At 48.2% G+C, this 141514-nt stretch overlaps 3 protein-coding genes across 4 annotated transcripts; 2 read left to right on the plus strand and 1 right to left on the minus strand.

The window, feature by feature from the left end:
* The first annotated feature begins 5095 nt into the window (after positions 1–5095).
* Positions 5096–75192, plus strand: EFCAB8 (EF-hand calcium binding domain 8). Its single transcript, XM_053573750.1, has 26 exons — positions 5096–5137; positions 8138–8297; positions 15726–15844; positions 17228–17331; positions 21961–22114; positions 24784–24883; positions 28234–28318; positions 28824–28951; positions 31908–31981; positions 33725–33855; positions 41292–41359; positions 41659–41810; positions 43371–43505; positions 44863–44973; positions 46105–46332; positions 47167–47237; positions 52847–53051; positions 53883–54095; positions 55377–55633; positions 58840–59080; positions 59884–60039; positions 65473–65641; positions 72146–72272; positions 73411–73615; positions 73692–73790; positions 74740–75192. Exons 1-26 carry the CDS (start codon positions 5096–5098, stop codon positions 75190–75192), a joined length of 3987 nt encoding a protein of 1328 aa, XP_053429725.1.
* A 16636-nt stretch (positions 75193–91828) lies between these two features.
* On the minus strand, positions 91829–113114 carry SUN5 (Sad1 and UNC84 domain containing 5). Its single transcript, XM_053574595.1, has 13 exons — positions 113038–113114; positions 111634–111692; positions 111407–111481; positions 110537–110603; positions 109813–109874; positions 105679–105728; positions 104196–104230; positions 103518–103626; positions 96181–96259; positions 95389–95504; positions 93402–93569; positions 92940–93026; positions 91829–91960 (listed from the first exon to the last, which is right to left on the minus strand). Exons 1-13 carry the CDS (start codon positions 113112–113114, stop codon positions 91829–91831), a joined length of 1116 nt encoding a protein of 371 aa, XP_053430570.1.
* Positions 113115–117331: 4217 nt separating this feature from the next.
* Positions 117332–139216, plus strand: BPIFB2 (BPI fold containing family B member 2). 2 transcript variants are annotated; one of them, XM_053574126.1, is made up of 16 exons: positions 117332–117373; positions 118105–118247; positions 120451–120544; positions 124404–124508; positions 125376–125522; positions 126929–126989; positions 128422–128482; positions 134159–134250; positions 134495–134680; positions 134926–134979; positions 135405–135575; positions 136129–136196; positions 136339–136384; positions 137027–137090; positions 137427–137503; positions 138899–139216. In XM_053574126.1, the coding sequence occupies exons 2-16, from the start codon at positions 118139–118141 to the stop codon at positions 138938–138940; spliced, it is 1377 nt and encodes a 458-aa protein (XP_053430101.1). In that variant the 5' UTR covers positions 117332–117373; positions 118105–118138; the 3' UTR covers positions 138941–139216. The 2 variants fall into 2 exon arrangements, with proteins under 2 accessions (XP_053430101.1, XP_053430102.1); XM_053574127.1 differs by lacking the exon at positions 135405–135575.
* The last annotated feature ends 2298 nt before the right edge of the window (positions 139217–141514 follow it).

The following is a 141514-nucleotide window of genomic DNA, read 5'->3' on the forward strand; positions in this document are numbered from 1 at the left end:
TCAAACTCTTGGGGTCAAGTGATCCTCTTGTCTTGGAGCAGCCTCTCAAGTAGCTGGGACTACAGGCACCCACCACAACCGCAGCTATTTTTAGAGATGAGGTCTTGCACTCCTGAGCTCAAGCAATCCACCTGCTTTGGCCTCCCAGAATGTTGTTAGGATTACAGGCATGAGCTGCCCTGCCTGGGTGTTTTTTTTTTTTAATAGAGATGAGTGCTCCCTATGTTGCCCAGGCTGGTCTTGAGCTTCTGGCCTCAAGGAGTCCTCTCACTTCCCTAAGTGTCGGGATCACAGATATGAGCCCACTGGGCTTGAATTGATTTTGAAATAATTGAAAATATGTAAAATGGTTTTAAGAGTAGTAAAGAGAACTCTCCTTTGTCCAGGTTGAATAATTGCGAATATTTTGGTATATTTGCCTGTTGTGTATGTATGTATTGAACCATTTGAGAATAAATTTATAGGCATCGTGTCCCTTTACCCCTACACTAAGAACAAGGGTATTCTCTTTTGTAACCATAATACAATTGTCAGCAGCAGAAAACAGCATTAATATAGTATCTAGTAATGTAGAGTCCATATTCACATTTCACCTAATTTCCCCCAACAATGGCCCCTTACAGCATTTTATTTCCACTCTGACATTCAGCTCAAAATCACACGTTGCTTTTAGTTGTTGGGTCTTTTGAGTCACTAATCTGTAACAGTTCCTTAGTCTGTCTTATATGGGATTGACATTTTAATATATATATTTTTATTTTATTTATTTATTTAGAGACAGAGTCTCACTGTGCTGCCCTTGGTAGTGTGCTGTGGCATCACAGCTCACAGCAACCTCCAACTCCTGGGCTTAGGCGATTCTCTTTCCTCAGCCTTCCGAGCAGCTGGGACTATAGGCATCTGCCACAACGCCTGGCTACTTTTTGTTACAGTTTGGCCAGGGCTGGTTTGAGCCCGCCACGCTTGGTATATGGGGCCAGTGCCCTACTCATTGTGTCACAGGCACTGCCCAATACATATATTTTTAAAAGAGAGGGTCTCATTATTAACCAGGTGGGAGTGCAGGATCATAGCTCACCATAACCTTGAACTCCTTGGGCCCAAGCAATTCTCCTGCCTCAGCCAATTAAAAAAAACATTTTGCTGGGCGGCGCCTGTGGCTCAGTCAGTAAGGTGCCGGCCCCATATACCGAGGGTGGCGGGTTCAAACCCGGCCCCGGCCAAACTGCAACCAAAAAATAGCCGGGCGTTGTGGTGGGCGCCTGTAGTCCCAGCTACTCGGGAGGCTGAGGCAAGAGGATTGCTTAAGCCCCAGGAGTTGGAGGTTGCTGTGAGCTGTGTGAGGCCACGGCACTCTACTGAGGGCCATAAAGTGAGACTCTGTCTCTACAAAAACAACAACAACAAAAAAAACATTTTGCTATATCACAACTGCTGGCCTCAAGTGATCCTTCCCCCTCAGGCTCTCAAGTGTGGGATTACAGGTGTGAGACACTGCACCCAGCCAACATTGACGTTATAAAAACCCAGTTATTTTGTAGAATGTCCTGTAATTTGGGTTTGTCTGTTTCCTCATAATTAGGTACTGGTTATGCATTTTTTTGGCAGTGATACCCACAAAGTGATATGTCCTGAGGGTATCACACAAGGAGGTACCTGACGTCATTTTGTTCCATGGTGGTGGTAGCTTTTATTGATTGTTAGCTAAATCAATAGCTATTTTCTAAGCTTATATAGGCATAGTGGAAAGCTTTAAAACTGAATAAATACAATAGGGACTACTGAAAGCATCCAAGGATGGCTTTGGAAAACCATTTTGCAGTGTATGGATGGGGAAAAGCTAGCAGGTAGCTCCTCCAAACCATTTATTCATCAGTCACGGGCTCAGAACAACTTATCTTATTTGACATGCATCTAATCACATCTAAAACAAAACAAAACTTACTTATTTTCTTTATACTCACCGTGCTTACCTGCTTTATATAAATGTGATGATATACATGCCTTTTGTTAATGCAGACGTTTTGTATTCCCTTTTCTCTTGGCCCACTTTTTAATTTTTATTTTTCGCCACATTAGCCTTCAACCCAAGTCAGCACCCTTTTTAATGGTGCGTATTTTCCTCTGTACTCAGGATTTTATGTGGATGATATAGTATCAGTATTCCCTTAGATCCAGGTAAGAAGGATCCCTGCCTTGAGCTTTAGGGGGCCATACTTTGTCCCTCTGGCTATGTCCCATCTCCAGGTGAGTTGAGAAGCTAAGGGGATGTGGTCACGCAGAGCTATCACCTTTACCTCCTGTGCTCTGAGTATTGGAATTCTCTCCCTAGTTGCTTGAACCTGATTCCAGGGTCTTTGTGGGCATGATCCCCAGTCCTATCATTTTTGAGGGCAGCCCTCCCTAGGTTGGAGGTGGCCTTGCAGCAGTGCAGGTGCAGTGTGGATGTACGGGCAGGGGTGTCCACACACCTGCTGCCATGCTGCAAGCCCCTCAAGCAGATGAAGAAGGGGTACGGGGTAGGCTGAGTGAGAGCTTGGAGGCTGGTCACCTCACATTTCTAAATTCTGGTACCAAACTGAGTTCAAGAATTTGAAATTTGAACCTGGCCTTCTAGGTTATTTGAAGGTATTTATGTCAAGGTGGGAGAATAAAATATATTTAACAGTATGATTTATAAACATTGGTATTTATGGACCTGTGTTTATACTCTTACCATTGGTCCCGTAATTATTAGAGGTAGTCCTATTTATGTGTCTGTGTGTATATATGTGTGTATGTGTATGTATGTGTGTGTGTGTGTATATGTACGTATTTGAACACATACCTATTTGTCACTCTTTTATAAAAATTGTCATGTTACTGTGCATCCTCCTCTGCATCTTTTCTTATTTATTAGTACCTCACGGAAATCCCTCCTGATCAGCTGCTGAAAGTCAGAGTGAGTCATGTTCTGAGTACAGGTGTAAGACCTACGCAGCTATTTCTCTGATAGCTACTCACTTTTTTTTGTCTTTGCTGCTACCAACAATGCTGTAACAACCACTCTTGTACCATGTTCTTTCACAGATGAGTAAGTTAAATCACTACCCACCACCCTACCCACTCTATAGAAAAAAATCTGAAAGATTGCTGTGAATCCTTTTGAATTAAAATAAAAATTAGAGAAATGCATGAATGAGACTATAAAAATCCTCCATAACCTCACCTGCCAGAGATAACTGCCATTAACTTTTCTTTTTGAGACAGAGTTTCACTTTAGTTTTCACTCAGTAGAGTGCCGATGTCATAGCTCACAGCAATCTCAAACTCTTGGGCTCAAGTGATCCTCTTGCCTCAGCCTCTGGAGTAGCATGGCAGCAGGTGTGTGGACACCCCTGCCCGAACAGGCGCCCACTACAGTGCCTGGCTTTTTTTAAAAGATGGGGTCTTACTCTTTCTCAGGGTGGTCTTGAACACCTGAGCTCAAGCAATCCACCTGCCTTGGCCTCCCATAAGGGTAGGATTACAGGCATAAGCCACTGTGCCCAGTCTAACTACCATTAACTTTGGACTATATTTTTCCAGACTTTTTTTATGCATGTGCCCGTATGAATCTGTACATGTTTACATTCCTAACAGAAATGGACTTAACATTTTAGACATACTTGCGCAGCTCTTTTTCATTGGCAACCTTTTAACTGCCATTTTTAATGGTTGGTTCTTTTCCTTACCATCTTGGCTCACTGAAACATCCCTTCCTCCTTAGCTGTTCAGTATGTTGCCTCTCTTTTTATCCCTCAAATGTAGCCACTCCTTAAGTTTCAGTCCCCAGATTTCTAGAAAATTGTTTTTTATTTCTAATTGGATAGCCAGTATCACATGCATTAACTACTTTCCCTCTTTACTCCTTTTTCTGGAAACGGGATCCTGCCATTTCACTTAGTTACCCTGGTTTTTGGCTCCCAGCTCCTTCCTTTGGCCCTTCTTTTTTCCTTTGGTGCTTCCCTCCGAGTTGTTGCCATGGTGCTGTTAGGTTAGGGCACTCTTGGCCAGTCTGCAGTCTTCCTCTGCCTCCTCTCTCCCTCCATTTTGTGTTGATGACTTTTCACGCTTGCCCTCATCCTGTGCAGACTCCCAGGTCAGATAGTTAAGATTTTACATTCTGGCCAGTGCCGTGGCTCATGCCTATAATCCTAGCATTCTGGGAGGCCAAGGTGGGTGGATTGACTTAGCTAAGCCTGAGCCAGGGCGAGACCCCGTCTCTAAAAACAACTGGGCATTGTGGAGGGCGTCTGTAGTCCCAGCTACTGGAGAAGCTGAGGCAGGAAGATCACTTGAGCCCAGGAGTTTGAGGTTGCTGTGAGCTTTGATGGTACAGCACTCCACCAAGGGCAGCAAAGCAAGACTGTCTCCAAAAAAAAAAAAAATTTTACACTCTTCTTCCAAGTTTTCTTTTTACTCTGGTCCCTCCCCTCTGCCTCCCAGAAATCCTTGTTCAAGCTGAGCTGGCCCATTTGGTCTGTCTCCTGTGTATGTCTTGGGCTTGATTCTTTCTTGGCTTTTCCCCTGCCTTCTGGAGTGCCTCCTGACTCCTGCCCGGTGGAACTTGCTGATGAGTTGGGCTCTGGTAATCCATCTCCTATGAAGGTTCTGCTGACCCAGTAGAAAAGTGTCCTTTGTAGTCACAGGGCAGAGCTCTGTGGAATGGCTCTCTCCCCTACACTCCTGCCTGGCCCTCATACTATTGTGAAATCCCTACTCCAAGGGCATGGGAAGGTCAGGGGGTGAGTGGGTGGAGGAGAAGGGTCTGCAGGGGAAGGTCAGGGGCCTATCCTGCCTCCCTCTGTGCTTCAGTAGGACAACTCCTTTCTACCAGGGGAAGGAAGGCTGAGGTACAGAGCTTGCAGGAAGCTCCCTGCTGGGGAAGTCTCTTCTAGGAAACCACTGCTCATCAAATACTTGGGGCAGAGGCTGTGGTTAGGGCAGCCACCCTTTCCTTTAACCCCGACGTCTTTTCTACCATTCTGTGACCTGGCTATGTCGGTCTCCCACACGGTCCTTACAAAGATTAGCATTAAAGCAACTATGATTTCCTATTAATAGGTCAAGTCTAATGTCTTCTGAGGACTTCATGGAAAACCCTCAACTTGAAAAGGTAAGAAAACCATCAGAATTAATAAAGGGTGGGGGCATCCCAGAGCCACTCAAACAACTCATCGGCACAGAAGTGCAGTGGTTTTGGCCGGGTGTGGTGGCTCACATCTGTAATCTCAGCACTTTGGGAGACTGAGGCAGAAGGATAACTCGAGGCCAGGAGTTTGAGACCAGCCTGAGCAGCAGAATGAGAGCCTGTCTTACAGAGAATACAAAATTAGCCAGGCACCATGGTGTGGGCCTGTAGTCCCATTCTTAGGGGTCTGAGGCGGGAGGATTGCTCGACCTCAGGAGTTTGAGGTTACTGTGAGCTATGATGATGCTGCCCCTGCACTCCCACATGGGCAACAGAGAGACCCTGTCTCAAAAAAATAACCAGTGGTCTCTGCAATATGGGTTGCAAACTTAGAGGGCCAGGTGGGCGTCTTAAGTGTGTGCCACAGAAGGCTGCATGGGCCAGAAGCAGCACGTCCAAGGCTACCAAATTGCATTTATGCGACTGTACTTAGTTTTGTCCAGCAAAATTGTGTTAAAGGTGGGGAGGGCTGTATATATCATCAAGGCAGATATGTATTGAGTGTTTCTTTCTTTTTTTTTTTTTGTAGAGACAGAGTTTCACTTTATGGCCCTCGGTAGAGTGCCATGGCCTCACACAGCTCACAGCAACCTCCAACTCCTGGGCTTAAGCGATTCTCTTGCCTCAGCCTTCCGAGTAGCTGGGACTACAGGCGCCCGCCACAATGCCTGGCTACTTTCTTTCTTTTTTTTAAGACAGAGTCTCACTTTGTCACCTTCAGTAGAGTGCTATGGTGTCATAGCTCACAGCAACCTCAAACTCTTGAGCTCAAGCAATTTTCTTGCCTCAGTCTCCCAAGTAGCTGGGACTACAGGCGCCTGCCACATCGCCTGGCTATTTTTAGAGATGGGGTCTCTCTCTTGCTTAGGCTGGTCTTGTATTCCTGAGTTCTGCCGTCTTGGCTTCTCAAGGTACTAGGATTACAGGTGTGAGCTACTGCTCCTGACCTTGAGTGTTTCTTGTGTGCTTGGGGCTGGAGAATATAGAGATACTTAATACAAATAAAATTAAGATAAATATGCCATTACCTTGAAGAGCTCACTGAGAGATGTCAAGAGCTGTCATTTATTGTGTGACTGTGGTTTGCTGGGGCTTCATTGTATTCAGGCGTCATTTAGGTCTCAACTGCATCCCTGCACGGTGGGTACCGGGGATCTCCATGAGGGGGTACTGTGGAGAAGCCTATGGCTCAGAGAAGTAATGCAACATGTCAATAGCCTACAAGTGAAGAAGGCAGGCGGGAGTCCTGGGACCTCTGCCTTCCTCTGGGACTCTGGGACTCTGCAGCTGTGGGCTTGCCCTCATGCCTTGCTCTTTACATTTATGGGCAGGTGTCCACAAGTATCTTGTTGTGGGAAGAAGGTAAGTAGAAAGCCTGGGAATGTGGTGGTGGCAGTGAAGCCTTTCATGGGAAAGTCACGAAAAACTCCCCAGTGGAGGTGTCCTTTGAGCTAGACTCTAAAGAGTTAGGTAGAAGCCCCCTTTGGGATAGACAAGCTATGTTGTGTATAGGGGACTAGGTAAATAAATGTGTGATGTTTTCTGGGTTTGGGGGTAGTGGGGAGCAGTTGGTGTTCCTGGAAGATGGTGTAGGCATTGAGACTAGAAAAATGGGTGAGAGCTGGTTATGTGGGCTTTGCATGGTTTGTACTCAGAAGTTGGGGGTGGAGGGCATAGTTATGGAGAGTATCAGAGACCATAAAGTTGTTGGTTGGGTTTGCCAGTGTTGGGAGGTGATTGGAAGGGAAGGCCAAACTCCATTCTCAATTAGGAAAGGCCATTGTGCTTGTCTCAGCAAAAGACCAGAGTTGAGGATGGACAGTGGTGTGGGAGATGGAGCCCATTCAGCATCACCTGGGAGGACAGTCAGCATGCATAGGAGGAAGGGGAAGACCAAGGTGGTGCAGAGCTTTCTAATTTAGGCCCTCACTCATCCGTTGGTTTCCATGGAGGCAAAGACCCTTACTGTGTTCACTGTTACATCCATAGTGCCTGGCACTCAATGAATGCGTGTAGACCATGAGTGAATGAATGAAAGAACACAGGAGGATGAGCACCTTTGCTCTTTCGGTGGGGCCGGGTTGGGGAGAGTGGGCAGTTCACTCTCTTGTCTTTTGCCTTTTTGAACTAAATAGTCTTCCTGATTGCCCAAGGCCCAAAGCAATGTCTCAGGAGCAGCACTGCCTGGTTGCTGCTCAGTGGTTGTCAACCGTGCACACTTGGGAGTCTTTAGGGGGATGCAGCCTTTTATGACCTGAGTCTTTAGTGACCCGAAGCATCGTGTCAAGTGTCCAAATGAGTCACATACACGGACTAAGGAAGAGAAGCATTGTTGAGGGCTGGAGGGTTGAGGAAGCCTTTTAGGGAGGTCTGGGAAGGGTGGGTAGGAGGAGGAGGTGAGGGAGGCCCTGGTGGGGGGTCAACATGAGCACTGATGTGTGTCAGGTTGAGGGCCAGGAATGGGGCACACAGGCTGATCTGACTCAGGCGGGACATCTGGGCTGGTTGGGGGCCAGATGCAATTGACTAGGGAATATGGAGCTGGGTTTCTTGGGGGCTTGAATTCTGACCACTGAACATTTGAAATAACATAGTTGCAGAACTGAAGCACCTTATGGATTAAAGTTGCATTATGTGTAAGACAGGACCTTGGCAGTGTCCTCTCACCATGCTACGCAGTCAAGGCATCTGTAAAAGGGGAATAGTAGTTAACTCTCCAGAGTCAGGAGAAGCAGCCTAGATCTTTCTTAATTTTCCTAGGTTTCAAAGTGGTTAGGACTTAATTGCTTTCATCAGTTAATAACATCATAATGCTACTTACTCTGTTCTTCTCCAAAGAGTTTCTCTTTAAATAAGATGTGCTAAAAAGGTTTGGCTCAGGAAATTAACCCTCTCAGTCCCTGGTTCTTGTCATATTCGTTCCAGCCACCCACCCCAGGTGGATTCCAGAACACGGAGGCTCTTGGCTCCCCAGTACCATCTGTTAAGCTCAGCCAGTTGTCTGACATCCATCATGGATCTCAGCCATTCACCAAGCTGAATATGCACGAGATAGAGAAAATGTTTGAGGAGGACAAGACTGGAGGTAAAGCTGCCCCGTAGGCCCCATCTCTGCAACTTCTACACAGGGTGGGACCTGGGGTGTGTGGATCCAAGCATTTTTGTATCTAGAATCTTCTTTAAAATTTTTAATCATTATGTAAGTATTGTAAAAACAATGGAAGCTATTTGACAATCTGGGAAGAAAAAAAAACCTGGTCCCAAACACCCAAACATGACCACTGTTAGCATTTTGGTATATTTCTTCCAAACAGTTTCATATGTATGCTTTATTATCTATTGTTGTCTAACAATATTCCCAGAATCTTAAATCAACACACTTTTATTCTCTCACAGTTCTGCTGGGTTAGGAGTCTTTGCATGGCTTAGCTGGCTCCTCTGCTCAGGGTCTTTATTGGGCTGCCATCAAGTTGTTAGCTGGGGCTACACTGTCCCCTGGGCTGCTGTGTCAGCTGGGGCTTGATTGGGGAAGGATCCATTTCTAAGCTTACTCAGGTTGTTAGCAGAATTCAATTCCTTGCAGCTGTTGGACCGAGGGCTTCTGTGTCTTCCTGGTCATTGGTAGGAGGCCACCCTCACCTCCTAGAGCAGTATTTTTTAAACTTTTTTTTTTTATATCATGGCACACTTGAACTTATAGTTAAATATCCACAGCACACTTAAATTATGTTGATCCAAAAAGAGTGAAAAAAAAGAATATATTTACTGTGCTTTGAATTTCTTTTAATTTAATTATTATTATTTTTTCTTTCTGAGAGAGCTTCTGTCACCCTGGATGCAGGGCTGTGGTGTCATAGCTCATAGCAATTTCAAACACTTGGGCTTGAGCAATCCTCTTGCCTCAGCCTCCTGAGTAGGTGGACTACAGGTATGTGCTACTATGCCCAGCTACTTTTTCTATTTTTAGTAGAGATGGTGTCTTGCTCTTGCTCAGGTTGGTCTTGAACTCCTGAGCTCAAGCAATCTACCCACCTTGGCCTCTCAGAGTGCTAGAGTTACAGGCGTGAATCACCACACCTGGCCTAATTAATGATCTTTAAAAATTTTTGTGGCACACCTAAGATCCTCTCCCAGCACACGGGTGTGCCATGGCACACTGGTTGAAAATCACCATCCTAGAGGCTTCTTACCGTTCCTGGTCATGTGGGATGCACCAACACCATTCCTTGCAAGGCTCATGCTAACAAAGGAGAGAGAAACTCCAAGAAGATGAGTGTCAAAATCTTACATAACATGTCATGTAATCTTGTGCACATAGTCTCAAACATCCTGTCATCTGGGCCATATTCTGTTGATTATAGGTCCCCTGCTCAAAGGAAGGGATCACAGAAGGGTATGAATACTAGGAGGTGGACATCACGTGGCCTTCTTAAGTTCTTCCACCACAGATGGCTCCATGTATTTTCATATGTCTGTGATTGTACTATATATGTAATTTCAGACTCTTCTTTTTCACTTAATGTTAATATCTTAAGGACTTTTCCATATTGCTATATAGTCATCCAAACCATCCTTCCTAATGAATGCAAGTGTTCCACTGGTTGGTTAAACTATTCCTCTATTTTTGGGAATTTTGGTTTTATTGAGTTTAAATAATGTAAGTATGTCATTTTTGCATCAGATGTTTTTTCTGTTGAGAGCTTGATTTTTTTTTTCCTTCTTGGGATGATACTCCTTAAAGTCAAATAACAAGAATGCTTAAAGGCATCTTTCTTTATATCTACTATACTGTAAGTGCCAATGATGGGGCCCCATTTACCTGCCTTATTAATTTCCTTTGAGTTTTCTGACACACTGTGATGTGGGCAGGAAAGGATAACAAATTCTCAGTTTATGACTGTGCAACGGGAGGCCGAGGAGGGACAATTCATGTCTGACTGGAAGGTCAGGTGGGTTCTGATTGGAGTTCTCTAGTGTTTGCAGCCACCACTGTGTCTGCGAGGACTCTAGCAGGACTGTCTTTGGCTGAGGTTTTTATTGTGTTTGTGTTTGTTTTGAATAGCAATATTTCATGCAGTTCAGAATTTAAAAGGTACTTTTACCAATGATGCCTTTTTGCCATAGAGCAGTGGTTCTCAACCTGTGGGTCATGACCCCTTTTTAGCAATGAAAATACATTGCGGCATTAGGAAGGTTGAGAACCACTGCCATAGAGAGAAAATGTCTCCCTCCCTGCCCAGGTATGTCCCTCAGGAGGATACTGCTTTCTAATTCTTGTGACCTTTCGAAGCGCAGACATACATTTAGCCACTTCCCCCATTTTTTATATGCAGTGGCATTCTACTGCCTATACTGTTTCACTCCTTGCTTTAAAAAAATTAATTTTAACAAGTTTTACTTAATGTCTTCATATCTATGCAAAAAGAACTTTCTCATTTAAAAAATGGCTGTGGTTTTAAATGGGAGAAAGGAAAATTTACCTTTTTTTGATGTAGGGTGACAAACCTAAACAAGTGACCGGGGCAAACATTTCAATCAATGGAGGTTTTATTAAGCCAGAGGTTGAGGACACAACTGGGAGAAACACACATCACAGACAAATCTGTGATTGTTTTTTCTTTCTTTCTTTTTTCTTTTTTTTTTTGGTTGTTGCTGTTGTAGTTGTTGTTTGGCAGGCCCAGGCTGGGTTAGAACCATCAGCCCCAGTGTATGTGGCCGCCACCTGAGCTGCTAAGATACAGGCGCCGAGCCAGTGACTGTTTTTTCTGAATTTGGGAGCTTCAGTATTTAAGAGGGACTGGGGCCTATGCAAAAAGAAAAAATAAAAAAAAAAAGAGCAGAGGGCTGGGCAGTGAAGCAAATGGTTATATTTTTGTCAGGCCCAGGAAATCTACATTTTATATAAGTTAAGGTGAATGTTAGAAGAGAAAAAGGGAATGAAGGATACTTCCTTCCCTGCTTAGGTGGAAGATTGATCTTGTCTCTGTTCTGCACCTGGGAAGACGAACTTGTAATTTTTCTTTTTTTTTTTGAGACAGAATGTTACTCTGTCGCCTTGGGTAGAGTACCCCGTGGTATTATCATAGCTCACAGCATCCTCAAACTCTTAGGCTTAAGAGATCTTCTTGCCTCGGCCTCCTGAGTAGCTGGGACTATAGGTGCCAAGCCAAAGCCTGGTTAGTTTTTCTATTTTTAATAGATGTTGTCTCGTTCTTGCTCAGGCTGATCTTGAACTCCTGAGCTTAAACGATCTGCCTTGGCCTTCCAGAGTGCCAGGATTACAGGTGTAAGCCATTGTGCCTGGCTAATAAACTTGTAATTTATTTATTTATTCATTTATTTATTTTTGAGATAAGAGTCTCACTGTGTCGCCCTTGGCAGAGTGCCTTGGTGTCACAGCTCACAGCAACCTCAAACTCTTGGGCTTAAGCGATTCTCTTGCCTCAGCCTCCCAAGTAGCTGGGACTACAGGTGCCCACCACAACGCCCGGCTATTTTTTTGTTGCAGTTTCACTGTTGGTTAGCAGGCCTAGGCTGCATTCGAACTCGCCAGCCTCCATGTATGTGGCTGATGCCCTACCTACTGAGCTATCGGTGCTGCCTAAACTTGTAATTTATTAACAAAAATTAAGTTTTTGAAGCTAGACTTTAGACCTAGAGTTGCAATTTGCATATTGGGAAAGCAGGCAAGGAATGATCTGTGGGGCCAGTTCTTCACAGGTGCCTGAGGCCGTTGCCTTCCCTTTTGCGTAAGGAGCTGGGGGAGAGGTGGTCCTGAGATTTTTTATTTTCCTTTATAAGGGTAAGTAAAAACAGGATCATTTTTCTTTTTCAAACATTTTTGAAGGAGGTGGATGATGAGCATGGGCTCCATGCCATCTCTTGGGCACCATGACTATTGGCACTTGGTTTGGAAAGAAAAGGGGGTGCACCAGGCTTCTCTTTCCTGTGCTGCAAGTTAGCTTTGCTGGACCTCAGTGTAGGTTGAACCCAGGTCTTTGAGGGCAGTGGTTCTTAAAGAGGAGCCTGTCACTCTCCCAGGGAGGTTTCAAAGGCATATAAAGGCAGTTTGACTCCCAGCTCCCTCCCAAGGGAAGGCTCCAGTATTCCTGGACTGCTGCCTGATGTCCGTCTTATACATGGTAGGACTGTGAAATGCCATTTGAAGCTTCTTTCTTGGCTATACCTCCACATAAGCACATGGCTAAGGACACAACAACAAAGCAAATAGCCACCCTTCAGAATGGGAAAAGGTATTTGTTTGTTATGAATCTGACAAAGGCTTGATAACTAGGATCTACAGAGAACTCAAATTAATCAACAAAAAAAGAGTGAACAATCCCATCTACCACTGGGAAAGAGACAACGAACAGAACCTTCTCTGAGAAAGACAGATGAATGGTTAACAAACACATTAAAAAATGCTCATCATCACTAATTATCAGAGAAATGCAAATCAAAATCATCATGAGCTATCACCTAACCCCAGTAAGACTAGCCCACATCACAAAGTCTCAAAGCTGCAGATGCTGGCACGGGTATGGAGAGAAGGGAGCACTTCTGTGCTGTTGGTGAGACCGCAATCTAAGATAGCTTCTTTGGAAAGAAGTATGGAGAATCCTCAAAGAACTCAAATTAGATCTCCTATTTGACCCCCCAATCCTACTGCTAGGCCTCTACCCAGAAGAAAAAAAATCATTTTATCATAAGGACATTTGCATTAGATAGTTTGTTGATTTACAATCACTAAGATGTGGAAAAAAACCTAAATGCCCATCGATTCAGGAATGGATTAACAAATTGTGGCATATGCATACTGAGAAGTCAAAGGCCGAAAATAAAAGATTATTCCAAGATGTGAACAGAAGGAAACAGAATCCAGGTTGTGTGTGGGCAACATTGGTCTTTATTTCCATCCAGGTCTGCGCTCGAGAAGGAAGTCAGCACGGGTTAAGGTGGATGGGGGTTTTTAGGGGTCAGAAGGGTAGGGGTGGGCACCTTCTATTTGGGTGGGTCCCTCCATTTGACTCTATCACATACCATGGAATACCATTCAGCCGTAAACAAGGATGGTGACTTTATATCTTTTGTACTAACCTGGATGGATGCAGTTGAAACACATTCTTCTTAGTAAAGTAACGCAAGAATGAAAAAGCAATTATCCAATGTACTCAATACTAATATGAAGCCAGTAGATGATCCAATGCATGCCCACATAGGAGAAAAACTTTCAATTCAATTTGGGGGAAGGGAAGCAATGGAGAGGGATGGGGTTTGGGTGCTCGCACTGAATGGGCACTGTGTGGGGGTGTTTGGCACACCTTTTGAGTGTGAGACATAACTACAAGAGGGACTCTAACAAATGCAAATATTTTGACCTGGTTGTTTGTACCCTCAAGTTAACCTGAAATAAATAAATAAAAACCTCCACATAAGAAAGTCAGATCTTTCTTTAAGCAAGGTGTGTTTTATTGAGGCTTTCCTTTGTTAGTTAGTCTACCAACAGATTACAGCAGTCTATAGTGACACTGCTGTAGCCCTGTGCTGGGTGTTTTGTGAGCACCGCAGAGTAGGGTTAAGAGCTCTTGAGCCAGATTGCTGGGGGTAGCATCCGGTGCCACCAATTCCTGGCTGTGTGTCATATTTCTCTCAGTAGGCTGAGTATTTGTAAGCACAGAGAACAACGCCTGGTATGTGGTCTCATTGCCAGAACATCCTAGTGTCCACAGAAACCCTCAGGGACCAGTGTCTGCTGAGTGCTGGGGACCCAGTCACAGAGGGAGCAGACTCATTCCTGGAATCCCAGAGCTCACAGACTGGATGGAGAGAGAAGACAGGCGGAAAGACAAACAAACCAAGTGTTAGACCAATGGTCCCCAATTTTTTTGGTACCAGGGACCAGTTTCATGGAAGATAAATTTTCCCAGGATGAGGGAGAGGGGATTGGGGGGAGGTGGAACTCAGGTGGTGATGTGAGCTATGGGGAGGGGCTGTAAATACAGATAAAGGTGGTCACTTGCCCGGCTTTCACCTCCAGCTGTGGGACCTGATTCCTAAAGGCTACAGACCAGAACCTATTTGGCACCAGGGACCAATTTCATGGAAGATAATTTTTTCCACGAATGGAAGTGGAGGGGACGGGAGGCAGAGCTCTGGGAGTGATGCTGTGTGGCCCAGTTTCTAATAGGCCATGGACCCAGGACCAGTTCAGGGGCTGGGGACAAGGTCAGGAAGGACAGTGGAGCCAGGCAGTGGAGGTGGATGGCGTCCTTAGGTAGTCCCAAAAAAGTATTCCCTGTGGAAGGAACCACCTGAATGTAGCCAAGGCCAAGACCTGGCAGAGGCCTCAAGGTGGGCGTGGGCTCGGCAGGAGGTGAAACACCAAGGGGTACAGAGAGTGAAGGGGCAGCATCAGGTTGAGATAGGCCAGGCAGTGCACCGTGAGGAGTCCACATGTTTGGGCAGGCTTTTAGAAACACTTTTTAAAAAACTGTGATGATTAAAAAACAATTTTAGCCAGAGGTCATTGACCCATTTGCAAACATCCCCTTGTAGCCACAAAACCTAGCATGGAGAGAGTATTCTATCCTTGCCTGCTCTTCCCCTCCTCATCTGTTCCTACAGCCAAAGTTTACATTTTGATGATTGCCTTTTTATTTTATTTTTTTTCAGACAGAGTCTCACTCTGTCACCTGGGTTGGGCTGGAATGCAGTGGCATTATCATAGCTCACAGCAGTCTCGAACTGGGCTCACGTGATCCTCCTGTCTCAGCCTTCCAAGTAGCTGAGACTACAGGCACACGCCACTAGACTGGGCTAATTGCTCTATTTTTGTAGAGGTGGGATCTTGTTACATTGCCCAGGCTGGTTTTGAACTACTGGTCTCAAGCGATCCTCCCTGCCTCAGACTCCGAAAGTAGCTAATATTACAGGTGTGAGCCACTGTGTCAGCCTCTCCCTCTCTCTGTTGGAATTTATGAATGCGTGTTTGTTGCCATTATATGCCATTTTGCTTCTCCTTTTCTTTGGAGAGTTTTTTTTTTTTTTCCCCTCAATGCCTAGTCTGTCTTAAATGTTCTGTTTGTACCTGTCCCCTCTGCTGCTGTGAGTCCAGCACAGCACTCCATGGGTGGGTAGGTGTTCGGCTAGTATTTGTGGGGTGATTGTTGAACAGATAAGATGCAAAGATAACCAAATGAGAATGGAAGCTTCAGGAATCTGGCCCAGGCTAGAGTAGAAGAGACAAATGCAGAGATGTGAAGAAGGCTGACAGGGCCCAGAGGGGCAGAGTATCTGAGGGGCTGGGGAGAAAGCAGCTTCCTCGGACCTCCTGTCTCTTTTCTGTCTCTCCTGTGGTGGGCAGTTCACAATTGTGGGGTAGGCAGCAAAACACTTGGTGAACATGGTCCTCCTATGTCCCCTTCAGCTCTCAGATACCCAAGACCACTGAGGCCAAAGAGAGGCCCAGTGTCTCATGATTAAGGGGAGGGTGTTCTTTCTTCTCTCCTTGAAGCCTTGGACCTGGAAGCTTTCATCAAGGCCACGAAGAAGGTTCTGGGCAGAGTGTCAGATGAGATGCTAGAGGCACTGTTTTTGAAGGTAGACTCGGACTGTAATGGCATCGTCACCTGGGTGAGAAGGGTGCCCCTGCTGCCTCAGGTAGCTTGAGGGAGGCTGGAAGGTACAGTCTTCGACCCATCAGTGGAGCAAGTGGAGGACTGGCGGGAGGTGGTCACAGCCTCAGAAGGCCCCAGCTGGGTGTCTTTGAGAGGTCCCTCCTGAGACTTCTGTGAGCTGGGCTCATCACAGCTCATTCCTCACCTCCAGTACAGGAGAGTGTGTGACACAGTCCCTGGTCCCTACATGAGACCTGTGGAGTATGCAAGGGAGGGCAGCAAGGGTGTCCCCACCTGCCACGTGGCTCTCTGCACACCAGCCTCCTGCCTGGCTCTAGGGCCACCACAGGGCCACACACGACCAACTCATGGTCCTTAATGATCATTAAGAAAAGGCAAACCTGTGGCTGTTAAATCCAAAATGTCGTAATAATGCTTTTGTGTTTTGTAGATTGTAAATGTTCTGCAGTGAACATAGATAGCATTTAAGTCTGCAAAAAAGTACAAAACATAGTCTGACATATTGACGTAGTAAAGCTGGTAATGATAACTGGCATTTACACCAGGCACTGTGCTAATACTTTATGTAATATTTTATTTAAACCTCACAGGAGTTCACTTCCATTTGATTGGGTGGGGAACTGAGGCATAGTGAAGCTATGAAACTCTGCAGAGGGCTGCAGAGCTAGTTAGTGGCTGAGCCCAGTATTCAAGCGCCAGGAACCTACCCTATCATACTAACCCCTTGGTATAGGTATATATTCTGGGTTTTATTTTTTGCTCTTATTACTCTTAACATTCTATAATAAATACATTTCCAGTATTCCCTGCCCTTTACACAGAGAAGCCTCGCTCACTTAATCCTTCTTAATACATGTAACTGCCTATTTCTTGTTGGAGCTTCATATAGTGGCTCATTTTGGCCTTGGCCATCATTCAGGGATCTGTCAGTGGAGTCTAGAGTTGGCCTAGAGGCCCTGGTTTCGGGTGCTCCCTTGCTGTTAATTTGATAACATGAGCTGGGCAACTGATGCATACCCATCTGGGCCTCATTCCTATTATCCATAAAGTAGCGGTGAGTAAAGAGCTTCACCCGAGATGCCAGGCACGAAGTGATCTGAAGAGGTATTTAGCGTTACCCATGTGCTCAGGGGGAAGAGGTTCCTGTGCAGTTTTCACAGGTGCTTGCGAATAGGCCCTTTACACATTCAGGATACTAGAACGGGTTGGTTGCTTGCTCAGTCCCCTGGCCAATGCTCGGGAAGCAGCCCCCAGATCTCCATGGAAGGGGCTGAGAGAGATGGGGAAGGAACCTGGAAGCCAGGCTTGGGTTCCTAAAGCACAATCCTGGAGCTGTTTGCCAACGCCCTTCCCCCCTTGCATTTTCTTCCCGAGGCAGGAAGAGTGTATGGATTACATGATGCGCGAGTTCCAGGGGAAGGAGGAGATGAGGAAGAACAAGTACCGCCTGCACTTCTCCCTTCCCATGAAGGTCGTGCCCCTGTAAGGAGCCTCTTCCCTGGACAGCGGGGCTGAGGGTGGCTGGATGAGTGCTGGTGCCGCCTTGCAGTGAGACCCCTTCCTAAGCCCACCAGCCACTCCTTGTTGGTGCTGACCCAGGTGCTGGCTGCAGGCCTGGTGCTACATGTCCTCTGGCTCGTTTCAGCCTCAGAACTCTGTAGGTCAGCGGTTCTCAACCTGTGGGTCGCGACCCCCAGGAACTGTATTAAAGGGTTGAGAACCACTGCTGTAGGTGTTCATCAGCAGGTGATTTGTCTCCATTTTGTAGCTGAGGAAACTGAGATTCAGAGGCTCAACTGGATTGCCCCAGGCCAATAGGTAGGACGTGGTGGGGCTGTTCTGTCCCACCCTTTTTGTTCCCACGTTGCTTCTCCAGCCTGCTCTGACAGCCAGGCCGAATGGGTCCGGTAGTTCTATCTACAGGGCCACAGATGGCTGTCATAAGTAGGCTGGGGGCTTTTCCCAGAGGTGACAGGGAGGGGATTGCTCCTTGAGCCCTCAGCTATGTCCTGGAGGCTTTGGCAGGCCTGGTCTTCAGGAACCGGAGCCTCTGTGACTCCCAGAGCTTGGCGGCTCTGGCTCTGCCTGGATGTCTGCCTGCCCAGGTGTGCCCCTGCTCCCTCTGCCGCTTCCACCCACTGTGCCTGCTACACCTTGGCTGTCAGGGTGAGGAGAAACATCTTTCCCTTTTAGCCATCTTAGGTTCATTGGCTGGGGCCCAGGTGGCAGATTCACAAGGGAAGAACATACAGATTTATTTAACGTAAGTTTTACATGACCCGGAGCCTTCATAAGGAAATGAAGACCCCAAGAAGCAGGGGTTTAATGCTGAGTTTGTTTGTTTTTATGCTGGGTTTGATGAAGAGTGGAAAGTTGTGGAGAAATAGGATAGGACAAAGAGGGAATGAGCTAGGTGTTACAAACTGGGAGAAACTTAGCAAGGCCTGTTGGTTCAGACCCCTTTCTGTGTTCTAGTGTCTTTGGAGATAGGTTACTCCTTCCCTCCTGGCCTATAGAGAGCACCTCTCATGTGAGAGTCTTCCGACCTGCCTCAGGGAAAGGTCAGAAAGTCCTTCTGGAGCATATTGTTTTTTGAATCCCTTCAGCTTAAATATTCAACCTGCCAAGTTACCATATTTGGGGGAGTGTGTGGCCAACCTATCAGCCATGGCCCTGTCTGCCCCCACTGCTTCTACTTCCTCTAGACCAGCGGTTCTCAACCTGTGGGTCGCGACCCCTTTTTAACAGTGAAAATACATTACGGCATTAGAAAGGTTGAGAATCACTGCTCTAGACTGTCTAAAGTAAGAATGAGGAGCGCCGCAGCTGCTCTGACCCCCAGCTTGCAGAGGACTGCTGTGGGCCCCAGGCCTCCCTGGGGTTGGGGCACCCATAGCCTGGCTGGGGCAAGAGGACGGGCCAGGGAGCTGAGTCTTGTGGTAAAGGGTATGGTGACCTACACGGGTGATGTGGTCAGGAGAGGGCAGTCAGCGGGTCTGTCCTTAGAGGACCATACCCAGAACAGGCCAGGGGAAGACCAAGAACTAGAAGGAGATTCCTGCCCCCAGGTAGCCTGGTATTCAAGAGAAAAGATTGTTTATTTCTTTATTTTAGAGATAGAGTCTCACTCTGTTGTCCTAGGTGGAGTGCCGTGACATCATAGCCCATGGTAACCTCAAACTCTTAGGCTCCAGCGATCCTCTTGCCTCAGCCTCCCAAGTAGCTGGGACTACAGGTGCCCATCACAACACCTGGCTAGTTTTTTTTTTCCCTTGCTCAGGCTAGTCTTGAACTCCCGAGCTCAAGCATTCCACCTGCCTTGGCTTTGCAGAGTGGAAAAGATGGTTTAAATGAAAATAACAAAAGGATAACTTAAAACAATATTTTGGTTGTGAATTTAATTGTGGAATAATTAATAAATATGAAGAATAAAAGATTTCATAGCCATAAAGTTTGGCATGAGCACTTTGAGCCATTTAGATCCCAAGAGTGTTTAAAGGCCTGAAACAAAAGAAGTCAAGAAGCTTGTCCCAGCTGGACATAGTGGTGCATGTCTATTGTCCCAGCTACTTGGGAGGCTGAGGAGGGAGGACCGCTTGAGACCAGGAGTTTGAGGTTGTAGTAATACAACCCACCACTGCAGTTCAGCCTAGGTGGAGTGACAGAGCAAGACCCTATCTCTCTCTCTCTTTCTTTTTCTTTGAGAGGGCGTTTCACTTTGTTGCCCTTGGTAGAGGGCCATGGCATCACAGCTCACATCAACCTCAAACTTTTGGGCTCAAGAGATTCTCTTGCCTCAACCTCCTAAGTAGCTGGGATTACAGGTGCCCACCATAATGCCTGGCTATTTTTTAAAGAGGAGGTCTCACTCTGGCTCACGCTGGTCTCAAACCTGTGAGCTCAGGCAGTCTACCTGCCTTGGCCTCTCAGAGTGCTAGGATTATAGGCATGAGCCACTGTGCCAGCCAGACCCTATCTCTTAAAAAAAGCTCATCCCAGCTGGTTGTGGTGGCTTACTCCTGTAGTCCTAGCACTCCAGGAAGCTGAGGCCGGTGGATTACTTAAACTTCGGAGCTGAGTAAGTGTGAGACCCTGTCTCTAAAAATAGCTGGGAGGCCGGGCACAGTGGCTTATGCCTGTAATTCTACCACTCTGGGAGGCTGAGGTGGGTGGATTACTTGAGCTCAGGAGTTCAAGACCAGCCTGAGCCAAAGTGAGACCCGCATCTCTAAAAATAGCCAGGTGTTGTGGCTGGTGCCTGTAGTCTCAGCTACTTGGGAGAATCACTTGAGCCCAATAGTTTGAGGTTGCTGTGAGCTATGAGGCCATAGCACTCTACCGAGAACAACAGAATGAGACTGTCACAAAAAAAAAAAAAAAAAAACCAAAAATTAAAAACAGCTGGGCATTGTGGCAGGTGCCTAGAGTCACAGCTACTTGGGAGGCTGAGGCAAGAGGATCACTTAAGCCCAAGAGTTTGAGGTTGCTGTGAGCTGTGACATCACAGCACTCTACCCAGGACAACAAAGTGAGACTCTGTTTCAAAAAAAAGAAAGCTTATCCCTACTTTTTCTTATTCACTCAATTTGTAATCTTAAAGAACATTTATGGCTTGGTAGAGAAAATAACCAAGTAATACATAATTACCTTCATGAAAGGGTTGGCTCACTTTGACTGACCTGGGCCGGGCAAGCCAAGGTCATCTCCTCCCATCCCACTGCAGTTGGGAGGCGGAGGTGCAGATGGGGAATCCCAGACCTCACTGAGACGGCCTTTCCCTAGGGCTGACTTCCCTTCCATAGCTCTCACCTGTTGTGCCCATTCCACAGTCTTTGTCTGGGATAGAGGTGGTGGGATGGGACGTGATGACTAGAGGGCCACTGAGAGTATTTGTCCTGATCCCTACAGGGCCATGGGCTGAGGGTAGGGGAGAGGGGAGAACCGTGTCCAGATACATGTTTCTCTCTGTCTTCTGCCAAGATAGCAATGGCAGTCAAATTTCACAGTGGTGTCACTTTTCCTGAAACCCTAAGTCAGACCATGACCGCAGCAACATTTGGAAAGGGCTCTGGAGGAGGAGTGAGGCACCTAGCTTTCAGCTCTAGCCCTGCTGGTAATGAGGACATAGTTTACAGGGAAATGGCTATCCCTTGGGTCCCTGTGAGGCAAGGCAATATCACTTACCCTGCCGGGGTCCTGAAATTGGGCAGCTCAAGTGGGAGAGTGTGTGCTGTGCCCCGCCTGTGGCTCAGTGAGTAGGGCGCCAGCCCCATATGCCAAGGGTTGCTGGTTCAAACCCAGCCCCGGCCAAACTGCAACAACAACAACAACAACAAAAAATAAATAAACATTAAAAAAAAAAAAAAGAAGAAGTCAAAGTGGCTGTGAGCCTTAACAGAGTTGGCGTGGTCCATTTTGGGCAGGAAGGCAGCCCCTGGAAGGCAGGGGCTTGCTGGGAGGGCTGTAGGCCTGTCCCAGGAGCTGTTTGCTGTGAAGAGCTGGGTGCTGAAGCCTGTGTTCCTCCCTGTCTTTTTCTCCATTGTTATCTCATTCTCGGGCTCTGTTGCCCCTTCTACCCTGGAGCTCTAGAGCAGTTGCTAGAAAGGGTATTTCTTTTTTTTTTTGCAGTTTTTTTGCTGGGACTGGGTTTGAGCCTGCCACCTCTGGCATATGGGGCCGGTGCCCTACTCTTTTGAGCCACAGGCACCGCCTGAAAGGGTTATTTCTAAGTCCCACTCCACTTACCTTCTGTGGGTGGTTTCCCCATAAAAGCAGCTTTGCAGAAGCTCCCAGTCCATCTGTTCTGGGTCTTCTCTGTCCCATTGGGTGAAGAGGGGCTGGCTGGCCATTTCAAAGGATGAGCCTGCTGCCCACCTCGTACCAGCATCACACATGGGCTCTTCCCCTTTTGGCCACTGTTCCTGACCCAGGGGAGATCTGCCTGGAGGAGGGACAGAGCCCTGCATCCCCTGCGTGCCAGGCTGCGTGCGCCCAGCCGTGCGCCTTGCCCTCGCCCCTGCGCGTCTTCCTCTGTGGCTGCTGGTTCTCCTGCGGGTGCCTCCTGTCCTCTGAGGTGTTTTTGCTTGGGTGCGTCTCTCTCGCCTTCCACAGGAATCATGGCTGTGAGGTTGTGAAAGTGGATTTTTTAGTCCACTGTTACAAGAAGAAGGGGTATTTTAAGAAGACGGGATGTTTCCTGACTGTCACCAAAGACGGGGTCCTGCAGTTCTGGTCTGAGACCTTCTTGCTGATTAAGTCCTTTCAGGTGAGTGGGGCCTGTCCACAAGGGGTACACGTCGGGGTGTTGGAGAGCCTCTGCCTTAGCGTCCCGACAGGGAAGGTGGCCCAGACCCAAGATGGGCTTGTTCTTGGGACCCACGGTGTGGGCATCCTGGCCTTGTGGTCACAGCACCTGGGTCCAGATTCTGGCCTCACTGCGAGAGTCTCACGTTTCTTTTCTGTGAAGCAGGATTCCGCCTGGATACCCCTTCCGTGTGGGTGTCCATAGACACCTCAAATCCAGTTTGCCCAAACAGCGTCTCACCTTAGCTCTCTTAGCCCTCTGGGCTTACTTCTCTGCGTCCCCATCTCAGTGAATGGCATCATCATCTGGTCACACGCCTTCAGTCGGTCACCCTTCTGCTATCCTCATTTAAACCTTTTGCCTAAAGCAGGTAGGAAATCCTGGTGGTTGTGAGCAGGGGTTCTGAGCCTGACTGCCAGGGTGAAAATCCTGGTGTAACGTCGACCAGCTCTGTGACCCTGAGCGAGGTACTGTGTAGCTCTCTGTACCTCAGTTTCTTCAGCTGTCAAATGGGGCTAGCCCCCTCCCAGGGCTCTTGGGAGGATTTCATGGTAGAATACTGTATGCAGAGCAAGGCACCCAGCAGGTACCTGGCTCATATCAGCTGACGTCATCATTGTCTTTGTGCCACCAGCTCCTGGCCAGGAGTAGTAAGTGGCAAGATACTTAGGAATTCCCGCTGTGTACTTGTGTTGCCAGTCCAGTCCAGAATCTTCCAGCAAATAGGGAAAGCACTGCTCTCTGGGGCTCTACAGAAAGGCTTTTTAGGAGTGCTCCTGCAGCACGCAGGGGCTTCTAAACCTATGTAACTACACAGTGTCGCATAGTTGCATCAGGGGCCCTCACCCCTGGGGGAGGAGGAGCCTGGAGGGAATTAGTCATATCTGCCTTCCTGAGGCTGTGGCTTCTGGCACCCTCCATCCTGCTTTTCTGTGTATTGATGGAGGGCACGTTGCAGCCTGAGTTCTTGGTGTGGCTGCTTCTCGGTCGCCTCAGTACCCTCAGGGGTCATATTCTGAGAGGGCTAGAGGACAGAGGAAGGGCCCCTGGGAAGGCCCAGTGGACCTGGCATTCTTCCTGGAGGGGCTGCTTTGGCAGGTAGATTTTGGCAGGAGTGGGCCTCCACGGACCGTGGTGAACACCAACCACATGTCCAGTGTTGTGCAGAGGGAAAGGCCTGGAGTTTGAGGTGGGGCTCGGCCTCACTCACGAGTGGTGCAACCTTGGGAAGTCACTGAGCCTCCCTAGGGCTCTCAGTTTCTCATCTAAACAGGGTGGGTGGTGGGACAGACTCCAGCCTGGGCATGAGAGAGCCCCATTGTCCTCACTACCCAGCGAGCTAGGGAAGCCTGAGAGCACAGCGCTCTCTGCTCTTGGTGCTCCCCGAGTTCAGATGAAACAGGCCGTGCCCTACCTCCCGCCTTCACCATTCCTTCGGAATATCCATCTAGACCTGAGGAATTGCTTTGAAGATCCCCTCCCCCACTTTAAGATTACATTTCTTTCTGTTCAGTTTGGAACCTGTAGGTATTCAGGGAGTAAATTACAGATTCCTCAGGTGACCACTCCTGACTCCTGTCCCATTTCTCTCCAACCCCAAGCCTGTCGGTCTGGCCTCTCCTCTCCTTCCCGGGACACAGCAGCTTATTTCTGCTGACATGGCTTTGCTCAGGGCTTCTCCCCGCTGGAGTACTAATTCAGAATACGTAACATGTAACATACGTGTTACACGAGGCTGGCACCAGGAGAGGGTGTTGGTGCTGAGCTACCGAGTATACCCCCAATATGTCAGCGTTCCTCACAGCCTTGCAGGACGAATCTTCATTGGCGAGCCACATTGATAGGTGACATTTGCAGACAATAAACAAGGTTCAGATGTACGGGCCATTCAGGTTAGGGCAGATGATAGAAAGTCAGCCTCCCTTTCCTCTGTCCCTAATTCTCCCTGGAAGCAACGTCAGGGACCAGTTCTGGGGTACTCTTCCATGGCTACCTCTCTTTTCTTTTTAAATATATGAGTGGTGGCACATTATAATACTGCTTTCTATCTGCTTTCTCATTTAATAATATAGGGTGGCCATAAAGTTCATGTGCAATGTAAAGTTAGTTGTCTATTTTTAATTGCACAACAACTTTATGGCCACCCTGTATATCTTGGCAACTCTTCTTTACTGGCATGTGCACAGCTCCCGTGTTCTTAATGTCTGGGCAATGTCTCATGGTGTGGGTTGATACAAGAGGTGCTCTCCAGGTGGTCTCCGGCTCAGTGCTGCAGTGTCTGGCCTTGAGTACATGCAGACATGCCCATTGATGTGTCTTAGAAGAAGATCCCTGGGTCAAAGGCTTTATACATTCAAGACTTGGGTAGAACTGTGAAATTGCTCAAAAGGGTCATGAAGGTGGGTATTCTTTAAGCCCATTTTACAGATGTGGAAACTGAGACTTAGAGAGGCTAGGGAGTATATCCAAGGTCTTCATCATTAGCAGTTTGTGGTAGCACTGGGCTCCATGCCAGTTCTGCCTGGCTCCAGGACCTCATGTGGCAGGGGAAGGCTTGCAGGGAGCCTGTGCTCCTGCCATTGTCTCCTGGATGAGCTTCCCCAGCCTATTTCTGCTCTTCCTCCGGCCAGCTTAGCCTGCAGCTCCACAACCAGCAGATATTGGTCACCGACATGGTGTGTCTGCACAACCTGAACCTCGTCGCGGTTGCATCTACTGAACAGAAGATAGGTGAGTGCCCTGGGCCTCCCCAGGCCTACTCTCAGCCATCAGGAACCATGCTTTGCACTTGGGGGAGGTCTAGTTGGCCAAGTAACTATGAACGTGGATTAGAGCCCTCTGGGAGCACAGCCTGGCAGTGAGGCCTTAATAACCCGAGTGTAGTTGGTGCAGCCTGCTGAGTGCTGGGTGCCACAGAGGAACCAGGAAGGCCACTCACTCATGCTGTGGACTCTCACTTTGTGTTCTGATGCCAAACAGGTGTGGGGTGCTCAACAAATGCTTGACTTAATATGCGGATGTTGAACAGATCAGTTCATGAGCCAGAGGCCATAACCAGTCTATCTCCAGTCCTGATTCTACCTCCTGTCTCTTGCCACTGCTAGTCCAGCTCACCTTCATCTCTCAATTAAATAGCACTGAAGTCCCCCCCCCACTTGCCCTACTTCCCCTCCAGCCCTCAAAGCCAGGGTAGACTTTCTTTAATTTATTTATGTAATTATTTTATTTTTGAGGCAGAGTCTCACTCTGTTGCCTCAGGCTAGAGTACTGTGTTGTCATAGCTCACAGCAACAGGGTGCACTTTTAAAATGTCTTCCTGTAGAAAGCCTTCAACTCACCCCCATTGTTCTTAGAGGGAGATGGGGTCCCCAGCATTGTCTGTAGGACTCTGACAGGTCTGAAGTCTGCTGCCCCTAGCTGTCTCCTGCCCCTCACAGTCTCCTCCTCACCTGCCCATTTTTCTGTGGCGTTGAGGCTCCCACACTGAGGTTCAATGTTGAGGTTCAACAGGAAGGCTTCCCCTCCTTTGATAGGCTCCGTGGCCTTTGTCATGTGCTTGGCTTTCTGCCTGCACCTCTCCCCACCCCTACAACTTCTTCTCTTTCTTTGGCTCTCATCTCAGATGTCACTTCCTCCAGGAAGCCTTCCCTGACCACCTAGTCCAAATCAGGTTCCTCTGTTAAAAGACCCTCATGAGGGCTGGGCATCTGTGGCTCAAGCGGTTAAGGCACCAGCCACATACACCTGAGCTGGCGGGCTCGAATCCAGCCCGGGCCACCAAACAACAATGATGGCTGCAACCAAAAAGTAGCCGGGCGTTGTGGTGGGCGCCTGTAGTCCTGGCTACTTGGGAGGCGGAGGCAGGAGAATTGCTTGAGCCCAGGAGTTGGAGGTTCCTGTGAGCTGTGATGCCATGGTACTCCACGCAGGGTGAAAGCTTGAGGCTCTGTCTCAAAAAAAAAAAAAAAAAAAAAAAGACCCTCATGAGATTGTTTCTCTTCCCTTCAAAGTCCTCTTTTCAGTAATCGTCATTTATTAGTGTGATTCTTTGTTTAGTGTCTGGCTCCTCCAGACTGGAAGCTCTGTGAGTCCAGGGCCTGTGTCTGTTTTGCTCGACCCTGTATCTCAGTGCCAGGCCTCTTCTGGATGCTTAGTGACTATTGCGTGGGTGGGTGGATGGATGGAAGGGTGAGTGAATGAAGTGTCTGACTGAGCAGACTTGTGAGGTAGGCAGGGAAAGGAAGTCGATAAGTGAAACTATAGCTGATGATACAAAGCTAAGTAGGAGAGGAGAGAGCAGCTGTTCTGGAACAAGAAGGAGTTTGGAATCACAAGGACCTGGGTCCAGAGGTTGGTCCCATCACTCTATAGATGTATAACTTTGGGCAGTGATTTTTACTTCCCGGTGCCTCAGTTTACCCAAAGCTAAAATCGGGCTATCAGAACATGTCTCCAGGATGAGTGGATAGATTAAGCTCGCGAGTTCAAACAGGCTGAGCAAAAGTGAGACCCTGTCTCTATTAAACATAGAAAAAAACTGAGGCAAGAGGATGGCTTGAGCCCCACAGTTGGAGGTTGCTGTGAGCTAGGACACTACAGCACTCTACCCAGGGCGACAGCTTGAGATTCTGTCTCAAAAAAAAAAACAAAAAACAAAAGTCATTGTGAGGTTAAATTATGACACACAGGGGAAAGCATCCGTTCCCTGAAGACCAGGTACTGTCTGGTGTTCTCTCTCCATCCTCAGACAGCTCTAAGAGCTTGCCATTAGAACCCCATTTCATCATTGCTGTCCTGATGGAGCGGGTGTCACTTCTCAGGGCATTCAGTCAGAGGAGTAGGGATGGAAGTGGTGCCTGTGCAACCCTTGGCCTGTGTGGCCCCCACCCGGCCAGCCTTCCTCTTGTGCCCCACCCTTCTCAGTGTTTGGCCCTGCACAGGGCAGAGGGCATGAGAGGCTGCCACTCAGACGAGGACCACAGTGTGGCGGTGAGACTGTTGCTCGTTAGCCAGACGCCAGACTTTTGAGAGGACTTTAGATCTGAGGCAGCTGGGTAATAAGGGCATCATTGAAGGCTTTTGAACAGGGTGCAAGTAATGTTTTCAGATTAGCCTGGCAGGGACTGGTGCAGGACAGAGTGGGGAAAGGGGACAAGCCTGAAGGATGTCTTCTCTGGAAACCCTTCCTCACATTGCATCTGTGCATGATCTGGGTGGTCCCTGCCTGGTCTGGGGGTTCTAGCTGTGGAGGTAATGAGCCTGGACCCTGTTGAGGAGGTGGGTGAGTGATCAGCCAGGGCCCTGGAGGGGCTTCTCTGCTTCTGTCTGCTCCCACTACCTAAAGGGAAGCCAGAGAGCAGAGCCAGAGGGTACAGAGGCCTTCAACTACTTGTAGTGCCTAGGGTCAGCATTGCTTGTCACTCCTACAGTCATTCAGTGAGTATCCACAGAGCTCTGGGTGCTCTGCTAGGCCCTGAGGATACTGTAGCTTCCTGAGTGGAGGAAGCTGGAGCCCACGTTCCAGAAGGAGAGACAGACCTAGGTGCTCAAGCAGAACAAAGAAATGGTTAGAGATGGAGAGAAATGCCATGAAGGAAATCAACAGGGACCTGAGAAGGAAAACAACAGTGGGGTCCTAGTTTGGGGCATTCTGAGGCGGTGACATTTGAGCTGGGTCCCAGGAGTGTTCCAGGTGGAGGGAGTGGCCAGTGGAGAGGCCCTTGCTGTTGGTGGAGCTGGAAGGCTGGAGCCTGGCAGGTGGGGAGGGTGGTGCTGGGGTGCCCTGGGGGAGATGGGATTGCAGAAGCCCACAGGCTGATCACACAGCCCTTGCTGGCTGCAGTCGGGCAGGTGGGATTTTATTCTAGCTGTGGTGGGAAGCCAAGGGAGGCGTTTCAGCAGGGAAATGGTATGGTGGGTTTACTCTGTGAACAGTTGCCTCTGGATGCTGCAGGGAAAGGGCTAACCGGGCCAGAGCAGCCCGGGGAGAGCCATGAGGCTGCTCACTGTCACTGGAGCCCTCCCAGGCCTGGGGCATGGGTTTGGGTTCCATGTGCACTTTCTCTTCTGTCTTTCCCCAGAGTTCTTTGATATTAGTAACGATAAATGTGTCCGTTCCTTCACCTTTATTGATTTGGACAGCTGTGTCCTGGTCATGGACTACTGGTGAGTGTCATGGGAGAGCTGTGCAGTGTCTTGGTGGTGGCCAAATCACTTGGTAGTATTGGGAACCTTAGAAAACATCACTGGATGTTTTCCACAGCCATCACTGGATGTTTTCCACAGCCCTGGAAAGATCCCCCCTGCTGGGTCTGAGGCCCCTGGGTCCTGTCTCCCCAGGCTTCTATCTTGAGGTCACCTCTCACAGGCAAAAGCTTGTCCTGCTGTGGCTGAGGACTTGGGACGTTGTAGGGTGTAGGGAGGGTGACTTGATAAAGGGCCGTTACAAGGACTAAGGATTAATTTAGTTTGGTTGAAAAAATATACAGAGTTCTGGTTCAGCAGTGGTCTGGATCATGGCTGCTGGGCCCATGTTTGTCAGCTCAGCAGATGCCCCGGCAAGGCCAACAGGTCTTGTTGAAACTGCCCTTGCTCCCAGGTGCAGGGAGGCGTTGGAGGGGCAGAGAGGGGTAGAGGCTACACATCCTTGTCTGTCTCCATCCCTCTCCAGGTCTGACGGTCACAGAGGTGTGTTCTGCTCTGGGGACACCAAAGGCAGCGTCATGATCTTCACGTCTGACAATGTGACCAATGGACTGTTATTCAACCCCAAAATCCTCCCCAAGACCTCCAGACGGGGTAGCTAAGATGCTTAGAGACAGGGAGGAGGCTGGCAATGGACTGGGAGTGGGTGCTGAGATGGCTCTGGCCCCGAGGCTCTTCCCTCTCCCTTCTCCCTGCTCTGGAGCCTCCAGGAAGGTGGCTGTGCAGAGCTCAATGACCTGTGGGAGGAAACAGAGGTGGGGAGAGAGCAGAAGACCAGACGGGGCTTGGCACTTGTAGCTCAGTGGCTAGGGCGCCAACTACATACACCAGGGCTGGCGGGTTCGAACCTGGCCCTGGCCTGCCAAACAACGATAACAACAACAACACCACCACCAAAAATAATAGCTGGGTGTTGTGGCGGGCACCTATAGTCTAGCCACTTGGGAGGCTGAAGCAAGAGAATCGCTTAAGCCCAAGAGTTTGAGGTTGCTGTGAGCTGTGATGCCACAGCACTCTACCAAGAGTGACATAGTGAGACTCTGTCTCAAAAAAATAAAAGGGAGACCAGAAGGACCAAGAAGGGACAGTCTCTCTGAAGGTGGGGGGCTGTGTGGGTAAGGACCAGGGACGGCAGGACCCTCCTCATCCCGGGGAGAAGGAAGTGTGCCAGCTGTGTGACCCTGAGGAAGTCCCTCCTCCCCTCTGAGCCTTGGGGAGAGGGCACTAACTTCCTTGGATGGTGGCGAGGAGGCTCCAGAGCTGTCTGTGGCTGGTCAGGGGTGGGGTAGAGAGGCTGCCCTGAAAGTGGGCTCTGTGGGGTCAGGAGGACGGCCTGGCTGGCGTGGGTGTGAGGCACTGCCGATGTTACTGAGCTCCTGTGTGCTGGGCTTGCAGGTGCATCGCCTGCTGTGTTCCTTCCCCCACTGTCAGGAGGGATGGGCTGCTGTTACAGCCTGTTGATGAGAGGGGCTTAGGAGCCGAGTCATCTGGTCATGAACATCTGAGGTCAGACCCAATGCCCACAGTCTGTGCTCTTAGCCACTGCTGGGGTATGTCCAAATTGACTAAATGGCAAAAGAAGTTGATTAGGGGTGCTCTCCTAAGTGGCACTAGGTTCCTAGAGGCCACAGGGCCTGGGTCTGTACAGGGGACTCAGATGAACTGGATCCTGTCCAGGATTGAACCTTGGGGGCCCAATGTTGGGTCTCCAAGCAGCTCCACATCCTTCCGGGGGAGACCCTGGCCACTAGGGGCCCCACTCACAGGTACACTGACCACTCTTCCATTCAGGACAGTAGAGCTGTCCCTTGGGCTTCTAGCCAGAATTTCCAAGCAAAATCCTCTCTAGTGCTTCCCAGGCTTTGTTGGCAAAATAGACCCTGTCCTGGATGCAGCAATGGGCTAGCATTGTGCTGTCCTTGCCTCTCAGCCTCTGGTTCTATCTTGCCCCAACCCACTCAGCTGCCTGGTTCTGGTCCCTCCATACCGCTCTGGGGATTGGCGTGGAGGTTATGAGTGTCTTTGAGCTGATGGGAAATTGAGGGAGGCAGATGAAGCTGGAGTGTTGGGCAGGTTACCTTCCATGCCACCTGCTGCTCGAAGACAGGAGGGATGGGAACAAACACAAAGACAAGGTGGGTCCAGTGTGTTGACTTGGGAGGAGACAGACCCAGGTATGCACTCAGCTCTGTGACCTGGAGCCAGTTGCTTAACCTGTCTGTGCCTCAGTTCCCTTATTCAGATGGGGGCCGCCATCTATAACTGATGGTTTTGCTGTAAGCACAGTGTCAGGCACATGACAAGTGCTCAGTGACTCTATTTTCTTCCCTGCCCCCCCTTGGGACCTTACAGCCTAGTGGGAGAGATGGGAAGGTAATCATGTCATACTGCAGCTCATCATGAGGCTAGACAGCGCCTATGCACAGCCAGCCCCACTTCAGCAGCCTTGAGCGGCATTCCACCATCCTTGGGACTTCCTTTGCAAGCTTCTTCCTGCCCTTGTAAATGGGGCTGGTGCCTTTGCAGCAGTAAACTGCTTGGCATGAGCCCCAGATCCATCCCACTGGCTGCCCCCCTCGATAACTGGGAGGGAGCCTTAGCCCAGAATGTTCTGCATTGCTGACCTACCTCCCGAAACTGTTCTGAGGGTGCACCTGTGTTTGTCCTCTGTTCCACCCATCCGTGTCCAGCTTGCTTTCCCGGGACGTTCATCAGCTGCAGGCCTTGGGTGGGTTTGGTGGCCAGGAGACTCTAAGCCCAGTGAAGGTCACCCCAGCACATTGTAATTGCTCTAGGCATGCTTGTTTTTTTTAAATTTATATTTATTTATTTATTTATTTTGAGATAGTCTCAAGCTGTCACCCTGGGTAGAGTGCCATGGTGTCAAAGCTCACAGCAACCTCCAACAATTGAGCTTAAGCGATTCTCTTGCCTCAGCCCCCCAAGTAGCTGGGATTACAGGTACCTGCCACAATGCCCAGCCTTTTTTTTTTTTTTTTTGGTTGTAGTTATCATTGTTTGATGGGCCCGGGCTGGATTCATACCTGCCAGCTCCAGTGTATGTGGCTGGCGCCCTAGCTGCTTGAACTATAGGCACTGAGCCTTATTTTTTATTTTTATTAAATCATAAACACATAGATCATGTAGGCGTGCTTGTTATGATGCATAAAACAACGTCTACTTCTTGGAACTTGTCTTTCTGGGCAAGGGGCACATCCAATTTGAGACAGGATGGCAGACTCCCAGGGGATTCCTTTTTAGAATGAGCAGAACCCAGAGTCTCAGTTCACTGTTCCCTCCTGCAAAGTTGGAGCTCCTAAAGGAGCACCCACTTGTTAAACCCTCTAGGCAGTTGAGTTAATCTTCCTGGGGTGGAGGCGCCCCCTGAACTCACCGGGGCACAGTGAGGAGTGCAGATAAGTGTTTAAAGGGAAAAGCATAGAGAAGTACAGGAGTTGGGAATCAACTCAACGTGTCCTCTGAGGTTTGGTTTGTCTGGCAAAGGAGGAAAGCTGGTGACATGGACCTCAGTTTTTCTTTCCCCTATCAGATCACTGGATGAATATTTCCATGCAACAGCTCTTAAATGAGAAGTCCACTACATATAGAAATTACCAAATGAAGGTAAGTTGTCTCTTTCCTTGGCTTGTTCCCATGGTAACTCTCTGTACACATTCATTGCTCCAAAATAAAAGCAAAGCATGGATTTTCCCCTTGTCTTAGCCCTGGGAACTTGGTCTCTGGGAACAGGCTGAGGCAGCTGCTGGGTGGTGCCAGCTCTGTCTATGGAATGCGTGGAACCCCAGGTGTGGCCACGTCTCTCTCACTACCATCCTCGCTCAGCCCTGATCCTGCTGGCCTCTCTCCAGAATCGTCGCAGTGGCTTCTATCTGGTTTCTCTGCTTCCTTTCTCCCCACAGCACTGTCCCCTTTGAGAGACCGAGGAATTATAAGTTGGAAATACAATTGTGTCACCATGGTAACTTCTTGTCACATTTGGAACAAAGTCTCAAGTCTGGACCATGACCGTCCGGACACCAGGTGGTCTGGCTGCTAACTTGTACTTGATCTTGTTCTCTCCCTTCCTCCTCCTCATTCACTCTGCTGCAGAGACACAGCCTCCCCAGCAATACCGAGCCCTCTCTCATGGCAGGGCCTATGCTGCCCATCAGGCTGCAGGGCTCATCCCCCAGGCACCTGTGCCCTATCTGCTTCTTTCTGGTTCTACCAACCAGCCCGGAACAGCCCTCAGCATTTACCACCTCCCAACTGTGTGTTGTCCACCCAGTGGTTTTTTGCTGTCACCCTCATGGGATTCATAGTCTTTTAAGGACAGGGACTTGGTGTGTTATGCTTTCTGATCGGTCTGCAGTCCCTAAAACAGTACCTGGGGCTTAGTGGGCTCCCAGTACATTTTTTGAACAAATGAATGAATGAATGAATGAATGGGACACTCAGGGTGGTTGGGAGCTGGTGGCCCAAGGCTCCTAAATGCTTCTTTCAGAGCAGGTCAGAGCTTCTTTTCAGGCCATTCAGGGGCCGTGACCCTCTCAGGAAGAAGCACACACTGCTGGCCTTCTTTTCCAGCTTCTGTGAGAATCTCATCTTGGACGAGGCTTTCCCCCCGAGGTGCTAAGTTTCCCAGGTCTCATTCAGTGCCTTGCATTTGGTGCCCTTTATTGTGACTGACACTTGAGGAGACAGTGTATGTAACACCTAGCTCAGGGCCTTGCATGGGGAGGGCACTGAACACAGGTTTGACGAGCCGATCTCTCCAACCCACTTGCCCCATTCTTGTCCTAGAGAGGAAAATCTCTGGGTTGGGAGGCCAAGCCTGGTCCAGGTCACAGAGCCCAGCCCACCCACTGCACTTGCGTATCATCCTTCTGTTGCCCAGTCACGGCAGAGTGCACTCTCTTAAGCATTCCATGTCCTGTGAGTGCACAATAATATCCTGGCATGCGTGGAGGGCAGCAGGGGGCCGGGAGCACAGGCTCATCTGTAGGGGGGCTGCCTGTGGGTGACAGAACAGTGGCCTGGCCAGGCTTGAGTTCATCTTCTCTCCCTCTGCTTGAGGAACTGATAGTAGATGGGTCCCACCTTGGCCATCCTCTAACTGATAAAACAAGAAGAGTTCAAATGAAAGCAGGCTTGTGTACCTTTAAGCTCAGTGGCAGGTGATGGCTACCCCTCCTGGTTATGGGACCTGGGCTAGGTCTGCAAAGCCATATGACTTTGTTTGTGATCCCTACGAGAAGGGCATTAGACTCTACGATCTCTGGGTCCTCCCAGTCCCAACACTTGGCCACATTCTGGGGGCAGGGGTCCTTGTGTTGGGTCCCCCACAACTGCCACTGTCTTCCCTAGGGTCTCCATCGCAACTGGTGTCAACAGGTCAAGTTCATCCCCCAGCTGAATCTGGTGGGCTCCTGTTCTGCCATTGAGAAATCCTCTCTGGTGCTGATAATATTGCCATCCAAGGTCCCCGAGAAACCCAAGTAAGGAGTACTCTTCTCCACTCTGGGGCCCTGTGGTTGGGGGAAGGTGGTTGGTGAACATACCTGGGTGGATCTGGTTTCACTTCAGCCTCATGTGGACATCCTTGGAGAGACATGACCCACCTCTGTGTTAATGGAGTCTCCGGTGGCCAGTGTATTGTCCTGTAGATGATACTGCCCCCAAGGAAGTTGTGCTTGTCCTACGGTTGACAGTGGGGTAGTTTGAGTATGGGAATAGTTTGATAGTTGATAGTTTGAGTGTGGGAATCTGATTTTTAATCATCATCGCAGAATTGCCACCAGTGGCTTCCTTTTTCTTTTTTAAATTTCTGGTTAATGTGAGAGTACAACCAACCAAATCACAATATTTGAATTTGTTAGGTAGAGTCCCTCTTGTAGCTATGTCCTGTACCCCAAAGGTGCACCATACAACCCTCCATTGTGCCCATTCAGTGGGAGCACCCCACCCCTCTCTCCCCTCTCCCTTGTTACTCCTCCCCCCAACTTGAATTGAAATGTGTTTTTCTCTTATATGGATGTGAATTAGATCATCTACTGGCTTCATATTAGTACTAAGTACCGGATATTTGCTTTTCCATTCTTGTGATTCTTCTTTTTCTTTTCATTGTTGAGAATTCATTGAGGGTACAGAGAACCCTCAATTTGTTATATAAAGTTCCTCTTATAATTTTGTCCTGCCTCCAAGACATTCTTGTGATTCTTTACTAAGAAGAATAGAATGTGTTTGAACTCCATCCAGGTTAATACAAAAGATGTGAAGTCACCATCTTTTTTTATGGCTGAATAGTATTTCATGGTGTGCATATAGCACAGTTTGTTAATCCATTCCTGAATTGATGGGCATTTAGGTTGTTTCCACATATTGGCGATTGCAAATTGAGCTGTGATAAATAATCCAGTATATATGTGCTTATGATAAAATGATTTTTTTCCTTTGGGGTAGATGCCTAGTAGTAGGATTGTGGTGTCAAATCTGAGATCTAATTTGAGTTCTTTGAGGATTCTCCATATTTCTTTCCAAAGAGGCTGAACTAGTTTCCAGTTCCACAAACAGTGCAAAAGTGTCTACTCTTTCTAATCTGCAACTTTGGGATTTTGTGATGTGGGCTAGTCTTAATGGGGTTAGGTGACACCTCAGGGTGGTTTTGATTTGCATTTCCCTGATGATTAGGGATGATGGGCATTTTTTCATGCATGTTAGCCATTCGTCTGTCTTCCTCAGAGAAGGTTCGTGTCTCTTGCCCAGTGATAGATGGGATTGTTTGCTCACTTTTTGTTGATGTGAGTTCTCTATCGATCCTAGTTATTAGACCTTTGTCAGAGTCGTAATATGCAAATATCTTTTCGCATTCTGAGGGTTATCTATTTGCTTTGATTATTGTGTCCTTAGTTGTGCAGAAACCCTTCAGTTTAATTAAGTCCCATTTGTTAATTTTTGTTGTTGCCCCAGAATTCTTATTTATAAAGTCTTCCCTGGATCAACATCTTCAAGAGTGTCTCCCACACTTTCTTCTAAGATTTTAATCATTTCCTACCTTAGACTTAAATCTTTTATCCTTTTTTTTTTGAGACAGGGTTTACTTTGTTGCTCTAGGTAGAGTGCTGTGGCATTATAGCTCACAGCAAACTCAAACTCTTGGGTTCAAGTGATTCTCTTGGCTCAGTTTCCAAGTAGCAGGGCCTAAAGTGCCTGCCACAATGCCCGGCTATTTTTAGAGATGGGGTCTCCTACTGGCTCAGGCTGGTCTTGAACCTGTGAGCTCAGGCAGTCTATCAGCCTTGTCCTCCCAGAGTGCTAGGATTACAGGAGTGTGCCTGGCCTAATAATTGATTTTTACAGAGAAAAGGAAAGGAAAAATATTCTCTGTGGGATAAGGGAATATGAAATGAAAGGAATAGATTGAAACCATCCCCAAAGAATAAATGTTACCAATTGCTGAACACCTGCCACAAAGCATTCACTCAAGTCACCCCTGAGATAAGGCATGTGGGGGAAACTGAGGATCACAGAGGACGAGTAACTCACATTCATTCCTTCACTCAGAAAATATTTCATTGACTGCCTAATTACCGTGCCCCAGCTTCTGTGCTGAGTTTTGCATATAAATTGGTGGAGAAAGGAAGCCACTGGTAATAAAAGCATACACCGGGGGATGCTTTAATAAATGGTGCTGGGAGAACTGGATAACCACATGTAAAAGACTAAAACTTGACCCGCACCTTTCACCATTTACATAAATTGATTCAAGATGGATAAAAGTACGAGAACAAGGTGGGGGGGGGGCGTGGATCGCTTGAGCTCACTAGTTCAAGACCAGCCTGAGCAAGAGTGGTGGGCATCTGTCTATAGTCCCAGGTACTTAGGAGGCTAAGGCAAGAGAATTGCTTGAACCCAAGAGTCTGAGGTTGTGGAGAGCAATGATGCCAGGGTACTCTACCACTCAAAGTAAATAAATAAATAAATAAAAATAAAAATCAATTATTAGGCTCAGCACTGTGGCTCATGCCTGTAATCCTAGTACTCTGGGAGGCTGAGGCAGGTGGATTGCCTGAGCTCAGGAGTTTGAGACCAGCCTGAGCAAGAATGAGACTCCATGTCTGCTAAAAAAATAGAAAAAATAGCCAGGCATGGTAGAGAACCTGAAGTCCCAGCTACTTGGGAGGCTAAAGCAAGAGGATCATTTGAGCATAGGAGTCTGAGGTTGCTATGACTGTGACACCATAGTACTCTACCCAGGGTGATAGAGTGAGACTCTGTCACAAAAAAAAAAAAAAAAAAAATCAATTATTAGTCACACAAGTATATGTTAAATGTATTCTCCATGTAAAAAAATAAAAACATTAAAAATACGCTTGGTGCCTGTAGCTCAGTGGTTAGGGTGCTGGCCACAAACACTGGGGCTGGCAGAACCCGGCCCGGGGCCTGCTAAACAACTATAACAGAAAAATAGCCAGGCATTTTGGTGGCGCCTAGTAGTTCCAGGCGCCACCTGGAGGCTGAGGCAAGAGAATCCCTTAAGCCCAAGAGTTAGAGGTTCCCGTGAGCTGTGATGCCACAGAACTCTACTGAGGGCTACATAGTGAGACTCTGTCTCAAAAAAAAACAAACCCCAAAAACATTAAAAATAAGGTTGGAGTCTTATAGAGTCCCTTTCCCCCTTCTCCAACCCCCATTTTTCACCCTGTTGTCAAAGTCCCCACTTGTATTGTTTTAGGGTAATTTAGTCCGTGTGCATTTTATGGTAGGTACTTTCTCTGGAGTATCCTTTCACTTGCCTTTGGTCTGTGACATTAGGTCCCGGTAGGCTGAATGATAAGCCCAGGTGGGTCTACCTGAGGGAACACAGACTTGAGGCTTGTGTTAGGGAGCAGCCCTGTGAGACTGCTGGGGAGACCCACGTCTATTCTGGCCCCGTCTCAGTCTGTCCCTGTCTGTCCTGGTTGTTTTCCAGAGGAAAATTCAATCTTGGTAATGATTGGTAAGACTAATATAGTTCAGTGCTTATTTTACAGGTGGGAAACCTGAGGCTTAGGGAGGGAAGTAACTATCTTAGAGCAGACATTTGAGCAGGGCTTTTATCTCAGGCCTTGTCATAAGTCCAGTACCTGAGTTTTTTTTTTTTTTTTTTGAGACAGAGACTCACTTTGTCACCCTTGATAGAGTGCTGTGGCATCATAGCTCACAGCAACCTCAAACTCTTGGGCTCAGGTGATCCTCTTGCCTCACCCTCCCAAGTAGCTGAGACTATAGTTGCCCCACCACATGCCTGACAGGGTCTCACTCTTGCTCAGCCTGGTCTCTGACTCTTGCGCTCCAGCAATCCACTCACCGTGGACTCTGAGAGTGCTAGGATTACAGGTGTGAGCCACCACGCCCAGCCAAGTCCAGTACCTTTTTAACCACAAAGTGCTCTGTGCACATTCCCAGCCAAGGCCTGGAACCCAGCACGGGTTGGAGGAGGGACCTCAGGGAGGGTCTGCCGGGGTGAGGAAGTTTTGGTCTTGGCTGCAACGCTTTGAATGGCGCCGGTGGCAGGATTTGCTTGGAGCTGGTTTGCTGAGGTCATCACTCTGCTTTGGTGGTAGCATTACTTCATGTGTGTGACCTGTGTTTCATTCAGCTTCTTATTTTTTGGGATCCCAAAGGCAAGGGGGTCATCTCAGCAGGGCCATGAGGCATCTGTGGGCTGGCCCTGCTGCCTTCTGCTCTCCCCAACTCCTCTCTACTCCAGCTCCGCCGGCCTCCTTGAGGCTCAGGCATGTCCCTGCCCCAGCACCTCTGCAGCATTCTCCTCTGTATGCTCTTATTTTTTTTTTTTAATTAACATTTTTATTATGAAAACATTTAAATACACATAAAAATACAGAAAAAATCACCTAGTTCCTAGTCCCAGTTAATATTTCCACAAATGTCTAAGAATATGTTCTTTTTTCTTTTTTGCAGGAGACAGAATCCAGCTCTGTTGCACAGGTTGGAGTACAGTGGTGCAGTCATAGTTCACTGTAGCCTTGAACGCCTGGGCTCAAGCGAGCCTCCTGCATCAGCACCCAAATAGCTAGGACTACAGCGCACCCCACTGCGCTCAGCTAATTTTTATATTTTTTTTTTGTAGAGATGAGGTTTCATTATCTCCTTCAGACTTGTCTCAAACTCTTGGCCCCAAAGAATCCTCCTTCCTTGACTTCCCAAAGTGCTAGGATTACAGGCATCAGCCACCTTGGCTGGCCTTAGAATATCTTCTTATAATTATTCGGAATCAAATATAAGCAAGGTTCTGGGACGTTTTGAGCAGAGGACTGGTGTGGTCTGACTATGTTGCAGGCAGAGTCTGCGGGGGGCAGGAGTGATGGTAGGGAGGCTGCTGCAAAGATTTAGGGTTACACTATAGGATATTGGCCTGGAGTCTGGTGGGGGAGGGGAGATGGAGGGACTGGAGATAGGAGGGTAGGGTGGAGATATATTACATACACCCCTTCCTTGTTGTCTGAATGTAGTACAGCACACTGGCTAGCAGGTGGCACCATTGACCGCTTGCTGATCTGTTTATAGAGCTGCCCATGATGAAGGTGGGGCTGACTCACATCATCTGCTCCCTCCCCTCTGCTTTTCTCATTTCTGCCACCACCACCTGGTGGAAGCCACTGTTACCTACCACTGGAGCCGCTTGCAGGTCTCAGTGACCTCACTGTGTCTGTCCTCTGTGGCCGGCTTCCCTGCACTGCAGCCATCTGCAGATCTGATCCATCTGGGCCATGCATGGAGTCTCCCTCCTGACCCCACCCACCCCAGCCATGCTGGCCTTGCACACGCTGCTCCCTCAGTCGGAAGCTGTGCCCCCTGCCCTGCCCCAGCTCTTCCTACAGCGGGTTCCTTCTCGTCCTTCAGGTCTCAGTTTCCCTGCACCCGCCTCAGAGAGGCTGGCGAGAGGGAATCTCCTTCAGTTTTCCTCTTATTCCCTGGCAGGCCTTGCCATACTTTGTAAAACATCCATCTCCCTCTTTGCCCATTTACCTGTCTGTGCTGTTTCCCTCTAAAGTGCCACAAGGCAGGGCTGTGCCTTTGGTAACCCTGGCAGAGGGTAGGTGTCCCTGCATCTTTGTTGAATGAGCCTGAAATAATTTCCACTAACATTTTTGTGACCATTATTACAGAATTTTTTCTGCATACATGCGTATAGAAGGAGGTGTATCTGGTTTGACAATGAGTGAAATATGTGTACTTCAATATGTTCTTAAAGCTTTGCTTTTTAGAGTAATCCCCATGCTTGCAGAATGGAGAGAAGATTCAAGGGGGAATAAAACTGGAGGTTAGGAAACTAGCTGGGCTCAGCAGAAGCCCTGGATGGAAGCTCAGGGTCTGCCTGGATAATGTGAGGGGCCAGAATGATGCCCAGGCAGCTGGCTTAGGTCCCCTGAACCTCCATAGGTGGAGAAGCTGGGGCAGGGGCCAGGCCAGAGGAAGGTATGCTGCTCTAGACGGCTGGGTGCTGCACAGCTGGGGTCTTCAAAGTGAGTTTTGGAGGGGGAGTTGAGTAGACGGTACTGGCAGGGCAGGACGCTGTGGGTGTGAGGAAAGAGCATGGACACAGAAAGGCACGGGGTGTCCAGGGTTCTTGGGCCTATGAAGGCTGCTGGACCCTGGCCTTTCTGAAACTCCTGCCTGCGTTCCCTGGCCCTTTGTCTGAATCCTGACCCCCGTAGGGAAGATGTAGTATTTTTCTTCAACCATTGCAAAGTTTATGGCTAAGGCCTTGATTACAGAAGATAGATCAACAAGAGAAAAGCACGTGTATTTATTTAATGTAAGTTTATGTGACATAGGGGCCTTTGGAACAGAGGACCGAAAGAAACAGGGAAGCCTGTGTATTTTGATGCTAAGTTTAATGAAGTCAGGATAGTCCTGAAGAAGTATAATTGGACACAGGGTCATGATCAATGTTAATAAACTGGGGAGAGGGCGGCACCTGTGGCTCAGTCGGTAGGGCGCCGGCCCCATATACTGAGGGTGGCGGGTTCAAACCCGGTCCCGGCCAAACTGCAACCAAAAAATAGCCGGGCGTTGTGGCAGGCGCCTGTAGTCCCAGCTACTTGGGAGGCTGAGGCAAGAGAATAGCTTAAGCCCAGGAGTTGGAGGTTGCTGTGAGCTGTGTGAGGCCATGGCACTCTACTGAGGGCCATAAAGTGAGACTCTGTCTCTACGAAAAAAAATAAAATAAACTGGGGAGAACAGACCTAGAAAGCCCTGTTTGTTCAGATTCTTCTCTGTGTCCCTGTGCCTTCAGTGATAAGGACATTTTGTTCTGCTAGGTATTGGGTAGGCACCTGTGGAATGAAGGTTTTGTGACCTGCTTTGGGGGAGAAGGGAGGTGAGAGTGGCATCTTACCTATATTGTCTCAAATGTAAAGGTGCCATATTTGGGGGTAGTATGTCCTCAACTCCATAACACCCCATTGTTTGCTAGCTGTGTGGCCTTGGGCAAGTGCCTTGATTTCTTCTGGAGTCTTCATTCCTGGCACAGGTCCAATGCCTCTTATACAAGGGGTCCAGGTGACCCCAGAAAGACCCTGAGACCAGCATGCAGCAAGGGTGTGGCACCCAGGAACTCTCCTCCCCTCCCCCTTCCCTTTGAGGCCCCTTTCTCTCGATTTGTGTCATGGGTGAGAAGATACCTGTCCCAGTGTAATCAATATGAAAATCAAGTCGAGGTTGCCCTTGAAATGAGGTCAAATGCTTTACAAATGTAATAAGTTGCTCCTGCTCTGGGGCTGTTTCCACCTGTGAGGTGGGTGCCTCCTCTCTGAGCTGCTGTTTTCTGGGTGGACTTGCCTCCAGCTCCTGCCACCCCCAGCTCAGTCTCAGAGGCTACCCTGGGACTGCAGCCAGGTCTGCAGCCCTTACCTCTTTGCTGTTGTAGGTTGCTACGCTTGCATCTAAAAAAAGGGGTTCTTTGCTTTAATTACTGCCCAGACACGAACTTCCTAGGTAAGTCAGTAATCTCCATGTTGCCTGGAAACTGCTGTCCAGCAGAGTGGGGGGAAGGCATGTGGGAGTGTGGGACCCCCCCAGAGCTGAGGAGAAGGCCCTCTGGCATCTGGCCTCCTCTCCTGCCACTGTCAGCCCTGCTCGTGGGCACCTGGGGTGGTGTAGGGATGAGGGGCAGGAGGGCAGAGTGGTGGAGCCTTGTGATACCCCTACCTCACAGACCTGGCTGGGGGGTCTATGAGGGTCTGGCCCTGGAGGAAGAGCCCCAGTGGAGGCTGACACCCATTTCCCAACCTCAGTGACAGGTGGCTACGACTCCTTTATCCGCCTCTGGAACCCCTTTTTCTCAAGAAAGCCTATGTTGCTGATGAAGGGACATCAGACCTCAGTGACACACATCGTCGTGAGCAGCAAGAACAATAGCGTCCTCATCAGTATCTCCAAGGACAAGGTGCTGCCTCGGGGAGCCCCGCTAAGTTCGGATGCGCTGGGTGGGACTGGCCCTGGGGATGGTGCACTGACTCAGCCAACCCGGGGGAGTGATGCTAGAAGGAACAGTGTCACCTCCCTGCCTGTGGCCCTGGCCAAAGGCCTAAAAGAAGAAAATGGCCAGGGATCCCGAGCAGAGCTGGGTTCCCACACAGCCCAGCCTGGCTTCTTAATCTGTGTCCCTGGGTAAGTCCCTTCCCTTTTCTTTTCTTTTCTTTTCTTTCTTTCTTTTTCTTTCTTTTTTTTTTTTTTTTGAGACAGTTTTATTTTTGTCACCCTCGGTAAAGTGCCATGGTGTCACAGCTCACAGCAACCTCAAACTCTTGGGCTTAAGTGATTCTCTTGCCTCAGCCTCCCTGAGTAGCTAGAACTACAGGCGTCCGCCACAACGCCTGGCTATTTTTTTGTTGCAGTTGTCATTGTTGTTTGGCAGGCCCGGGCTGGATTCAAACCCGCCAGCTCCGGTGTATGTGGCTGGTGCCCTAGCTGCTGAGCTACAGGTGCTGAGCCCCCTTCCCTTTTCTGAGTCTTAGCTCCTCATCCATAGCATGGGCTGTTGAATGGTTTAGAGGAGAACTAGCAGTAAAACAGATGGTGGTGTCAGGCGCATAGTAGCCGTGTAGTTCGAGTAAGCCATTCCCCTACCCCCACCTGCCCTCTCAGCTGCACCAGGCGCAGCCTGGCTGTCAGGAGCTGCCTTGGCCTTTCTCAAATGCATCAGCCTGTCACTTGCTCCTCTGTGGCTGTCAGTTAAGGATGCCACCCATTTGCTGGGCTGCCCAGGATACCTAGCCAGCGTGGAGCTCTGGGCCAGTAGCTCCAGGGCACAAGTTGTATTTTCTTGGGACTTAATAAATAGAGGATTGTCGGGGCCCTCAGGGTCACCCAGGCTACCCTCCCCAACATATCCTTATATACATTACTGTCTGGAATTTTCTCAGCGGCTCTAGGAGTTGCCATCATCACCTCTGACAAAGGATCTGAGGTTGGGGGCAGTGGGGATGGGGAAAAGATGCTGAAATCGTCACAGTCCACCATGCAGAGGATGCCTGTAAGAAGTGAGGACTGGAGAGTCTGCCACGGGGCCTCTCTGGGGAAAGTCCCTTAACCTAGGTAATTGGGATGGCTACTCTGGGATAGGCAGGCCATTTGGCAACTATGTTGGTGGCTACTCTCAATGTCCTAGGCTGGCTTTTCTTGAACAAGGCTGGAGGGGGCTCACAGGCAGGCCTGGGTCACATGTGCTGCCTTGGTCTCCACTCTCAGCCATGAAGTCAGCTGCCCTAGCAGGCAGAGGCCTGAGGGAAGGCTGGTGGGCAGAGCTGTCCCCCTTCCCACCTCCCACCATGTGCCTGGGTTATCCAGCATGAGAATAGCCTCTCTGTAGGAGGGTATGAGGTGGGGAGTGCTGGGGATGTGTCCTGCCCTGGCCTTGCTTGCAGGGGGCAGCCATGAGGTCTTAGGTACCATCTGCATCTCCGAGCACCCACCTTCAGCCTCTTGCCTATTTCCCACCCCGCAGAATATCCGCGTGTGGGACATGCAGGACCGCATCTGTCTCCAGTCTTTCTGCGGGAAGTTTTTTGCCCTGGGAAACTGCCCCATCACCAGCGCCTACTTCCATGGAGATGATACCCTCATCTGCAGCACCTATTCAGTGAGCACTGTCCTGGATGGGGGGAGCAGGGCATGGGCAGACAGAGGGCCGGGATCTGACGGCCCCCGGGAACCAAGCGGTGGTCCCGTCCCGTCTCTCCTGACTTTGTTGAAGCTGCTAGACTGTGCCTGGCCTGTGAGGCTCTGCATCTTGGGACTTCCTGAGACTTTCTAGGTTCCAGGCGTGTCATCCTCACTGCTGCTGCTGCTCTCTGTTCCTTTCCCCCACCAGGACCTCCTCGGACTCTCCCTCCGGAAGCCCACCCTGACACCTGGGCTAGTAGAGCCTTCCTCAGTGCTTCCTTGGCTCCATGCCTTCCTTTGGTCACAGCCCTCATGACTGTTCTGTCACGGGTAAATGACTATCTTTCCTGCTAAGTCATGAACTCCAGGAAAGCAGGGGCCACATCTGAGTGGCCTCTCTAGAGAAAACTGGCGGGAAGGCTGTCTGTGAGTTGGCACTTAGCTGGTACCTATGAGAGGTCTGCTCTGACCCTGGAGAACAGGAGAGACGGGTAATAAGCGTGAGCTGCTGCTTGTCGGGCTGGTGGTGATGGGCCTGCGACAGGATGGGGACCCTGGGGGCTGAGGCTGGTGAGCAGTCAGGGGACAGGGAGGTACTGCCTAGGAAGGAGAAGAGAGTGTCACTTGTGGTCAAACTCCATCAAGGCCTTGTCCCTCCTGTTGGCCAGGCCACCCTGGCAGGGGACACATACGTCATCCTTGTGTACTTGGTTGGTTTTAGCCCAGAGGCAGATTCCTTGAGAAGGAGGTGTGCGGGGTCCTCTTGGCTGAGTTCCAGATGGGCCGTCAGCGTTCATTGAATTAAATAGACCTTTGAAGTTCATTTCAGGTTATCAAATGTTATTAACCCCCATTCTTTGTTGGGAGCTGGGAATATATTAACAAGACACTGTTCTATCTCTCAAGGAACAGGGTAGAAGAAAAGCACCTAATTTTGGTAGAAAGTGCTATGTGCTGTGATAGAGTTTTGTGCTAAGTGCTTCACAGCCTGAGACAAGGAGTAGTCAGGGAAGGCTTCCTGGAGGGAGCACCAGATTGAGGCTTTAGCTTCTTGAAAGTTAGAAGGTGAGAGGGACCTTGGACTTGGAATTTGGGGTTTTAGGAACACTAGGGCTTGGGAGGCCAACTTCAGGGAGAGGGAGCCATGAAGTGGGGGTAGGGGACCAGCGGGCCTGCCATGGGCCCTAGAAGCCTTACTGAGTTCAGGCCTGTGCACAGTCAGCATATTTTGATTTACTGGAACTTTTTCCCAGGGGCCAGTCATTGAAGGGGCTCAGTCACTGAGAACAGAGCCTTCTGACTGCCCAGCTGTCTGTCCCTTTCTTTACCTACAGATTGGGATCCTAAAAGGGTACTTAAAGGCCCAGGGGCCTTTGAAAGGAGGAAAGATCACAACTCACAATGCACCCCTGTGCGCTGTCCTCTACAGTAAGGTCTTCAAGCAGGTGAGTGGCCCAGTGCTCGCCTCTGAGGTGGGCAGGAGTGCTGGGTAGTGCGGTGCAGACTGGGACCGTGCGCCTGCGTCGGCTCACATTGCACATTGGGAACTCGTATGGCTTTGATGGTGGTGCTAGGGGCAGTGGGAATACGGTCAAAAAATCAGCCCTGTGACAGTTGGCCTGAAGTCTAATCCAAGCTCCAACAACTGGTCATTGGATCACCTGAGCCTCCCTGAGCTCAGCTGAGTGCCTTAGGTCAGTTCTAGGCAAGCAGCCTTCCTTACGAGGAATATAAGAGGGAACGCTGGCTAGGGGGCATTCTCTGTGGCTCCCAGGGCAGGTGCTGCTCTGGAGCACCACTTTCTAGGACCCTAGTTATGGGAAGAGAGGGGGGCGAGGCAGCGGCAGCACCCTAGTCTTGAGTCAAAGTCTCTGGGTTGGGCAGGGCAGCTGGGCCCGTGGAGTTGTTTCTGAGGTGTGTGGACAGGAAGGGCCTCTGCTTACTCCCATGCGGACCTCTCCTCTGGCCTGAGCTCTGGGCAGAACTGGCCACATCTGCTGTAGAGGCTGCCTTTGACTGTACAAGGCTGGAGCTCTTATTTCCGTGGGCTTCTCTCCCATCTGGGCTCTTCAATGCCTTCAAACAGCTCTGGGCTCTTCAATGCCTTCAAACAGCTATTGTTTTCAAAATTTTCCCAGATTTTCTAGGAAAATGAGTAGGAAGATTGGTCTGAAATAGCCTGCTACTATTGCGTTATAAGTTTAATGGCAGCAAAATATTTCACTGCGTGGCATGATGGTCCTTTGATCTCAATATTTCTCTACTTAGGGGATGGTTAGTTTATTTCCTGGGTTTTTTTTTTTTTTTTGTCATAATTAGTGGTGTTTAGTAAATGTCTTTTTTAAATTAAGGATTATTTTCTTTGGATGGACTTCTGAGTTAATGGATCTTCACCAAATGCTTTTCTTCTGAAAGAACAGTGTCAATTTGCACTGCTTCTGGGCAGAGGGAGGCCTGCTTTCTAGAGTGGCTTCTGCTGAAACAGCATGGGGCCGGGGCCATGGCAGGCTGGAGGCCGCCCTTGGGAGTAGAGTCACTGGCCTCTCCAGCAGCCCCCAGCCGTGTGTTCCCCACAGGTGGTGAGTGGCTGCCTGCACGGCTCAGTGAGTGTATGGGAGGTTGTGACGGGCAGGAAGATGATGGAATTCTCTGTGTCCGGTGCCCAACACGTGGAGCTGACCACCATGGCCCTGAATGAATCTGAGCGGTGCCTACTCACAGGCTTGCGTGATGGCACAATGAAGATGTGGAATTACAACATTGGTGAATGCCTTTTGGCCTTTCCCAATCCAGACCATCTGGAGGTCAGTCTGGCTTGCCAGCCGGAGCCAGGGAGAGCCTCTCAAGACGCAGAGCCCAACCCTCCTGACCTTGGGATGCACTGTTTTTTATGCCTCCCTGAAAGGCTGTAAAACATATAGGCCTGGCTCCAAACCTCCCTGAGCCTCTGTGTCCTTATGCCTAAAATGAGGACAGATAACAGCACCCAGGCTTAGTAAGGTTTCTACAAATGTAGCTATGCTTGCTCTTTAAATGTGTCAGCACTTCTCATCCCACATATCAGAGCTTCTGGCTGCACTTCCATCAGAGCCCCACATGCTCACCTATTTGGGAAAAGACTGACAAGATTACAGGGGTAGTCCAGGGGTGTGGCATAGCACAAAGCCAGCAGTCCCTTTGACACAGTCCTTTAACCAACTCAGAAAGAATATAGTACTTGGGGGTGGCACCTGGAGTAGGCTCAAAGGAGTAGGGCGCTGGCCTCATATGCCGGAGTTGGCGGGTTCAAACCCAGCCCCAGCCAAAATCTGCAAAAAAAAAAAGGAATATAGTACTTGGCCAAGAAGCCAGGGGCTAGAGTACTGCTCCTATCACTCAGTGGTTACTTGGCCTCAGCCAGGTCACCTGTTTCCCTGTTCTCCTCTAAGTAGCCCTCAAGTCTAAAATGGACATGGAAACCTACCCTATCTGCCTCTCCCAAATCCGTCAAACAAGATAATCAGATGTGAAAGCACGCTGAAAAATATAGAGTGGTATCACTTCCTAGAATTCTCTTCATTCTTGAGACGTTTGACTTCTTGCTTGGCACCTTTAGGAAGACTTAGTTTTAGAGTTCTGTTTTCTTTCACCTTCGACAGATTACTGGGATTATCCACATGAACAAAATGTTCTACGTGACAGGATGGAGTAAGAGAATCACTTATTACATGTGAGTAGAAGACTGTGTGGTAGCTGAAGGTTCTCTTTCCAGACAGGTTCCGCAATTCCCAGCTTCCCTGCTGGTTGGAACACCACGCAGGAAGTTAGTGGTGGATAATGACTATTGCTTCAGCTGCTTGTTCCTTCATTTCCTTATCATCCATTGGGGCTAACATAGTCTTGGCTTTTTACTAGGTGCTAGGGATGGGGATAAACAAGCAGGGCCGTGTCTCCCTCCTCCTGGAGCATCTAGCTCCGTGGGGGACTGGTTTAGTCTGTCTGGGCTACTCTAACAGAACTACCATGGCCCAGGTGCTTTGTCCAGGTGGTTTATAAATAACAGAAATTTATTTTCACAGTTCTGGAGACTACGAAGTTAAACATCAAGGGTGCTGGCAGATTTGGGATCGGGGGAGGGCCCACTTCCTGGTTCATAGACAGCTGTCATCCTGCTGTAACCTTACATGGGTGGAAGTGGTGAGAGATCTCTCTGGGGTCTCTTTTATAAAGGCACTAATACCTTCATGACATCCCAAAGGCCTCACCTCCAAACACCCTCACATTGACGATTAGGTTTCAATATATGAATTTGGGGAGCAAAATTCAGCCTATAGCATTCTACACCTGGCTCCCCCAAATTTTGTCCTCTCTCATGCAAAATTCATTCATTCCATCCCAATACCCCGAATCTTGACTTGTTCCAACATCAACTTTAAAGTCTAAATCCAAAGTCTCATATTATCTAAATCAAATAGGGATAAGACTCAAGGTATGATTCATTCTGAGGCAATTTCCCCTCTAGATATGAACCTGTGATAGCAACATATTATGTGCTTCCAAAATACAGTGGTGGGACAGGCATAGGCTAGACAAAAGGAAGTAATAGGAAAGAGGAAAAGAGTGACAGGCAAGTCAAAACTCCATCAGACAAAATTGTAGTAGCCCTTATACCGGGGTGCTTTCGTGGTCGCCACCTGTTGGGGCCCGGGACTGGCCAGGTCTCCGGCCCCCGGCTTATCTAGGTTCCAGACGCAGACCACTAGGCTACCTTGCTTGGAAACAATTGCTCATAGGTGCCTGAGGGCTATTTGCTTTAGCAGAAGGGAGAGAGAAACAGTATTTGAGGGAATAAAGTAAGAATACATCTTAGCAGTCTTTTGTGGACAGACGCCGTGCAGGCGTTCTGCAGGCAGGAGAAGTGACAGAGTCAGGGTGAGCGGGTCTGTGATAGAATGTGCTCCCCCAACTGCCTCCTCCTCCAGCCTCTTTTTTTTTTTTTTGAGACAGAGCCTCAAGCTGTCGCCCTGGGTAGAGTGCCATGGTGTCACAGCTCACAGCAACCTCTGACTCCTGGGCTTAAGTGATTCTCTTGCCTCAGCCTCCCAAGTAGCTGGGACTACAGGTGCCCACCACAAGGCCCGGCTATTTTTTGTTTGTAGTTGTCATTGTTGTTTGTCAGGCCTGGGCTGGATTTGAACCAGCCGGCTCTGCTGTATGTGGCTGGTGCCTTAGCTGCTTGAGCTTCAGGCACTGAGCCTCCTCCAGCCTCTTACAGACACACTCCTGTGCCTCTTAACACCACAGATGTAGAGACTGCTAAACACTGATGCTCTTGTCTTGCGAGGTCTCATGTTTGTTAGGAGAGCTAAATCCCTCCCCATGCCCTTATCACCAAGGTGTTACATTACCGAGCTATACAGGTGTTTCTTATAACTCTCACTCCTCCTTGCCATAAGCTATATGGGCTGCTACACCCTTAAGTCTCAAAGATGATCTTCTTTGGCTTAATGCTCTGCCCTTCTGGCACACCAGACTCACTGAGGTGGCAATCCTGCCCTTGAAATTTTGTTGGGATCCCAAGGCTCTGGGAAGCCCTACCCCTATAGCTTTGGGTGGCCCTGCCCCCATGGTGGCTCTGTGCCTGGATCCTGCTCCTGTGATGGTTCCCTGCATGGCCTCTGTGGCTCTCTGGGACAGGAATCCTGAGCCCATGGCTCTACTGGGAGTCTCTATCCTTTGAAATGTAGTGGAGGCAGCAGACCCCCTCTGCTCTGCTAGTGCAGTTCATGCTGTAACAGGCCCCATAGGAGCTGCGCTGGGGTGGTTGAGGAGCAAAGCAAGTACAGCCTGTGGTGTGAGGTGATGATGGGCTGGGTGTGCTGCAGGCTCGAAGTACTGGTGGCCCCTTTTTTGAAACTGCTATGCCCCCAGAGTCATTACACTCTGGGCTTGAGATGGGAGGGACTGTCCTAATGATCTCTGAATTGCTTTCAGGCTCATTCTTCCATTGTCTTGGAGCATAGCACCTGGCTTCGGTTGAGATGGCAGATCCAGTCTCATCAAACAGTCACGTGGCTACGCCTTTAATGTTTGCTCCTGTACAGGCTTTCTCATTCCTTTCTATATGAATAGGCTAAGGATTTTCTGAATGTTTAAGATCTTCCTTTTTTAATTAAGAATTTGGTCTTTATATTTTTAGTTTCTTATGATCTTTTCTTTTTTTTTTTTAATTTTTTCCTCTCCCCCCTCCCCCATGATCTTTTTGAGACAGGGTCTTACTCTGTTCTCCTGGCTGGTGTGCAGTGACTTCATCACAGCTCACTGCAACTTCTAACTCCTGGGTCCAAGTGATCCACCTGCCTCAGCCTCCTGAGCAACTGGGACTAGAGGTGCCTACCACCACACCAGCCTACTTTTTATTTTATTTTATTTTTATTTTTTCTGGAGACAGAGTCTCACTATGTTGCCCTCAGTAGAGTGCTGTGGCATCACAGCTCACAGCAACCTCTAACTCTTGGGCTTAAGCGATTCTCTTGCCTCAGCCTCCCAAGTAGCTGGGACTATAGGCACCTTACACAATATCTGGCTATTTTTATTTTATTATTTAATTTTTTTTTGGAGACAGAGTCTTACTTTGTCTCCCTTAGAAGAGTGCAATTGTGTCATAGCTCACAGCAACCTCAAACTCTTGGTCTCCACCCCCCCAACCTTAGATCCTTTGTCAGAGGTGATGATGGCAGCTCCCAGGGCTGCTGAGAAAATTGCATTCTCTTGCCTCAGCCTCCCAAGTAATTGGGACTACAGGCAACTACTACAACGCCCGGCTAATTTTAGAGACAGGGTCTCACTCTTGCTCAGGCTGGTCTCGAACTCCTGAGCTCAGGCAATCCACTCACCTCAGCCTCCTAGAGCGCTGGGATTACAGGCATGAGCTACCATGACTGGCCTTTTAAAATTTTTTTGTAGAGATGGGGTCTCCTTCTTGCTCAAGCTGGTCTTGAACTCCTGACCTCAAATAATCCTCCCACCTCAGCCTCCAAAAGTGCTAGATTTTTCATTAAGCAGTCAGGAGAAAGCAGGCCTTCAATTTCCTTAGCCAAATCTCTAATTTCTTCTCTCACGTGGTCCACCTGCCACAAAATACTAATATAGAAACATAATTCAGCCAAGTTTTTTGCCATTTTTTAATAAGAATGGACTTTTTCTTCAGTTTCCAGTAATATGTGCCTCATACTCATCTGAGACATCATTGGAATGGTCTCTACCATCCATATTTACCAACATTCTGGGTTTTGTTTTTTTTCCCCCCTGTTAATCAGGCCTAGGCGAGTTTTGAGCTCACCACCTCTGGTGTGCAGGACCAGCATGCTAACCACTGAGCTCCAGGCCAAGCATTTTTCTACCAACACTCTGTTCAGGTTCACTGAGGATGGTGTTCTTTAAGAAGACTGAGGCTTTCTCTGTAGCTGTCCTCTTTTCTCTCAGGGGCGTCACTGGAGTCTGTGGATGGAAATGTCAGCTTTTTCTAGCATGTACCTCAAAACTGTTCTAGCTGCTACCTATTACCCAATTCTAAAGCTGCATTTTTAGGTATCTGTTATGACAGCATCCTACTCCTGGCACCAATTTCTGACTTAGTTCACGCAGGCTGCTGAAACAGAACACCGTAGAGTAGGTGGCTTATAACAAAGAATACATCTTTTCTTTCTTTCTTTTCTTTTTTTGAGTTGGAGTCTCTAGCTGTTGCCTTGGGTAGAGTACTGTGGTGTCATAGCTCACAACAACCTCCAATTAGGTTCAAGCAATCCTCTTTTCCTCAGATTTTTTTCTATTTTTAGTAGAGATGGGGTCTTGCTCTTGCTCAGGCTGGTCTCGAATCTGTGAACTCTAGTATCCACCTGCCTTTTCCTCCCAGGGTGCGAGGATTACAGGCGTGAGCCACCACTCCCAGTCTCTTTTTTTTTTTTGTAGAGACAGAGTCTCACTTTATGGCCCTTGGTAGAGTGCCGTGGCCTCACACAGCTCACAGCAACCTCCAGCTCCTGGGCTTAAGCGATTCTCTTGCCTCAGCCTCCCGAGTAGCTGGGACTACAGGTGCCCGCCACAGCACCCGGCTATTTTTTTGTTGCAGTTTGGCCGGGGCTGGGTTTGAACCCGCCACCCTCGGCATATGGGGCCGGCGCCCTACTCACTGAGCCACAGGCGCCGCCCCGGTCTCTTTTTTTTTGAGAGAGAGATCTCACTCTGTTGCCCTGGGTACAAAGAATGTGCACTGTCACCGCTCACAGCAACCTCAAACTCCTGGGTTCAAGTGATCCTCTTGCTTCAGCCTCCCAAGTAGCTGGTATTATAGGTGCCAACCATAACGCCTGGCTAGTTTTTCTATTTTTTAGTAGAGACCGGGTCTAGCTTTGGCTCAGGCTCGTTTCAAACTCCTGAGCTCAAGCAATCCACTCACCTTGGCCTCCCAGAGTGCTAGGATTACAGGTGTGAGCCACTGTGCCTGGCCAGAAATATATTTCTTATAGTTAAGGAGGGCAGCAGTCCTAGATCAAAGCACTGGTAATATCTGGAGAGGGCCGGCTTCCTCATTCCCACGTGGCCGTTCTCTCATTGTCCCCTCACATAGTGGAAAGGCCCAGGGCCCTTTCTGGGGCTTCCTTTTATAAGGGTACCAATCCGACCTATGAGAGCTCTGCCCTCCTAATCTAAACACCTCTCAAAAGCCTTACCTCCAAATACATTAGGTTTTAACATGAATTTGGTGGGAACACAAATGTTCAGTCTATATCAAGGAGGCAGATAACTAATCAAATAATTTCATTTGTTATTATAAAGTATGCTGAGTGCTGTAAAAAAGAAGCAGAGTTTCTGGGAGTGGGTGGAAACCCCATTTCTTCTTGGGGGCAGTCAGGAAAGGGTCCACTGGGAATGCTGCAGATGCGCGATCTGAAGGGTAAGCAGAAAAGATTTCAGGGAAGTCCTGGGGAGAGGATGAGTATTCCAGACAGGACACCATGTACAAGGTCGCTTCCTTTATATGAGGCCTCGTCCCCTTCTTTAAGCCTTAATCCTTGCCCAATTGTCTGACTGGGGGTGACATAAAATTCATTATCTGCAAGAAGTTTACATTCAGACCCTAGGACAAGGCCTTCAGAGTTGGCACATAGTTAAGTGCTTAGAAAATGAGGCAGAGGGGCAGGGCTTCAACTAGCTCCTACACCTGAGAGTATCCTTTCCCGTGTCACCTCCCGGAACCCTAAAGGCCTCAGTGTTCTCCCAACAGAGCATTAAAGACTGAGCTCTCAGCTCTCCTGCCTCTGGCCATGTGTACAACAGGTTCCACCAGACAGAGCCAGTGCTCCTGTGCTACCACTGGCAGACCTACCACGCAGAAGACGTCCTGAGCATGGCCAAGTACAAGAACCAGTTCTTCGGGACCTCCTCCTACAATGGGGACATCCTCTTCTGGGACACCGATGCATTCAAGCCCACCTTTAAGTTCAATGCTTCTCAGAGCCCTTCGCCTTTGCCTCCCAGGAGGGTATGCTCAGCAGGAGTGCATTCTCCACTCAGCTGCGGGCCAGAATCCTGTAGTTCATGGGGGGCAGGAAGCACCCTGGAAAGTAAAGAGAGTGGTGTGACTTGTTCTGGTAGGTAGCTGTTTCTATAATCATCCTCACTGGACAGATGAGAAGATTAAGGCACAGAGAGGTTAAGCACCTTGCCTAAGATCACACAGCCAACAGGGGTGGATGCAAACTCAGGCAGCCTGACTGCAGAGGCTGGTGGTGCTAGTCCTGTCCTCATTAGTAGATTACTCATCCTTGAAGGCAGCTCACATCTTACCTATTGCTGTTGCACATTTCTGCTCTGGGCTCACTGGGCTCATGATAGGGACTTGGGAAACATGTACAGTCTCTGAATTACCATATCTAAGCAGGTTAAAGCAGGAAGGGACCTTAGGGGTCACCTCATTCAGTGATTTTCCAAATGTGTTGGGGAGAGATGCTTGGAAGGTATTGCAGGGGTGGGGGTGGGGATCTGGTGAGTGGCGCTTCCCCCCAAATAGCGTAGCTTTTTATCTATTTTTTACTTTAGTGCTTCCCTTGAGATTAAAAACAACCTCAGAAAGATTTGGAAACCACTGTCTGTTTTACAGATGGGGAGACTGAGTTCCACAAGGGAGCAGTGTCCTGCCTATGGGTACTCAGGGCATTCACATCTGGCCCAGGGCTGGGTTTATAAGCTCTGGTCTGATGCCTTTAAGGGTGCTGGGTTTCTGAGAAGCCCTGGGGAGGCTGGAGGGCCCCATAGAGTTGAATCTCCCTCCAGGACGGTGGGGTGCCCTAGCAGCTGCTCTCTCCCGGCACAGGTGGGAGACATGAACAAACGCCTGGTTGAGAGCCACAGGCCCAGCAAACCCTGTATAGAGGAGGAGAAATGGGCATATAAGGCCCCCAAGAAGTTCCTTGGCTCCGGCGCCAGGACTGCGACCAACGCCAATCTGAGGCGGAACCTGATGTCAGCCCCCCCGGTGATGAGACCTGAGAGAGTCAAGGGGCCAGAGAGGCCTGTGTCCCAGCAGGTGGGAGAAGAGCCTAAGCAGGGACTGACCTCACTCTCCAGCTGCCTGTATTCATGGGTTGTGTGTTTGTTTTATTTTGTACAGGCACTTTTTCCAGAGTGCCTTTTGGTCCAAGTACTGCAGTCTGGGGTAGGGTATACCCCTGTTTTAGTCCCACTGCATCTAACCCACTCTGTTGCCTTTGGCCGGGGCACATCCTGTCCTAGAGCATGGCAATAGCCGGGCCCCATACAGTCTGAAAGCTTAGAGGTAGGACCTAAAGGGAATACAGCCCCGAAACCTAAAACTGGATATTAGATCCTGGGCTGCGTTCTCTGCAAGCTCAAGTCTCTTGCCCTAGGCCAGGTTCAGAGGTGAGCCATGGAGACAGGCTCTGAAGGTCTGAGGCCCAGACTCACGCAAACCACATTCCTCCTCTGGGGCCTCATCTCTGCCCCAAGATTAACCCTCCAATGAATGACTGGCAGTTGTGTTTTGGGGCAGCAGGAGCAGTTAGCTACTCTCCCTGCCCCAGGAAAAGGCCTTGGACTTCTAGTAGCGAGTAGAATATTCCAGCAACTAGGGCAGTAGGCTCTGGTGTGATCCCAGGGGAGCCAGTCAAATTGTTGCCCAGCTAAAGTCTGATTCCCATTCCGGAAGTTGAGCACACAGTAACTGCCATGGTCTAACGTGGTCTGGTAGGATGTAATTCTGCTGTAAGATGTATTCACTTTATCATAGGACACTCCTGCCGTCTTTGAAGTGTCAGGATCACATCACTGCTTTCAGATCTTTCTAGAGCAGCAGTTCTCAACCTGTGGGTCGTGACCCCTTTGGGGGTTTCCTGCATATCAGATATTTACATTATGATTCATAACAGTAGCAAAATTACTGTTATGAAGTAGCAATGAAAATAATTTTATGGTTGGGGGTCACCACAACATGAGGAACTGTATTATAGGGTTGTGGCATTAGAAGGTTGAGAACCACTGTTCTAGAGTAATAGATATATATGACGTTCTGTCCTCACTTTTAATCCTCTTCCAGGACAAAGAAGGGCATTCCCCAAAGGCAAACTCAAGCCGCTGTCTCAGACAGCAAAATTTGCCAGTAACTCAAAATGGAGATTTCCCAATCTTCGAGTGTCTTAAAGCTCAGTACCCACCAGACACCTGCTGTGCTTTCCACAGGGTGGAATATTTACTCAGGGGTCCCGGGCAGCTGTTCATTTGTCATCTGCCTCTGATATCTCATCCCCATGGGAGCCTCCTTGTGACCTGGGAGGCCCATTTTTCTTTCCAGAAACAGTCCAGCGCTGGTGCATGCAGGCAGCTAGGCAAGTCCCGTGGCCGACAGGCTGCAATCCCAGGGGTTAACGTGAGAAAAGAGGAATCCCAGAAAGTGTTGCTGCAGTCGGGAGCGTCATCCAGCACGATGTCGTCATCGTCATTGTCGCCATTGCCGTTGTTGTCATCATCATCTTTGTCGGTGGAGAAGGTTGGCTGTGCTCAGCCAGGGAGTGGGCAGTCAGAAGGGGCTGGGGGGCCTGGGCTAGGGGAGTAAGCAGTGCCCCCTCGTGCTTGGGAGTGCTGGGCTGGGAGGCAGGAGAAGTGGCATTTCTAGAATCCACTGTTAGAAAGGGAGTGCATTTGAGTGGGGTGATCGGTTCCTCTCTGTTCTTCTCTCCCCATCCTGTACCTTTCCCTGGGCTGACCCCAGACAGTCACCCCAGAGTGATAGTCACTCCCCCTCCTGAGTATACACACCATGGTGGAGTTAGGGTGTGGCAGGCCTGTCCCATCACCCAGCTCCAGAGACATGGGACTTGAGAACCCCCAGAGAGGGGTCCTGGGCCCATGTGGTGGACAGCAGGGAGGGGCCGCACGTTCTCTTCTTTCAGGTTCTGCATGTTCTTCCTTCCCTTTTAAAAAGTACCTTAAAAACTTTTTAAAAAGTAATAATGCTAATTAATTAAAAAAAGAATGCAAGAGTGTGTAAGGAAAAAATAAAGGTCGCCTGTGTGCTGCTCATCCCACTCCCCACCACTTGGAGCAGGAGCAGTCACGGCTACTTGGTTTGAGCCTTTGTGCATTTTTTTAGACCAGTGATGTAAAATGATAGCTGTATCCTGCCCTTTGCTTTTTAATTTATGTATGTATCCTGGATATACTTTCATGTTGGTACTTTAGATTCATCTTAGACTTCTAACAATTCCAGGGTGCCACATACTTTGGGTATATCATGAATTCTTAAGCCAGTCTGATACTGACGACATACAGGTTAGTTCCAGTTTTTAGCTTTTAGGGGCAGCACTGCGTTGAACATCCTTGTACACACGTTTCGGCACACTAGTGTGAGTATACTGAAAGGATGGGTTCTGGGAAGCAGAACCCCAGCAGACCCTGTCTCTTTAAATCTGTGAACCGTGGCCTGCGGTTATGAACCCTTGCCAGCTACTGTGGATTCGCAGATTTAAAGAGACAGGGTCTGCTGGGGTTCTGCTTCCCAGAACCCATCCTTTCAGTATACTCACACTAGTGTGCCGAAACGTGTGTGCAAGGATGTTCAGTGCAGTGCTGCTGTGAAAAGCTAAAAACCGGAAGGAGGGTGATCTAGGCAGAAGGAACAGCCAGCACAAGGCTGGCCTGGGAGAGCTTCCTTGGAATGTTCAAGACAGAGCACTTCTCTCCCCATTTCTCTGTCTGAGGCACTCTCTTTAATTACAAGGCAATACATGTCCGTCATTAAAAAAAAAAAAGCACCTCTCAAGCTTTATAGGAGTGATAAAGTGAAAGAATGTCTCTGTCCCCAGCCTGCCAGAGGTAACTATGACATAGTAAGACATGGGTAGCCTTCTGGACTTTTTCCATGCATATATAAGTACATACATGTATGATCACATACATGTAAATACAGATACTTATTTCCACCAAATAGTATCATATGGTGTATATTATTCTGCAACTTGCTCTTATAGACACCTCTTCATGACTGTGTGTAGGGCAGCAGGGTTCCTCTTGCCAGCCCTGTAATGTCCCGGGGGTGCTGTCCAGGGTCTGTCCAGCCATCTGCTATTGATAATTTCTAGGTTTTGCCTCTATAACTGTCATTGCAGGCCGGGCCCAGTGGCTCACGCCATAGCATCATTGTAGTTCACAGCAACCTTAAACTCTTGGGCTCAAGCGATTCTCTTGCCTCAGCCTCTGAAGTAGCTGGGACTACAGGTGCTGCCACAATACCTGGATAGTTTTTCTATTTTTAGTAGATACAGGGTCTTGGTCTTGCTCAGGCTGGTCTTGAACTCCTGAGCTCAAGAAATGCACCTGCCTTGGCCTCCCACAGTGCTAGGATTAGGCGTGAGCCACCACACCCAGTTGGTGGTTTTTTTTAAATTATTTTTTGGTAGAGACCAGATCTCACTATGTTGCCCAGGCTGCTGAACTCTTGGCCTCAAGGAATCCTCCTGCCTCTGCCTCCCAATTAAGGTCGTTTTTTTGAAGTTCAGTTAATTCTTCTATGGCACTCTACCTAGGGCAACAGGGTGAGACTTTGTCTCAATACCCCCTCCAAACAAATAAACAAGCAACAAAAAAATCAGCTCGACATGGTGGTGTGTGCTTATAAGTCCCAGCTATTCCCTCAAGAGGTTGAGACAGGTGACCCTTGAGCTCAGTTCAAGTACAGACTAGGCAACATGGCAAGACCTCATCTCTCATGACTTATCTGGTCTCAGGCCACAGCTTCAGTTTGCTCTGCCACCGGGCTCCCCTGTACTGGCCTCTGTGGCTGAGCCAAGTGTGATGAGGGACCTTGGTTTTCTTTTTTTGTAGTGTCATTATATGACTTTGGTATCAGGATAATGCTGGCCCATAGAATGAATTAGGAAGTGTTACCTCTTCAGAATTTTGGAAAATTTGGAGAAGGATTGGTATTCTTCTCTAAATGTTTGGTAGAATTTACCAGTGAAACCATCAGGTCCTGGTGTTTGACCCTGGCACCTGGGCCGATGGGGAGTCAGTTGAGTATCTTACTTTGGACTTCTGTAAAAATAAGAATAATCAAGATTTGTTTGATGTTGTTGGTAACATGTTTTGGGGACACATAAGCCATCACACCATTAAGTTCTGAGTTAGCAGCAGTGAGGAAGCCTCTGTTTTCCGCTTCCCAGCCTGATTTGCTAGAACATGGTGACTGTGCTCTCAGCCTCGCGCAGGGTGCTGGACTTTCTTCCCGTGCTTGCCACGCAGAATAACTTCCCACTGTGGCCCCCACGTGGGCCACAGCAGTGGCATGTAAGACAGAAGTGTGCAAAGGGGGGATTAGCAAAGGGTGTAATTAAAGTGAGACTCGGACAAGAATTTGAATAAAATGCTTCCTTGATGATTGGCTGGAATTGTGGGTATTTCACTAAAAATATATAAGAGGAATAAGTTCCTTCTTTAAATTGCCTTGAGTTGAGTTAAAGGTCTTAAAAAATCTTGTTTGAGCCTTATGTCAATCGAATTTGTGTGTCTTCATTCAATGAACATTTCTTGATCATTTCTTGTGTGTCAGGTAATGTTGTATTAATAGTTACTGAGGACAAAGTAGTAAATAAAAAAGACACAAATCACTGCCCCCTAGTCGCATAACCCAGCATGATGCTCCTTGTCACCAGCTGGGTAGGAAAGAAGGAATACCATTACTATTCTCATTGGGTACCCGGGAAATTAGGGGACTAGTGGGTGTGGTGAGTTTCCCCGGTCCCCCAGCCCTGCTGAGCCAGGCCCACCTCTCTCCCACAGATCATCTTCCTGCAGACCAGACCTTGCCTGCCACACACAGCTGCCCTGCTGAGCAGCTGTAGCAATGGCTACATCTATGCCTGGTCCATCCATGCAAAAGGAGGCCTGTTGGGGAGGTTCCCTGTGGACCTCAAAGGCGATGGAGATATTGTCGTGGGTGCCATGGCCACTGACAAAAATGACTGGATCCTCATCACAGGGGATTGCAAAGGACAAATCAAGGTGAGAAAAAACTGGCATTAAGATTGAGTGGCTAGGCTTGGTGCCTATGGCTCAATAGGCTAAGGCGCCAGCCACATACACCTGAGCTGGCGGGTTTGTATCCAGCTCAGACCCGCCAAACAACAATGACAGCTGCAACCAAAAAGTAGCCGGGTGTTGTGGCGGGCGCCTATAATCTCAGCTACTTGGGAGACGGAAGCAGGAGAATCATTTGAGCCCAGGAGTTGGAGGTTGCTGTGAGCTGTGATGCCACAGCACTCTACCCAGGGTGCCAGCTTGAGGCTCTGTCTCAAAAAAAAAACAAAAAAAAAGATTGAGTGGCTAATGCCAGCCAAGCTTTGGCCACCTCTTTGCTGCACATGGCATTTGCCTAGTTCCTGCTTTCTCTGGGTACTGGTTTCATTTACAAAGTGCTGGGAGGAAGAAAGCCTCTCCTCTTCTGTACACTGGGTGAAACGAGGGAGGGCTTAGTGAGGAAAGGCCCCCAGGAAGCCTTCCCCAGGAAATCCTGTGCTCTGTCATTGTCCTCTGACTCCTTCATCTCCAGCCGTGCGGCTAATCTGTGACCAGCTGTCTCAGGAAGTGCTTTGTGGTAAGAAATGAGGCAGGAGTATCTTGTCCTACTAGCCAAGGAGTCTGGCCTAGAAGATCCCTAGATCCTGGGCTTAGGTGTCTCAGAGGTGGAAGTAAGAGCTGCCCCCCAAGTAAAGAGGAAAGTCTTGGGGGAGCCCACAGAGTTAGGTGAGGTGAGGTGGGGTCTGGGTTAAGGGGTGCTGGGCCACTAACCTACATTTTGTGCCTAGATCTGGGACATCAAGGATTACTGTGTATTCTCCGACCAGCTGGCCTCCCAGTTCAGTGGAGCTAAGGGCAGCTCTGAAACAGAGAACAAGTTTCGGGTCTTAATTCCTCCACAACCTGGGATCAACTTCTCGCGCGTTCCCTTGGATGAGAAAGAGGTAGGAAGATTACTGGACAGTTGCTCAAAGTGCCTGTGAGTCCCACTCATGAGCTAAGGCCATGTTCCTGTACTGAGATTATGAGCTTTCATGTGTCCTATTTGTGGTTGTCTGGCTGATGTGGGAAAATCTTCATTAACCATATCAAATACATGCACATGTACACACACACAGAGGCTTAACCTTCCAGAAGCTTTGCAACACGGACTCTCAAGTCATGAAATATTTGTGTATTTTCTTGAATAGGCAATACATTACATGGATCAAAAATCACTTGCTATTTCCCTGATGAGTAATGAAGTTGAGCATCTTTTTATTAGCTATTAGGAAAATGCACATTAAAGCCAGAGTGCTCTACCACTACACATAGTGCAACTCACCAGAGGGGCTGAAACTGAAAAAACAGGCAATACCAAATGTTGGTAGAGTTGCAGGTCAACGGGAACTTCCGCTGCGGGTCAGAATGTGCACTGGCATACAGCTGACCTTTGAACAACACATGTCAGTGTAAGTGCAGATGTTTTTCAACCAAATGGAGGTTGAAAATGCATTAAAAGATACGAGTAAGATAGCCGGGCGTTGTGGCGGAAGCCTGTAGTCCCAGCTACTCGGGAGGCTGAGGCAAGAGAATCGCTTAAGCCCAGGAATTGAAGGTTGCTGTGAGCTGTGTGAGGCCACGGCACTCTACCGAGGGCCATAAAGTGAGACTCTGTCTCTACAAAAAAAAAAAAAAAGATATGAGTAAGAATGTAATGTAATTACTATTTGTAATACTGCCATAGTAGAAACAACCCAAATACCCATCAGTGTCGACTGGAAAAATAAATTGTGGGCTGACAATTAAGCACAGTGCTTACGGCACCAGCCACATATACTGAAGGTGGCAGGTTCAAACCCGGCCTGGGCCAATTAAACAACTGCAACAAAAACCAGCCAGGCGTTGTGGTGGGCACCTGTAGTCCCAGCTACTTGGGAGGCCGAGGCAAGAGAATCACTTAAGCCCAAGAGTTTGAGGTTGCTATGAGCTGTGATGCTACAGCACTCTACTGATGGCGACATCATGGGACTCTGTCTCAAAAACAAAAACAAAACAAAACTGTGGTATATATACACTGCAGAAGAATATCTGGCTCTGGAAATGAATGGTCTACCATCTACTCACTACAACATGGGCAACTCTTGAAACAATTTTAGCAAAAGTCAGATACAGAAGAGTATATATTCTGAGGAAAATCAAGGCCCGGAAAGGCAAATAATTCTTCCTCTCTCCTTTTTTTTTTTTTTTGGTTGCTGTTGTCATTTTTTCGCTGGCCTTGGGTTTGAACCTTCCAGCCTTCATGTGCATGGTTGGCGCCGTACCCGCTGTGCTACAGGCAAGAAGCCTTCCTCTTTCCTGTCTTAGTTCATGTCATAAACGTTCATTATTCCAAAAAAAAAAAAAAGAAAAAAACAAGAAGAGTATATATTGTTATGTTGTATAGTTCCCTTCATATAAAGTACAAAGACAGACAAAACAAACCTATTCTATTAGAAGTGATTCTTCTCTTGTGTGGGGGGTGAAGTGGCTGACGGGAGTCATGAGGCAGACGGGGGAGGGTTGGCGATGCTCTGCTTCATTATCTGGGTTTGATCATGCAGTCATGTTCAGTTTGTAAAAATGTATTCAGTGGTGCTTTTGTGATAAGTACAATTACTTATGTGTATATTACACATCAAGGAAAGCGTAAAAAAATCAGGCAGTATAAAAAGGCTTAACATGAAGAATCTAAGTCCCCTTCCTTCCCCCCCACAAAGCAGTTCTTGCTTCCTGGAGTAAACACTTCTACTGATTTTTGTTATTCTTCCGGTTATTTATGCAAACACATGTATGAAGTTATTTTTATCCAAAGGTAGCATGCATTATACATTGGTATTCACCTTGCTTTTCTTACTCTATATCTCGGAGACCTTTCCATAGCAGTACATTATTTTTATTTTTTAATTTTTTTTTGAGACAGAGTCTCACTATGTTGCCCTCAGTAGAGTGCAATGGAATCACAGCTCACAGCAACCTCAAACTCTTGGGCTTAAGCGATTCTCTTACCTCAGTCTCCTGAATAGCTGGAACTACAGGCACCTGCCACAATGCCCAGCTCTTTTTTGGTTGCAGTTGTTATTGTTGTTTAGCAGGCCTGGGCCGGGCCACCTTCAGTGTACGTGGCCGGCGCCCTACTCACAGAGCTACGGGCGCCGAGCCAGTACGTCATTTTTTATAGCTGTGTGGCAAGCCATAGGATATGTTATTGATATGATCCCTTCTTAAAGAAAATTTTTAAAATTTTACAAGTGATTAGTGAATGTTTTTTCACACATGTGAAAACCATGTCTGTAGGGTAAATTCCTAGAAGGGGGATTGTTAGGTCAAAGAATTACATGTATTCAGTGGTGCTTTTGTGATAAGTACACAAAAGTACAAAATTTGCAATTGTGAAAGCCATTTTGCAGTCTTTGGTGCCTTTTGAATCTCTGCACAAATATATTATACTCATTCTAGTTTTGATATGGAGAGAATTTCATGGTATTCAAATAGTTGGGAACTAGTCACCCAGGCAGTGAGTATAAGAGGAATTTATAATATTAATACAATCACTGTAATAACATTTGTTCACTGCTCACAGGGTTTTGGGGGGTGGGATAAGTGCTTTATGTATGTTGTCATTAATCTCCGTAATGACTCCTGTGAGAGATGTTATTTTTTAGATGAGGAAGTAAAAAAAACTGAAGAGCTGGAGGGACTCGTCTAAGCTCACGTAAGGTGCAGGTGTGGTGACTACACCCAGGTGTGTCTGACTCCAGAAACTGTGTTCCTGACCATCTACCCTTAATTATACATATGAAATGGTTGTGATTATATTATATATGTGTATAACATGAATTTCCTATATCATCAAATATTCCTTTAGTTTTATAAATGTTATTTTATATTGGCAGACCATAATTGTATATATTTACGACGTACAATGTGATGTTTTGATATTTGTACACATATAGAATGATCAGATCAAGCTAATTAACATTTATCTGCCACCTCACCTACTTCTCATTTTTTTATTTGGAGTCATTTGGAATTTACTCTATTAGTTACTTTGAAGTATACAATACTTTATCATTGAATGTAGGCACCCTACTGTGCGTTAGATCTCAAAGCTTATTCTCCTTGTCTACCTGAAACTTTGTACCTGTAATTCCAGCTACTTGGGAGGCTGAGGCAAAAGAATCACATGAACCCAAGAGTTTGAGGTTGCTGTGAGCTATGATGTCATGGCACTCTACCAAGGGTGACAAAGTGAGACTCTTTCTCAAAAAAAAAAAAAAATTCTTTTTTACAGATCTTTTTCTGTTTGTAGTTTATTTGCATATCTAGTAATTTGTCCCAAGGAAAGAGTATGTAAAGAACATAAGCCTTTTTAAGGCCTTTAATGTGTACTGTCAAACTGCACTCCTGAAGGCTTATACATTTTTGCCCTTCGTTAGCTTTCGTTTGCTTTATCCGAGACAACACAAGGTGTTTATTAGTGGTATTCATCTGTGGCTACCCTGTGTCTATTAGAGTACCTTGCTTTCTTTTTTTTTTTTTTGAGACTGAGTTTTCACTTTGTCGCCCTCAGTAGAGTGCCGTGGCATCATAGTTCACAGCAACTTCAAACTGTTGGGCTCAGGTGATCCTCTTGCCTCAGCCTCCTGAGTAGCTGGGACTAGAGGTGCCCACCATAATGCCCGGCTATTTTGTTTTTAGAGATGGGGCTCTCACTCTGACTCAGGCTGGTCTCAAACTCCTGAGCTCAGGCAATCCACCCACCTCTGCCTCCCAGAGTGCTGGGATTATAGGCATGAGCCACCAAGCCCGGCTAAGAGTACCTTGCTTATAGAAGACATTCAATAAATATTATAAACATCCAAAGTGAAGAAAAACTTTTTGGTTGATTTTTAGATGCAAACCTTTTTGATTTTAATTAAAATGTCTTTGCTTATTAGTGATGTTGACATCTTTCCTTCTTTTGCTGGCCACGTATATTTTTGTGAATTGCTTCTTATGTCCTTTGCCTTTCTCTCTTTCCTTCTTTCCTTCTTTTTTTCCTTCCTTCCTTCCTTCCTTCTTCTTTTTTTCTTTCTTGCCTGGGCTAGAGTGTGGTGGTATCATCATTGCTCACTGCAATCTTAAACTTCTGGGCCCAAGCAATATTCCTGCCTCAACCTCCTGAATAGTGGGGACTACAGACATATGCCACTATGCCTGGTTGATTTTTTCTATTATTTTATAGAGACAAGGTGTCCCTGTGTTGCTGAGGCTGGTCTCAAACTCTTGGCCTCTAGTGATCCTCCTGCCTTGGCCTCCCAAAGTGCTGAGATTGCAGGCGGCAACTACCACACTTGGCCTCCTTTGCCTACTTTTCTATTGTAGTAACCATCTTTTATAAATAATATAAAATCATTTCAAATTTATTAAAAGATTAATTCATCATCTATCATATTATTGCAAATATTCCCTCCCCCCCGGATTTGTCATTTGCCTGCTAATTTTATGTATGTTTTTAAAATTACAATATATTTTTTCGTCAGTTCTTTTTCCCAAAGAGATATTTTCTATTGCCTATTGCTTTCTTATTCAGAGATAAGATAAACATTCACTCATGTTTTTCTCTTAGATGTTTTATGATTTCATTAAAAATAAATCTTCAGTGCTTCTGGCGTTCATTTTGTTGTAAAATATAATATATTGACCTCTCTTAGTACTTCCTCAAGTGTCCAGTTCTGCTAATTGAGTCACACTTTCTATTACTTTGATCATACCCCAAAGTTTTACATACATTGGGTTTCTGAGCCCTCTCTTATCTTCTGTTGTTCTGTTTAAAGTTTGTATTATTCTGACTTTCCATTCTTGAATATGGTTGAACAAGTCCCCCTTCATTAATCATGTTTAATTTCAAGTTCAGTGGAGCTTTATTCTCATCGTATAATGTGATACATCACCCCCTTGCTAACCCTATTCTTCTCCCAGTGCCCAGCTGAGACACTTGGGAAGCAGATCTGGGCTGACGTCCTGGCCTCATCACTCTCTAGCTATGTGGCCTTGGGCTGGTTGGTAAACATCTCTGACTCTCATTCTGTCCTCTGTAAGATGGTGAGAATCATCCACATCCTGTAAGGTTGCGACGTTCAGCAGTACTTGGTAAACAATACAGCCATATGTAAATTCTTTTTATGGTTTTACCTAAGGGGCCAGTAAGGGCTGGAGAAGTGCTGGGACCTACTTAGGGTCACAAGCAAGTTAATGTGGAATGTGTTCAGAACTAGAGCCCTGGCCAGCATCACAGGGCCCTCCAAGCAGGCTGTGCCTTCTGATGAGCCTGTGTGGTGGCCGTGCTATGAGTGGTTCTTTACTGTCCTCTATAGGTTGTAGCTGGCCAGACCATCTCCCTGGTGCCCCCTCTGCTCCTGATTACCTGGAAGGCCCATTTGGATAGTGTGGCAGACGTCCTGTATGTGGACAGCTTCCAGCTGGTGATCAGTGCTGGCCAGGACCAGAACGTCAAGGCTTGGAAAGTCTCCGGTAAAGCCATCGGTATGAGTCCTGCTAAAGCTCAGCCACACCCCATGGTCCTGCTTGTCCCTGTCACTGTTAGAACATAAAACTAGCATGAACCTCACACCCTGTGGGGACAGGGTGTGGGCCACAGCAGCTGCCTTTGCACGAATAGTACAGGAGGTGAGTCTGCCCGCTTGTCCGCTCAGCAGTCTGTCCATCTACCCATTGTCCATTCACCCATCCATCCAACATTATTTGACTTTGCATATTTTTGTAAATCATATATCTGATAAGGTATATTTCTATTTTTTAAAAAATAAACTTAATTGTTACATTATACATGAAGAAAAATGCACAAATCCAAAAGTGGTCAGATCAGTGAATTTTCAGAGAGTAAAACTATGCCCATCTAGTCACCCTCCATATCAAGAAACCATTAGTACAGCCACTACGGAAAACGGTATGGAGATTCTTCAAAAAATTAAAAATAGGCAGTGCCTGTAGCTCAGTGGGTAGGGCACCAGCCACATACACTGAGGCCTGTGGGTTCAAATACAGTCTGGGCCAGACAAACAACAGTGACAAGTGCAGCATAAAAATACCCAGGCGTTGTGGCAGGCGCCTGTAGCCCCAGCTACTTGGGAGGCTGAGGCAAGAGAATCGCTTGAGCCCAAGAGTTTGAGGTTGCTGTGAGCTGTGACACCACAGCACTCTTCTGAGTGTGACATAGTGAGACTCTGTCTCAAAAAAAAGAAAAATTAAAGATAGAACTACCATACTACCCAGCAATCCCACTGCTGGAAACGAAATGACTATGTCACAAGAGACAGCTGCAGCCTCATGCTTAGTGTAGCATGATTTACAATAGGCAAGATGTGGAATCAACCCAACTGTCCAAAAATGCAAGAATGGATAAAGAAAACGTGGTACATATTCACAGTGGAATTCTACTCAGCCATAAAAAAGGATGAAATTGTGTCATTTGAGACCGGAAGACATCATGTTAAGTGAAATAAGCCAGGAACACAAAGACAAATACCACATAATCTCAGTGAACTGTGGAGCTAAAAAAAAAAAAAATGAGTTGATATGGTGGATTTCCCAGGAGCAGGGAGTGGATAGGGGTGACCAGAGACTGGGGAGAGAGTGGTCAGCGGGTACAAAGTTACAGTCAGGAGAATAAGTTCTGGCATTCCACAGCATAGAAAGTGAAGATGGGTAGTGATAAGGTACTGTATGTAACAAAATAGCCCAAAGAGGGGCTTTTGAATCCTCTCCCACGAAGAAACGATAAATGCAAGAGATAATTGAAACACTAAATTTCCTGATTTGATCATTATACAATATATATGCATCAAAACATCAAATTATGTCCTATAGATTGTACAATCACGATGTGTCAATTAACAAAAAAGAAGCTGAAGGGCGGCGCCTGCGGCTCAGTGAGTAGGGCACCAGCCCCATATACTGAGGGTGGCAGGTTCAAACCTGGCCCCAGCCAAACTGCAACAATAACAAAAAATAGCCGGGTGTTGTGGCGGGCGCCTGTTGTCCCAGCTACTCGGGAAGCTGAGACAAGAGAATCGCCTAAGCTCAAGAGCTGGAGGTTGCTGTGAGCTGTGATGCCATGCACTCTACCAAGGGTGACAAAGTGAAATTCCTACAAAACAAAACAAAACAAACCAAAACAAATAAAACCAAAACAAACAAACAAAACAACTCTGCTTTGGGGCCGTGCCTGTGGTTCAAAGGAGTAGGGCGCTGGCCCCATATGCTGGTGGTGGCCAGTTCAAACCCAGTCCCGGCCAAAACTGCCAAAAGAAAAAAAAAAAAAAAGAAGCTGAAACCAGCACTCCAGGGGTTTCCTGAGTGCTTTTGTCATACAGCAGATCTCTAGAACTCTGGCAACTTGCATGACTCAAACTATATCCACTGAACAGCAGCTCCCTGTTCCCTCTCCCTCCAACCACCATTTCTGTTTCTAAGAGTTTGATTCTTCATATAAGTGCAGATAGTGCAATATTTGTCCTTCTGTGACTAGCTTCTTTCTTTGAGCATAATGTTCTTAAGATTCATTCATGTTGTAGCCTATTTCCTTCTCTTTAAAGGCTGTACTTCTTTTTAAAGGCTGAATAATATTCCATTCAATACATTCTCTTTACCCATTCTTCTCTTGGACATTAGGAAGTTTTTACATCTTGGCTATTGTGAATAATGCTGCAATGACCAAGGATGTCTCTTTGTGATTCTGTTTGCAATTGTTTTGGATAGATACCCAGGAGGGGACTCCTGAATCATATGGTAGTTTATTTTCAATTGTTTGAGGAACTCCTGTGCCATTTTACATTCCCATGATCCATGTGTAGGGGTTTCAATTTCTTGTCATTTTTTTTTTTTTTGATAGTAGCCACTCCAATGGGTCTGAGGTGACACCTCATTGTGGTGGTGGTGGTGGTTATCATTTTTTTGACATAGAGTCTAGCTCTGTTGCCTGGGCTAGAGTAGTGCCATGGTATTAGCTTAGCTCACAGCAACCTCAAACTCCTGTGCTTAAGTGATCCTCCTGCCTCTGCCTCCCAAGTAGCTGGGACTACAGGTGCCTGCCAGAATGCTTGGCTAATTTTTCTATTTTTAATAGAGATGGGACCTCACTCTTGCTCAGACGGGTCTCAAACTCCTGAGTTCAAATGATCTTCCTGTCTCAGCCTCCCAGAGTGCTAGGATTACATGTGTGAGCCACCACACCAGGCCCTCATTGTGGTTTTGATTTGCATTTCCTTTATGATTAATGACATTGAGCAGTAGTTTTTTCTTTTCCTTGCTGAATATTATTCCACTTCCTCAGCCTCCTGAGTAGCTGGGAAAGTGTCTGCCATGATGCCTGGCTAGTTTATATATATATATTTTGTAGTAGAGATGGAGTCTCACTCTTGCTGAGGCTGGTCTCAAACTACTGAGCTCAAGCAATCCACCTACCTTGGCCTCCCAGAGTCCTAGGATTACAGGTGTGAGCCACCATGCCCAACTCCTGTATATCCATTAAAATATTTTTATAGTTGAGTTATGTTTTGTTTTTAAAAAATTTTTATTTTTATTTTTTATACTTTTTGAGACAGAATCTCTCTCAGTTGCCCTGGATTAAGTACCAAGGCATCATTGTAGCTCACAGCAACCTCAAACTCTGAGGCTCAAGCAATGCTCTTGCCTCAGCCTCCTGAGTGGGGACTACAGGCACCCACCATAATGCCCAGCTAATTTTTTGGTCTATTTTTAGTAGAGACAGGGTCATGCTCTTGCTCAGGCTGGTCCCGAATTCCTAAACTCAAGTAATCCACCCATCTTTACCTCCCAGAGTACTAGGATTATAGGTGTGAGCCAGTGCCCAGACAATTTCTCCTTCATTTAATAGAAAAACAATTTTCTTAGATGCAGTATTTTTGAGTGACAGGTTTCTTTTTCTTTCAATATAGCATTCTACTCCCTTATGGCCCAAAGTTTCTGTTGAGAAATCTTCTGATAGTCTTATGAGGGTCCTCATGTATAAGACAAATAGCTTTTCTCTTGCTACTTTTGAAATTCTCTCTTTGTCTTTGACCTTTCACAATTTGATTATAATATGTCTCACCGTGGACTTCTTTGTATTTATCCTGGTTGGAATCCCTTGAGCTTCTTGAATCCAGATGTTCTTTTGAGATTTGAGAAGTTTTTAGCCATTATTTTTTAAATAAGCTTTACCCCTTTCTCTCTCTCTCTCTTCGATATTCCCATAATGTGTATGTTAGTCTACTGGATAGTGTCCCATAAATACCTTAGGCTTTCTTCACTTTTCATTCTTTTTTCTCCTCTACTGAATAATTTCTAATGACTCTGATATTTAAACTTTGTAAGAAATTGCCAAAATGTATTTTTTGCATTTCCATCTCTGTACCCATTTTCTTAGATGCAGTATTTTTGAGTGACAGGTTTCTTTTTCTTTCAATATAGCATTCTACTCCCTTATGGCCCAAAGTTTCTGTTGAGAAATCTTCTGATAGCAATCTTCTGATAGCATCAGCATTTTGTATGTGGTCTACTATTTTAAACTTTAATGATTTACAATTAGTCAGAGATTGCAATATTCCTCTCTCAATAATTTATATCAGAAGTCCATAGAAAATAGCTTAATTTTTAATGTTTATTAAATTTTACACATATACATTTTTACATATATTTGAATATTACTTTTATCATCTAATTTTTACAACGGCCATGGTTTTTCTTTGCCCTTTTCTTTCTTTTTCTACATTTCACTGCATTAATTACTTTTCATTATTTCCCTCTGTCCCTTACCAGTTTGGATTGTACACTCTCTTTTGTTTTGAGTGGGTAATTTTGAAGTTTTCTTATCTAATTTTCTAAGAAAGACTAAAGTCATGTCTTTACTTTCTCTTGAGCAAGACAAGGACCTAAATAAGCAAGTTTTAACTTCTTTTAACTCCCCCGTACTACTTTATATTTTGAACTTCCCCTTCCTGCCTTCAATATCCTGATTGCCTAACACTTTAGGTATATCTTGTTCTTGATTTTAGGTACTGTATTTTTTAGTTTTAGAATGCCCATTTGATTCTTCCCCATAGACTGCAATTTTCTGTTGAACTCTTCTGTCTTTTCATTTTCTTCATATTTTCCTTAATTTTATTTAACATTATTTATAATAGTTAAAAATTTTTATCTGCTAACTCTAAAGCCTAAATCATTTCAAGGGTCTACTTGTAATGCCTATATTTTCTTTTGATTATCAGTTATATTTGGCTGCCTTTTTACATGTCATTATGTAAAAAGACAAAAACAAAAAAGCCCTTTTCTGGACTTTGTAGAAAAGAACTGTAGCAACTGAAGTTGATATTATTTCCTCCGAGAACATTTATTTTTTCTCCTGTTTAAGGCTGATTACCTCAATCCAATCAGGCAGAGAGCTGAGTTGGAGCTGGATTGCAGCCTTAGGTAGACTCAGTTCGCCTCCGTTGTATCAGGGTGAAATCTATTATGTTCGTTACAGGCTATCTCTTCAGTGGGACTCTGCCTCCTAATGGTCCCCTTCTGCTTTGCTAGCCCAGCCCCTGTAACCCAAGCCTCCCCAAACTCAGCAAATGTCCTCATAGGAAGAATGGCTGTGCATTTAGGACTCCATCAGGCTTAATCCATCATGCCGGCCACAATGGCTGCCAGAAGCTCTGTGTGTTTCTCTTCTAAGCCAAACCTGATTCTTTTTTTTTTTTTTTTTTGTAGAGACAGAGTCTCACTTTATGGCCCTTGGTAGAGTGCCGTGGCATCACACAGCTCACAGCAACCTCCAGCTCCTGGGCTTAAGCGATTCTCTTGCCTCAGCCTCCTGAGTAGCTGGGACTACAGGTGCCCGCCACAGCACCCGGCTATTTTTTTGTTGTAGTTTGGCCGGGGCTGGGTTTGAACCTGCCACCCTCGGCATATGGGGCCGGCGCCCTACTCACTGAGGCATAGGCGCCACCCCCAAACCTGATTCTTATTCAGCCTGTGCCCAGACTCAGGAATGCCCCCCAAACAAGAAAGCAGCTCTCAATCTCAGTTCTTCTTGGAAAGACTCTTCCCTTTCTGTAATTTTACTTCATCCAACCCTCTTTGCTTCTACAACTATTGAATAATTCTTTTTTTTTTTTTGCAGTTTTTGGCCGGGGCTGGGTTTGAACCCACCACCTTCGGCATATGGAGCCAGCGTCCCACCCCTTTGAGCCAAAGGCGCCGCCCTGAATAATTCTTTTTAAAAATTATTTTGTTACCCATTTTATTTTCTTAATTTTTCAAAGTTAATTTGATTTTTAATTTATTTAATTTTTTAAAAAATTATTTTATTAAAATAATAAATAAATTTTAATTTAAATGTATTAAAATTATTTTAATAAAATAATAAATAAATTTTAATTTAAATGTATTAAAATTATTTTAATAAAATAATAATTTTTTAAAATTAAAAAAATAATTTAATTATTTCAATTAAATAAATTTTTAATTAATTTAATTTAATTTATTTAATTATTTTCTTAATTTTTCTCCTCCTGCAGCAGGAGAATGGCCTACTACTCACTATTCCCTACTCGGAAATAGGACTCAAGTTTCTCCATGTTCATGACCTACTTTTTACTCTAGCCTCTTTCCTCTCCACCCTCACCCAAATCTCACCTTTGATGGGAGGATGGCCATTTTATGTCATTACTATTTTATGCCTGAGCTAGCTGGAGCCCCCTTGAGGATCATTTTTGTCATTACCATAGCATTCTCCCCATCTCAGCTGCATGTGGGAAGGATGCTTTAGGCTGAGCTCCAAGCATAATCCGAGGGCTAGTGTCTGCTTCATGCAGATATTGGTTGGGTACCAATATGGTGGGTATTCATATAGTTGATACTCAGTATTCGGGTAGGTGTGTGGGCTAGGAGTAGGGGGTTGTTGGCTAACTCTTGAGGGCAGAGGGTTCAGAGAGGCTGTATGCTAGTCCTTATTCTGAGCCGGGTCTGGTCAAATCACAGGAACATTTGGCCTGAGTGTGTGGAAAAGACTCCAGGATGCTCCTGATGATCTTCATGAACAAAAAGCAAGCTTTGAGAAGATCATTTCCACAGGCATCACCACCAAGGCCTTCCATCAGGAGCTGCAGTGAGTTAGCCTAGCACACTCCATCTTCTCTGGCCTGAGGAGGGGAATCCTATGAGCCTCCCTAGGACCCAGGAAATCTCTACTTGGGTTGGGAAGAGCCCCTGCAAGGCCAGAGGCTTGGGACCTGCAGGCAACTTTACTTCACAGGTGGCAGCTGTGGTAGGAGAGCCTGAGGCCCCATTCTAGCCCACCTTAGCTGAAAGACTGAGCAGTGAAAGGGGAAAAATACAAAACCCCAGCACTTAGATAGGGACCTACCCCCAAGCCAGGCTCAGATTTGCTAGGGCTGGCTTCCCCACAGAGGTCATTTTCGCAGAAGTCCCGAGTGCCATGGCCAAGGCTCTGGTCCTGAGCAGACATCTGTGTTATTTCCCTGATTGGCAGGCTGCTTGCTATTTACCCCTTTCCATATAGGTTTCTCTCCCCTACCCATTCCATCCATTCCTGACCAAGTCTCAATTCTGGTTTATTAAAAAAATTTTATTGAGATCCTGCTGACTGCTAGACCTTGTGCTAGGTTCTGGAGATCCAAGACAACTCAGACACAGGTCCTGCCTCAGAGCCTGCATAGTTCCCTCAGGGAGATGGATAGGCAAACTTGTGACTGCAATTTTTGTGCTAAGTGCTGGGAGTATTAGGAGAACAGGAGTGGCTCAGAGGACAATCCACTTGATTGTGTGGGTCAAGTAAGGAAGAATTCATAGGAGAGGAGATTTAGAGTTGGGTTTTGACATGTAAGTAGGAGTTTGCCAGGCACCCATAGAATCTTTGTGGCTCCTGTGCTTCCATCAAGGCACACACTTTGACATTCCTATGGGGGATATCGAACAAGGCAAAGATAGAGTTTCCTTGAGAGAGGTGGGGATAGGGGTAGATGTATAAATATCCCACAAAGGGTCATGGTAAGGCCAGAAGAGAGTGTCAGGTCTCCACCGGTGAAAGCCCAGTTGATAGAAGAGTGGCAGGACTTGGCTAGGCCAGCCGAATTTGTGGGCTATGCTAACATTAATTAAACACTTGCTCAGTGTGGGGGGGCCCTAGGGAGCTTGGCCTTGGGGAGGAATGAAATTACGGGGGTATCAGGCCCTTGCAGCCCATGGCAGGGGGACACCATGTGAAGGAAGGCCCCTCATGCTAGGGAGGAGAAGGATCTCGCTGCGGCCCTGGTGTACCAAAAACGAGAGCAGACGGCGCTGCTGGCCCTCCTGGATGGGGCGGCAGATACAGAGGCACACGCTTGGGCCAAGCTGCAGAAACTGTCTCTGATGTCCCCGTGGGCTGGAGTGCACTCACCAAAAGAAATTGAGGATAGCTGGAGCAAATGGGAGTCCCAGGGCAAGCAGGTGAGACTGGGGGAGTGCAGGGAGGGGCAGAGGGCACCCCTCGCCTCCCGCTTCACTCTGGGTGTGATTCCTGCAGGTGAGCAAAGTCTTGGGAACAGCATACAAGCCCAAGAGGCACGGGCAGAAAATCAAGGTCCTGCCCCCTCCAGTGCAGTATGGCTGGATGAAGCATCAGGTGAGGCAGGAGTGGCCAGGGCATCCCACCCCATCCATGGTCACCCTGTGTCCCACGTGGCCCTTCAGTGGGGGTGATGGGAATATTTGCCCTTTCACAGGACTCTGGGCAACAGACAATTCTGGAATGAAGCTGATCTAGTTGGTTTTTTTGCCAAAGCCCTGGTTGAGGCCATTGGCACAGCTTAGTCCCAGAGGACAAGCCTCAATGGGCCCCTGGGCCAAGATCCTCCTTGGGCCTGGCTCCTGTCTACACAGGGCACTCACCATGCCTGTGGCTACTCATCTGCTTGTTAGGATGATTCCCACCTGTGTCCCCACCACTGTGAATGCCCAAGAGCAGACACAGGGTATTATGGCACCACTGTAAGGGACGGAGTAAGTAGATGGCTCTCCTTGGGGATAGAAAGAGGGAGCAAGGGCCTCTGAAAAGATCAGACTCAAGCTCTCTCCTCTATCCCTGGGGCAGACCCAGCTCGCCCATCTCTCCCTCCTGTCAGCCACAGGAGCATTTTGAGTACTTCCTCCTCAATCTGGTAGGGATTAGGGACAAGTCAAATAATGGCAAGGGCCACGTTCCTGCTGGTCCTCTGTCCTGGGCAGGGAGAGCTCGGTATGAGAGGGACTCTCTGGGGCAGTTCTTGGGACCTGGACCTCACACAGGATCCAACTCAGGGCCTTGCTGTAGGAAGGGGACAGGCTAGGTGCCAACCCCACAAGGTTGCTATGAGCACCCAATGATGGGGTGCAGGGAGGGGCTGGGTGCCCGGCCTGGTGTGGAGTGGGTGTGGGTGCATGGGCCGTGGTCATTAGTAACAGACACGACTATCTGGAGACGTCTCCTTTTGCACGGGAAGACCTCAGGGCCCTTCCTTCCTATGAGCCCACCCTTGGTTCTGGATGCTCTCAGCTCCAGCGGTGCCCCTGCTCTCCTGCTCTGGCCTCTGCAGATCTTTCCACGGATCTTCCAAAGCCTGCCCTTGAGCAAGATGACGCCCGCCCAGCAGCCTGACTTCCGTGTTAGCAGAGCCCTGCTTGTCAGTCTGGCACCCCAGCATGTTCAGAAGGGCCTGGAGACTGACAGGGAGCAGGAGGTGACAGATGTCACAGCCAGCATGGGCACGACCCCCTCGTCCCCCTCTTCCTTGCTGTCCATGGCAGCCTCAGCCTTAGCCTCCACCTCGCCCACAGTCTCGAGGCCCCAGTCCTCCAGCTTCATGCTGCGTCCCTGGTCAGCCTCTGCGGCCCAGTCCACACACTTGGTGCCATCACCCATGACTAAGTCCAGCCTGCAGAGGTCAGTGACCTCTGTACCCAATGTTGCCTCTCTCGGACAGTTCCCAAGGCCTCTGAAGACAACCTCCATGTCCTCCGTGAAGAAGGGCTCCCACATCAGGTTCTAAGGTGCCCTGCTAGGCCCAGAGGGTGTGGACCACTCCCAGATACCACCACTCTGCCTCTCTGGTGAAGTTGACCCATCTTCACCCATCTTCTCTCTGGCTCTGCGCCAGAGTCCTGGAGAAGAAAATAAATTTTCTCAGCTGTGGGAGTCCCACAGGCGATGAGATTGGGCTGAGTATCTCTCACTTCCTTAGGTCCCCACTTATCTCTGAGACCTCTGAGACTGCTCACACCCCTGGCCAGGCCCTGGGCAGAGGCAGGGAGGAGAGCCTCTCCTATCAAGACACTGGGGTGCAGTTGGCTGAAACCTGGGGGTGAGGGCTTTGCAAGCCCCATGCTGATGTGGTGGGTGGGAACCTTTGGTGGAGTGGGATGACTCAAAACATGATTCAGCCTGTCAGTGGCTCCTGCCCTTATAATCTGTCTTTCCTTCCTCACCATCAGACACCCCGCCCCTGCCCCAGGCACCCTGCATTTACAAGCTGCTCTGTCCCTTTTTTGGGGGAAGCCTGGACGCAGAGTAGACAGCCCCTTGCCTGGTTCTGCCACTGTCTGACTTTAGAGCCCCCCTGCCCCCTCCTCCCCTGTGGTCTCTGGGCTTGTCATTGCCCTCTGGCCCAGAGGCACCTGTCCAGGCCTCTGCCAGGCCACCAGCTCTCTCAGCAGCTCGATACCCTGTTCTGGGGTATGTGGGGACTCCTGGACATACCCCTGCAGCTGGCAGAGAGTTAGGGCTACCCACCGCTGCTGCACTGTTGTGGCCATGGTGTCACACCAGGTGTGGGCTTATCTGAGTAATGGGGAGGTAGGCTGGGCCCTGCAATTGTCTTGCTGTTCCCACTGACCCTCCTGCCCAGCCCAAGGCTCAGCCCCGGGGCTGGCTGTGTGCTGCTCAACTCCCTGATTCCATCTCCTTTTCACACTTCACCCCTGGAAGCACAGGCCTCCCTCTACATGTCTGGCTGGGAGTCCCTGTGTCACTTGTGCTTCCCTCCTGGGGCCACTGCATCCTCACTGCCATGGAGAAACTGTGATCTAAGCCCTCCAGGCTTGGTTGGATGAAGGAGTCAGGGGCCCCCAGGAGCCAGGCGCTAAGACCAAAATACATCTGTCCACTGTACCCTATTGTCATCGCCATATCTATTTCCTAGGGTTGCTGAAACAAAGTACCACAAACTCGATGGCTTTAAAACAGAAGCACGTTATTTCTTAGTTCTGGAGGCCAAATGTCAAGTTGCGGGCAGGACCGTAAGCTCTTCCTAGCTTCTGGGGGTGGCTGACAGTCCTTGGCGCTCTGGGCCTACAGCTGTGGCTCTTCAGGCTATGCCCCAGTGGTCAGTGGCTTGTCCCCTGGTGTCTGTCTGCCTGCGGTGCTCCCCTCCCTGTGTTTCTCTTCTCGTGGGAAGATGCTAGTCTTAAGTCACGACACCTGCAGTGACTCTATTCCCAAAGCAGGTCATGTTCTGAGAGGACTTCATTTCTTTTTGGAGGACAAAATTCAACCCATAACAATCCCCAATTTTTAGACCCTCTTACATGATGAGGAAGGCTACATGAATGGGAAGGGCATGGGGAGACTGGGCTGAGTGTGGGGGCTGCAGGGGCCAAGGGTAGGCTGGCCACACCTGGGTCCTCTGCCCCCTGAGGCCTGTCTGCAGCTCGATTCTCTTAGGGCCTCTCGGTTTCCTGCTGGGTTGGGGCCTCACAGCCATCTGGAGAGGCAGATTGAAAGGACTCCCACTGCCCTGGAGGGACAGCACCATCACTGGGTTTCTGTGACTGGTGTGGGGTGACAGTGGACTGTCAGGGCCTTGTCTTGCTCTCACAGCCCTGGCCTGGCTGCCCTGGCAAAACCACCCCTCTGCTGAGGCAAGCTTCTGGCAGGGGTGCAGTCTGCAAGCTGGGGCAGCCCCTTCCCTGGCAGAACCTGGTGTGAACAACAGTCCCTGACCTGGCAGGTGGGGAGGACGTGGCAGAGCTGTGACTCACTAAGCCATTGTTCAGTCACACACATTTGGGGCAGTTCCACCATGTTGCTCCAGGCCTGCAGTGGGGGCCTCTGAGGGCTTCCCCACCTTTGGCAGTTGTAGGCTGTGAGGCTAAAAGGCCCCTCAGGGCTCAACTGCTCTAACCCTCTCATGCTGTGTTTATTTACTTTAATTAATTAATTTTGAGGCAGGGTATCATTCTGTTGCCCTGGGTAGAATGCTGTGGAGTCATCATAGCTCATAGCAACCTCAAACTCTTGGGCTTAAGACATCCTCTTGCCTCAGCCTCCCAAGTAGCTGGAACTACAGGCACCCACCACAACAACTGGCTAGTTTTTCTATTTTTAGTAGAGACAAGGGTCTTGCTTTTGCTGAGGCTGGTCTTGAACTCCTGAGCTCAAGCAATCCACCCACCTTGGCCTCACAGAGTGCTAGGTTATATGCATGAGCCACCATGGCTGGCCAGATGTGTTTATTTTTTAATGAGAAACTGAGACCCAGAGGGGGGCCTCATGTGGTCACAGAGGAAGTTATTGGCAGAGATGAGACTTGAAGCTGAGTCTTAGAAGTCCCAAGGCACTATGCCCCCACTGACTCAACAGAGTGATCAATGGGTACATACCATGTACTAAATAATGTATTAATACCTTCACAGCACCACCATTATGTTCCTATTTTATAGATGAGGAAACTGAGATGCAGACATGTGAAGTCACATAGGGAGTTGGTGGCAGCCAGGGCTCAGGGTCCTAGCTCTTTAGCACTACAGGTTGATTCCCTGAAGGCAGGCATGGGCCCAGGAGGGATAGGTAGGATTTGGAGGGAAAAGTGTTGCCAGGACATTGGCGCATTCTAGGCCTGCTGGAGGGTGTATGTCTAGAAGGCTGGTCCCCTGATCCTATTGCAGGAGTAGGGTGAGGCCAGGGAGGACAGCAAGGCCAGGAGCTGGGTGCTTAGCAGGACATGGCCAGGGAGGCCACATGTTAGTTTACCATTGCTGCTATAACACATGATCGCAAATGGAGTAGTTTAAAACAACTATTTTACAGTTTTGGATATCTGAAGTCTGAAGTCTAAAATCAGTTTCACTGGACTAAAATAAAAGTGTCAGGCTCGGCACCAATAGCTCAGCAGTTAGGACACTGGCCACATGCACCAGAGCTGGTGGGTTTGAACCCAGCCCGGGCCTGCCAAACAAACAAACAAACACACACACACACAAATAGCCAAGCGTTATGGTGGGTGCCTGTAGTCCTAGCTACTCGGGAGGCTGAGGCAAGAGAATCACCTAAGCCCAGGAGTTGGAGGTTGCTGTGAGCTGTGACACCATAGCACTCTACTGAGGGTGACACAGTGAGACTCAAAAAAAGAAAAAAATAATTAATTAGATAAAGGTGTCAGCAGAGCTGTGTTCCTTCTGGAGATTCCTGGGAAGGACCCATTTCCCTGCCTTTTCCAGTTCCCAGGGGCCGTCTGGGAGCCAGGGGTCTGGCTCGTGGCCCAGCGTCAATCCAGCGTCTGCTTCTGTAGTTACGTGTCTCACTCAGACCCTCCTGTCCGGCTGGCTGGCTGACTCTCTTTTGTTCATCCAAATTTATACATACTCAAGTCTCTTTTAAGGACCCTTGTGATTACACAGGCCCCGCCAGGTAACCCAGGGTAACCTCCCCGTCTGGAGGTCTTTAACATAATCACATCTGTGAAGTCCCTTTTGCCGTGCCGGGGGACTATCACATGTTCCAGGGATTAGGGTGTGGATGCCTTTGGAGGGGCCGTTACTCTGGCTACCACAAGGGATATACAGCACGATTCTCACCCTTCTTCTTTTGGTCACTGACGCCTGCAGAGGCTCATGCCATCCTCACTACACCCCCTGCTAAGCAGGGCAGCTGGTCTTTGCCCCCATTCTACACATGGGCAGACCGTGGCGCAGAGAGGAACGATAATCTGCTTAAACTGGGGCCTCACCGGGCTCCTCAGACAACAGCCCTCTCCAATCCGATTCATCTGGTGAACCTGAAAAGAGAACATAGGTCATGTTGTTCTTCACGTATGAAGATACTATTCCTGTGGGTCAGGTAGTGAAGCTTGAGGCCCCACCACCCTGAACCCCTGATGCCTTTTCAGATTTGGTGTCCTTGGGCAGGGGCATAGCCTGGGGCCACCCTTACTGGGGAGGCCGTACCCATATCATCCCTAGATACCCCAGATCGCCTGGCATCAGGCCAGCAGAGCTGAGGCCTGTGTCTGGAGCCAGTCAGGGCAGGGGGCTCAAGGTACTGGGCTGGAGAAGGCTGAGGAAACCTGTTGCCCTTGGATCGATTGAACCCCCGCCAACCACTGTGAAGGGGAAGCAGATAGGGAAGGAGGTCCCAGGTCCCCTCACTCCTCAGAACAGCCCCTACATATGAGCCTCTTGTATGTGGTTCGTGTTGAGGTTGTGGGCAAGATGGCCTTTAAGAGAAGGGGCCAAGATAAAAGCAGGAAACTACTTGCTCTGGTGCACAGATACCCACCCGCACTGTTGACGCACCAAGGGGTCCTTGTGCCTCCCTTTGAGCAGGCCTGGGGTCTAGGCCTGTCTTCATGGCATGGCAGCCGTTAGAGGCACATCGGGGTTTCTGGGGCTTAAAGCTTGTACAATAGGAGGCTTTTTGTTAAGAAAATCAATCTACAACAGATACAAAAACCTGACTCAAGGCTTATCAGGGGCCCTGAAGCATAAGCTTCATTCACTTCCCAGGAAATCCGCCCTGGCAGGCCTCCTTGTTTCTCACAAACACCCATTAAGTGCCTCTGATCTAGAAAATTCTTCCTCAAGGTGGAGCTGAAAAAGGTCCCCAGCTAAGGGCAACCTGCTATCTGGGCCAAGAGGTTCATGGCATGTACCATGTACCATGATTAAATGTAAGATAATTCATCTAAAAAAAAAAAAAGGTTGGCTTTTTTTTTCCCCCCCAGGGTCCTCCATCTGCCCCCAGAAAGAGGTGCTGGGAACCAGGACTATTTGTGCTCCAGGTGAGGGGCACAGGGGTGAGGGGATTCCCTGCCCGGGCCTTGAAAATGCACAGCAACCTTCCCTGACCCTCCCGCCCTAGGCCCCGTCTCATTCTGGACTCCTGCCCTTACATCCTATGGCCTCTAGATGGCCCCCCAATCTGGTAACAAAGTACCACAAACTGCGTGGCCCCACGCACAGAAATCTACTATCTCACCATTCCAGAGGCCAGAAGTCTAAAATCATAGTGTCAACAGGGCCACCTTGAGACCTGTCCTTGCCTCTCCCAGCTCCGCTGTTTGCCGCTGTCCTTGCTTGGCGTTTCTTGGCTTGTAGACGCATCCCCCCAACCTCTGCCTCCATTGTCACGTGGCCATCTCTTCCATGAGTCTTCATAATGTCTTTTGTATGGACACGAGGCCCGTCCTACTAATGACATCTGCAACAACCTTATTTCTACATCAGTTCATTTTCTGAGGTACTGAGGGTTACAACTTTAGTGTATCTTCTTGGAAGATGGGTCAACCCATAATAGCCTTTTAGGTGGGGGAGCAGTGGGGAGTATTATTACCCTGGAGGTATTTCTGGTTTCTAGAGCTTTCAGCTTTGTAGCCAACCTCTCTTCCCAAATCCAAGTTGTTCTTCCAGAAAACTTCACCTAGGATTCCAAAAACCAGTGAATAACTACAAGCCACCCTCCACCTCCCCACCAGGTTGGTGTTCCTCAGCTGGGCATGGAACAAGGATGGCTGTGCCGGATTGCTCTGCCCCACTCTCATTGGATTTACTGATTGACTTATCCCAGAAGGAGTAGACTGCAACTCTTTTTCCCTTCAGCAAAGAGAAGGAATTTCTAGCATCCCCTCTTTCCTAAAGTTGAAAGATGTGACAGCCAACCTTTATCAGGCACATTCCAGGTGTCAGGCACAGAACTGAAAGCTGCAGCGTGTTTGCTCTTTTAATCCTTGCAGCACTCCATGTGGCAGGTGCTGGTATTATCCCATTTTGCAGAGGAAGAAACAGAAGCTCAGAGAGGTGAAATTGCTTGCCTAAGATCACACAGCCACTAGATGAGGGAGTTGAGGTCCAAACGCCAGCCAGGCTCAGCAGTCTGAATACATGTGCTGCACTACCCTGGCTCCCCCGCACAAAACTGTGTCTGATGGAGGTGGCTTCAAGGCCTGTCAGATGCTCTGGCCTTATCCCTGACTGACCTGTGCTGGCACCAGGCTTGGCCCAACCTGCCAGGGGCTTAGTTGACCTTGGCCACCACTCAATGTGGATGGGAATGTCCCCGTGAGAGCCTCATCAAAGACCCTAGGCATTGGCCTCATTTAATGGTGCTCAACTGAAGCGCCCAGCCCAGGACACTTGCACCTCAGGGTCCTGCCTCTCCAGAGCTGAGCCCCAGTGTGGTCTGCGCAGATTTGGAAGTGAGTTGTGGGAACTGGGGTGAGGGCACAACTGGGATTGGAAAGGACATCCAGGAAGGCCAGGGCATGGGGCGGCTGTGGCCATTCTCAGAGAGGATAAGAACACATATTTTACCATACCAGGGTTTATTTCCAAAGGCCTCTCATGCCCATGAGCTCCTTTGAACAAGATGGTAGCCTTCCTAGGCATTCATCCCATTTTACAGTGGGGCAAATTGATGCTCGGGGGGGACAAGGATTCACAGCTAGAAACTGGCAGAGCTAGGATTTGAACCAAGGTTTTTCTGAGCTGAAGCCCTCTGATCCCTCTGTTGCATCCTGCTCTGGGCAGCATCTCAGGTGGAGAACTCAGAAAGTGGTGAAGCTTGTGAGCATGGGTAAAGAAGGCAGTGGGCCAATGCCAGGCCCAAGGCTTCCCCTTCCTCTGTCCAGAGGCTGTGTGTGTGCTGGGGAAGGTGGCCATGGCAGTTACTAGGCTGTGGGGGGATTTTCTTAAAGGCCTTTGTACAGCCCTGACCTGGAAGGTGATTAGGGTTTTCTTGAGAGACCTAAGATCCTCATGTAGTGGTCATCTGGCTGGATACTAGTGGCCAGGACAGGCCAACCTGTCCCACTCAACCCCAGGACTTTATAAGCCCTTCCCTTAGTGGAGAACTGATCTGTTGCAATAATCTTTTACTGTGTTTCCCTATACATTTTAGTTCTGGAATGTTGTAGGCACTTAAGAAATAATGTAAAGTCTGAGTCCCACCTCCTACCTGTGGCCACAGCCAACCTTGGAGATCTGCCTCACGTGTTAGAATAGGCAGGTGTCTGCACCTCCCTCCCCCATCCTCCCTACAGGCAGCAGGTGCCCAAGATGCAGCCATCACTGACCCCAGAATGAAGATAGGGCTGAGTTCCAGCACCAGTGACACGAGTAGCCTTCTGTCTGTCCTGCTGCCCATGCCATGCCCCCCTTGTCCAGGCCTGATAGTTCCAGAGCACCATGGTCAGAGAAGCTTAGATGGGGAGATGAAAGCCAATGTCACACAGGAGCTGGTGTATGAAGACTCTGGGCCCTGCCTCTCAGTCACCAGCCCCGGCCTGGAGCTTCCCTGGTGCCCACACGCCCCTCGCTGCTCCTGGTCACTGCCCCTGGGGGCTGGCTTCTCCCTTCCTATGCTCTGCCTTTTGCACCAATAGCCCTAAAATCTACTTAGATTTAGCTCTTTTCTCATTCTAAAAGTAGCACAGGCTGAGAATAGACAATTAGAAAAGCAATAGAAAAGCATGAAAGCCAATAAAAACCATCTGATTCTATCACCCAGACAGCATTTAGGTGCATTTTCCTCTAGACCCTTTTCTGTTTTTCTGTGATTTTGTGCGTGTACACACACCGACACTCCTTCACTCACTCACACCCTCACACTCACGCACACAACGCACAGCCTCAGCAATGCCTCCCTCTGGAGGCCTCGCCTTGACCGCTGTGCTCAGTCCTCCTCAGGGGCTGGACCCTCTCCAGGATCAGCCTCCGCCAAGCTGCCCTTGAAAGGAGCAGGAAGACACATGTCTCCTGTTTGCCCCTGAAAACATACTGCTCACCATCAGACAAAGGAACAAGCAGGCATTTATCTATCTCCAGTGGAGCAGAACTGTTTGCTGGGCTGGCTGGGCTGAGGGCACGGCTGTGGGCTGGTGTGTCCCTCCACCAGGAGATGGGATATGAGAGCACCCAGGAGACTGTGGGGACGCCTTTGTCCTCAGAAAGAAGCCATCAGTTGTCCACATTTTCTGGCATCACTTCCAAATTTCATGCTTGTTCAGCACTTGCTGAGCATCTGTTTGTGTACCCAGCACTGGGAATGGCAGAGAGAGGAAGACCCTGCCCCTTCCTGTTGGGGACACTCCTCCACAGGGCATCTTCCTGGAAGGTTGTCCCACGGGTGTCTGCACTGAGCACCTCCTCCTCCGCGGCAAGCCTGGGGCATCTGGAGGTGAGGCAGGCGGATCTCACAGGAGAGGGGACAGATGCTGGAGAAGCAGTCAGTCTGAGATAGCTTCCTGGAGGAGGGGGTCTTTAGGCCCAGGGCCAACCCGGACCTCTGTGTTTGCTGTGCTCTCCGGGAGAAGGTCTTTCGCCAGATAGAATGCCCTCTCCACCATGTTCTGCTCAGATAGCCCTCAGATGCCCGGCCACCTTGCGCACTCTCGTGCCTGCCGGCTTTATCCTCTTCAGATTATTTCCTGTGTGTCTACCCGCCACTTGTTCCCTCCGCCAGCACATCAGCTCCCTGGGGGCAGGACCAGGCCTATCTTATTCATGATCCCATGCCTGGCATGGTGCTGGGCACCTATCAGGTATCAGACGACTATTTGTCGAGTAAGTAGTAAAAGTTGACCTTCCCCAGGAGGTCTTCTGAGATTGGCCCCATCTGTTTCAGTTAGGCTCGGACGTCCCTCCTCCGGGACTGTGAATCCTTTATTTGCTGGCCCTGGATGAATCTTGTGTCCCTTCTCAGTGGGGAACCACGGACCTGGTGGTACCATGGATTCCCAAGCTCTGGTGTGACCTTCTGGTGCTCCGCATTGATGGTGAGCTCTGACCTGGCCCTCCTGGAGCGGTGGGGTCATGGGCAGCAGCACTGCCCTGACTGTTGGGACCCAGGGGCCACCCCACAGTGTTCAGTGGGCCACTTGAGTGTCTGACCCAGAATGAGTGGGGCCTTCATTCAGGTCTAGTCCTTCCTGCATGAACCAAGACCCTATGAGGAAAAGGGACTGGATGGCGGTCACACAGCTGGGAGGTGGCCGAGCTGGGGTGTGACTAGCCCAGCCCTGAAGGCATTGCTTCCTGCAGGCAGTGCTGGGGCTCTCATGCCCTACAACTCAGCAGCCTGCACGTGGCAGGGCCACTGTGATCATCAGATCCTTCAGAGGCTTCTCATCTTGGGAAAGGGGGATGAATTAGCTTTGCCTGGTGTGAACACCCAGTATCTGCAGAAGTCCCCTGGCTGATGAGGGAGGGAGAAGGCAAGTGATGAGGAGGTTGGTCAGCGTGGGCCTGACCTCAGCCTCTCTGAAGGCCGCCATCAGGGGACCCACTGACACCCCTGAATACGTCACCCAGAGAAGCTCAACAGAAGTCTCTGATTCTCTGACAAAAATTAGCACAACTTTAGCTTGTTCCTCCATGATATAGCTTAATAAGAAAACAGGGCTTAAATACTATTAAGTCATCTCACTTCTCTTGCCCCCAGGTATCTGCATGAGATTTTCTCCCTGTGCCCACGTTGTCATTCCCAATTTGCTGGCTTGGCCATGGCATTCCTAGAAGGTTGGCATGTGGGTGTCATGGGGTGCCACGGCTTACTTACTGGACATGGTGGTGGGGTAGGTTCTAAGTGTCCATGACTTTGCCCTTTCTAACCCTGGGCAGGATGAACAGGGTATTTCTTTCCTAATGTGTGGGGCTGGTTTTACTCTGGGGCCTGGGGGTTCTGTGCTCCACTTCCCAGCTAGAGAAGGCAGAAGTCTGGGGACAGGATACGTTAACAAAGCAAAAGTCCAAACACATGAGGAGACCTTAGACAGGTGGTCTCGGGAGGTTCATGGAGCAGGAGAGATGGTTGTTAAGTAGTTGGGAACTCTCAGGGATAAGCTGTCATGAGCTGGGTGAAACCAAGGCATGACCTTTGCAGGCTGCCTGGTGCCAGGATCTCTCAATCCGATGCCCTGGTTGTCAGCTGGTAGGCACCATCTCAAAGATTGTCCACATTAGCCCCCAGGGAGGGGACATCCTCCAACTCTCAGCCTGCCCTGTATGCGTGGGTCAGGCAGGGTCCAACCCCAGCCCACAGGGCTTCAGTTTTCCTGGATGAGAAATTCCTGGATGAGAGGCAGCATTCTGCCTCTCTAAAGGCCTTTCCTACCTCTCACCAACCAGATGAGGCTGACAGAGCAGGAGGCTATGTGCCCATTGTATAGATGGGGAAGCTGAGGCCCAGGGAGGGACTTGGCTGGACCCTAGGCCTTTCACTTCTCAATCCTTGCTAATTTGTGGATGACCATCATGTTCCTGTCCAGGGGATGCTGGTGGTGTGCTTGTGACCTTTATCCCAGCCTCAGCAAGGACCCTCAAGGATGCCCTGTTGGGACATGGAAGAGGCTGGGCCACACCAGCACCCTGCCCATCCGTAACAGGCCCTGTGCAGCCCGCTGCCTATAAACAGCCCTGCGCGCACCCTGACTCGGAGAGTCTGGACCTGCGCTGTCTCCACCACAGTGTCAGGACCCCTCCTGTGTGTTGTTCACTCCTCTGCCTTCTATTTGTCGGGCACCTATTGTGTGCCAGGCCCCATGCTAGACTCTGGGGACCCAGTGGGGCATGAGATCAACATGGCACTGGCCCTCAAGGACCCCACAGGAGGCAGACAGGGGAGGATAATACAGTCACCCACCGTCTGATACAGCACAAAGCACTGTGAAGCTGACAGCAGGTGTGGGCTATACAGCGGGTGCGGCAGGAGGTAACAGGGAGGTGGTTAAGACCAGGGCCAGGGTGGCCAGGCTGAGTGAGCTGGGGTAGGGTGCTGTAGACAAGGTCAGCCAGGGTGGAAGGGCCTTGCAGATCAGGAAAAAGAGCCTGGATTTGCTGTGAGGGAGGTGGGAGCCATTGTAGGATTTGGTGCCAAAGAGTAATAGAATCTGATTGGAGCAGGGCCAGGGAGGAAGCAGAGATGATAGAGCTGGGTACAGAGGACAAGGCCGCGGGGCTCAGGGTGTTTGGGAGTTGGAGGGGGCAGGATGTGTCAATGTGCAGGAGGGGACGTGTGGGGAACAGGCAGCCTGTTCAGCCCTCTGGCTGTCATCCTGAGGCCCTGCGCACTGCAGATCTCACGGAGTGTTCAGAGGTAGGCAGTCTTTTCCCCATTTTACAGAGGGGAGTAGAGGCTCAGAGAGGGAAATGACTTGCCCAAGGTCACCCAGCATGGAAGCTAAGAGTGGGATTGGCACCCAGGCCAGGCTGACCCCTGACACTCACTGGATGTCACCCAGGCTGGCTGGGCACTGGCTAAACCTAAGCCTCATTGAGAAATTAATGACGCTCCTCCTGGTGATCCTGAAGATTTAAATAAGAAATGCCAGTTTCTCCATGGGTAGCTCTACAGACAGTCCAGTTTAGAAAATCCACAGTCTTGGGCTTTCCAGCAACCACCCGCCACCTGGACTTGCATACCTCCTGAGATAGGGGCTCAGTCCCTCTGCATTGGACTGTTAGAAAGTCCTTCCTTGGGTGACAACTCGCTTCTACCTGTGGCTCTGGCCCAGCTCTGTCCAAGAGGGCAACTAGAGATGGGGGGTGCCAGGCCCAGCTTCTCACAGGAGGAACCTTGCTATGCCAGCTTGCAGGGGCTCCAAAGCCTCCTGCCTCATCCTTGGGGAGCCACAGCCACAGAGTCCCAGAGCCTCTAGCCCTTCCTTACCTGGACGCCCTGCCATCACCCCATCAGTGGTGACTCCAGAGCTAGACGCACAGTTCCGAATTGCACGGCTCTGCAGGCAGAGCCAGCATTGCATGGAAGGGGCTTGTTACTCGCCATTTTCATTGCTCATGTCCCTGGAAAAACCCAAGGTCCCAGAGCCTCCCGGCATGTCTCTTGGCATATCTGTGCTAACTAGAAAGGTTTCCATGAACTTCCCTCCTGTCCCCAAGGGACCTTCAGGAGGTGATGTCCTTGCTTGGCTACCCTGCTAGGTGATAGCATTGATGGCAGAAAGGTTGTCAGAATAAGAAGGAGGGGGGGTCACTGGAGTTGGGCTATTCTGAGCCCTGGGGGTGAATGAAGCCACCTTCCCTCCACTCCAGACCCAGCCTGTGGGACAGGAACTCCCTGCTCTGGGGCAGGGACCTACAAAATGACCACGGTGGGTCTTCCCACTGGCTCAGCTGTGCAGGGACTTCCAGCTGGATTAATGTGGAGAAACAGGGAACGTTTCCCTCCTCTCATGTGTGAAGCAGTCTGTGTTCACCCCACCGTCCGCAGGGCCTTTCACAGCAGGATCTTGGGCCTTCAGTCCCCCTCTGGTGGCGAGAAGGTGAGGACTCACCTCTGGTATAGATGAGGAAACTGAGGTTCAGTAGGTGCCTCCCTTGAGGCCACACAGTGAAGGAGCACAGGGCAGGCAAGGGTGGGGCCAGGGCTCTGTCTGTCCACAGGTCTCTGAGTCTCTGAGACACAGAGGCCCCACCCACTACCCCAGCCCTACTGGGCCAGTGGCCCAGGGATTAGTGGGATCAGCTAAAATCCTGGGGCTTGAGCTAGGCTTATCGGAGGCCCCAGTCTGGGGGCCTTGGGCAATGGTCTGGTACTCTGTACCTCCGGTTCTGTCCTGGTCACTTTGGACTCCTCCTCCGGCCAGCAGCCATTCCTCTACTCCAGTGTAGAGCGTGGGCTGAACGGCGGGCAGCCAGCCAGCCTTGTGCTTTAGGGACCTGGAATGGGGCTGGGTAGGAGGGAGACGGGGTGGGGGGCACCTTTGTTCTCCTGTAGGTCCCTGCCCCTGCTGGGCTGCATCAGGATTCTGTCGTGGAACTCAGATGAGACTGTGTCCCTTAGGGTGTCCTTGTGCAGAGGTGCTGTTTAAGGGCACTATTAACTGCAGTGCTCAATCCTGGCACTGCATAGCTGGGCAAGGGTATGGGGCAGTTAAAGGGGGAGCTAGTGGTGAGTAAAGGGGAGTCTGACAGTCTGGGTTATGAGACTGAGCCATGTCACTGAGCACCTGCTGGGCTCTGCCTATTCTGTCCCTTGTCTATGCCACTGTCCCAGCCATCCCTGGGCTGTTTTCTGCTCTACTTGTGGGCTCTGGAAGGACAGCAGGAAGGGCAGGAGGGGAGAGTAAGTCCATGGGGCCTGGCAGGTCTGGGTGGGTGTCCAGCTACAACCTGGCTCACTGCCTAACCTTGGGAAATTGCTGCATCTTTCAGTGCCTCAGTTTCCTCATGTCTGTGGGGATGCTTGGTCCTCGTAGTGAGGATGAGATGAGGTGATGAGTGTGAACACACCTGTAGAATATGTAGGGTTTGTGGAGTGTCCCCCTGGAACCTGGGAGAGTTAATTTGAGCCTGCAGGGACATGGGGGAGAAGGGTAGAGTGTCCACAGAAGGCCTAACCACAGAAAACATCACTGAGAGAAAAGATCCCATTGATCAGAGCCCTAAAACTGGCAAGATATCCAGGATTACATCTGGAAAGAAAAGGGCTGAATTCATATGCAGGAAGTGATGACACCTTACGGAAGGATGTTGAGGGAAAACCAGAAGACATAGAGAGAGGAAGAGTTGTGGGAAGAGAAAATTTGATGTGGCCAAGAGATTTATTCTTGTTATAAAACCAGGGTGAGTCCAGCAGTGTTTTATAAATGAAACTCAACAAGCAGATGCTAAAGTTCTCCTGGAAAAGAAAGCAGATAAGAACAGCCAAGGGACAGCAAACTCGGAACAGCACTTGAGAGGAGCACAGGCCAGAGCACATTCCAAAAACACCCCAGAGCCAGAGTTTCTTAGAGAACGTAGTGTTGATGCAGGGCAAAGATGGGGCTCAGCAAAACGGAGCAGAGACCAGACACTGTCTTGACAGCACTTCCAAGGCGTGGGGAAAGATGAACCACTCAAGAATGGTCCTGAACTGTGGCCTTCGGGTAGTAATTTATCAAAACTAAATTAGATCCCTACCTTACACCATGCACAGAAATAAATTCTTGGATGGTGTTGAAACATATTCTTTATTGCAGTTTGGCCGGGGCTGGGCTTGAACCTGCCACCCTTGGCACATGGGGCCGGCGCCCTACTCAAGTAAAGTATCACAAGAACGGAAAAGCAAGTATCCAATTGTACTCAAAACTGACATGAAGCCAGTAGATGATTAATACACGCCCACACAAGAGAAAAACTTAATTCAAGTTGGAGGGAGAGGGGAAGAGAGAAAGAGGAAGAATGAAAGGGATTTGTGAGCTCCCACCTAAGGGGCACAACGTAAGGGTGTATGGCACATCTCCTGGGTGCAGGACACAACTACAACAGGGACTTTACCTAACAAGGACAACAATTGCATACTTATCATACCCTCTCATAATCCGAAATAAAATTCCAGATGCATTAAAGAGCTTCTATACATCTATATTGTGTGTATGTGCTTATGGACTAAAGAAAGTTAGAGGGTCAGCTATGGAGGTTCTACTGTATATAATGTGTGTGTAATACAATTAATAGAAGAAAATATAGGAGTATATTTCTATGGTCTTGGAGGCTGGGAATAGCCTTCCTGACAATGCTCACAACTTAGAAGCCATAAAGAAAAAGACTGATTTGATAATGTAATATTTTCCAAAATTTCTGTTGAATGAAAGTTATTTAAGCAGGTGGTGCCCGTAGCTCAGTTGGTAGGGCGCCGGCTACATACACAGAAGCTGGTGAGTTCTAACCCAGTCCAGGCCAGCTAAAACAATGACAACTGCAACAACAACAACAAAAATAGACAGGCGTTGTGGTGGGCGCCTGTAGTCCCAGCTATCTGGGAGGCTGAGGCAGGAGAATCGCTTAAGCCCAAGAGTTTGAGGTTGCTGTGAGCTGTGGTGCCATGGTACTCTACTGAGGGTGACATAGTGAGACTCTGTCTCAAAAAAAAAAGAAAAAAGTTATTTAAGCAGAGCTAAAGGCAAACTGGGGGAAACAGAATAGCTGAAGTGAGATGGAAGGGACACTGGGGGGAAGTGGCTCATTTTTACCAATGCTGTCTGATTTGACTTTTGAATCACAAGAATGTTTCACATCAAAGCTACCAAAATGATGCCAGCCTGGACGTGTATGGTGTCCAGGTCGACTGCTTGCTGAAAAGGGGCAGGGTGTGTCAGGAGTGTGAGGTGAGCCCTTGAAGCCCATTTCACCGTGGAGACCGTGGGAGATCAGGCCCCAGGGCAGGAGCTGGAGGGCCCTGAGCTGGCATGTAGGCCTGGCAGATGGCCAGAGAGCCAAATTCTGCAGCAAGACATGGGTGACCTCCCTGACAACAGCATATTTCAGATCAACCTGCCCTTCTAAATGCCCACTCGGACCTTAACCAGTGCCTCCACCTCCCCGCCCTTCCTGCTGGGAATTCCCTCCCAGTAGGCTCTAGTCCCTGTGGACATTCTGACTTGTCCAGCCTGTCCCATTTTGGGGCCCTCTTCAGAGCAGTGCCAGCCCTCCCAGAGGACGGGGCCTCCTATCACCTGCCTGGGGGCAGAGGTTGTCACTGACCTCTGTGATCATTTATCCAACACCTACTGTGTGTCCTGCTCTCTGCTGAGAGCTTCATGGGCAGAGTCACAGTAGATACTGTTTGTAGAACTTTTTTTTTTTTTTTTTTTTGAGACAGAGTCTTACTTTGTGGCGTCACAGCTCACAGCAACCTCCAACTCTTGGGCTTAAGCAATTCTCTTGTCTCAGCCTCCCGAGTAGCTGGGACTACAGGTGCCCGCCATAATGCCTGGCATTTTTTGGTTGCAGTTTGGCTGGGCTGGGTTCGAACCCGCCACCCTCAGTATATGGAGCCGGCGCCCTACCCACTGAGCCACAGGCACCACCCTGTTTGTAGAAGTTCTATAAAGTCTCAAATAAATGCTAGAATAGGTGGGACTCAGCTACATAAAGATTATGCAGGAAAAATATGAGAGAGTGAAGATTGGGAAACAAAAACCTGGAAAAAACTGAAGTGCAGAGATCCAGGTCTCTCCTGCCCAGTGTCACAAAGTAAATTGTATGATGTTGAAACACTGCTCAGTGGGCAGGCTGGGACCTCTTATCTACCACCTCATCTGATACAACAGCCATAATCCTGTCCCTTTTGCACAGAAGGGGAGATGGAGGACCCAAAAGGATGGGATCGTCTTGCCCAAGGTCAGGAGCAGAGCGTCATTTGAAGCCAGAGAGGGATCCCATGTAGAGGAGTCAGACTGGTTGGGTTTGAACCTCGGTGCTGTCATTTGCTGGCCGTAGAGCCTGCACTGTCCCTATCTGTGAACGGGGGCATCGTGGGCTGTTACGAAGGTGGCTGGGCACCCAGCACGTGACAATAATTGCTGTCATGCTTAGATGTCCAGTGCTAGCCACTCTCCCTCTCTAGGGTCAAAAGACACCAAGACTTGGGTTGGGGGGGTTAAAGAATAAACTTTAATCTCTCTCAGGGTAGGGGTTCTAGTTAGGCTGCTCTTTGGGTGGCGTCACAGACCCGTGTACTCGCACACGGTACAGGCAGGTGAAGCGTGGGTTCCCCCAGTTACTTGAGACCTTCACCTTGACTGCACCAAAAGCCCGGGCTGGCTGGTTCTGGAAGAGAGAATCAGACACAGGGCAGCTCAGTCACAGCTCCCCCACCTGTCCAGAGGGGCATTTGGGAGTGGAAGGAAACTGTTCCATTTCATAGGTGGGGAACTAAGGCCCAGAGAGGAGAATGAACTGTCCCAAGGCCACACAGCAAATTGATACTCAAGAGATTGTATGGAAGGAGATTCCCAATCCTGGGAAGCAGATATTACCACTCACATGTTACACGGGGGAAAATAAGACCCAGACAGGAGCGGTGGCTTGCCTAGGGTCCCACAGTAGATACGGTGCTAAGGCCAGAAGGACAGACATCCTGTTATTGGGAAGCTGTCCCAGCCTTGGGGCTTTGAGTGCAGCCCCCTCCCCTATTTTCCCAGGAGAGCGGGGTGAAGCCTGCGCAGGAAGGGGACAGGATTGGCCTTCAAGATTTCATTGGATGGTTTTAGCCTCCCAGGGAATTACAGAAGGAGAAGTTGAGGCTCCAGAGAGGAAAAGAATGGCCCAAGGTCACACAGGATTTGTGGTTGGGCTGAGATTTGGGCCAAACCTGGACATTCACCCATTAAGCTCTAGAGCCATTACAGAAGGCACCACTTGCGTCCTCCTTGTGTCCCCAAATCTTCCCCTCTAGGCCTGTTTCCCCACCCTGGTCGGATCAGATACTGATTATGATTTGGAGCCAGCAATCCCTGCCAAATAGACACCTCTGGCTCAACCTCTGCCATCCTTGGGATAAGTGCAACAAGAGAGCCCCCAGGAAGATCAGGACAGCCAGGGACTGGGCTGATATCCTTGGGGTCCCACTCTTGGCCCTGAGCAGTGGCTCCATATCTCTGAGACTCAGTTTTTCTTTCCTGTCAAGTAAGCTAGTCATGATTGGGCACCTCCTAAGGACTGCAGGGAATGAAGTGGGGCCCTGGGTGAAGTTGACACACAGTGTGCACTTGGCAGGTGCTTGGCACAGGCAGCTTTTCCCGGGTACCTGAAGTGGGAATGTTTGAATGATGTTTTCCGGCTGAAACTGAAAGGCCCCCAGGAACACCTCCTCCTTGGGGGACCTCTCCATGCCCTGTGGGACAAGAGGGGCAAGAACCAAGGAGATGGTGTTAGACACAGCAGAGTCTTCAGAAAACATCTTGCCTCTCCAGTCAAGACTTGCATACCTTTCAGGATGGGGAGCTCCTTACCTATTTGCGTCATTCCATTGCAGCATGGTGTAACCCATAGGAAAGAGCATAGGACTGGGAGGCAGAGGCGGAGGGGCTACTTCTAACTCTACCACTGCCTTGTAGGATTCGGGGGGTTCCCTGACCCTTCCCTGTGCCTCATTTTACTGAGAAGTCCAGATAATTGTTTGGACTTTGTAAGCAAAATAGGGCTCAATAGCCTTGGCTCTGAAAAGCATGGGTTGAAATAGGGTAGCTGCTCGGCAGGGAGTGCTCACATAGATGACAAAATCCTTGGGGGCGGTGTCTAGGCTGCCTGAAAGTGAGATGGTCTTGGGAATGTGCTGCAGTGAGAGGTTGGACAGGTAGACTTTCTGAGCCAATCGGATGGTCACCTGGCCACGGTCACCCTCGAAGGCCCAGCAGTTGCCAGGTGTCACATTGGGCTGGAAGAGGAAGGCGCAAGGGTAGAATATGCTGGATGAGGGAGTACTCCTCACCCTACACTTTCTTGGCCTGCTGAATGAGCTAGTCCTTTCTGTGTACAAAGTATGGCTCAAGTGCAAGTGCCACCCCTTCCAGGGAGCTCCTCTGCCTACTGATGGCAAGGATGAGCCTCCGTCTCAGCCCAGCATAGTGAGGGCAGGGCCTGCGTGGGGCCTCTTGGCCTTCAGCCTCTCCCTGTGGCACTTACTTATTCATTCATCCATCCCTCCCATCATTCTTTATTTTTTATTTTATTTTTTTAGATAGTGTCTCACTCTGTCGTCCAGGCTAGAGTGCAGTGGCATCATCATAGCTCACTGCAACTTTAAACTCCTGGGGCTCAAAGGATCCTCCTGAGTAGTGGGACTAAAGGTCCCACCATACCTGGTTACTTTTTTTTTTTAATTTTTGTAGAGACAGGGTCTTGCCCTTGCTCAAGCTGGTCTCAAGCTCCTGGCCTCAAGCAATCCTCCAGCCTTGGCCTTGCTGGCTTACAGGTGTGAGCCACCTCACCTGGCCCCTCCCATCATTCTTTACACGGTCTCACAATCATTCTGACTTAGGCACCATTACTGTTCCCATTTTACAGATGAGGAAACTGAGGGACAGAGCAGACTGGCTCAGAGCCATGCAGAGCTGTAAGTATAACCCATACAATTTGACCTTGGAGCTTGCTGTTAACCACTACAATCACCTGCCCCATGAAGAAGAAACAGAGGCCCAGAGAGGGAAACAGGTTTGACCAAAATAACACAGCAAAGGCATTCATTTAGTAGGTTCTGTGAGTTTCTTGGGACAGCCTGGACAGTCCCCATTCTTCCCAGCTAGAATGGGGGCACAGAGGACTGTAGAGTCAGGGAATGCCTCCTGGGGGAGCTGGGACCAAGGGGCATTAGGAGGTAGCTGGGAAAGCAAGTCGAGGGAGCAGCATGGAAAAGGCCCAGTGTGAGCCAGGCTTGCTGACATGGGGAAATGAGGGAGCTTCTTGGTCAGACCGGAATAGGGGAAAGGCCGCAGGGGCAGTCTGTGCTGGGCTATTTCTATTGCTCTACCCTGACTACAGCCCTCCCAGCTTGTGCTCCTGGGACATGTGCCTGGTCTGGGCCTGGCAGTTCCCTCTGCCTGAGGAATAGCTCATCCTGGCCACCTCTACCAGGAAGCAAGGCCGTTGCCCGACCCCAAGTGCTGAGCTCTTGGAGCTCCTTGAGGTTGGAGCCCACAGACAAGTCGCCTGTGGCCTCGGCACAGGGTGGGAAGCTCAGCTGGTGTTTGCTGAATGAAGGCGCCTGCTCTGGGACCTGGGCAAACTCCTTCCCCTCTCCGGGCCTCAGTTTCCTCACCAATGAGGCAGCATTCCCCGGAAGAAAAGCTCAGGTCCCCAGGAGTGAAAAGCTCAGGTTTGAATTCTGGCTCTGCCACATGTGAGTGGTGGCTGTGTGGCCTCACTCAGTGATTTGGCTCTTGGAGCCTCAGTCTCCTTTGAAAAATGGGTGTATCTCCTGACCCTCAAAGGCTGGGGTGTTTGAGCTCTTTCCAGTGCCAAAGCAGGCTGTCCCTGTGTCCTGCCCTCGCTGCTGCCTCCTCTCCAGCCTCCACCTCGCCAGTTGTCCCTCTCCCCCTGCCTATGTCTGTCAGGGGGCGCCTGTCTCCTGCTCCTACCTCTAACCCTGCCTCTGCCCACCCCCTTCACTGCCCTCCCACACTCTGCTGCCAGCTCCTGTCCCTAGACCCTGCCTGGCCCACTCCTGCCCTTCTCCAGATCCCCTGCCATGCCCCTGCCTCAAGGATCACGTCGGGGGGCTGCGCGTAGTTCCACAGTCGGATCCAGTTCCAGTAGGAGCGAGCCTTGTCGTGGTTGTACGTGGCTGACGTGTGCTCGAAGTCAATGCTGGCCCCTGTATGGGAGGGACAGTCTCAGCCAAGCTCCTGGGTGCCTGCCTGCTGGCGGGGACCGCTGTGACTGGGTACTCCCTATGTGAGCACTTTGGATGACCCACTGGCCCCCTCTGGAGTTCAGTGTTCTCTCTGGGAAATGAGAGTAGTGTAGCAGCAGCCGCGGGGAAAACAACGGCATCCACTTCGCAGGGCCCCACGACAGCGACGCGAGTTGACACCTCAAAGTGAAAACCCCACATTTCAGTGAGCCTGCTGGTGCATGCCTTGGCCAGTACTGACCGGCGGATATGCCCCGCCCACCTCCCTCCTCCCAAATGCCCAGCCCACCTCACCTCCTCCTGGCCACCTGCTCACCTCACCTCCTCTGGGGCTAGCCTGCCCACCTCCCTCCTCCCAGCTGCCCTGCCCACTCACCTCCTCCTGGCCACCTGCTCACCTCACCTCCTCTGGGGCTAGCCTGCCCACCTCCCTCCTCCAAGCTGCCCTGCCCACTCACCTCCTCCGGGCTTGCTCTTGATGGCCTCCTCACAGGGAAACTTCCACATTTGTTCCTTTGGTCTGGAATGCTTCTCCCTCCTCACCAGGTCTCAGCCCAAATGTCCCCCCAGGAGGCCTCCCTCTGTCCAGGTCCCCTCTATCCTGAGGTGAGCAGACGGGGAGGGAGCGGTCACTTGCCTATAGACTTCAGAGCAAAGTCCGGCCTTTCAATGTAATCTCCTTGTATCATCTTCATTATTTTCTGGGCCATTTTTTGCTGAGAAGGCAGAAAACATCAGCTGTGCACTGGTGTGTTCTTCTAGATTGTGATCCCCCTGTGTGTCTTCACCAAGTGACAGGAGCTGCAGGACACCCTCTTTCCCCTAACAGCCTCCCCTGGCTGCTGGGTGCACATAGTCAGCCCAGGTGCTGCACTGTTGAGGAAGCCCTAGTTGCCCAGAGCCACCCACCCCTACCACTGGGTTGACTTGGTGCTTTCCTGGGTTTATGTGGCAAGGATGGGGCCACATGTGGCCTTTTGGATTCTTGGATATGGTCTTTTGACTAAATCCAAATTTTATGGAACAAACCCTTTTAATAAGGAGATCTGTTCTATCTCTTTATTAGAAGTTTGGATTTAGTTGAGGGGCTGCTCTTGGGGGGTCTGAAGCTCTCAGGGCCTTCACTGCTCTGGCGCTGTGGGCAAGCTATTGCCCCTCACAGCCTCAATTTTCTTGCCCACAAGTTGGTGACCATACCTAAGTCTACTTCTCACTGTTTGGAGATTGTGGATTAGAGAGAAGATCTGTAAAGGGCTTACCAGGTGCTAGCACTGTCCTCAGCTTCACATATGTTCACCCTTATTGCCTCATAGCACTCCTAGGAGTACTATTATCATACCCATTGTAAAGATGAGACAAATTATAGAAGGGGTAATTTGTCCAAAGCCACAGAGCTGCTAAGAGGCAGAGCCAGCAGTTTGGTTCCAGAGCTCAGGCTCCCACCACTACACCTACTGCCTGGTAGGGACTGCAGAGCACTTAGCACAGGAGGTGCCAGTAAATGCCACCTGGTATTTGCTTCAGACTCTTCCCAGTTGTGGCAGATTCTGTTTTCTAAAAATGGCTTTGATCCTCTTCTCACTGAGAGATAGGGTCTAAGTTCCCTTCTTAGCAGTCTGGGATTGTGACTATGGCAGAAGCCATGCTATTGACTTCTGGGGCTAAGTCCTAAAAGGAGGTGCAGGATGGCCTGGCTCTCTGGGATGCTCACTCTTGGAAGCCAGCCGCCAAGTTGTGAGGAAACCCAGGCCACATTTGAGTACTTTGATCAACAGCCTTAGCTGAGTTCCAGCTGACATCCAGCATTAACCTCCAGATAGGTGAGTAAAGACAACTCCAGATGATTCCAGCCCAGCTATTGAGTCACCCCCGGCTTTCAAATCTCAGCTGAGGCCCCAGATACCAAGTTACCTCATTGTGTCCTGTCTGAATTCTTAACCCACAGAATCTCTGAGCATAAAATAGTTGTTATAAACACAAAGTCTTGGGATGGTTTGTTATGCAGCAATGGTAACAGGAACAATAGCCAGGGTGTTACAAAGCAGTCATTATGATTCTATTTTGTTGATGTGGAAACTGAGGCTCAGAGAGATTGATGACCTGCCTGAAGCTACACAGCTCCCAAAGATAAAATATTCCCAACTCTCGCCTTGTTGGCTGGGAAAATTTACACTTATTCCTTCATAAAATTGGGTCACCAACCCAAGATACTTAATCGATGGCTCCTGTCCTGTACCCCAAGGCTGAATGTGGGCTATTTCACATTCCAAAGGTCCTGAGATCACCTTGAGGGCAGGGACAGGATCTAGTTTGTCCTTGATCCTAGGTTCCCAGAACAGGACCTGGCACAGAATAGGTGCTGGATTATTTGCATATTGCATAATATATGTCTTTGAATTCTTCCTTTATTTAAAGGCAACAAACACTTAGGGAGCACAAACCATATGCCAGATGTTATTCTGAGGTTTATATAAATCACAATGGTTAAGCCTTACAACAACCCATTTTTTAGGTGAAGAAACTGAGGCACAGAGAAGTTAAGTAGATTGACCAGAGTCACATAGCTTATAGATGGTAGAGATGGGATTCAAACTCAAGAAGCCTGAGTCCCAAGCTGGTGCTTATAAACCACTATGCATTGTTGCCTCTCTAAGTCAGGGTTCCCTGCAGGTACTTCCTACATGGTCCAAGCCTGTCTCCCACTACTGCAAGAGGAAATACTGCAGAGAAAAAGGCCTCACTATGACTGCACAACTGAAGTGCTCTCCCCTCCTGGGTTTGGGTGAGGCCTGACAGAACTTTAGAGGATAGGACACTGGAAACTTGGGACTTTGAGCCAATAAAAGATAAAGAGGAAGGCGCCTTTTGCAAATTCATCTGTTGCAGAGGTGGTCCTAGAGACAGCAGTAACATTCTGGACATTTCCTACATATGTAAGATGGTTAGCAGCATCCCTGGCTACCCCCACCCTCATTGTAACAACCAGACATTGCTAAGCCTTTATAGCCACCAGATATTGCTAAATGTTCCCTGGGGGGCAAAATTATCCCAAATTGAGAACCACCGACTTAGCAAAACTGAGAAAGCTGAAGCCTAAACTGGCAATCCTCAAATGGCTCAGGATTGAGCCTCTGCAATTGGGGTGGAGGAGAACCGGGGAGAAGCCAGGTAAGCAGGTTGCCCAGTTCCTCTCCCCTCCCCTGATGTCTCTACTCCCCAGCAGAACACTGGAAGTCATTCTCTGGAGAGGGTAAAACAGACCTGTTCTGTTGGGACTGGTGAAGGTTTCTTAAAGTGTACACCAAAATCACTGCCCATGAAAGAAAAATGAATACATTGCACTTAATCCAAACTAGAAACTTTTTTCAGTCACCCCTGAGAGTAACAAGTCATAGACTGGGAGAAGGTATCTGTAATATGTATCAGCAAAGATGGGCACTTAGCATGCATAAGAAAAAGACACCTCCCCCAAAAGGCAACAAGGTCAATGAATCCACAAGAAGACACTCAACATTATTAGCAATCAACAATGCAAATTCAAACCACAATTGCATATCACTTCTTACCTTCTGAAACGATAAAATTAAAAAGATTGTGGTGAGGTCATGAGACCACTGTTATTTGCATAAACTCCTGATGCGAGTGGAAATTGGAAAACTGCTTGGCAGCATCTAATAAAATGAATATACTCACACTTTATGATCCAGAAATTTCACACCTAGCTATGTCCACTCCCAAGTGAAATAACTATACATGTTCACCAAGTGATATATACAAGAATATTTATAGCTACTTGATTCATAAGCCTTAAGTCAGAAACAATCCAAGAGTCTATCTTTAGTAGAATGGATAAACAAACCATGTTATATCAACTTAATGGAATCCTACTTAGCAATAAAATGGGAAAAAAAAAAACTACTGATACATGTATATGCAACAATATGGATGAATCTCCAAGTGAATAGTTGGATTCCAATTCTTATTCCAAGTGAAAGAAGTCTGACATGAAAAAGAACACACTGCAGGATTTTATTTTTATAAAGAGCCAGAGCAGGCAAAATGAGAACATTACCAACTACAGAAGCTAGGAATGTTCTGTATCTTCATTTGGGAAGGGTTATATGGTTGTTTACAAAATGTAAAAATTCATTTCACTGTATACCTAAGATTTGTGCACTTTACTATATATTTGTGTTAATAAAACAAAAAAGAGAGGGTCTCTGGATTGGGGAATACCAGATGTGGTTGAAGATGAGGCTTAGATTAGGTGTGTGTGTATACATGCTGAATGCTGAGACACTTCACCAGCCCTCACCTTCTCTGGGGAATCCATCAGATGAAGATATATGAGTCAGATGGTCATCAAGAAACACACCCAACAGGGAAACCCATAGCACATGTTCAGAACTAGTAGTTAGCTCTTTAGATCTTCTGTTAAATATCAATAGTGAAATTAGGGATCAAAACAAAAACAAGAGAACCACCTAAAGAAAACAGAGTCCACACAGGAAGAAGAAAACTTCAAAAAGAAAAATGGTCTTTGTGGTGCATCTTACAAGGGTACATGTGAAACTTATTAAATGTAGAATATAAATGTCTTAACACAATAACTAAGTAAATGCCAGGAAGGCTATGTTAACCAGTGTGATGAAAATATGTCAAATCGTCTATAAAACCAGTGTATGGTGTCCCATGATTGCATTAATGTACACAGCTATGATTTAACAAAAAAAAGAAACAAAAAATGTGGAGGAAAAAGAAAAAAATAAAATCACAGTTTTAATACAAAAAAAAGGAAGAAAATGGTCTTAATAAGCTCCAAGAGGTAATAAAAGATATTATATACGTGAAACATAAATAGAATTTTATGAAAAGGAAAATCCAGAGAACAACAACAACAACAACAAAAAAGTAAATTCTTAGGAATTCAGAATATGTTAGCAGAAATGAAAAAACTCACTAGAAGTTTTGGTAGGTAAAGCTTAGAATATTTTCTCTGCTGTTCAACAAAAAGACGATGAGAGAAAAACAGGGAGAAAAGAAAAACAAAAAGATTAGTTCAGGAGTTGACATCCAAGTAAAGTAGCTTCAAAAAGGAAAATAGAGAAAACAGGCTGGGGGACGAGAGAAATCACCAATTTAATCCCATGATTAAAGAACATTTCTTAGGACTGAAAGATTGGAGTTTCCAAATGGAAAGGTTCCAAAGGTTGGGCAGCCCATAGGCACCATCAGCATGGAATTTCAGATGTAGAGATACAGGAAGTTATGAAGGGCCAGATCCCACACTAACAACAGCTCACTAGAAAAAACCAGGTAGTTTAATGAATTATATTTTAAAGCCATTACTGAGCTGTGGAGGCAACAAGGACCAGATGAACTAAGATTTGAAAGTATAGAGAAACATTCTGCGATGTACTGACAAATACGTATATTTTTAATGCTGGGAAGTATTTGATGATTCCAGACATGGGCTAAAGATCTGGGCTTAGGTCATCAACTGTTATTGATGAAAGAGAAAGAAGCTAAGTTTTTAATGGTCACACAGAGTAAAGCAAAGGGGAGCACTTGAAGAGCCTCAAATATGGACAGTTTTCCACACAAGATGTTAACTGAATAAGAGAGGAGACTAAAGAGCTACTTCAGAGTTTCTGAAAAGCAGAACAAAGCTTCCCATCCTTATAATTCTTAGGAAACAAAGTTACTCTGAAGGAAGGAGCCCAAAACAAGGCAAGCAAGAGAGGAAGACCTTCAAACCATGGTTCTCTCTACTGTGTGGCAGAATCACCTGTCAGGCTTGTTGAAACACAGATGGTTGGTTCCCATTCTCAGAGTATCTGAGTCAGTAGGTCTGGGAGGGGCCCATTAATTTGAATTTCTAATATTTTCTGGGTAATGCTGATGCTGCAGGCAGGTGAGCCATACTTTGAGATTCATTGCCCTGGAAGGTGTGTGGGTGGATACTGTTCTTTGCCTGGGGGCACTAAACCAATTCTGAACACAATTATAAACAAAGAATCTAAATTTTTCCCTGACAGAGAAGGCTGCCACTGGGGCCAGAGACTTTGGATTCATGCAGGCTGGGAGATAAATGGGAAATATGAGAGTACTCAAATATATGGTCAGTCTTTCCCATGAAGACATTTGGCAAATTTTTAAAGCTGCTAGAGTCTTAACTGAAAACCTCTGAATGTATCTTATAAGAATTGCAACGCAGATCTGTCAGTGCAAGTCTAGATAGAGGCTATCAGTCTCCCTTATCTTCCCCACAAAGAAAAGGGGAACACTCTGCTGAAAGTTATATTATTTGGAATAGTTACAGTTTTTTTGTATATCATGTTCAGAAAACACTAAAAAATTACTAGACATGAGACAGGACATATGACTACTCAAAGGAAAAAACAGAAGATGGAAGAAGACCATAGATGATCCAGATATTGGAGTTAGCAGGCAAAGATTTTTAAAACAATTATTAGTAATATATTAGATAAAGTAAAGGAAAAGATGGACAACATAAATGAACAATTGAAGAATTTCACCATAGAATTCAAATCTATGAAAAAGAATCAAATGTATATAATACAAAATCTATAATTAAGGACTAAATAAATGGATTTAACAGTAGATTAGACAGACTGAATGCAAGATTATTAGTCCAGGGACCAAGAGAAGAGTTCCCTCTTTGCCCTTAGAAGGTTTGCTATAGAATCAACTCCCCAAAGGAACATTAACTGGAGAAAAGGCACGGAAATTTATTCACTGTGTATACATGGGAGGTTTCAGAATGAAGACCCAAAGACACAGGGGAAATTGTCCATTTTTATACTTAGGTTCAATAAAGTATGGACAGATATGTACAAATATAATTGCACAAAAAGTGTATGATCTAATGTTAAGAGACTGAGTGGGGAAATCCCAGCAAGGCCTGGCTGTCTAGAATTTTCTTGGCTTCTCTGAGCATATATTTCTTCCTTCTGGATATGAGTACCATCTCTAGAATGGAGGTCTTATGACCTAGTAAAATAATATAGGTCAGATAATTTCTTTGTGGCCAGTTTTTACACAGAAATGTGGAGGTAAAGTTAGAGTATTATTTTTTTAGATTTTATGCTTTTTATATTGCTTTGGGGAAAAGGGGTTCTTGTTTCTATGGCCAGCCTTTGAGAAGAGAGATTTTAGTTTCTATAGATAATCTTGGGGGAGAATGGGACTGAGAGACTGGGAGGCAGGAGGTCAAAGGAAAACATTGCCTCTGAGACCTTTATTTTGGAGTATTGTTTTCTGAGCCTAGCTTTAATGAACCTGAAGAAAGGTTAATAGAAAATATCAAAGCTTAAGCACATAGAGAAAAACAATGAAAAAAATAAACTAGGAGATAGCATAAGAATCATGTGAAACACACTCTAAGGGTTTAGCATAGATGTAATTGGAATCCATTGGGAGGAGAGAAATGATGAGGAAGAATCAATATTTTAAGAGAGAAAAGCTAAGAATTTTCCAAACTTGTTAAAAAACAGCCTTCAGATTCAATAAACTCAGCAAACCTCCAAGTGAGTTATATGTAGAACATTGGAGACAGAAAGGATATCCCATAAGATCCTAGGGATATAAAAACAGACAACCCTCAAAGGATCAATGATAAGAGTGGCATTTGGTTTCTCAATAGTAACAGTGCTAACTAGGTATAAAACAATGATGGGTTTCCTTCAAAATTCTCAAGAGAAACTATATCTTGTCTAGAATTTTATACCCACCCAAACTATCAGTCAAGTGCAAGGGTAGAATAAAGGTATTTTTAAAAATGCAAATTCTAACACACACATAGACACTTCTTTCACTCTTTTCCAGGAAGTCATTAAAGGATATGCTCCATCAAAATGAGGCATAAAACCAAAAAAGAAGACTTGGGATAGAGCAAACAGGACATCAAATGAAGAGAAGTTAGTGTTTGTGGAAGAATGCTCAGCATCTCACCTCATCTGACATGGCTTCCATCTCCTGGAGCTTGGCAATGAGCAGGTTCATGCTGCCTCGGAGGTCCTGGATTTCTCCAGCATGATGTCGTACCTTCTCCTGATACATCCTTATCAGGAAGGAGTAAGAATAAGAACTGATTACTTTATGCTGGTGCTGCTGTTACCTTCAGACTCTCCCTATGCTAGTTATTTTGCAAAGAACTGGCTGCAGATTTTTTCACTCTCTTGGGCCCATCCCTGGACATCCCCCTTCTTCCCAGCAGAGTCTTATCTCTAAATCATTACTTGTTCTCTTTGCTTGGATCATCCTTAAGCCATTTCAAATATTTCTGAGTATTTTGTCTGTATTTAAGGATGCTGACACTGGGTGGTCTTTTGTTGATTAAAATTTCTTCTCAGCTACTACTTTCTGAGTACTGACTATGGACCAGACACTATTCAAGACATTATGCATTCTCTTTAATGTCCATAACTGCCCAGATCAAGGTGGGTGTTATGCTATCCTCATAAATGAGGAGTCAAGGGCCCAGAGAGATTAAATGACTTACATAAGGTCATCCAGGTAGGATTTAAACCCAAGTTGGTCTGACTGAAGAGCTTATATTCTTAGCCAATGAATTCTGGCTATAGTACTGGTTTTAGGTAATAATATGACTATTCGTAAAATTCTTCTTACCTCAAGCTCTGCAGTGGACTATTTATGCTGTCATCCTGGTGGAATGTTGAGAAAAGCAAAGAATTGTCTTCAGATGGTCTAGTCTTGTTCCAATAAAGCTTCATCCATTCATTCTCCCACAATCATAAATCCAACCATTTATTCAGTTTCCTTTTACTCTTCCATCCATCTACTCACCTATCATTTATTCAAACTGATATACTCTCCTTTTAATCTATCCATCCATACCCCATCATCTCTCCAACCTTCCCCACCCATCTACCCTCCCATCCATCCACCCCACACCCCATTCATTCACCCTTTCATCCATTCATCCATTCACCTGCTCACTCACTCATCTATCTCATTTGCCCTCCCATCTATCCACTATCTCATCCATACATTCTCCATTTATCTATCTGTCTATTCTGCCATTTCTTTCCCCCATCACACTATCCCTCTATCTTTCCATCTATCACACTGAACCTCTCATCCATACACTCATCCATCTTCCCTCCCAGTCATCCAAGATTGATAGTGGCAACCCTGTGCTTGGCACTGAGATGGACATTGCTGGGATGAATCAGACTTGGCTTCTTCTTTCAAGAAGCTGCCAGTTGCGGAGACAGTCATGATTACAGAAAATTATGGGAGGAAAGAAGGGAATGTGACTGCCTCTGCCAGAGTGTTTCTAGAGGAAATGACATTTAAAGGATATGAAGGAAGTGGGTGCATTGCCTCATGCCTATAATCCTAGCACTGCGGGAGGCCAAAACAGATGGATCACCTGAGCTCAGGAGTTTGAGACCAGCCTGAGCAAGAATCAAACCCCATCTCTACTAAAAATAATAATAAAACAAAACTAGCTGGGCATGGGGAGGGGACTTATAGTCCCAGATACTCAGGAAGCTGAGGCAAGGGGATATCTTGAAGCCAAAAGTTTGAGGTTACTGTGAGCTCTGATGCCAGAGCACTCTATCCAGGGCATGGAGTAAAAAAATTAAAAAAAAAAAAAAGAAGAAAAGAAAAGGATATGAAGGAGCTCATAAGGAGGAAAAGAGGAGAAGGGACAGACTCTCCAATTCCCTTTCCAAGGCCTTCTGAGATTTTTTGTTGTCCTCCAACAGGGAGATCTGGCCACTTATTTCTTCCTCCTCTTGCCCAGAAATAACAAAGCATATAGGTATCATTTCATTTAAGCAGAAGAACGAACTGTCTTGAGTAGAGAAATGTGTTCTCAGTTCTCACTAACGCAATTTAGGTCTGTCACCTCTGGGAGCAAGTGATAGGAAAGCCATCCTAGAGGAGGGAGTATTGCATCCAGTCTCTGAAAGTCACATCCGAAAGAAGAGATGGGTTCTAGGTGGGTGTCATGACAAAGGCAGAATTTTGGATTTGGAATAAGTCAGGAACTGATTAGCATCCAGATTTGGTGAGAAGGGGTGGGGGAGCTATGGGGGTGACATTGATTGGTTAGCGATCAATCATTTGGGCACACACTCACCTGCCAGACTTCCATTTTTGATGGTAAGTGAATAGAAAACATCCAGAATCCTGTGGGGCCATGAGAGTAAGAATGAGCCATTTAATATGGAAAGTTAAGAGCTTAGGCTCTGGAGTTAAGGCATCTGAGTTCAAGTAATAGTTTTGCCACTTACTAGCATTACATAACTTTGGGAAAAGTTACTTAATTTCCCTATATCTCAGTTTCTTCCTCTGTAAAATTGGAATAACAGTAATATCCACTTCTCAATTAAATGATATCATATGTATAATATGTGTCACATAAACCAAACAATTTATGCCTCCTCCTCCCCTTCACAGCCTTATTGGGGATAATTGGCAAGGAAATGAAGGCGTTCTGCATTTTATGATCTCCATCCTGGCTTAAATTCAACTATTCAAGCCATAATTTGAAAGCCTTTACATGATGCAATAAACTAGGAAAGACTAGATGCTTTCTCCCCTAAGATCAGGAAAAAGACAAGGATGTCTGCTGTTGTTATTTGTACTTAACATGGTAGTGGGGGTCCTAGCCAGGTCAATTAGATCAACCAGTCGAGAAAAAGAAGTAAAAGGCATCCAGATTATCATACAAGAAAAAGTAAAACTACTTCTATTGCAAATGACATAATCTTGTATATAGAATTCTAAGGTATCCAAGATTAGGTGTCTTGCCTAGTGTCAGAACTAAAAATTGAGTTCAGCTCAATTTTGCAGGATAAAAGATCATGATAAAACGGTCAGTTTATTCCTACACACTTGCAATGAACAATTTGAAAATGAAATTAAGAAACAATTTCATTTCCAGTAACATCACAAATAATAAAATACTTAAGAATCAATTTAACAAAAGAAGTACAACACTTCTACTCTGAAAAGAACAAAACATCATTGAAAGAAATTAAAGAAGACAGACATAATCCATCAATAATGGAAAGATGGGCTTGGCACCTGTGGCTCAAGTGGCTAAGGCGCCAGCCACATACACCTGAGCTGGTGGGTTCGAATCCAGCCCGGGCCTGCCAAACAACAATGACGGCTGCAACCAAAAAAATAGCCGGGCGTTGTGGCAGGCGCCTGTAGTCCCAGCTACTTGGGAGGCAGAGACAGGAGAATCACTTGAGCCCAGGAGTTGGAGGTTGCTGTGAGCTGTGAAGCCACGGCATTCTACCCAGGGCGACAGCTTGAGGCTGTCTCAAAAAAAAAAAAAAATAATAATAATAATGGAAAGATGGCCCATGTTCATGGATTGTCTTGTTTGTTTGTTTAGATAGAGTCTCACTCAGTCACCCTGGGTGGAGTGCTGTGGCATCATAGCTCACAGCAACCTCAAAATCTTCGGCTCAAGAGACTTTCTTATTTCAGCCTCCTGAGTAGCTGAGACTACAGGCATGCACCACTACCTCCAGCTAGATAAAATTTTTTTTTTTAATTTTGTTTTGCTTTTTGTATCTTTTAATTCTGTTTTTTCCATGAACTTATTTTTAAATTTCAGATTAAAAAAATAAAATAAAAAATAAATTTCAGATTGATATAAGGGTACAATTAGGCTACATTGTTTGCATTTGTTAGGTAGAGTCCAAGCTATAGTTGAGCCCTTCACCCAAGAGCTGTACTGTAGACCCTCGCTTTGTGCTGATTAGGTGGTAACACATCAAACCTCCTTCCCTCCTCTATTTACCCACTCTCTCTCCTCCTCTCCCCCCATTTGGATGTAGTTGTGTTTTTCTCTCACGTGGGAATGTAGATGTTCATCTATTGGCTTCATATTAAATTTTGTACTATATTAGTGTCTTATTATTCTTATGATAATGTAATTGTTTATATATTGATTTCATATTAGTATGGAGTACATATTTATTTTTCCATTCCTGCGATGTTTTACTGAGAGGAATGTATTTAAACTCCATCCAGGTAAATGTAATAGATGTAAACTCTTCATCTTTTTTAATGGCTGAACAATATTCCAAGGTATACATATCTAGTTTTTTAATTTTTAGTGGAGATCTGGTCTCTCTATTGCTCAGGCTGGTCTCGTGCTCAGGAGATCAGGTGATCCACCTGCCTTGACCTCCCAGAGTGTTAGGGTTACAGCCCTGAGCCACCACACTGGCTGAAAGACCTCGTTTTGTTGATACTACTCTCTAAATTCATCTACACATCAGTGTAATTCCTGTCAAAATCCCATTGACCTTTTTTGCAGTAATGGAAAATTTGTTCCTAAAATTCATGTGGAAATCTAAGGACTCCATCATAGCCAAAATTATCTTAAAAAAAAACAACAATAAAACAGAATTGGTAGACTTATACTTTAAGATTTCAAAACTCTCCACAAAGGTTAACAATGACAGACATATTAATCAATGAAATGGAATTAAGAGTACAGAAATAAACCCTCACATTTAAGTCACATTTATGTTGATTTAGCGAGCGTGCCAAGACAATTTAATAGGCCAAAGAATATTCTTTTCAATAAATGGTCCTAGAACAACTGAACATACACATTTAAGAGAATGAAGTTGAACCCGTACCTCACATAATATATGAAAATTAACTCAAAAATGAATCATGGACCTAAATGTAAGAGCTAAAACTATAAAACTCTTAGAAGAAAACATGGGAGTAAATCTTTGAGACCTTGGTCTAGCCAGTGATTTCTTAAATACAACATCAAAGGCACAAATGGTGAAAGAAAACACAGATAACTTGGACTCCATCAAAAATTTAAAAATTGTGCTGCCAAAGAAACCAACATGAAAGTGAAAAGACAACCCACGGAATGGGGGGAAACATTTGTAAATCATATATTTGATGGAGGACTTGTATCCAGAATATATAAAGAATTCTTATGATTCAATAATAAAAAGACAAATACATGTAACCCAATTAAAAACGAGCAAAGAATCTGAATAGACATTTCTCCAAAGAGTATACGCAAATAGCCAATAAGCATGCAAAAAGATGCTCAACATCACTATTGATTAGAGAAATAAAAACCAAAACCATAATGAGATACCACTTCCATTCCCCCTAGGATGGGTGTAATAAAAAATCCATGGTGAGGATGTGGAGAAATTGGAACTTCCACACATTGCTGATAAGGACATAATAACGGTGCAGCCACTTTGGAAAATAGTTTGTCAGTTCTTCAAATAGCTAACATAGAGTTACCATATGACCTGAGTATACACTCAAGAGAATTGAAAACATATGTCCACACAAAATTGTACATGGCAGCATCATTAGTAATAACCATGAAGCAGAAACAACCCTACTATCCACTGACATGAATGGATGGGCAAAATGTGGCATATCCATACAATGGAATATTTTCAGCCATAAAAAGAAATGAAGTATTGATACATGCTACAACACAGATAAACTCTGAAGATACTAGGCTAAGTGAAAAAAAAAAAAAGCCACAGAGGCTATGTAGTATTTTATCCAATTACAAGAAATGTCTAGAACAGACAAATCGATAGACAGAAAACACGTTGCCTAGGTCTTGGAGGAGTAGGAATGGGGATTGAGTGCCAGGGCTGGTTTTGAGTCCAGTGAAAACATTCCAGAATTTGATAGTGGTGATGGTTGCATAACTTTGTGAATACACTAAAAACCATTGACTCCTATGCTTTAGAAGGGCAAACTTTATGGCGTGTGAATTATCTCAATAAAGGTGTTACGAGAAAAATATCCTACGTGTTAGGTTGAAGCAGGAAGTCTCCCAGGCCTCATGGTTCATTTTCCTGTGGGGAGCTGACTCTCCCTCCTTGCCCACCCTCACCTGCACCTCCAAGGCCAGTATACCTGAGTGGAGGGAGAGATCCCTTTGCTTAGGAAAGCCCAGCTGTGACATGGGAGGTGAAGGTGGTGGCTGAAAAAAAGCTGCAGAACCTCAGAAAGAGGGAACAATTATCATAACATGGTTTGAGGAGAGCTGTCATTTCTGGGCTCCCAAAAAATTTTCTTGGTCATTATTTCATTTAATCCTCACAGAAACACCCATTAGTCAGATGGTAAAACTGAGTCACGAAGAGGGGCAATGTCTTCGTGACTCCATGTCCAGTGTCCCATAGTCAGTGCCAGAACACTGGGGTACTTCAACCCGGGGCTGATCAGGGCCCTGGAGACCCACCAAAAGCACAGAGGACCAGGACACCTGTCTTCTCCATGAGCTTCTGGCAGAGCATCTTGCATCTGGAAGACAGGGGAGCGGTGGCTGGAGGGGCTGGCAGGTCCCTGGCAAGTGTGCACCCTCCCCTCACATCTTTTCTCCCTGTGCATGCTGCTCACGCCCCTCCTTCTTCTCTCCCTGGTGAACACATCCTTCCGGGTTCAGCTCCGCTGTGCCCTCCTCCCAAGCCCTCCAGAGTAGACACACCTGACACTCCCAGCTTGGCATTGCTTTTGGTTCTGACTGGGAGCTCATCAGTGGTCGGGGACTGAGACTGAGCCCAAGGTAGGTGTTAAGGAGATGTGTAAAATTCAAACTTTAAATAAATGAATGAGGTAAACAGCCCTGCTGAGATGCAGAGGAATTTATAGGACAGGACAGGGAAAGGGAAAGGCTGGGCCAAGCACTGCAGGTAGGAAGGACAGCATATGCGAAGGTGTGGAGGTGGGGATGGGAATAGGGTATCCAGGGAGTCCATAGCAGGACGTTGGGTAGAGCAGCTTAGAAAAGAGAGGCTGGAGCAATGGGGAGCCCTGGTGGGTTCTGAGGTGGGAGGATTTGATGAGTCAGGTTTGGGATAGCTTATTTTGTCTGGCTACCAAGGCGAGGTCCAAACTAATGAAGGGGCTGCCACAGCCCCCAGCTCTCTATTCCCAATCCCCATTAGCCCCCTTCCCCCACTTACTTGCAGGTGTTGGACAGGACTTGCTGAAGCTGCGTTCTCAGGAAACAGGCCACATAGGTGAGCCAGGCTGCATAGCAGACAGAGCAGCAGTGAGTCACTGCACTCTCATCTTTATCTTGGTAGGAGGACTCTAACTGTCCCAGGACTGGGGAGAGGCCCTGGAGCTGGGAGACCCTCTCAACCTACTGGTGGAATCCTACTGGCTCTGCTTATGAGTAAGTACCAGCCTGGAGTGAGTGTAGGTCCTATAAGTGCACAGTGCCTGCTGCTGGCAGCACCAAGCACCAGAGGATTGTGCCTATGCCCACTCTAGGCACCAGGAGCTCGGCAAGGTCAGGGGCCTTATCTGCTTTCTCGGGATGCCCAGCATGGAGTGAGGCAAGAATTAGGGGTTGGGGTGGATGAAAAGGTGGGGGATACCTAGGTGGATGGGAGAAAGTAGAAGAGAATGGTTGGCTTGGAAGATAGATGAAAAGGAAGATGGATGAGAAGATGGGAGAACAAAAGGATGGGTGGATGGACAAAGATAAACAGGTTGATGACTGAGTGGGTGTGCCTATTAGCAAGGAAAAGGCATGGGCGAATCAGTGGATGACTCAATGGATGGATGGCACCAGTGGCCAGGCCATGGTAGAGTAGGAGAGGGCGGGCCACCAGCTTCTCATCCAAATGACAACCCCCCCCCCAACCATCTAAAACATCCTGGCTGGAATGATGCCTCTTAGGAGACTTTCAGAGCTCTCCCTACATCTGGCTACCACCCCTGTATCCCACTGCTGGCCTTGCCACCCCAGGTCAACCTGGCCTGAGGCTGGACCCACTCCCCAGGCCCATGCTGATGCCCAAGGCAGCCCTTCAGTAGATACGTACACATACATCCCAGCATGCACTGAATCAGGTTCAGGGCTGGGGCATTGATGCCGACAGGCAACGGGAAGGTGTCATCTGCAGAGAGTACACGATTGTCACGTCACTGCCAGCCTATGGGGTAGGGTGTTTGCAGAGACCCAGACAGTACTCACAGCTTGGTGCAAGCATCCCTGCCCCTTTGCCCCATCCCTTCCTGGGAAGACCCCAGGGGTCCCTTCCCTGCTCACTCGTGTTTGGGGAGGAGTCCTCTGTCGCCCTGCAGGTGTTCCGGCCTCGTTGGGTGACCCTGAGGATGACACAATAGCATTTTATAATTTATAAGGCACATGGTGTCACTATAATGTGTTACCACATTGACAAAGAGCTGCAGGGAAGTTTGCCCAAGACCATCAGCCTGTGAGTCAGGGATACACCCAGGTCTGGCTGACCCTAAATCCAGGTTTCTATTGAGGAAAGGACTCAGTCACTATGGCAGTCACAGGTGGTTGTCACCATGCCCCAGAGGCTGGCAAAAGCGTGATTTGTTTCTTTGTTTACTCCTACTCCATGGGATTTTAAACCATCCCGATTGATAGAAGCCCATTCTCTTGCAGTAATTGGTTCAAGGTGAGGGAAACTTGAGGTTCTGCAAGGGTGGTGTGGGTTGGGGTAGGTGGAAGCTATGAGGATATGGAACTTGGGAGAAAGAGTTCCTCATTGCCCACAGGAAATGGTACCCATTCTCCTTCCAACCTTGATAACTGTGTTTCTAAGTGAAATCAAGAAGTGTGGTAGCCATTTTGTGGCTGTGAGAGGAGCAAAAGGAAGAGCAAAGCAATGGCAGGAACCTGGGTCTTGAATGACAACACAGAACTGCTGCACTAATGCAGTCTGGGGCCATTCAGGCTTGGGGCCTCTTGATATGTAAGATAAAAAAATTTCTTTATTTCTTTTTTAAAAATTTTCTTTATTTCTTAAGGCAAAGTTCTCTAAATGTGTCTTATTATACCCCTAGTATACTAATGTTTATTTATAAAGAAATTATATATGCCCAATTGTGCTAATGCTTGTATATTATTTACTCTTTCCAAATGTACAATTTATACATTTCCGAGGAATACAAATTAAGGAGAGGATAAGCTGAACAAATATATGTTCAATTACTAATAATTTCTTCCTTCAACCCAATGGATTGTTTTGTATACCCTTATCGGATATACACCCCATTTGAGGGACCCAGAGGTAAGCATAATTTTCAGTTGGAATTTCTATCACCTGCCTCCTACTAGTGGCTTTCTGACAGATAAAGATGGCAGAAATACTTGTTTCCTTGTTCTGTGTCTGTCTCCTTCACTAGACTGTGAGCTCCACGAGGGGAGGGAGCACATTGGGCTGGTGCAATACTGTGCTCCCATTCCTCTGTGCAGGGTCCAGGACACAGTAGCTAGTCAATAAACTGTGCTGAAAATATGGCTGCTCCACCTCTTACTGGTTGTGAGACTTAGAGATAGCCACCGTCACACCTTTCTGGTGTCAGTTGCCATAACTATAAAGTGTTAGTGACAATGCCTACCCACCTCCAAGGAGGGTAAATGGGTAGGCACTTTGTAAGCTGCAAAGGGCTGGGCAGAGGAAGGGGCTACAGTTCTCACCTCCTGGACCTGGCACCATGGACCACATCTTCGGGTAGGGAGCTCAGGTCCCCGGGGGTCCTTAAGGACCGTGGCATTGATTCTTTCTCTAGGATTGGGGGATCTTGGGGAGTTGGTGAGGAGGAAGTAGCTGCTGCTGCTGCTGCCTCTGAGTGTCCCCTGGAGGGAGCCATGTGAAATCTGCCTGGATCATGTTGAGCCGTCAGCACTGTGACCTCACAGAGCAGGTGGGGAGACACCCAGTCTTCCAGAACCACCCCTCACAGGAAGCCATTGTGACCAACTCTCCACTGTTAAGTTGGGGAAATTGAGGCTTCAAGATGGGAAGGGCTACACCAGTGTCTGAGAAGCTGGGAGAGCACTAAGACTCCAATACCAGGCCATGTACTTCCTTGTTCCCTAGACCCCTTCCTGTCCTAAGATTCCCAGATTTACCACCTTCTAGGTTATGTGTGAATACATTTTGCAATGTGGAGCTTCTCACTGGTGGACATTGGGCCTAACACAAAATAAACATTACATGTGTTGCTGTTTTAGGTATTACTGAAGAAAAATAAAAGCAGAACAAAGCAGAATGTTTGGCTAAGTTTTTTCTGTTAGCTGCTTATAGAGAGCCTGACCATTTGGATAGTGAAACTAAAATGAATTCACTTTTGCCCCCTTATGGCAGTTGCTCAAAATTGCAGGCTAAGCACCTGTGGGAAGTTGAATAATGTTCCTCCAAAGAGGACCACATACTAAATTCTGAATATGTTATGTAGCAAAAGGGAATTAAAGCTAGCAGGTGGAGTTTAGGTTGCAAATAAGCTTACCTTCAGATGGGTAGGATATCCTAGATTAACCATGTAGGCCCAATGTAACTGCAAGGATCTTATAAGTGGGAGATAGAGAGATAGAAATGTGAAAAGCACTCAGCCCAACATTGCTGGCTTTGAAAGTGGAGGAATGAGCCAAAAGCCAGGGAGGAAGGGCAGCCTTTATAAGCTGGAAAAGGCAAAGAAACAGCTTCTTCTAAAGCCTGCAGGAAGGAATGTGGTCCTGCCAATATCTCCCTGATTTTAGTCCAGTGAGACCCATTTTGGACTTTGGACCACCACAATGGTATGATCATAATTTAAGTTACTAAGTTTGTCGCAATTTGTTATAGCAGCAGTAAGAAACCAACACAGTACTCCTGAGACTACTCAGGGAAGGGGAAACTCTAAAATGCTACCATTATAATTGTTACCAGGTCTTTCAATCATGTGCTCATTCATTTGTTCATCCAACAAGAATTTATGAAGCATTGGATACAGGGCTAGGCAGAGCCAGCCCCCTCCCTGGGGATACAGGTAGAGTGGCTGGCAGGATATTTTGCACAGAGTAGGTGCTTGCTGAACCATACTTGCCATGCTGTGGGGAGATGCTGACCTCTGGGGAGGGGATGGTTAGAATCTCCCTTCTTTATGTCTACTGGCTGTCACCCAAATGTCCCTGGAAATGTTGAGGGAGATAAAGCATTCATGCTGACAGCAAACACTGAGAGTGGCTTTGGTCAATATTTGTACCTTTGTCCACTGAGTCTGCTGTTTGCCTCAGCTTGGTGAGGGGCAGGAGGGCCTGCTTATATGTATTGGTGGGCAAACTGAGGCCAGGAGCTCAAAGAGCTTACACCTGGCTCCGCCCATTCCTTTTGGCCTCTAAAATAGGGATGGGGTTCTGCACAGCTAAGGACACAACAAGTAAAGCAAAAAAACAACCTTCAGAATGGGAAAAGGTATTTGTAGGGTATGCATCTGAAAAAGGATTGATAACTAGAATCTATAGAGAGCTCAAATTAATCAACAAAAAATGAGCAAACAGTCCCATCTACCACTCGGCAAGAGATATGAACAGAATCTTCTCTGATAAAGACAGATGAAGGGCTAACACACATTTGAAAAAATGTTTATCATCCCCGATTGTCAGAGAAATCCAAATCAAGACCACCCTGAGATTATCACCTAACCCCAGTGAGAATAGCCCACATCACAAAGTCTCAAAGCTAGGGATGCTGGTGTGGATGTGGAGAGAAGGGAAAACTTTCACACTGTTGGTGGGACTGCAAACTAATTCAACCTTTTTGGAAAGAAGTATGGAGAATCCTCAAAGAACTTAAATTGGACCTCCTGGCTCTGCGCCTGTGGCTCAAGTGGCTAAGGTGCCAGCCACATACACCTGAACTGGCAAGTTCAAATCCAGCCCAGGCCCACCAAAACAACAATGACAGCTGCAACCAAAAAATAGCCGGGCGTTGTGGCAGCCACCTGTAGTCCCAGCTATTTGGGAGGCGGAGGCAGGAGAATCGCTTGACGCCAGGAGTTGGAGGTTGCTGTGTGCTGTGATGCCATGGCACTCTACCCAGGGCGACAGCTTGAGGCTGTGTCTCAACAAGACAAAACAAAACAAAACAAAAAAATTGGACCTCCCATTTGATCTTGGAATCCCGTTACTAGGCACCTACCTGGAAGAAAAAGTCATTTTATCATAAGGACATATGCGCTAGACTGTTTATCGCAGCTCAGTTTACAATCACCAAAATGTGGATGCCCACCAACCCAGGAATGGATTAACAAGCTATGATATATATACCAATGGAATACCATTCAGCCATTAAAAAAGATGGAGACTTTACATCTTTTGTATTAATCTGGATAGAGTTGGAGCACGTTCTTCTTCTTAGTAAAGTGTTACAAGAATGGAGAAGCAAGAATCCAATGTGCACAATTCTAATATGAAGCCAGTAGATGATCTAATACATACCCTCATAAGAGAACAACTCAAATCAATTCAAGGTAGGGGGATGGGGCAACAAGGGACAAGGGAGGGGGAAAGGAGGTGACAGTGTATGGCACACCTCTTGGGGGAGGGACACAACTATAAGGGGACTTTATCTAACAAATGCAAGCAGTGTAACCTAATTTTTTGTATCCTCCATGAACCCCAAACAAGAAAAATAAATTAAAAAAAAATAAAATAGGGATGGAGGAACTGGCTAGGAGGCGGGACTAGTTCAGGGGAGCTCTGGCTCCTTAGGGAGGGCTTGAAGGGATCTATGTCCTCTGTTGGCCCTGTCGGCACTAGTGGGGGCCCAGCCCAGGGTGGGCCTGGCCTCTGGGTCTGATAATTGGTCTGGTGTGGAGTCAGGGGACCCACAGAGGAATCTGAGTGGGGGTGGCCTCCTGTGCCTATGACCCAGTTGTGTTATAGAGAGAAACAGAGGGGCCTTCCTTGAAGCTATGCCATCACCCCTCATGCACACATCTACATATAGATGCACACACACACATACACACATCCCCTGATACCAGGAAGCAGTCCGCTGTATACCCATGCACACATGCACCTAACACCAGGCCCTTATAGACTCACACTCAGTAGGCCAAACTCACATATGCATACGTGTACATAAAACTCCCATCTACACGCATGCATGTTTGTGTAAACAGGCCTGTAACACTACAACCACAATGCCAACATGTCCACACACGTAAAAACATACATTTTCCTCTGACGCCAGTAATTATGACTTAATGACCATGTGTACATGTGACTATGCACACACAAACACAAATAATGTTCACATGCATGTGTATATACAAATTTCTTCATGTACAGACACAGTTCATTTTGTCCCATATAGCCAAGGTGGAGCTTGGAATTTATATTGTGGAAAAAAGATGATGGACTAAATCCATTGTAAGTGGGATTACATTTGGAGAGAGGCTGGGGTGTTAAGGAACAGGGATTGGGTCATCCACACTTTCATATATCTTCCCTTTTGAGTTAGGGCTCAGTGTGTGACTGTGATCAGGGCTCAGGATCAAGGCTCAGTCAGTGACTGGGTTAGGGCTCAGTGTATATGACTAGCATTAGGGCTCAGGTAGCCTTCTGCTCCTCTTAAATGTGTGTTTCTGGAAGAACTTGGAGGCACCTGGCTTGAGAAGTCAGTGCAGCCATTTGAGCACCCACTTCCTCCTGGGCCTTCATTGGACAAGGCTGGGGTGTTGAGGGTACCCTCCCAAGAGCAGCCTTCCTTCCAGCTATCTCCTGACCCTTGAAGCTGAAGCTGTCCCTACCCCAGGGTCTTACAGAATTTGGCAGTCTGCCCTGGCTACGTGGCAGCCCCATCACACATGTGGGATGAGACACTTTGGCAAGGGGCATGTTTGCAAGGAAAACACTTGCAACCACAAGCAAACCTGCCACTCCTCAGATCCCTTCCCAGTAGGCCCTGTGTACTGGGGAGCCGCATATAGCAGCCTCCACACTTGACCACCGGGGGCGGACAGTTCACCTGTTCAAGGAGCTGCCTGAGGTAGGAATGGGGATGGGACAGGCACTCATCCAGGAAGGAGCCTCAGTTCTCTTCTGTGCAGTGGGATACCACCCCCAGCCTCTTTCTGGAGAAGGTCTGTCTATCCTGATCTTGCTGTGGGACTTCTGGCCTGTGCCACGTGATGGGCCTCCGCTAGCCCATCTGAGCAGTGACTCCTCATTCCCGCCTGGCTCCCTCCCTGACATAGATCGGCCCACTCAGCCGGGATGGGTGGGGAGGGCAGGGGGGTGCATGTGAGAGGCTTACTTTGAAGCCGTTCCTCATTTGGCCAGGATGAGATGAGGACAGGCCTCCTTTGGGTTCTCCCCTGAACACTAGGTTGCGCCGTCACACCGGGCTGGACTCTTGGCATTAGGTGATACAGCCCTGGGTCTTGGGGTGGTGGGCCTGGACTATCTTCTTGGGACAGAAAACTGCTTTTGGTCTCCCCATTTGGGAGTCTTACCATCTTCCTCTGCCAGAGCCCGGGTCCTATACCTGGTCCTAGTCTGCTGTGTGGTTTAGGCAAGACCATTCTCTGGGCCTTGGGGACCGTTTCCGGACTAGTTTCCTGTGGTTCCTGATGGAGCAGGCAGGGCAAAGTGATTGTTCCCAGTCCAGAGATACAAAAACTGATGTCTGGGCACCTGGGGAAGGACTGGGAGCTCCCATCAGGCAGCTCAGGGGTGAGCCATTCTGGCCAAACTCCCTAATTCTTACCCCTACCTCAGCCCACAGATCCTGGGGGCAGCGGCCAGGGCTGCCATGACTGGGGCACATGGGCTGGGCCTGCTACTGGTGCTGCTGCTGCCCGTGGTCAGCGCCTCTATTCCGAGCACCGTAGTCAGACTCAACAAGGCCACACTGAGCTACGGTAAGAGATGGCCACCGAGCGTGTGTCTGCGAGTCCATGTCTGCATGTGTGTGTGATATCCTGCGGGTATGTGTGTATCTGTGATCTCAAAAGCCTTATAAAGACCTAGATTTTTATCTGCTACTATGTCTCTGGAAGCCAGACAATGCCTGTCACAGTGAAGCTCCACAAACATTTATTAAAATGAAGGCATGAGTGTGAATATATGTTATGTGGTCAGTGTGCACACAGGACCATGCTCAATGAGCTTTAGTGGTGTGGGCATGGGGCAATTTAAGTGGCTATTTTTTTATGTGTCTACATATGAGTTGAAAATATCATGCAGATGTGCCCATGTGTTGGACAGTGGACACACAGCTGTTGTGTGTGCACAGAGTGGCTGTGCTCCTGAGGTGTACACACGTGCTTGGGGGTCTGTGTGTACATGTGCTTGGAAGAGGTGTGTCTAGCACGGCATGTGCTCCTGAGGTTAGGTTCCTGTTGGGCTCAGCAGGAGAAAACCGGCCCCTCTCTGGGCCCCACTTGGGAGATTTGCTACCTGATCCTTCTAGTCCTGCCCTATCTCCTGGGAAAGGCACAAGGAGGAAACCTAGGCCCAGGGAGGGACGAACACGGCCAAAGTCCAGGATCACAGCACATAAATCTTTTTTCACTCTCAGTTGCCCCCTGGGGGAGAATTTAGGGTCGCACCAAAGCTGGGAAATCAGAAGCTGTTTTCCCCATGGCCAGACGAAGTTCAGTGGCAACTACACTGTGAGAGACTTACATCAGACAGTAAAACAACCTTTCAATGGCCCGGGCCACAAAGCAGTGAGTCAGTGGCTCAGGAAAGCAGCAGGGTCCCCCCCCCTCAGGCACACACACAGCCTTCCGGAACCCTGTATCCGGGCAGATGGGCTGGCAAAGAAAGGGGTCAGTGATCCGTGCCAGAGTGTGACTGGAGCACAGAGCCATGCATGGATGGCTGCAGGAAGGGACGTGAGGCTCGCTGCCCTCACCACCTTTCTGCCCTCTCCCTGCCCTGTGCAAGCCTCCTTTGTCCCCAGGGAGTCCTCCCTGGCTTGCTGGCCTGTGTTTTGTCCTGGCAGAAATCTGGCCGGTGGCCCACACTGCACACATTGCTTCGAGGCCGGGATGGGCGGTTTCCACTGTGCCCCCCACCCCATCCTACAATCCCTGGAGTTCAAGGCCTATGGCAGGGAGCACTACAGATGTAGCCTGAGGCCTGGAGCTCTCACCTCAGCCACATCGAATCAGGCTGGGAAGGACATTGGGAGTACAGACAGCACCATCTCTATACCCTGGGGAAACCTAAGCCCAGAGAGGCTCAAGGACTTCTCAAGGTCCCCCAGCAAGTCTGAGCAGAGTTCAGGCCTGTGATGTCTAATTCAATGCCCCCTTCCAGCGCCATCACCCCTTGTTTGAATTCACCTCATGTTTGATTAACACCTTTCTCAGGATCAGTAGCAAGGTGCGTGAGGAAGTCCAGAGGCTCAGAGCCAGATGCCTCAGTCCAGAGCCAACTTCCCTGGCCAGGTGGCCTCACTTCCCTGTAAACTGGGCATGATAAGAACAGAAAAGCACTTGAAATGGTGCCTGGCACTCCGGGAGTGCTGTGTAAGTGACAGCCACTGTTATTACAAAAGCAAATAGCAGCGGTGATCACAAGCACTTACTGTGCACCAAGCCTTTACAATGGCCCCAAGTCACAGATGCCATGATAATCACTACAGATTTATGGATGGGACAACTGAGCACAGAGCAGCTGCACGGGCAGGGAGTAGCAGAGCTGGGGCTCGCGAGTCCTCAGTTTTCCGGCAAGGCTTCTCACTCCCTGCCCGGAGATACTTCCGCATGGGGAAATGCTCCGTCTGCTCCAGGACTTGGGGAAGGCTCTCAGAGGAGGAGAGGGTGGGATCCAGCTGGAGCCTTGCAAGATAAAAAAGGATCCAACCACAGTTTTTGAGGAAAGGGGTAGATAAGCAGGATTCTGAGAGGCAGAGAGAGGGAGGCAGGGCCTGCCCTGAAGCGGGCTTGATGCACAGAGGTGGGCTCTGGGGGAGCCTGCTGCCCACCCGCCGTGTGTTCCCACGCAAGCCTGCCCCTTCCAGTCCCATGTGGGGCAGGGGGTGGCAAGTGGTATGCTCCTGCTGCCTGGTGGCTGCAGAGGGCAGCCTGATCTCACTCTGCCCTGGCCCCACAGTGTCTGAAATCGGGAAAGCCCCTCTCCAGCGGGCTCTTCAGGTCACTGTCCCGTATTTCCTGGACCAGAGTGGAGAGGTGCTTCAGCCCACCAGGTGAGTGCTCCCGCCCTCCAGAGAAGATGCTGCCACCTGCTAGGGTCCCCCGCCAGGTGAGTGCTCCCACCCAAGAGTGCTCCAGACTAGCACTCTTGTTTAGAGGTGGGTACTTTCCCACAGCTAGAACAGTGCTCTCCTCCCCAAATGAGAGGTTGCAAGAAAAAGGAACCAAGGGGGCCTGCTGCCTCTGATTAGTGGATTTCTGCCCTCAGGGACCAAGCCCATGGCTACTGGGTCCCCAAGGGCTGGCAGGACCTCAGCCTCTTTCTCCAAAGGCCAGACATGGAATTTAGACGTATGTCTGAGCCTCACGCCCCCTTAATGCACAAAGACTCAAGGCAGAGGTAGGTGGGGCTGTCTCAAACTTAGACACTTCCTGTGGCTGGGTGATTGTCCATCCATAATGAACACAGACTCATTATTGTCAGATCTTTGGGTTTCCCAGAGAAGATATATATCTATAATCTATCAAATTTTGAAGGATATCAACTAATTTTATTTTATTTTGGGCTCAAGCAGTCTTCTTTTTTCAGCCTCCTGTGTAGCTGGTACTACAGGGGCCTACCACAATGCCTGGCTAGTTGTTCTATTTATTTATTTATTTATTTATTGTTGGGGATTCATTGAGGGTACAATAAGCCAGGTTACACTGATTGCAATTGTTAGGTAAAGTCCCTCTTGCAATCATGTCTTGCCCCCATAAAGTGTGACACACACCAAGGCCCCACCCACCTCCCTCCTTCCCTCTTTCTGTTCCCCCCCCATAACCATAATTGTCATTAATTGTCCTCATGTCAAAATTGAGTACATAGGATTCATGCTTCTCCATTCTTGTGATGCTTTACTAAGAATAATGTCTTCCACGTCCATCCAGGTTAATACGCAGGATGTAAAGTCTCCATTTTTTTTAATGGCTGAATAGTATTCCATGGTATACATATACCACAGCTTGTTAATCCATTCCTGGGTTGGTGGGCATTTAGGCTGTTTCCACATTTTGGCGATTGTAAATTGAGCTGCAATAAACAGTCTAGTACAAGTGTCCTTATGATAAAAGGATTTCTTTCCTTCTGGGTAGATGCCCAGTAATGGGATTGCAGGATCAAATGGGAGGTCTAGCTTGAGTGCTTTGAGGTTTCTCCATACTTCCTTCCAGAAAGGTTGTACTAGTTTGCAGTCCCACCAGCAGTGTAAAAGTGTTCCCTTCTCTCCACATCCATGCCAGCATCTGCAGTTTTGAGATTTTGTGATGTGGGCCATTCTCACTGGGGTTAGATGATATCTCAGGGTTGTTTTGATTTGCATTTCTCTAATATATAGAGATGATGAACATTTTTTCATGTGTTTGTTAGTCATTCATCTGTCGTCTTTAGAGAAAGTTCTATTCATGTCTCTTGCCCATTGATATAAGGGATTGTTGGCTTTTTTCATGTGGATTAATTTGAGTTCCCTATAGATCCTAGTCATCAAGCTTTTGTCTGATTGAAAATATGCAAATATCCTTTCCCATTGTATAGGTTGTCTCTTTGCTTTGGTTATTGTCTCCTTAGCTGTACAGAAGCTTTTCAGTTTAATGAAGTCCCATTTGTTTATTTTTGTTGTTGTTGCAATTGCCATGGCAGTCTTCTTCATGAAGTCTTTCCCCAGGCCAATGTCTTCCAGTGTTTTTCCTATGCTTTCTTGGAGGATTTTTATTGTTTCATGCCTTAAGTTTAAGTCCTTTATCCATCTTGAATCAATTTTTGTGAGTGGGGAAAGGTGTGGGTCCAGTTTCAGTCTTTTACATGTAGACATCCAGTTCTCCCAACACCATTTATTGAATAGGGAGTCTTTCCCCCAAGGTATGTTCTTGTTTGGTTTATCAAAGATTAGGTGGTTGTAAGATGTTAGTTTCATTTCTTGGTTTTCAATTCGATTCCAAGTGTCTATGTCTCTGTTTTTGTGCCAGTACCATGCTGTCTTGAGCACTATGGCTTTGTAGTACAGACTAAAATCTGGTATGCTGATGCCCCCAGCTTTATTTTTGTTACAGAGAACTGCCTTAGCTATACGGGGTTTTTTCCCGTTCCATACAAAACGCAGAATCATTTTTTCCAAATCTTGAAAGTACGATGTTGGTATTTTGATAGGAATGGCATTGAATAGGTAGATTGCTTTGGGAAGTATAGACATTTTAACAATGTTGATTCTTCCCATCCATGAGCATGGTATGTTCTTCCATTTGTTAATATCCTCTGCTATTTCCTTTCTGAGGATTTCATAGTTTTCTTTATAGAGGTCCTTCACCTCCTTCGTTAGGTATATTCCTAGGTATTTCATTTTCTTTGAGACTATGGTGAAGGGAGTTGTGTCCTTAATTAGCTTCTCATCTTGACTGTTATTGGTGTACACAAAGGCTACTGACTTGTGGACATTGATTTTATATCCTGAAACATGACTGTATTTTTTGATGACTTCTAGGAGTCTTGTGGTTGAGTCTTTGGGGTTCTCTAAGTATAAGATCATGTCGTCAGCAAAGAGGGAGAGTTTGACCTCCTCTGCTCCCATTTGGATTCCCTTTATTTCCTTGTCTTGCCTAATTGTATTGGCTAGAACTTCCAGCACTACGTTGAATAGTAAAGGTGACAGAGGACAACCTTGTCTGGTTCCAGTTCTAAGAGGAAAAGCTTTGAGTTTTACTCCATTCAGTAAAATATTGGCTGTGGGTTTGACATAGATAGCTTCAATCAGTTTTAGAAATGTGCCACCTATGCCTATACTCTTCAGTGTTCTAATTAGAAAAGGATGCTGGATTTTATCAAATGCTAGTTGTTCTATTTTTAATAGAGACAGATTCTCACGCTTGCTCAGGCCAGTCTTGAATTCCTATGCTCAAGTGACCCAGCTGCCTCGGCCTCCCAGAGTGCTAGGATTAAAGGTAGAACCACTGCACTTGGCTGATATCCGCTCATTTTATAACATTTAAAATTCTAAAACAGTGGAACAAGAAGTGGGTAAAAAGAAAAAAATCTGGCCTGGAGGTCACCAGTGTGAGAGCTCTTAGGTGTGGGGGGTGGCTGCTCTTCTGGGGATGGTTAATAATGGTGGAGAATTGGGGACAACACAAATACCCTGCAACAGAGAGTTCCTAAATGAGTTGTGGTCTATCCACAAGGGACACCACGTGGCTGTTTGAAAACCACACCAAGGACCCTCATTGGTTGATGTGGGCACACATCCAGCATGGTTGTTCAGTGAACAGTAGCAGGTGCTATCTTGGCCAGCGTCCTGAGGAGAGTCTCGGGAAGATGTCACCCAACGCTAACAGTGGGGATGTTCAAGAGTGGGGTTCTGGTGTGACCCTTATGCTTTATACCATTTTGTCACGTCTGAATTTCTCCCCGTCAACTACTATACAGGAAAAAAAATGACTTTCATTTAGGAAAAAAGGAAATAGGTGAGCTGGAGAGTGCTTGGCAAGCAGGACAGTGGCTCTGTAAGGCTCCAGGCCGAAGACACTGACTATGCGCTGCAGAAGGCAGTTCAGCCTACTCTGGTTCCCATAGTCTCCCCCTACCCCCTTCCCAGCTTTCCAGATTGCTGTCAGAAATTGTCAAAACCCAGAGCAATCATCTCACCCAAGTTCTGCCTGATGTTGGGTGTCCCTTGCATGTTTTCCCTACCAGCTGGTTGTCCACCTTTGGCTTGCATGCCCCCATGATGGGGAACTCACCACCTCTGCCTCACCATGGTTCCAGTTGTCAGAAAGTCCTTCTTCATAACACCAACAGTATAGGTTTGTCTGGGAGCTCCCCGCCAAGAGTTAATTCTGTGGTTTAACAGGGGACACTCTGTCACCTTGATCCCTATCCTTTAGGATCCAGATTCTGAATGTCCATGTGCTCCACTTCCACCTGAAATTCATTGCTGGTTTTGGGATCCACTTGTCAGCAGCAGCCAATTTGACTTTCAAGATCTTTTGGTGAGTGAATCTCATTGTTGGGGCACAAGAGGAGTTTCCAGGATGCTATGAGGGGTGGAGTGAGGGAGGGAATTGGTAACTCCTCTAGGGTCATCACCCAGGCCCCCTGGGTGCCTGCTCCCAGGGGGCTCCCAGCTAGCCTGCCACTAGCTCCCTGCTAGTGCCCTTTCTCTCCCACTCTGGGAGGGCAGTCAGATAGTGGGAGAAGTGCTGAGAACCCAGACCCTGCTCAGCCACTGTACCACTGGGCAGAGTCTCTTTGCTTCTCCAAGCCTCAGTCTCCTCATCAGTGAAGCAGGAAGAACTTTTGCAGGGTGGCTGTGAGGGTCACGGTGAATGGGGTTCATTGCTATAACTACTGCCCTCCCTTTTGCAAAGCCAGGCACAATAGATGTGGCTTTTAGAATTATTTCTGTGCCTCCAACACGTTGCGTGTTATAGCATTTAATTTTCAAACTATGAGCTGGGCATTCAGAGAGATCCATGGGGACCAGCTACTGTGGGACCAGGCTGTGAACTGGATAGTTTCACATGATTATTTCACAGAAAACTCAACAGGGCCCTGTGAAATAGACACAACCAATCTTATGTCCATTTCACAGAAAAGAAAGTTGAAGCTTAGCAAGGCAAATGGCTGGCCCAGGGTCTTTCAGTGAGAGGGCCCAGAGAGCCAGAGCTCACACCCATCTGCTGCAATGTCTATGACCTCAAGTGGAGTTTGAGGAAGTGTCTAGGCCTGCCCTGGGAGGGGTTATCTCACTCTTGAGTGGAGGTCAGCCACACGCTGAGGGATTTGGAGGGTCTCTCATCAGCTATCAGGGGCTCTGCTGGGTGGTGCTGCTGGGACTCAGGAATGGCTCCCTGCAGTGTTCCAGAGCCCCTGGAGCTGACCCTGCCTGTGGAACTGATGGCTGACGTCCGCGTGGCCCAGGGCTCCATCGGGACCCCTGTGGTCAGCATTTCTACCTGCTTCTCACTTCTAGGCCACTCCAGCAATTTCGATGGCAGTAACAGGTGAGTACCTGGTGAGGGCAGGGTAGAAATATCAGATGCTAAGGCTGTAGTGACCTTTTTTGAGCTTCCCACTCAGGACTTTATCCCATGGCCGCAATAGCAGAGATGCCCATTAACATGCTCGTTTTATGACTGGGGACTCCAAGGCACAGAGAGTGAGAGAGACTTGCCTGAGGTCACACAGTAAGCAAGTGGCCAGAGCCAGTGTCCTCCTTACCATTCTGTACCATATGACATTGCCATATTCTTTGGGGAGGGATTTGGGATGGATTAGACCTTAGGGAGCCACTCCTCCCAGCAGACCTGGGGAGAAGGAAGCTGGAGAGGGCCAGAGACTGGCCAAGCCCTTGCAGGGAGTCAGAGGGCTGTTCACTCCTGCATTTAAGCTATTAGCAACCCCCACCCAGAGTGCCTACTGGGTGCTGGGCACAGATCATCTCCTTTGCTGCCCACAGATAGGTATATTTCCCCCATCTTACAGGAACGCAAACGGAGGCACAGAGCAGTTAAGTGATTTGCCTAAGGTCACACAGCTGCCAAATGGTGTAGCCAGATTCAAACACAGGCAGCCTATGTGAATCCCCTTATATTATGTTTATACCTTCCCAAATGTGGGTGGGCACTCGCACTGAGGCAGTTGAACATTTTGAAGGCTTAAAAGAATGAAATGTTTGCAGGAAGACTAAGCTTCTTCCACACAGAGGGGTATCTGTGCACACACCCATCCACGCTTGTGCCCTATGATTGCTCGTGTGTAACTCACTATCCCTCGTGGTCTTCATGGGCAGGGGCTATTCACAGTTTACTGAGGGTGAATGAAAGCCCAGAGGTGGATGGCTTTAAAGACACAGATGCCACCCTCCCACCTCCCTGGGAGGTTGATCCTTTGAGTTTGGGCTTTAACTTGAATTAACATTTTAATGATCCAAGGAAGCAGAGGTTGCTGTGGAGCACTGTTGGAAAACACTGACTTAGACCCAAGTCTCATGGTTCAGAGGGAAACTGAGGCCCAGCACCAGGAAGGGACTTTAGTAGGTGTGTCACAGAAAACTGGAGCCAAAGCAGGAAGCGGGGTCTCAGCCCTGTCCCTCCCCCTGGCTCAGGGCGGCCAGAAAGCCAGCTGGCTGAGGATATGGCCAAGTCTGGCTTTTGTAATGTCCCCTCTGTCTCCCTATGCTTGACCTAACTTATTACATTCTTGGCCACTTCCAAACCTTGACACAAATGACCCTCTTCCTTGAGATTCCGTTTCCTCATCTGTGAGGACAGTTATGCAGGCACTGTGTCTGACACATGGCCGTGTACCGGTTGGGAATCTCTGCCTCTCTGGACTTGTGGCTTTGCTGAGACAGGGCCTAGCATGTGTGGTCCGGGAACTCAGGAGTCCTTCCTGCGTCTCTCCCCAGCACCTCCCACGCGCTGCTGGCCCTGGTGCAGAAGCACATCAAAGCCGTCTTGAGTAATAAGGTAAAGGACTTGACAGTCAGTAAGGAGGGCACCACTCCACTCCAAAGGCATGGTGATGGCAGGGTGGGATCTCAGGCCTGGGGGGCTTTGTTTAGGATTTTAAAAAATAGAAGGCACTTCATGGGGTGGCTCCCCTTTTTCATGAAGGCCCGGAAGGGGCTGGTGCCATGGTCCAGGGTAGTAATGGAAGACCCAAACAAGGGCAGCAGTGTCTGTGAGGTTGGAGGGAGGAAGGTTAATCCTGAGGAGACCCTGGGAGTGAGGACAATGCTTTCTTGGGCCTGTGGTTTATGAAAAGGAGACAAAGTCTAAGCAAGGCATAGGTGCTGGAACCAGATGTGGCCAGGTGAGTGCTGGCACCCCTCTTCCCAGCTGTACACTGCAGGCCAGCCACTCAGCCTCCCTCTGCTCCTGACTCCACAAAGGTTACTGCGGGGGGTGTCGGGGTTGTTGTGGGGACTAAGTGCGTTCACATTTGAGAAGAGCGTTGGACAGTGTTTGGCAGAGTGAGTGGCTATTTTAGCTCCTGCCATTCTCTGCATGGATCTGACCTGGTGAGAGATGCCAGGGTCTCACTGTCCAGGGGGAGCTGGTTCTCCCTCCCTGCCTCATCCCAACCCACCCCCACATCCCTTTAAGGGACAGTAGTAGAGACCAAGTCAACATCCCCCCAGAGGGGGACTGCAACATTCCCACCTTGCAGATAAGAAAACTGAGGCTCAAGGGATGCAGGTGGTGCAGCTTGACTGTCCGGGTGGTCCCTTAACCTTGCCTGTTGGTCCCGTGTTTCTGCTCCCTGAGGCCACCCTGCTCTCCTCATAGCCAGCATGCTCTGGGTGAGGGCCTGCGGGCAGCCCTGCAGGAGGGGAGGACCCTTCCCTCCTCTTCCTTGTCATCATCGTCCTTCTCCTCCTTTTCGGGGCCTCGGCTGGCCCAGCCTCACCAACTCTGGCCTGGACCAGGCTGCAAGTGTCCCCGGCCTTGTAGTTCTTCTGTCCCCACCGTTGGTCCCTGTGACCTCAGCTTAATACACTTCTCTGGCTGCCCACCATGCCTGGAAGAGTCTCCAATCTCCCTGGCATCTGAGGCCCACCACGGGTGCCACCCTCTTACCAGCTGGCCCTCTGGGGCCCTCTGCAGCAGGCTCCTTGGCTCAGTCACTTGGGGACTGCCTATGGGCCCCTCTGCTGTGCTCCCCAGCCCCTGTCCTGCCCCTGATGCCTGTGGGCCCACACTGCCCCCATCAACCTGAGGGCAGTTTTCCTGCTTCCTCAGTGCCCAGAGAAGGTGCTACAGATGCCCACTGGGTGGTGGAGGAGGGGAGGGAGTCCAGACTTGGTGCATAGGTCAGGGGAGGCTCTAGACAAGGATCCTTGCCCCCGCCTGCCCAAGGGTAGCCCTAACCCCAGCCCTTCTCTCTCTCTTGCTGCAGCTGTGTCTGAGCATTGCCAGCCTGGTGCAGGGCATCAACGTCCACCTGGGCACATTAATTGGTAAGACCTGGGAGCAGAGGGGTGGGGTGGGGCCTATGGGCCCCTGTAAGGCCCTTCAGAGACTCCCCTTCTGGATTAGGTTCGACTTCTCGGGGTCAATCACAGGATGACTGAATTGTGGGCTTCCCAAACAACATCATTATTCACAGCCCCTCAGAATCTCCAAATTCTAAAACCAAGTCTTTGATTCTAGAATCTACGTATCTTAGATCAAATAATCTGAACAACAAAACAAAAATCTTCAAATTGGGAGTCTTTACATTGAAGAATCTCAGCACCATGAATCTAAGAATCATTCACACTTGCAGAATTGTGGGATTTCAGAAACCAGATTCTCATAGTTTAAAGGAGCCTTGCAGTTGTCTTAATGGAACCCTTGGAAATCTTTATGCACCATCCAAAGAGACAGGGGTGTGGGAATGGGCGCACATGTTATGAGAGGGGGCTCGGCAGGTGCTTAGGGTCTGTGGCTTATGCCTGGAATTTATGGGAGGTGTTTTGTAGCTAATTCTCTTTTTTTTCTTTTTTGTGACAGAGTCTCACTCTGTCACCCTGGGTAGAGTGCTGTGACATCATAGCTCACAGCAACCTCAAACTCTTCAGTTCAAGTGATCCTCCTGCCTCAGCCAAGTAGCTGCGACTACAGGTGCTCACCACAATGCCTGGATAATTTTTCTATTTTTAGTAGAGACAAAGTCTCACTCTTGCTCAGGCTGGTCTTGAACTTTACCCACCTCAGCCTCCCTGAGGGCTAAGATTACAGGTGTGCGCCGTTGCACCCGGCCTTGTGGCTAATTCTTCAATTGGATAGTTACGCATTTATTGTGATGCCATATTGGTAAGGATAAATAACTGCCCCATCTAGCTGGTGATGTCATGAATGAGTATTGATTTCTGGTTCTTGACAGTGATAGAAAGCTTCCTTGCAATTAATTTAAGAAAAAGGAAGTTGATTTAAAGGAAAACATTAAATCAGGACAGGAGACTGTGCCACACTGAGTCTGAGAGATGCCTTCTCTGGGGCCTGCCTGGCTGGGTTCCCACAGAGCTGAGCATGGTGTCCCCCTCAACCTTTTGACCTCTGTTTCCTCCTCTGTAAAACGTGGATAATAATAGAACCTCCCGTTGCAGGGTGGCTGTGAGAATTAAACTTGACAGTTTACATCAAGTGCTGAGCATAGCACTGGGCCTGGGAAATAAGCTGGGTTGATTTAAAAAAAGTTCTGAACTTTGCATCTTCGGTTGGGAGAAAAAGAGATGACGGGTGGGGTTCATGACCCAAGGGGACCCCGTCTTGTCCTCTCTTTCAGGCCCAGGGTTGGGCATAGTCTGTAGAATAGAAGGTGGTGAGTGGTGGGGAGCAGGGAGTAGACCCTGCTGCCAGCTGCGGCCTGGATCCCTTCCTGCAGGAGGTGTTTGGGGGAAGAACTCGTGTCTGAGGGCTGGGCAGTTTTGGGCTCTTGCCATGATCGTGTGTGTGTGTGTGTGTGTGTGTGTGTGTGTGTGTGTAGGAGTGGGTGTATGTCTGTTTCAATGGCTCCCCTGCCTGGAGATTTCAGGGTCCTTGTGCTCCCCCACATTGCTCCCACATCTCAGATCTCTGTCCTGGTCATCTGTGTCAGACCCCCTTCCTCTCCTCCCACTCTCAGGGCTGGGGGTGTTGTCCTGAGCTCAGGCATTTATATTCTACTTCCCCCTGGCCGCTTCCTCCTGGGAGTCCCGTAGGCTCCTGTGACTGGGCATGTCCTGCACAGAACACAAGCTCTTCTGCTGTAACGTGCCCCTGCTCCTGTTTCCCTCCTCGGGGGCCACCCACCATCCAGGCAGGGCCTCGGGCTGGGCCTTCTCCTCCTCCCCACCTTCCATCAGCCTTGTTTACCTCTGATTTCTCCAGAGATTTTTCCACTACCCAGGAGTGTCTAACTACAGGAGTAGGCAGCTGCCTTAGACTGATTCCCCCAGAAGCCTGGTAGGGTTTTAGTGTAAGTGGTTCATGTAGGAGGTGCTCTAGGGAGCACGGGTCAGGGAGGGGCAAGTGAAACAGGGCAGGAAGGGTATTGCATGGGGACTGTCTCAGTCCTATGGGGGAGTAGAACATGCCTCAGCCTTGTCCTACCCAAAGGACAAAGAGCTGGGTGTGTCCACTAATTCTTCCCAGTAATGGGTCACCTACATAATGCTCCCTACTTTCCACACCTACCCCAGGTACCTGCAGCCACCGTGGTTGGTCCACTTGAGTGGCCTCCTAAACAAGGCTCCGTCAGGACTTTATCTTACGATTAAAACTAAAAGCTATGAAATTAGCTGGGCTTTGTCATCTTTTTAGCAATATTTGTTAATATCTAAGAACTACAGTGGCAATTACCCTCAATCTTTAGACTGATGAAAGAACACACCACACGTTGATTTGGGGGTGATACCTTCTTGGTGAGCTCCGTACAACCTCCTGGCTTAACATCTGGTTCTTACAGCCTGAGCGCATAACCAAAGGCTCATCACTTTTTTTGCCAGGCTGTTTGAAAGTTGCTCCTGTCTGAAGCACCTTCTCCCTTGTGGCGGCTTTGCCTGGGATTCTATTATCTCTCTCTCTTCCACAGCACTGCCATCGGTGTCATGAAATCTGGTGCTGCTGACTGCTGGCACCTGCACTTCACAATTTGTTGGCTTTGGCTTTGAGCAGGGGCCTGCGTCTAACTCACTTGGGCGGGGACAGGCATGCAGGACGTTGGTGGGTGTTGGTTAGCAGCCTGTGCTCGGTTCTTCAGTCAATAATTTTGTATCAAGGTAACTTTGGCTTTCTTGCACAAACTTTTAACAACAGTCTTGCAGAGCAGCATTATTATTCACAACTTACAGATGGAAAGTCAGAGGCTCTGTGTCTACTTTCTCAGCATGGGGCTCAGAGCCCCCCTCTTACCAACTCATCCTGGTTTTCTTCTCCACACACACGTCCAGCTACTGCTCTGGCCACACTTGACAACACAGCTCCAAGTCACCTTGCCTGGGGGCCTTTCCTTCATTTCCCTGCTCCCTGAGCTGCCTGAGACCCCATATTATCTTAAGAGGAAGCACCAAGAGGCTGAGAAAATTGGACTTGGAATTAAAGGATGTGAGTTGAAGTCTGGCTCCAGAAGCTCACTTGCTGTGTGACCTTAGGGAAGTCACTTGATCTTTCTGAACCTAAGCTTCCTATTGAAAAGCATAGAGATCAAGATTCCTACTTCTCCTAAGGCCTTGCTGTAAGACAGCACAGGTTAACTGCCTGATGGGCAGTAGGCTTAATAAATGTAGGTGCCTTCCTTTTTCCTCCACGAGGTGATGTCCAAGTGGATGCATACCAAAAACCAGCTCTTGCCCTTGTCTTTGAGAAATTAAAAAAATCTAATAAAGGAAATTCAAGTGCCCAGCCCTAGAGGACTGGCTGTATACCTAGAATGTGGAAGCATAGAGCCATTAATTAATTAGTTATTTAAAATTTTATTTATTGGAAATTTTATTGTATATTGACAATTTATAATTATACATATTTATGAGATTCAAAGTTATGTTATGATCTAGGAATACAATGTGGAATAATTAAATCAAGCTAATTAACATATCCATCATCTCAGATTCTTACAAACTGTTTAAAAGCATAGTTTAAAGGGGCATTTATTCGCCTAGCAACATGCCTGGCAAAATACATAAAATAAAAGCTAACATTATCAGCCCCATTTTACAGATGACAAAACTGAGGCAGCCTGTGCTCTTAATTAAGTTGTAATGCTGTTAAGAAAAAAGAGAAGGATACAAAACTATAGGTAGCTTCACTTCAGTTTTACTTAAACAGAGAAAAAGGAAATGAGAAACTTATGTCTGCATAAGAAAATATTGAATAAGGCCACGCACAGTGGCTCACAACTGCAATCCTAGCACTGTGAAAGGCTGAGGTGGGTGGATTGCTTGAGCTCAGAAGTTTGAGGCTAGCTTAAGCAAGAGTAAGACCCTGTCTCTACTGAAAATAGAAAAAAAAAAACAACTAGTCTGGCATTGTGGTAGGTGCCTGTAGTCCCAGCTACTCAGGAGGCAGAGGCAAGAGGATCACTTGAGTCCAAGAGCTTGACATTGCTGGAGTTGTGACGTCATGGCACTTTACCCAGATGACAGAGTGAGACTGTCTCACAACAACAGAAAGCAAAGAAAATCTCAAAAAAAAAAAAAAAAAGGAATAAATTTGAGATTATGGGCTATATTTTACATCTTTTTTATGTTTTCTAAATGTCCACAATAAATATGTATTTTTTAAATATTTTTGAGTTTCTATTTATTTTTTAAACTTAGAAAAATTTAGCCTTGTTGGTATACAGTTTTGACATTTGCTTAGAGTCATGTAACAACCAACACACTAAAAATGCAGAACGTTCCAGAGTCCCCCAAATCCTTTCACGCTGGTCCTCTCTTCCCATCTCAATCTTTGACAGCTAATGACCTATAAAAATGGAATCACATGATATTTCTTTTATAATCATAAACAATATCCAAAATATTAGGGAAAATAAAATTAAATCTAGAAAAGACAAGAGAAAACAAAAGTCCGAATAGAGGCATATTTATAAATATGTATTTATGCATTTTATATACTCTATATTTGTATACAAAATAGTAGATATTTGTATATTTATATATAAATATTTATATAATAGTAAATAATTATATATTTAAATATAATTTAAATTTTATTATAGTTAAATATAATTTAAAATTTTATTATATTTAAATATAATTTAAATTTTTATTATACATTTAAATATAATTTACATATTTTGTGTATATATAATATAAGCATAAGAGATATTTAGCAGCAGATATACACGTAGACATAAGTAGATACATAAAACATAGCTCTCTCCATGCCTACGTATGCTCTGGTTTATCCAGAATCCTTAGGGGAGGGGTTCTTGCTCAGAGCTGGGCTTTCCTGATGGCTAGGATTGAGCCTGAGCCTGCCTTGCCTTCCAGCTGTGTCCAGGGACGTGGTTCCCACCAGTGGCTCACCCTTTGCAACTTTCCCAGTGAGAATTTTTTGAGCCTTCAGTAAACTGGCCTGAAGGGGGCTCTTAGCTGTGCTTGTCTGAGAGCAGCTTGGAGGGTCTGTGCTCTTGTGTTCACTGGCCCCAGGGCTATGTGTCTCTGGAGTTCCTGACAAAGTATACAAGCACACTCCTGGGCGAGACCGAACCTTACTAGCCTGTGTATGTGGGAAATATTGAGTGTCTGTGTGTGTGCGTGCGTGTCAAATAACCCCATAGGACTATAATGAGCACTGAATGAGACGGTGAACGTCCAACTTCTGGACTTTGATAAACAAGAGCTCTCTTCTTTGTTCTGTGGTTCCTTCTTGCCTTTGCCAGAGGTTATTTGTGCCTGGTCTGACCATTCTCTTTCCTTCTAATTTTGAGTCACTAATCTTTTCCCAAATGGGAAAGCAGAAACCATGCCTGTTAGAACTGCTAAGAGGCAGCAGGGTGTGTGTGGCTGAATGTTGCGTGTGTGCACTTTGCCACTTAGGTGTGCTTACTCAAAGGCCTTGCCTTGCCTTTTTTGTTTCTTGGCCTGGCTCTGGGTAATCGGATAATATTTTCTGGATGCATGAGGTGCTAAAGTGCCATCTTTTCTTCTCCATCCTGTTTTATTAAGGCCTCAACCCTGTGGGTCCTGAGTCCCAGATTCGCTACAGCATGATCAATGAGCCCACCATCACTAGTGACTACATTTCCTTGGATATCAATGTAAGTGCCTCTTTGTCAGCCCAAAGCTTGGGGCTTGTTGCCTCTGGAATCCTCAGTGTCCCAGGAGATTCCTAAAGGAGCAGAGTTAAGGCGAGAGGGACTGGAAGGGCATTCCTGCTGGGAGCAGGGCACACAAAGGTGTGAGGCTAGACAGGGGGAGGGTGGCATCTAAGATACCAGTTCTGCTCTGGAGCCACCTCCCACTGCTGTCTGCCTGATTTTCTCCCTCCTCCACACCCTATAGGCTGTTCTTTTCCTGCTGGGCAAGCCCATCGTCCTGCCTAGGGATGCCACCCACTTTGTGCTACCCCAGCATGTGGGCACCAATGGCACCATGGCCACCGTGGGCCTCTCCCAGCACCTGTTTGACTCTGCCCTCCTGCTGTTGCAGAAGGCCGGTGCCCTCAACCTGGACATCACAGGGGAGCTGGTGAGGCTGGACCTGCTGCTCAGGGCACATGGGGGCAGGGGACCTCTATGGTCCAGACTAAGGAGACCCCATAGAGGCCAAATCATGGGCGGTTGGGGAAGCCGGGGTTTGGGGCCACAGGAAAGCTGTTGGAAGGGTTAAACAAGGTCTGCAGGAGTGATTCCTGTCCATAAGGGGCAGGTGGGTGATCTAGCTTGGGGAGTGGCTGCCCTGAAAGCTGTCATATCATGGGGGACTGATTTCAGAGGTCAGATGACAACCCACTGAACACCTCTGCACTGGGCCGGCTCATCCCTGAGGTTGGTGACGTTTCTGCCATTCCAGGGGCTAAGGCATGGGACTGGGGTGGGCGGTTCTTTGGGCTGTAGGATCTCTGCTGGCTGGTGTCTGTCCCAAGTAGGGTTCAGCATCTGACCTTAAGGCTGCTCCTCCCCTTCAATCTCAGGGAAGCCCCTCCTTCTCCCCAGATGTCTTCTGTTGCCTACGCAGTGCCCGCTGTCTGGGTGCATTTTCTTCTCCTTTCCTTACCTAGCCTCAAGATTGAGCTTAAGGACACTGTCTAGGGAGGACTAAACCCCTAATCCAGCAGACTAGGGTGGACCCACCTCTATGGCCCAGCCATGTACAGATCAATGGTGGCTTGATCAGCAAATACGGGGAATGACTGAGTAGAGAGGCCACCTAGGCTTGCCCGGCGGGCCCTCCTCCTGCTCTGCTTCCCCAGGTGGCCCGCCAGTTCCCGGAGCCCATGCCCGTGGTGCTCAAGGTGCGGCTAGGTGCCACGCCCATGGCCTTCCTCCATCCCGACAACGCCACACTGCGGCTGCAGCCCTACGTGGAGGTCCTGGTAGTGGCTTCCAACTCTGCATTCCATTCCCTCTTCTCCCTGGAGGTGGTGAGCACTGGGCCAGGGGGGGTGGCCGGAGGTGGGCAACTCTCAAGGAGATCTCACTCCCTCTTGCTCTCCCTCACCTGCTTTGACTATTCACACCAGTATCCTCTCTGTTCCTTGAACATGGCAAGATGTTCCTGCCTCAGGACCTTTGCACACTCTGAGCCCTCTAGCTAGGCATCTCCTGCCCTGGCTCGTAGCCCTTCGTCACCTTTCAGGTCTCAGCTTAAATGGTGGAGCCTTAGGGCAGTCTTCCTGGACTACCCAGAGTGAGAAGGTCCCCAGCAGCCTTTTCCATGCCACCAATCTGCCTTTGTAGTGCCTGCCACTCTCTGTCAGGATCCAGTCTGGTTACTTTGGCTATTGTCTCCTCCCTCACTGGCCTGTGGTGTGTTGCTCCTGATGGTCACTGCAGGGTCTGGCACATAGCAGGTGCTCCACAAACGCCTGTTGCCTGAATGAGTGGGGAGTGCACAGGAGGCCGGGTAGCCGGTGGCCCACTGAAGGCTACCTGGTGGCTCTGTGCCTGCTTACCCTGCTCTCCCCACATACCCAGGTCGTGAACCTGAGCCTCCAGTTCTCTATGTCCAAGGTGAAGCTTCAGGGCACCACCTCTGTCCTGGGGTAAGTGAGACCTCCTGGACCCAGCCAGCTCAACATATTTTCTGTGCAGTGGGCCCACAACCACATGGGTCACAGTATCAGCTAGGGGAGCCTGGGGCTGGGGGCTGTTAGGCCCCATCTGAACCTCCTTCTTCTCTTTCAGGGACATCCAGCTCACAGTGGCCTCCTCCAATGTGGGCTTGGTTGATGTGAGTGGGGGGCTGGGGTCTCCAGAGACCCTCTGCTGGATGGGTGGGGCCTGGAGCCTGGGTAAGGGGTGTGTGTGCACGTGTGTCTGTATGTGGTCACCATGATCAGGCTTCCCCAGGGTGTCTGAGAACAGTGGCCAGGCAGCCTGCCTGCTTGTTACTCTGTAGTCAACGACTCATCACCCAGCCCTCAGCCCCAGAAGCCATCAGTCAGTTGAACAAGTTGGATTGTGGCTGTCCCTTCAGCTGATTGACATATTTGGGCCACTGGCCACCAGGCCACCATTTGTCAGCTAGTGTGCCATTCAATATGCCCTCTCCATCCACCCAGCTGTCAATCTGTCTGTCTGTCATCATCTGGTGACAGGTGGTTCGCCAGCCAATGCACCCGTTAGTCACACAGTATGTGAGTGCCCAGTGTGCTGGTTCCTCAGCCTCTCCTGTCCCAAGTAGGGTTAAGCCCTGGAGTGTAGCTTGGCTCTGCTTGAACCCAGGACATGGGTAACCTCCTGTCCTCCCTTCTCCCTCTGCCTCTGCCATCTGTCTGTACATGTGTTGTGTAAGTCCCTAACTGTCCCTCTCTCCTGGCCCCTCGTCTGGAGTGGGCCTGTGCTCCTCTCCTCCCTGGCTCTGTGGCTGCAGAAGGATCAAGTGCACATGCTCATGGGCACAGTATTTGAGAAGCCCCTGCTGGACCACCTCAATGGTGAGACCTGCTCCCTGCTCCAGGAGGGGTCCTCGGCCACCCCCTTGACCTTATCCTAGCCCCGTGCTCAGTCTTCACCCCCTTCCTTGCTCAGAGATTAAGAGGGTGGCACCTTGACACACACGGCCAGCTGTGTGATCTTTGCTAAGTTCCTCTCCCTCTCTGAGCCTCAGTTTCCTCTTCTGTAAAATGGGTATAACAACAACAGCATCTACCTCCTGGGCAGCAGAGAGGACTCAGTACATTGATGCATATGAGGACTCGCACTCAGGGCTGGCTCCAGGTGATGATCTGTTACTGCCCCCAGCACAACTTCATTTTTCCTTCCACCTGCAGCTCTTTTGGGCATAGGAATTGCCCTCCCCAATGTGATCAACCTCCTCTACGTCACCCCTGAAGTCTTTGTCTACGAGGTGAGAGCCTTTGGGTGTGACCAGAAGAACCTCCTCCACCCTTGGAGGGAGGCTGGCTCACTGAGGTCTCCTTGCTCCTTCCACCTTTCTAGTGCAAACTAGGGGGCTTGGGTTCAGCTGGGCTGGTGGGTGCACTTTGCTCCCTCCAAGACCTTGCCATGAATTCTTAACTGCACAAGATGGACGATTCAGGACATTAAGAGGCTTTGATGTGAAGGTTCCATCTGCCTGTTAGTCCCAATCAAATTATTCAACAGGCCACACTCAGGGGATTTGTCCCAGGGTTCTGTGCCCTGGGATGGGCATGACCCTTGTGAGGTCTGGAGGAAGATGACAGGGGGCTCCTTCCAGCTTTGTGAAACCTCTGCAGCCTGGATGGGGACAGGGAACATCCTGAGTTTTCTAGAATTGCTTTCCCTAGGTCTGAAATTGTGGGCCCAGAGTGAGATCCTGCAACTTTTTTTCCTGTTTTGCCTGGGATATTAAAGGAAATACACTCCACAAGACATACATAGGACAGAAACTGAGCCAAGGTCTCTCAGCCCAACATCTTCACACCCCCAAGCATGACCTGCGAATGTCTTTCCAGGAACGGTGCCTTTGTTCTTTAGGAACTCAGGTCCCAAGGCACCTGGGTGATGTACCCGCAGGAGAAAGAACAGTTGGGACACAGAGGGGCACAGCTGTTAGTGGGAATCTCCTCCAGACTTCCCCAAACAGGCACGGTCAGTGACTGACTCACCTTAGCACTCAGAGTCCAACCAACAGGACAGAAGTCAAAGCTCCCTAGGTGAGCACCATCCTGTGGAACTTGCTGTGAGGATGGAAATTTGCACTGTGTAAAGCAGTAGCCACTATCAGCCAAAGGCATTTGTGGCTAACGGCTACTGTGTTGAACCATGTACCCCTAGAATGGGCAGGAAGTGGGTCCCCCGCACTTGCCACAGGGCTTGGCTTGCAGTAGAGGCTCAATGAAGATTTGTTGAATGAATGAGTGAAAGATTAGCAGCTCTCCAGAATGTTTCTAAAGGGCAGTATAGAGAGTAGGGATGGTCTGGAGCGTCCTCTGCTGGGGAGACCTAGGCTTGGAGAAGACACTTGATGGTTCTAGACTTCTGGTCACCAAAACAGCAGTGGTCCTGGCCACTGGACACACATTCAGTGCTGGCCCCATGTTGAGAGCTTCTCCTGAGGGGTCTCATTGCACCTCACAGTTGCTTTGCACCCCCAAGAGACAGAGAGGGAAACTGAGGTCCAGAGAGGCTAAGGAGTATCCTCAGGACACACAGCAAGAATGGCAGAAGGTGAATTCAGAGCCAGGCTGATGGGGTGGCTGGGGTCCTCCCTGGCCTCACGCAGCCTCTGACTTGGTCCGTGGTTTTCTTTGCCCTTCAGGGCTACGTTGTGATATCTGGTGGACTCTTCTACCAGCACTGAGGCAGGTTCACTGGGAGGACTGACAGTGGGCCAGTTTGCTGCTCTGGGGACCCTCTTACCTCGATCCACAGTGGCAACTGAGGCAAAGCCATACTCAGCCATCACCAGCAAGCCAGACTGACCAACTGAGCTGTTTGACCTTCACTGAGTGTCTGGATCCCCTCCCTTGCTTCCTCCCCATCTCTCCCCCTCCTCTTCCCTCACCTCAGGGTCCTCTGTCCCCTTCTGGTGGGGAGCAGACTGGTCCTCCAGGCTGTGCAGACCTCCCCTATTCCATTAAACAACTTCTTTCAAGCTGCAACCTCCATCCAGGCTTGGTGAATTCCATTTATCCGAGGCAGTCCCTGGGTCTTTTCTGTCCCCGGAGCCCCCAAAGCTACATGAAAGAGGAAGAGGATGTGACCACATCTCTGTTGATCACAGCTGTTGACTCAGTCATGTCCTTGCCCAGGGGAGGCCCTTTTTTGAAAGAGGCCTCTGGACAGCAACACGGATGAGCTGGAAGTTAGAAGCACCATGGGGCACTTCTGGCGCTGTGCCTACTACCTGGTAGCATGCTCTGCCTTGTTACTAGAGCCTCATAAGAGCCCCATGAGCCAGGCAGGCAGGTCTGGAGTTCCATTTTACAGATGGGGCCAGAGGAGACAAATGGCCCCAGAATCTCAGAGCTGGACAATGACAGATCCCTAACATTGTGACTTTCTTACCATCCAGACACAAGATGTCCAGTTCCCTCAGCCACCCACCAGCACCCCCACCTGGACTTTGTCCTTCAGTCACAAACTTCAGGTGATGGGCAGTACCTCTAGCCTTGGTTTACTCTGGTCATGACCATGTGTTTCATTCTAAGGAGGCAGCATCTGCCTCCCCAGCCTCTGCCCTTCTGGTCTCATCAAACATGTCTAACTCTTCCCTCTGAAAGCTCTGCAACCCAGTGGGTCATAACCAACACGATGGCTCAGGGAAGATCAAGGGGTACAAGTACTGGCAAGCCAAGGACATGTGCTTTTCTCCTCCTGATAAGCTAATCTCTTAGCCAGAGACACGATTTCTTCCTGCCTAGATATACAGGATTCATGTTCTGCCTGTGTCCCCTTTGATGCCTGAATTTCCACCATCTGTAAGCAAAGTCTTTGGTATGATGTGACACTAGCCACTCTCTTCCTGTGAAAGTTCAGGTTCATTCCAGAAGGCTCAGTGTGACAGGGTGAAGGGACTTAACCAAGCCCAGAGTCTCAGTGGTAAACTACACTCAGTGGTAGGAGGTGGGGGTAGTACTGAGGGAGTGGAATGGGGCAGACTGGAAAATCCAGCCTCACGAACTTGCTCAGGACAGTGGGGCTTTTATTTCATTTGGTTGCTTAGGATGTGAGGGCGATCTGGCTGCGACGTCTGTCACCCCATTGATCGCCAGGGTTGATTCGGCTGATCTGGCTGGCTAGGCGGGTGTCCCCTTCCTCCCTCACTGCTCCATGTGCGTCCCTCCCGAAGCTGCACGCTCGGTCGAAGAGGACGACCTTCCCCAATAAAGGTGGACCGTTCTTTGGTCAAGGGTATACGAGTAGCTGCGCTCCCCTGCTAGAACCTTCAAACAAGCTCTCATTTTGTTGCTTAGTTAATAAATTCTTTAATCCTACTTTTATTGAGGCTTAGTAAAGGTTTGGCCTAGGTTGGCATATGGGAGAGACACAGGCCCAGCCCATAAAGGAAGGAAGATAATAACCTAGAAAAATAGTATGCGCTCAATATGTAGGATCTTTCCAACCAAAAAAGAGCCTAGGGGTTGAGCAGCTGCCTCAGTCAGTCCAGTGACTCATCCATATATCCACTAACCAACCCCCATCCATTCAACTATCCATCCACTCATCCACCTATTCATCCATCCATCCATCCACCTATCCACTCATCCACGTGCCCATCTACCCATCCACCCATCCATCCATTCATCCATCCAACCATCTACCCATTCATTCATCCATCCACCCATCCATCTATCCATCCACCTACTACCCATCTACCTACCCACTCACCCATCCATGTGTCCTTTCATCCATACATTCACTCATTTTTTCAATCATTTTTTCCAACCAACCAGGCTTTGTTTGTCCCTGTGATGTGCCTGGTTCAATAATATGTTATTTTAAGAGAAGAGAGATGAAAATGCCTGCCCTGAGCTCCCTGCCTAGGAGGAAACCCCTGGTCTGCCGAAAGAAAACCATCAATCCCTGATAGATGCCATTCAGTCATTCAGTGAGGTGCCTGCTAGAAACGACTTTAAGAGGGACAGATGAGAAGCAGCAATCTGGGTCAAGTGAGCAGATAGAAACCACACAGGAGCTTAAACAGGGAAAGCTTAGTATGAAGAGTGATTAACTGCGGGAAAGAATGACTATGAAGGCAGCTGTATGTGGTTCTCTAGGGCTGAGGGAGAGCATCTAAGGATGGACAAGCTGGGAAGGGCTTTGGGCCTCATTGAAGAAAGTCTTGCTCAGCCTGCTGGACAGCACAGACGCTGGCGGGTTTGGCCTGGTGGGAGTTGCCCTGGACTTGCTGGGCAAGCAGCATGGGGGTGGG

The sequence above is a fragment of the Nycticebus coucang genome, chromosome 21 (genome assembly GCF_027406575.1).
Source record: "Nycticebus coucang isolate mNycCou1 chromosome 21, mNycCou1.pri, whole genome shotgun sequence".
In the NCBI taxonomy this organism is placed as follows: Eukaryota; Metazoa; Chordata; class Mammalia; order Primates; family Lorisidae; genus Nycticebus; species Nycticebus coucang.

Excerpts from the sequence above, each read along its gene's own strand:
- EFCAB8 (XM_053573750.1), top strand. The coding sequence starts at position 5,096 with ATGTCTTCTGAGGACTTCATGGAAAACCCTCAACTTGAAAAG. Across the intron at positions 55,634-58,839 it reads GGGGGGCCTGGGCTAGGGGA|GCCCACCTCTCTCCCACAGA; the intron begins GTAAGCAGTGCC and ends CTGCTGAGCCAG. Across the intron at positions 73,791-74,739 it reads ATGGCTGGATGAAGCATCAG|ATCTTTCCACGGATCTTCCA; the intron begins GTGAGGCAGGAG and ends TGGCCTCTGCAG.
- SUN5 (XM_053574595.1), bottom strand. The coding sequence starts at position 113,114 with ATGCCACGGTCCTTAAGGACCCCCGGGGACCTGAGCTCCCTACCCGAA. Across the intron at positions 109,875-110,536 it reads GTCCTGTCCAACACCTGCAA|ATGCAAGATGCTCTGCCAGA; the intron begins GTAAGTGGGGGA and ends CCTGTCTTCCAG. Across the intron at positions 93,027-93,401 it reads CCAAGGATTTTGTCATCTAT|GGCATGGAGAGGTCCCCCAA; the intron begins GTGAGCACTCCC and ends CTTGTCCCACAG.
- BPIFB2 (XM_053574126.1), top strand. The coding sequence starts at position 118,139 with ATGACTGGGGCACATGGGCTGGGCCTGCTACTGGTGCTGCTGCTGCCC. Across the intron at positions 125,523-126,928 it reads AATTTCGATGGCAGTAACAG|CACCTCCCACGCGCTGCTGG; the intron begins GTGAGTACCTGG and ends GTCTCTCCCCAG. Across the intron at positions 136,197-136,338 it reads GGCACCACCTCTGTCCTGGG|GGACATCCAGCTCACAGTGG; the intron begins GTAAGTGAGACC and ends CTTCTCTTTCAG.